Below are 144,179 nucleotides of genomic sequence, written 5' to 3' on the forward strand. Positions count from 1 at the left end.
GAACAGACTAGAGGGGATGCCATTTTAGATTTAATTTTGGTGAGTAGCGAGGACCTCATAGAAGAAATGGTTGTAGGGGATAATCTTGGCTCAAGTGATCATGAGCTAATTCAATTCAAACTGAACAGAAGGATTAACAAAAATAAATCTGCAACTAGAGTTTTTGATTTCAAAAGGGCTGACTTTCAAAAATTAAGGAAATTAGTTAGGGAAGTAGATCCATAAATTCTTCAGTCCAATCCAAAAGGTAGAGGAGGCCTGGGATTACTTTAAATCAAAGCTGCAGAAGCTATCGGAAGCCTGTATCCCAAGAAAGGGGAAAAAAGTCATAGGAAGGAGTTGTAGACCAAGCTGGATGAGCAAGCATCTTAGAGAGGTGATTATGAAGAAGCAGAAAGCATACAGGGAGTGGAAGATGGGAGGGATCAGCAAGGAAAGCTACCTAATTGAGGTCAGAACATGTAGGGATAAAGTGAGACGGGCTAAAAGTCGAGTAGAGTTGGACCTTGCAAAGGGAATTAAAACCAATAGTTAAAGGTTCTATAGCCATATAAATAAGAAGAAAACTAAGAAAGAAGAAGTGGGGCCGCTAAACACTGAGGTTGGAGTGGAGGTTAAAGATAATCTAGGCATGGCCCAATATCTAAACAAATACTTTGCCTCAGTCTTTAATAAGGCTAAAGAGGATCTTGGGGATAATGGTAGCATGACAAATGGGAATGAGGATATGGAGGTAGATATTGCCATATCTGAGGTAGAAGCGAAACTGAAACAGCTTAATGGGACTAAATCGGGGGGCCCAGATAATCTTCATCCAAGAATATTAAAGGAATTGGCACCTGAAATTGCAAGCCCATTAGCAAAAATTTTTAATGAATCTGTAAACTCAGAGGTTGTACCGTATGGTTGGAGAATTGCTAACATAGTCCCTATTTTTAAGAAAGGGAAAAAAAGTGATCCGGGTAACTACAGGCCAGTTAGTTTGACATCTGTAGTATGCAAGGTCCTGGAAAAAATTTTGAAGGAGAAATTAGTTAAGGACATTGAAGTCAATGGTAAATGGGACAAAATACAACATGGTTTTACAAAAGGTAGATCATGCCAAACCAACCTAATCTCCTTTTTTGAAAAAGTAACAGATTTTTTAGATAAAGGAAATGCAGTGGATCTAATTTACCTAGATTTCAGTAAGGCATTTGATACCATGCCACATGGGGAATTAGAAGATGGGGATCAATATGAACATCAAAAAGTGGATAGGGAATTGGTTAAAGGGGAGACTGCAACGGGTCCTACTGAAAGGTGAACTGTCAGGTTGGAGGGAGGTTACCAGTGCAGTTCCTCAGGGATCGGTTTTGGGACCAATCTTTTTATTACTGACCTTGGCACAAAAAGTGGGAGTGTGCTAATAAAGTTTGCAGATGATACAAAGCTGGGAGGTATTGCCAATTCAGAGAAGGATTGGGATATTATACAGGAGGATCTGGATGACTTTGTAAACTGGAGTAATGGTAATAGGATGAAATGTAATAGTGAGAAGTGTAAGGTTATGCATTTAGGGATTAATAACAAGAATTTTAGTTACAAGTTGGGGACGCATCAATTAGAAGTAACGCAAGAGGAGAAGGACCTTGGAGTATTGGTTGATCATAGGATGACTATGAGCTGCCAATGTGATATGGCTGTGAAAAAAGCTAATGCGGTTTTGGGATGCATCAGGAGAGGCATTTCCAGTAGCGATAAGGAGGTTTTAGTACCATTATACAAGGCACTGGTGAGACCTCACCTAGAATACTGTGTGCAGTTCTGGTCTCCCATGTTTAAAAAGGATGAATTTAAACTGGAGTAGGTACAGAGAAGGGCTACTAGGATGATCTGAGGAATGGAAAACTTGTCTTATGAAAGGAGACTTAAGGAGCTTGGCTTGTTTAGCCTAACTAAAAGAAGGTTGAGGGGAGATATGATTGCTCTCTATCAATATATCAGAGGGATAAATACAGGAGAGGGAGAGGAATTATTTCAGCTCAGCACCAATGTGGACACAAGAACAAATGGGTATAAACTGGCCACCAGGAAGTTTAGACTTGAAATTAGACGAAGGTTTCTAACCATCAGAGGAGTGAAGTTTTGGAATAGCCTTCCAAGGGAAGCAGTGGGGGCAAAAGATCTATCTGGTTTTAAGATTCTACTTGATAAGTTTATGGAGGAGATGATGGTATGATGGGATAATGGGATTTTGGTAAGTAATTGATCTTTAAATATTCAGGGTAAATAGGACTAATCCCCTGAGATGGGATATTAGATGGATGGGATCCGAGTTACTACAGAGAATTCTTTCCTGGGTATCTGGCTGGTGAATCTTGCCCATATGCTCAGGGTTTAGCTGATTGCCATATTTGGGGTCGGGAAGGAATTTTTCTCCAGGGCAGATTGGAAGAGGCCCTGGAGGTTTTTCGCCTTCCTCTGTAGCATGGGGCATGGGTGACTTGAGGGAGGCTTCTCTGCTCCTTGAAGTCTTTAAACCACGATTTGAGGACTTCAATAGCTCAGACATAGGTGAGGTTTTTTGTAGGAGTGGGTGGGTGAGATTCTGTGGCCTGCGCTGTGCACGAGGTCGGACTAGATGATCAGAATGGTCCCTTCTGACCTTAGTATCTATCTATCTAGTATCTATAAAACATGCAGGTAAGTATATTATTTGTTTAGATGAGAGCCTGATATAACTTTCATCTAAAACTTTGGATGTGGTCTTAAGGCCACCTCACCTTTGAACAACTGTGTGTATGGAAAGTCTGCCAATAGGTTCTCCCATGCTGCTGGCTGATGTTACTGCAGCAAGAAAAGCTAATTTTCAGAGAAAAGTGAGCCAGATGATGGTCCAACCTTTCCTTTGACGTGATCTGTATGCATAGACATGAAGCACCTCCACAGCCAACATACAGAAACAAAATGGCATCCTCCATGCGGCAGTCAGGACATTCAACCTATGGTATGTATGAGATCATGCTTTGTGAAGGACGCACTTTTGTAGAGCAGGTCTGCTATGGTGGTGGATTCATTTGGGGGCCAGATGGAATTGGCTTGGGGGACCAGATTTGGCCCAAGGGCTGCCAATTGGACCAGCCAAACCTCATTTTTAGAGAGGGTAGAGACAAATATATGTATTTATCAAGAACAAATCCTGTCAAATCAACCTAATATCCTTGTTTAATTGGGTAAACAAACCTTGTGGATGGGAGTGGGAGCAGTAGATGTGATTTATCTCAACTTAATACAGCTTTTTCTACTATCTTGCATGACTCTCTCAAAAGCAAACTAGGGAAATACAAGCTAAATTAATATACTATAATGTAGTTGCACAATTGGTTGGAAAACCAAACTCAAAGAGTAGTTATCAACGGTTCACAGTCAAGCTAGATCGAGTGGGGTCCCACAAGAATTTGTCCTGGGTCCAGTTCTATTCAATATCTTCATAAATGATTTAGATAATGGCATAGAGCAGTGGTCCCCCAACTTTTTCTGTCATGGACCCCTTTACCTGTAATGGAATCTGTCCACACCCCACTGGGAGCCATGGTTAGCAGCCGGGGCCAGAAGCAGAGCCACCACTGGGGCTGGGAGCCAGAGGCTGGAGATGCAGCTAGGGTCATGGCCGCGGTTGGGGCGAGAGCTAGAGCTGGGGCCGGGACAGGGAGGCCGAGGCCAAGGCCAGGGCTGGGGCCAGGGGAGAGCAGGGCTGAGTGGGGCTCCTGCCCCACCCCTGTGGGGGCTGGCCCAGGCCCTGCCCCACCTCCCCAAACGTTCTTCCAGCAGGTACGTCCCATGGTTTGGGGACCACTGGCAAACTTCTAAAGTTTGTGGATGACACCAAGCTGAGAGGGGATCCAAGCACTTTGGAAGACAGTATTAGAATTCAAAATAATATTGACAAATTGAAGAAATGGTTTGATATAAATAGGATGGAATTCAACAAGGACAAATGTAAAATACTATACTTAGGAAGGAAAAATCAATTGCACAAATAGAAAATGGGAAATGACTGCCTAGGAAGGAGTACTGCAGAAAAAAGGATCTGGGGGTCATAGTGGATCACAAACTAAATATGAGTCATTGATGTAATACTATTGCAAATAAAGCAATCATTATGGAATGCATTCACATGATTTTTGAAGACAAAAAATAATTCTTCCACTCTACTTGTACTGATAGTCTCAACTTGAGTACTGTGTCCAGTTCTGGACACCACACTTCAGGAAAGGTGTGAACCAACTGAAGAAAGTCCAGAGAAGAGCAACAAAAGTAATTAACAGTCTAGAAAACATGAGGAAAGATGGGGGGGGGGGAGGAGGAAGGGTTTGTTTAGTCAGGAGAAGAGAAGACTAAGGGCGGACATGATAACAGTCCCCAAGTATGTAAAAGGTTGTTATAAAGAGCAGGGCAATAAATCACTTTTATTATCCACTGAAGATAGGACAAGAAGCAATGGGCTTAAATTTCAGCAAGGGAGATTTAGGTTAGACATTTGGAAAAACTTCTTAACCGTCGGGGGGGTTAAGCACTGGAACAATTTACCTATGGAGGTTGTGGAATCTCCATCACTAGAGGATTTTTAAGAACAGGTTAGACAAACAGCTGTCAGGAATGGTCTAGATAATACTTAGCCCTATCTCAGTGCAGGGCACTGGACTAGATCACTTATCGAAGTACATTCCTGTCCTACATTCTATGATTCTATTATTCAAATACCTTTGAGGAATCTAACCACCACTAGCATACAAAATACCAACTTTCCATCCATTGGAGGATGAATGGCTGAAATCACAGCTAAGTGGACCCAAAGTGAACTAAGGGCAAGGCCTGAAGCTTAAGATGCAATAAGTACTCAAGAATGTCCTGAATCTTAGCGAACAATGGTTGAATACATCTGGCAGCTGACCAGATTTTTTATAAAAGATATTGCTGCTTCTTAGCCAGGTCAGGACTTTGTAGATTGCTTTCTGCTACTATGGAGGAAGTGTTGGATTGCAATTGAACAGCCTTCTCTGTTTGATCTAGCCATTCAACAACCATGCCCCCAAGGCTCAGGCCGCTCAGTTCGGGTGCCACCTCTGACCATGGTGTTGTGTCAACAGGTCTGGGAGAGGCCATGGGGATTGGAATGAGAGGCTGTGGAGATCCGAACAAGTAGCATTGCCTCAGCAACTCTGGAGCCATGAGGATTATCCTTGTCTGATACTGCTTCAATTTGAGGATGACCTGAGGAATAAGGGAGATAGAAGGAAATGCAGACATGAGATCCCCACTTCAGCAGGAAAGCATCAGTTATTGAGCCCAGACTAAGAACAAAACTGCTGTCATTTCTTGTTGTGGCCTGTAGCAAATAGATTGACTAACAAAATACCCCAGACTCTGAGGATGACCTTCAGTACTCTGTTATTGCGGGACCGCTCCTAATCGCAGGACAAGAATCTGCTGAGATGGTTAGTCAAATGATTTGAAAGCACAGAAAGTGACCCTTTCCATAATACAATTTCATCACCTCTCAAAAGAGAGGACTGGACCAAGTCCTCTCTTGCCTGTTTGCAAAACACATCACTGTCATATGGCCCGTGAGACTCTGAACTGACAGCCTCAGACGTGGGGAAAGAATGCCACAGCAGCCATTGAAAATTGCTCAAAGTTCACAGATGTGCAGACACTCTTCTCGTTCTGTCCATCCCTCTGTGATGGAATGCACCCATTTTCACACCCTGCACACTATTATAATAATCTTTGTACAAAATATGCCTTGTGAGCTATCATTTGAAAACTAATAACTCATTGGTTAATAATATCATGGTGAAATGTATGAAGCAACATTATATGTAAAGTTATAAATTCCCCCATATGATGTCGGTAGCACATTTTCATCCCACATAACCACTCCTGCCTCACTGGGGCAAAGCAGGACTATCTTAAACAATGGAATGTGTGTTTATCTCAATTACATAAGTAGTAAACGAGGTCCTTGAGACAGCAAGAGGGAGACAAGGCAAAACTGCAGGGGAAAAGAAAACATGGGGACACCTTCACCGCCCAGACTCTATGTTGCCTTCTTTACTGTTTGAATAAACTTTGCCTTGAGGAGTAATCCATAGAAGAATCCACTTCAAAGGGGGACCGGACTATAAAAGTGAGGGGCAAAAATACCCCAGGTATCTCTTGAGATCTATCACTCTTTCACCCAAGACGACAAAGCAACCAGCCCTTTGAACTTTTGGCGGAGATCCAGACTTGAGAATTTGGTCCACTCTGCTGCTGGGAACATGTGGTAAGGATTTTATCGTGAACCAAGTCTAGCTTGTTAAGTCTTAGTTATTACAAATGTTTTATCATTATTTTTCTTGTAACCATTTCTTACTTTAATGCCTTATACTTGTACTGACTTAAAATCTCTCTCTAGTTAACTAAACTTGTTTTATTCTTTAATCAAAATTAGTGTTGTGTTTAAACTGAATTGTTTGATAACCCCAATTAAAATAGCAAACTGTTGTATATTGACCATTTCTAGGGGCAATGGACTGTCCAGGAGAGGGCTGGATAGTGCAGCACACACGTTTTGGGGAAAAATCCCAGAGTGAGAGAGTGCTGGGATCACCCTGCAAGTGGTAACCAAGGCTGGCGGAAGCCAGTGTGTTGACTGAAGTGTTGCTGCCAGACTGCAGCTATACCCACACTCGCATGATGTGCATGCTATTTTTTGGCTGTTTGTGACGGGCCCAGGTTGGGAGCTACAGCAGCAAAGCATTGTGAGGCACTCAAGGCTGCAAGGCAGATGGCAAGATAACCCCTCACTTGTTTGGATTGCACCCCAAAATGTGATACCCTCCCAGGCTTGCAAAGACTCTAAATGGGCCCCCCAACCAGTCTTCAAAACATCAGTAACTATAGTCATTATTGGGGGTGGATGGACAAACGAATACCTCTACAAATTTGTTGTGATCCTTCCTCCAATCCAAAGACCTCAAACATTGAGGGGACTCTGGTCAACTTGTCTAGTGAATGGAAATTTGGTGATAAACAAACTTTAGCCAACCTTGGAGAAGAGAAAGTTATTCACCTTGCAGTAACTGAAGTTCTTCGAGATGTGTATCCCTGTGGGTGCTCCACTCTAGATGTCAGTACCTCCCAGCACCATTGATCAGAGATTTTTGGTAGTGGTGCCTGGTCAGGACGCATGTGCTCAGTTGGTATCTCCTGTCTTGTTGGAATCTTCCTGAGCGCGTGCGTCCCGCACCCTCCTCAGTTCCTTTTCTACTGTGGAGAAGTCAGTATAGAATTTCAACATAGAGGGGAGGAGGGCGGGAAGTGGAGCACCCACAGGGACACACATCTCAAAGAACTTCAGTTACTGCAAGATGAGTAACTTTCTCTTCTTCTTTGAGTGCTGTCCCTGTGGGTGCTCCACTCTAGATGAATGTGTAGCAGTACCCACTATGGTCGGTGGGACTTTGGAGATGGGGCAGTGAGTACTGTACCGCCTACTATGGTGTCTGCCGTGGTATCTTGTGTGATAGCATAGTGTTTGGCAAACGTGTTCAGCTGACCATGTAGCTGCTTTACAGATGTCAAGACTGGGTACGTTATGCAAGAAGGCAACGGATGTTGACATAGCTCGAGTGGAATGAGTTCTAATGCCTTAGGGCGGCTGAATATTTTGAGTGCGGTAACAGGATCTGATGCAGTCAGAGATCCACTTGGACAGACGTTGTTTAGAGAGATAGCCATACCTTTTGATTTTTCAGTAATGGAGACAAAGAGTTGTGGAGACTTACGAAATGGTTTAGTCCTGTCTAAATAAAAGGCGATTGCTTGCCTGACGTCGAGAGTATGCAGGGTTGCCTCGTGCGGAGCCTTGTGAGGTTTGGGATAGAAAGTAGGTAAGTATATTCGTTGGTTAAGGTGGAAGGTGGATACCACCTTAGGGAAAAATTTAGGATGTGGTTTCAGAGTGACTTGGTCTTTGGAGAAGATTGTGTAGTCAGGATAGGCCATCAGGGCACTTATTTCTCCTACTCTCCTTGTTCATGTTATTGCAACTAAGCAAGCTACCTTCATGGACATATGAAGAAGAGATGACGTAGCCAAGGGCTCGAATGGAGGTTTCATGAGACCGTGAAGAAGGAGGTTAAGATTCCATGTAGCTGCCATTGGGTAAATTTCCGGGTAGAGATTTTGCAGACCCATGAGAAATCATTTTATGGTGGGGTGGGTAAAGAGTGAGTAACCTTCTAACAAGTCATGGAAGGTAGTAAGCACCGCCAAGTGTACTTTGATGGAGTTGAGCGAGAGTCCATCCTGTTTTAATTGCAGAAGGTAGCCCAGGACGTTAGGGAGGGTCACCGTATTGGTTAAGTGATTACGTGAGCACCACAGGGCAAAACGCTTCCACTTCTGCAAGTAAGTTTTATGAGTGGAGTCTTTTCTACCATGCAGAAGGATGTATCGGACTTTTGCTCAGAACAGGCTAGCTCATGGGTTCAGAACCATGAAGGAGTCAGGCTGTCAGGTGGAGCTTTTGGAGCTGGGGGTGAAGGACCCATCTCTGAGAAAGGAGATCTGGCCTGCTGGGGAGAGCCCATGGATGACAGGAGGAGCAGATAAGGATACCACGTCTGTCTCGGCCAAGCCGGGGCAATAAGTATGACCCGGGTCTTGTCGTCTATGATCTTCCGAAGAACCCTGTGTAGCAGAGGGATTGGTGGGAAGGCGTACAGGAGAGAGGTGTTCCACGGGATGAGGAATGCATCTCCTAGGGATGCAGTCCCGAGTCCCGCTCTGGAGCAAAACAGACGACATTTTCGATTCTGGGTTGTGGCAAAGCGGTCTATTGACGGGCTGCCCCAGAGGGAGAAGAGCTGTTGAAGTATTGCAGGATGCAGTTCCCATTCGTGTTCCGTCAAGACGTGCCTGCTGAGTGCGTCGGCAGTAGTGTTGCGGCAGCTGGGTAGGTAGGAAGCAATGATTTGTATTTGATGTTGTATGCACCAATTCCATAGTAGGATGGCTTCTATGCATAGTGAATGTGATCGGGCTCCCCCTTGTCTGTTGATGTAGAACATGCATGCTATGTTGTCTGTTAAGACATGAATAGATTTGTTCTTTGAGGGGAAGAAAGTGAAGGCATGCTCATCACACTGCTCTGAGCTCTAAGAGATTTGTGTGTGGGCACGTCTCTGATGCGTACCATCAGCCTTGTGCCCCCTCCCAGAGGCACTCTCCCACCGATTGGGACGCGTCAGTGGTGAGCATGAGTGTTGGGGATCATTGCTGTAAGGAAACACCCGCGCAGAAGTTTTCTGGTCTTGTCCACCAACGTAGGGAAGCTAGAACATTGGGAGGAGGAGTTAGCAGCATCCCTAAGGTGTGTCTGTTGGGTTTGAAGTTGGAATTGAGCCAGCCCTTAAGACATCTCATGTGTAGCCTGGCATACTGGACCACGAAGGTGGTAGCTGCCATGTGATCAAGGAGCTGTAGACAGATTCTTGCCTGTGCCCTGGACCAATAGAGAGCATGCGTATAAGCTGTGTGATAGCGATGAATGTGTGATGTGGGAGCGAGGCTCTGCTTTGGATTGAGTCCAGGTGAGCTCCAATGAACTCTATCTGTTGTGTAGGAGTCAGGGTGGATTTTTGAATGTTTATTTGGAGGCCTAGGCTGTGAAAGAGGGAGATGGTGAAATGGGTAGCTTGATGCATCTCGCCATAGGAGTTGTCCTTGATGAAACAATCATCCAGATAGGGGAAAAACATGATTTCATGTCTGTGGAGGTGAGCCACGACCACGGCTAAAGTCTTGGAAAAGACTCTCGGCGCTGTGGAGAGTCCGAAAGGAAGAACTCTGTATTGAAAACGGTCGTGACTGATTGTAAATCGTAGGAAGTGTTTGTGAGCTGGATGAATTGATATATGAAAATAAGCATCCTGTAGGTCAAGGGTTGTGAACCAGTCCCCTTGATCCAGTGCAGGAATTAGCGTGCCCAGCGTGACCATCTTGAATTTTTGTATCCTCATGAATTTGTTCAGTCGGCGTAGGTCTAGTATAGGCCTCCATCCCCCGGCCTTTTTCTGGGTCAGAAAGTAATGGGAGTAGAACCCTTTCCCTTGTTGTCTCGGCACAGGTTCCACTGCGCCTAGTTGTAGAAGGTGCGCCACTTCTGGCGCAAAGTAAGTGTTCATGAGAGGGGTCCCTGAAGAGGGATGGGGAAGGATAGGCTATAAATGGGAGAGAGTAACCGGACTGAACTATTTCAAGGACCCAGTGATCCTGTGTAATCTGCTGCCATGTATGTTGGAAACTCTGGAGGCAGTGGCCAAATGGGCAAGCAAATGGGCGGTGGAATCAAGGGGTAGTCGTGCAGACCCTTGACCAACGTTTCAAAATTGCTGTTTATTCTCCGATTGGTGGGAGGTGGTTGCTTGAGCTTGACTTTGTCTGTGCTTAGGGGGTCTAGCGCGATTCCTAGTTACGTCGTATGGTTTGGGTTGAGGCAGATAATACTGTTGTGTGCGTAGTCTTTTGTAGGGTTGGTATCATTGTCTCCTGGGAAGAGATGGGTGAATGTCCAAGGTGTGCAATGTCGCTCTAGAATCTCTTGGTGTGAAGGAGTTCATCGGTTTTTGTGGAAAAAAGTTTATCTTTATCAAAGAGGAGGTCCTCCACTTTGGTCTGCAGATCTTTAGGGATGCCGGATGCAGAGAGCCATGAAGATGTGCACATAACCACAGCAGTTGCAGTAATGCAGGCTGCTGCATCCGCCATGTCTAGAGATGCTTGTAGGGCCATTCTGGAAATCAGTTGGCCCTCAATCAGGATTGATTTGAAGTCTGCTCTCCTATCGTCTGGAATGTAGGAGGCAAATTCAAAATTTATTGTAATTATCAAAGTCGTAGCTGGCAAGGAGGGCAGAATAGTTCGCAATTCTGAATTGTAGAGTGGAGGACGAATAAACCTTGCGACCCAAGGCATCAAGGCATTTAAGATCCTTGTCTTGAGGGGTGGGCCAATATTGTAGCTGTTTCATCCGTGGGCCTGCATCCATGACAAGAGAGTTCAGTTGTGGATGAGAAAATAGGAAGTCAGCGTCCTTGGCAGGAACATAGTATTTATGTTCGGCCTTTTTGCAAGTTGGTAATAAAGAAGCTGGAATTTGCCAGAGTGTGTCAGCTGGCTCAAGGAGTGCTTCGTTTATGGGGAGCGGGATCTTTGAGGGCGCAGATGGTTGAAGGATTCTGAGGAGTCTGTGTTGTGTTTCCTGAACCTCTTCTAAGAGGAGGTTTTGACTGAGTGCCACCGTCCTAAAAAGTTCTTGAAATTGTTTACAGTCATCCACGTTCCGTGGAGGCGGAGGGAAGAGGGCTCCGTCTGGAGCTGATGGAGAGTAAGGGGGTTCAGGTACTCTAGAAGCGGATGGAGCTGGAGATCAAGGCACAGAAGGAGATAGTGGTTTGGTGGAAGAGGTCTGAGGATGAGTGGTAGGAGGATGTGACCAAGGGCACCACTGAAGCCAAGGCATAGGGTAGGAGAACCCAGGTGCTGCCCACAGGGGAGCAAAGTAGGGAAACCGAGGCTGGTGGCTGTGAGCCATGACCTGATGTGGAAGAGGTTCCAGTGGAGGAGGAGGAGGCGGCAGGTGGGGAGAACTCTGCCTGCTGCTGTATATCAAGTTCGCTGTCAGTAAAGGTAGTCAGTTCAGATGGGGAGAGCGGCTGTTCAAAAAGTGAGCCCTGTATATCCAGGAGCGGGGAGTTAGGCCCAGGTGGCACTGAGAGGTCACATTGAGTGAGAACCTGTTGCTCCTGCTCCCTGGGCTGCACTGAGCCTGCTCTGTGCTTTAGCGCATTATCAAGTGAACGTGAAAGTCAGCAGTACCGCAGAGCGCTTGGAGGTGCCCAGCAGGGGGTCCGCTGCTGGTGCCAGGGTGGGAGGAAGGCTCAGTGCTGACATTCTTCTCAGCACCAGGGTAGAGCGCGCTGTCAGCACCGTGTCTATTTTCGGTGCCGAGAGGACCGGTGCCACAGAAACCTCCTTGGCGCGGGAGGTCGGGTTCCTGCCTCTGCGCTCTGCGGGAGCCGTGGCTGAGGCGTTAGAAAAGGCTGAGGCGCCTGCCTTTGGCATTGTCAGCACAGAAGGTAAGGATCTCGCGGGACACCCTTTACCCTCGTTAAAGTCTCTTCTTTGAGACTGTTGTGCGTCTTGCCTCTGCTCCAGAGAGGGTGAAGCAATGTTCCCAGCTGGTTTGGATCTGGCCAGGGAGCATGTGGGACCGGGTTTAACTTTCCCTGTCTCCGAAAGCGTCCGAAGGGATTTTTCCATTAGAAGCCACAGGTCCCTGTCGTGCTGAGCTCTTGACTTGAGGCTCGTACAGTGGAAGTACTTTGCGGGGACATGAGTTTCCCTGAGGCACTTCACACAACGTGTCCATCCGAACGTGTCCATGTAGTCCTGACAGGAAACACACTTTTTGAATCCTGAAGCCCCAGGCATTATGAATTTGAAATGGCAGGGGAGAGTCTCTCAGCAGGAGACCAGCCTGAAGCAAAAAAGTTTGTTTTTTAAACTAAGTAACTAATTATGTAACTACACTACAGGAAGGGAAACAACTGGGATGTAACAAATAACTACTTCTATGTTCTTTGTTACTGTTTCCTACAGAGACCAAGGAAGAGAATCAGCACTGCCCCGAGACCCGTTTTCAGCCAAGGACGGTTGAGAAGGAACTGGGTGCAGGACGCACGCACTCAGGAAGATTTCAACAAGACGGGAGATACAAACGGTGTGCGTGCGTCCCGACCAGGCACTACTACCTAAAACCTCCTATCAACGGCACCGGGACGCACCAACACCTAGAGTGGAGCACCCACAGGGACAGCACTCAAAGAAGAATGAGCAGATGCAGCCTTGGATGTCACAATATGTAAGTAAATAAGGCCACATGGCTCAAGAGGCTTAAACATAACCTGATTGTAGGGGTGGGGTGGGATTTGAGGAACAAAGTTGTCAAATTATTTGAAACCTCTCGAGGAAGAAAGGCCCTCTATTTTGATATTTTGCATTGAAAGCAACATGAATTTCTCTCTGCTAAGCATGAGGCCAAGACGCTCGAAGAAATGGGTGATGACATGGAGAAACTTAGTTTCTGACTTTCCTCAAACTAACTAGTCATCCAGGTAAAGGAAGACAAATTCCTTTCCCCCTCAAATGGACAGCCACCATCATCAGCACTTGGTAAATAAGTTCGGGGCTGGGGCCAGCCCAAAGGGAAGCACCGCAAACTAATAATGTTGAGTCCCAACATTAAAGTGTAGGGGACAATTTCCTGGTGCACGTGCTGGAGGAGCCAACTAGGGGGAGAGCTCTTCTTGACCTGCTGCTCACAAACCGGGAAGAATTAGTAGGGAAAGCAAAAGTGGATGGGAACCTGGGAGGCAGTGACCATGAGACGGTTGAGTTCAGGATCCTGACACAAGGAAGAAAGGAGAGCAGCAGAATACGGACCCTGGACTTCAGAAAAGCAGACTTTGACTCCCTCAGGGAACTGATGGGCAGGATCCCCTGGGAGAATAACATGAGGGGGAAAGGAGTCCAGGAGAGCTGGCTATATTTTAAAGAATCCTTATTGAGGTTCAGGAACAAACCATCCCAATGTGTAGAAAGAATAGTAAATATGTCAGGTGACCAGCTTGGCTTAACAGTGAAATCCTTGCTGATCTTAAAACACAAAAAAGAAGCTTACAAGAAGTGGAAGACTGGACAAATGACCAGGGAGGAGTATAAAAATATTGCTCAGGAATGCAGGAGTGAAATCAGGAAGGCCAAATCACACTTAGAGTTGCAGCTAGCAAAAGATGTTAAGAGTAACAAGAAGGGTTTCTTCAGGTATGTTAGCAACAAGGAGAGGGTCAGGAAAATGTGGGCCCCTTACTGAACGAGGGAGGCAACCTAGTGACAGAGGATGTGGAAAAAGCTAATGAACTCAATGATTTTTTTTTTTTTGGCCTCTGCTTCATGAACAAGGTCATCTCCCAGACTGCTGCACTGGGCAGCACAGCATGGGGAGGAGGAGCCCTCTGTGGAGAAAAGTGGTTCAGAACCATTTAGAAAAGCTGGATGAACACAAGTCCATGGGGCCAGATGCACTGCATCCGAGAGTGCTAAAGAAATTGGAGGATGTGACTGCAGAGCCATTGGCCATTATCTTTGAAAACTCATGGCGATCGGGGGAGGTCCCAGACAACTTGAAAAAGGCTAATGTAGTGCCCATCTTTAAAAAAGGAAAGGAGGAGGATCTGGGGAACTACAGACTAGTCAGCCTCACCTCAGTCCCTGGAAAAATCATGGAGCAGGTCCTCAAGGAGTTGATTCTGAAGCACTTAGAGGAGGAGAAAGCGATCAGGAACAGTCAGCATAGATTCACCAAGGGCAAGTCATGCCTGACTAATCTAATTGCCTTCTATGATGAGATAACTGGCTCTGTGGATGAGGGGAAAGCAGTGGATGTGTTATTCCTTGACTTTAGCAAAGTTTTTGACACTGTTTCCCACAGTATTCTTGCCAGCAAGTTAAAGTAGCATAGGCTGGATGAATGGACTATAAAGGTGGATAGAAAGCTGGCTAGATCGTCAAGCTCAACTGGTAATGACCAATGGCTCCATGTCTAGTTAGCAGCCAGTATCAAATGGAGTGCCCCAAGGGTCGGTCCCGGGGCCGGTTTTGTTCAATATCTTCATTTATGATCTGGAGGATGGCATGGACTGCACCCTCAGCAGGTTCGCGGATGACACTAAGCTGGGGGGAGAGGTAGATACGCTGGAGGGTAGGGCTAGGATACAGAGAGACCTAGACAAATTAGAGGATTGAGCCAAAAGAAATCTGCTGAGGTTCAACAAGGACAAGTGCAGAGTCCTGCGCTTAGGACGGAAGAATCCCATGCACTACTACAGACCAGGGACCGAATGGCTAGGCAGCAGTTCTGCAGAAAAGGACCTAGGGATTACAGTGGATGAAAAGCTGGATATGAGTCAACAGTGTGCCCTTGGTGCCAAGAAGGCTAGTGGCATTTTGGGCTGCATTAGTAGGAGCATTGCCAGCAAATTGAGGAAAATGATTATTCCCCTCTATTCAAGATTGGTGAGGCATCATCTGGAGTACTGTGTCCAGTTTTGGGTCCCACACTACAAGAAGGATGTGGAAAAATTGTAAAGAGTCCAGTGGAGGGCAACAAAAATGATTAGGGGGCTGAAGCACATGACTTATGAGGAGGGGCTAAGGGAACTCGGCTTATTTAGTCTGCTGAAGAGAAGAATGTGGGGGGATTTGATAGCTGCTTTCAACTATCTGAAAGGGGGTTCCAAAGAGGATGGATCCAGACTGTTCTCAGTGGTACCGGGATGAGAAGAGTAATGGTCTCAAGTTACAGTGGGTGAAGATTAGGTTGGATGTTAGGAAAAACTTTCACTAGGAGGATGGTGAAGCACTGGAATGGGTTACCTAGGGAGGTGGTGGAATCTCCTTCCTTAGAGGTTTTTAAGGTCAGGCTTGACAGAGCCCTGGCTGGGATGCTTTAGTTGGGGATTGGTCTTGCTTTAAGCAGGGGGTTGGACTAGATGACCTCCTGAGGTCCCTTCCAACCCTGATATTCTATGATTCTATGAAACCTGGAGAACAGGTTCAGGCTGATGCTGTGTTTGTGTCAGTAGAATGAGCTGCTCTCAGACCAGCAGCACTGGATGGATGGCTTACTGGAGGGTGATCTTCCTCTGGGACAGGTCAAAGTTCTGGACCTTGTCAATCGAGGAACCCCCAACCTCCGTAGGCTCACTGAGGCAATGGATGTGGAACTGGAGGCCTGTATGGACTTGGCCAAGATGGCTTGTTTCTGGTACTGATAATCCTCTTCCACAAGGAACTTAGTGACTCTCTTTAATTTTCACCTAAGAGGGGATTAGGAAGGTGAGGAGGAGGATTCTGAGTCAAAATGCAAAGAACTCTCCATATAAACCAAGGGTAGGTTTATAAACCAAGGTCTGGCCAAGCCCAGAGGTGAGGTACTAAGAGGCATCCTGACTGAGTCCACAGCTTAAAGGGAGGACAGAAACATTGGTACTAAATGTCGGTACCAAATAGGAAGCCTATCGGTGCTGGCATAATAGATGAATGATTCACTGATGAAGCTGGAGGTGCCGGACAAGCTGTTGGGGCAAAAGTCAAAGTCAGAGATGGACCGAACTGGTAAATGATGGTACGGAAGTTGGGCCCAGCGAAGCACGCTTATTATCTCTGTGCTTGGAAGCCAGTACAACTGCTGAATTTCATACCGAATTTACAGAATCAGATAGACCCAGAATGGTTGAAGGCAGATCCTCAGTTAATGAGTCTTATGCTTATAGAGAACCCAGGACAGAAAGACTAAGTCTGAGGCCACCGGAAAGCCAGCAACGGGGTCAAAGGGACCAAAAGCACCAGTGCCAGAGTCAAGTCTGTTGGGACCAGATTCAACGGCCATCTCTGTGATGGTGCCAGAATCAACGGAATAGTTGGTCTCATCTCAGTACCAGGAAGCCAAAGGATGAAGGTCTGGCTGTACTTTGGGCACTGGAAGAATTGTGGTGATGTTTGAAGCCCCTCCTTGACAGAGGGGGAGGATCTTTTGGTCTTGGAATGGTTCCTGGGGGTTTATTGGTTCTTTTTTATGGAGGGTCCATAAAGGAGGATAGATCCCATTTCTATTGTGGAGAGGCATCCGAGTCCAAGGGCCTGTCTAAGCCTGTTACCTCAGAGGTTGGTATTAGGGCTCAACAATCGGCCAAAGACCCTGGTGCTAAAGCAGGTGGCATCACCTGCTCCATGACTTGCTATTTGAGGCATAAGTCTCTAGAGATTTGTGGGATTTTTGTATGTGTTTTGTTTAAGAATGACAAATACTGCTTCTCTCAATGATATGCCCCTCACTGAGACATAAGAAGCTGTGTGTGTGTGTGGATCACTGTGTGGGACAGCTCTCCTACACAACAGACAGTGTTTGGATCCTGGTGATGGCATGTCACCAGGCTCTATCCTAAAACTATCTAAATTATTACTAAATAGTGCGTACTACTATTATTGAACTATAAAACTAACAGCAAAAGCAGATGTAGGAAAATTTCACTAACTGCATAGTAACTGCAAGGTAAACTACACAGGGAGATCTCACTCAGGACACAAGCAGCGAGAAGGTCCTGAGGAGAGTTGGGTAGCACCACCCTTAAATAGCCTCAAGAGGGGCCACAAGGAGACAGAGGGAATGTGGCTTGCCCCAATGAGCATTGCTACGGAAAACTCTCTGGCTCTAGGCCTGCACATACCTGAGTGGAATACATGTGAGTCACTCAAAGAACCTACTTTGCAAACTCTCCTCATATGCGGCTCATATACTTTTGCCCACAAATCCACTAAGAACCTCATAGAGGGAGCCTCGACTCCTTTTTCACAGAATCATTTCTCCAATCGCTAGCATGTCTCCAAAATACAGGATCTTAACATCTTGCCTGCAACAATTTTGAGGCCCCAAAGACCTTGGCATAGAACACCAGGAATGTCCATTTATGCAACAACCTTTCAAAGGAGTGCTACGGATTGGAATAAAACGATGGGAGAACTATTTCCCAGGAATTGTAGAAATTACTTACCTTGAACAGATGTTTCTGAAGCTGTAGGAACAGCCTTTTCCTCTCAAAGCAGCAGTGTTGTTCTTGAATGGATAGAGGAACTAAGTCCAAACCTTATCTTTTGAAGATAATGATAACTAGAAAGGCCAGCCCAAGTTTAGTCTAATCTGACATATTCCAAAAGCGGAAGAAATTATGGTGATCAGCTGGTCAGAACTCCTGTACAACACAGACCATAGAACATCCCCCAAATCATTCCTAAAGCAAGTTTTAGAAAAATCATCCAATCTTGATTTAACATTTGTCAGCGATGGAGAATCCACCACAACCCTGGGTAAATTGTTCCAGTGGTTAATTACTCCCACTGTTAAAAATGGTTTCAGAGTAGCAGCCATGTTAGTCTGTATTCGCAAAAAGAAAAGGAGTACTTGTGGCACCTTAGAGACTAACAAATTTATTAGAGCATAAGCTTTCAAATGCATCCGATGAAGTGAGCTGTAGCTCACGAAAGCTTATGCTCTAATAAATTTGTTAGTCTCTAAGGTGCCACAAGTACTCCTTTACTGTTAAAAATGTGCACCTTATTGCTAATCTGAATTTGTCTAGCTTCAACTTCCACCCGTTGGATCACGTTACACCCATCTCTGGTAGGATTGACACGCCCATTATAAATATTTGTTCCCCATGATGATACTTATAGACTGTAAAGTCACCCCTTTACCTTCTCTTTGTTAAGCTAAACAGAATGAGCTCCTTGAGTTTATCCCTCTAAAGCATTTTTCTGATCCTTTAATCATTCTCATGGCCCTTTTCTCAATCTCCTCCAATTTATCAACTTCATTCATGAACTGCGGACACAAGAATTGGGCACATATTCTAGCAGCAGTCGAACCAGTGCCTAATATAGAGATAAAATAACCTTCGTACTCTTACTTGAGATACGTAAACAGGGGTATCCCAGGATCACATTCTGTAGGCCATAGCACCAGCCTGGCAGCTCATGCCTCCCAAATCTTTTTCAGAGAGTCACTGCTTCCCAGGACAAAGTTCCCCATTCTGCAAGTATGGCCTACATTCTGATGTGCCTTCCTAAAGAATGTCACTAGCGCTGAGACACAATTTGGAGAATCTGTCTATGTACAGCTTATGAATTTCAATTTGATTTTATAGGCTTTTGTATCATTTTATGACTCTTACTGTGCAGTGCCTTATGCACCTTGCGCTAAGACATGTTGGCAGTACTTCTCCCTATCTGTGAACAGGCTAATTGTTCAGGACTATCAAACACCTGAATAGATCTTACCTATGGTGAACAAGAGTAACTGTATCCTAGGGAAAAATTCGTTTTTCCCCAGTAACTTCTCTGCAATGGGCTGGGCGTGGAGAGTGTAAAGTGCCCAGAAACAGAACAAAAGGAACCAGGTGTTGGTAGTGGGACTTACAAATTCAAAGAACTCACAAAGCAAGTGAACAGGAGATGGGATCAGAGGATTATGCTTTTGTAGGAGAGGAGTCCTGTTTAACTGTAGTACCAGCCAAGGTCAAAGGAAGCTAGACAGAGCACAGAGAGAAATTGAGCAATGATTCAGAGAAGCTATGAGTTGCAGGAGGATCCAGGACATCCAAGAGGGCTCTGACTGTCCTTCCTGAGCAAGCTGTATCCTTCTATACCAATATTCCAGTCATGCATATTAACCCACCAGGTCTCAGTGATGCCAACTATGTCATAGTTGTGTTTATTTACTAGCATTTCAAGTTCTTCCTGCTTATTTCCCACACTTCTTGCATTAGTATCGGCATTAAGGTACAGATTTGATTCCCAGCCACCCCCCCCCCCACCAGTTCTGTCTTGTCTCTCCCTTATCCCTGCTAAAACAGCCCATGCTCCCCCCAAATTCCAACCCTTCTCCCATGTTTTTGACTTACCTGTAGGATTTTATTTATTTTGACTTACCCTATATTTTATTTTTGCCTTTATATAAAGTAATGGTGTTCAGAATCCTCTTCAAAGCTCAGCTGTGTGTCTGAGCATTTCACCTATCACATGCCCCTGAAAAGGTGAACAGTGAACCCAAATGCTCACATGGTGGAACTTCAGGGAGTGGGTGTATTTAAACTACAGGAGAGACTGGGCAAGGTATGTGAGAGAAAGCACAGGTCCACCTAAGGCAATCAATCCACATGGTCCCATATCTGTGAAGGGATAACAGACAGAGACCAAGCAAGGCCAAAAGCCAAGGAAAGAAACAGTGCTGAAGACTACTGAGATGCAGGGAAACTCAAGAGCAAACAGGTTTACAGGGCAATGGACTCCACTACAGCAACCATGTGAGTGCCCAGCAACCTTTATCAGAGCTATGTGGGGAAAGCTAATATTCACTTTTCTAGGGTGCTTGGCTGTAGAACTCCAGTAATCCATCTGTAGCTGAGATCACCAGAACTTTGTGATTATTATTTATTTATATTATGCTGCCATCTATAGGCCAGGCTCCCACAGTGCAAGCACCATTCAAATAAAGAGGCAGTCCCTGCCCCAGAGAGCTTTCTGTTTCCACTCACATCAGAAATATAATTTGAACAGATCAATGAATAAAATGTCCTGGTTGAGGTCTGTCTAGGTACCAAAAAGTACCAGTGAACTTAATGGAGAAACTAGACTGATCTACACTTCTGAGACCCAGACTGTTGTCCAGTTCCAGAGGCAAAAGACCTTCAAGAGGTCTCATGTTTTCTGCAATTGCAGTGGAGGTTCCTTGGCTGTCTATCAAGTCTGAAGTGCCCTCTGGGCCAGCAGCTGACTAGGAGGACTTCAGCTCTCCGATTTCCTCTTTTTCCAGATCTTTTATGTGAACTGTCTTGGGAAAAAAATTCATTTTTATTGCCAGAGAAGCTCTGACTTCTGGTTACTTCCCTGATTTTGGAAGGGATGTAAAGAAACATTCATGCTTCAATCATAAGCAAATCTCTACTGGGAAGTGGTTCCATGTCCCCAGAAGGAATTTCTGGAGGCACATATTGAGAAATCCCATTCAGAGGTTAACCAGACAGATGGTACCAGCAATCCTAGCCACTGGAGATAACTTGCTACAGATGATCACTGCCAGGAAATGGCTGAGGCAGTGAAGATTTTGTTCTTTGTTAAAATCTTTTAACCAGGGTTGTAAAATTGTAGTGAGAGCCATGCCTGCTTTGAGCACTGAACAAGTAATGCTCCTGCATTGGGTTTAAAAGTTTAGAGTAGCCTGGTTGGACACTTGTGGGTGAAGGCATCTGTGCTCAGGAAAAGATTATCCATTTTCCTTGAGAAGTACAGGATTGAGCGGGAAATTTGTCAACTTCTTGGTGACTTGTATCTCTCTGATTAAATACTTCTTTAGTTAGGGAATAGTTCTGAGTAGTCAATAAAGTGCCTAATCAGGCAGTCTTCTTTCTGATTTAAACATCCCCTTTGTGGAACTGGCTTCATGGACAAGATATGAGACTGCCCAATACACAGTATATCCATTAATTCAGAGTGGAATTTTGAGCTTGTGGTCCCATCTCTCAGGTTTTTCAGGCACCATACTAGCATTGTAGTAGATTGCAGATGTCAACCCTGAAGTCATTGCTTGAAACTAATTGCCAGCTTCATTGCCCTTCACAACTCCCCTTCCCCCACCCTCTACTTTTGAGAGTCTCAACCCCCTAACCTGTTAAGATGTTGCACCGTATGCTCCCCATGCCAAGAGGCTTGCATCAGCTATCTGTACTCAAATTTTTTTTTAGCGGGGTACCCTCTCCTTCCTAGTTCACCATTCTAATTACAGGAATGTGTGTTGAAGAATGCAGACATGCCTCTGCATCATGTCTGGTGAGTCATTCCAGATTCTCAGTAGGTGCTTTTGGTTTCATGTGGAGCCTTATCTGTGGTATAATATCTATGTGGAACTAGAAGTCCCAGAAGTTGAAGGCAGAGATGTATCACTGACTGTTGTCTTGCCAAGATCTTTACTCTCAGGATCTGCAACTTCTTAAGAATCTTTTCTGTAATGGGATCTCTGTTCACTCACAGGTGGGAGAGTTTCTGAACTGGCTGGAGTGAGCACTCCATCAGATAGACTATGAATGTGTGTGCTGGGGGGGGGGGGGGGAGAGAAACTGAATGGGAAGGTCTTGTACTGCAAATGAGTTTGTGTGGACAAATGTTAGGCAGTAACATAGCCTTAAGGATATGTAGATGTTAGCATCCACTAGATTCACCTAGAGATATCACATCCTGAATATCCCCAATCTGAAGCAAATACTCACCAGCAACCACACAACACACATCAAAAACACTAACCCAGGAACCAAACCCTGCAACAAACCTTGTTGTCAACTCTGTCCACATATCTATTCAAGGGACACCATCATAGGACCTAACCATATCAGCCACACCATCAGTGATATATGCCATCACATGCCAGCAATGCTCCTCTGCCATGTACATTGGCCAAAACAGACAGTCTCTATGCAAAAGAATAAATGGACACAAATCTGACATCAAGAATTATAACATTCAAAAACCAGTAGGAGAACACTTCAATCTCCCTAGACACTCAATAACAGACTTAAAAGTGGCAATACTTCAACAAAAAAACTTCAAAAACTGACTCCAACGAGAAACTGCAGAACTGGAATTAATTTGCAAACTGGACACCATCAAATTAGGCCTGAATAAAGACTGGGAGTGGATGGGTCACTACAAAAACTAAATTTCCCCCTGCTGATTCTCGCACCTTCTTGTTAACGGTTTGAAATGGGCCACCTTGATTACATTGATTAGCACTACAAAAGTGATTTCCACCCCTTCTTGTCAACTCTTGAGAATAGCCCACTTCCACCTTAATTGAATTGGCTCGTTAGCACTGACCCCCCACTTGGTAAGGCAACTACCATCTTTTCAGATGCTGTATATTTATACCTCTTTACTGTATTTTCCACTCCGTGCATCTGATGAAGTGGGTTTCAGCCCACAAAAGCTTATGCCCAAATAAATGTGTTAGTCTCTATGGTGCCATAAGGACTCCTTGTTGTTTTTGCTGATACAGACTAACACGGCTACCACTCTGAAAAACATCCTGAACGTGACTTTCACCATTCATTTGTTCAGTCGCTGTAGGTCTGGTATTGTTGCTCTTACTCCTCCTCTTATTTTCAGTAGAGTGAACAATATGGACTAAAGTCCTAAGAATTTTTCTGTGAATGAAACGGCTTCTACTGCTCGTGTGTGCAATTTCCTTCTTGATAATTTGGTTTGTCTAGGTCCCTTGCTATCAGATATGAAATGAACATCAGATGGGGTTTAGAAAAAACAATCACAGAAAACTCTCCAGTACCCTCCCCGTCTGTGGTCTAGTGGATCCAGGTATTTCTGCCCTACTTATGCAGACTTTTGGAGCTGAAAAGATGCAGTAGGGATTATTGTTATTTTGGCATGCGTGTTTCCAAGGTTCAAGAGTACTGCTTACTGGAATATGAGGCATCCTTTCTTCAAAATCTCTTAATTCAGTACAGTCAAAAGGAAAGTCTCTGTCTTAACAGATGATTTACAAATTTTTAGAGTCCTCTAATAAGGCTTGCCAGTATTTTCTCCTACTATTTCATCCAGTTTTTTGTTCAGCATTTGACAGCCTGTGAAAATGGATGCACACAAATTTAGTGTTTTTCTGCTGAGTCACAAATGGCATCTGGTTACAGAATTTGATACTTTTATCTAAGCTGCAATTTGCATGGCATCCACTCATGCATCATGCAAAGGAGAATAAATGGGAAGATAGATATATACAGAAGAGAATGAGAGACATTATTTTTCCTCCTGTTTCCTATGTGTAGCCAGATCCTACATGTCTACAGTCTTTACCTGGACTGATTGAAAGGGAATCCTGTAAAGAGAAGACAACTCCAAACAGCACATCTGAATTACAGCCATAAAACCAACTGTTTAATTGAAGCTATTTAAAAAAACATGTGAGGCAGTATAAATGATAAAATTATAATTAGGAAGGAATAGCTAGCACTTTTCAAAAAAGCTTTAAAACAGCAACAGGACATTTTACAAAAAGATTTGTAGGGATAAAGTTTTCAAACTACAAGTATTGTATAAAGGTAACACAGGTATCTTATAAAAGAATACAGCAACAGAGACTAAATGGGGACTCAAGCTCCTCTGAAACTAATAATCTTCTGGTGGTCTTGGTTAAAATGTATGTTCAAAAACTATTTTAACAATGACTAAATATTTCAAATTTTAATTTACAGCTCCCCGGTGTAGGCATCACACTATACACATCTTCCAAGCACATTGGCAATACATTTCCATTTAACCATGAGTAGTATCATCTTCCACAAAGTCTTTGGCCATCTCTGCTGTGATCACATCAATATGACTAACCTAATGGGGGGAAAAAATATATATATATATATTAAAAGTAACGTCTTCTAGATAGTGAAGGCCTCACTTTGAGAAAGTGCCAAATGAGACCAAGCGATGGGACTATAATAGTGTCAATTGAGGTGAATGGCTCTAGAACACTGGAAGATTGGGATTCTGTGAACTGCAGGTTTTACCTCCTTTTCAAAAAAGAGACTGATGACAACAGTCAGAACTGGTACTCTTCAAGCCCAGACACCGACAGCTCAAATGCATCTCTCTTGTGAATGTATTACAGACATACAACAAATGAATCCTTGCTATTTTAATCATGATTCTGTCATGCAGGAAGTGGAGACTTCCAACCATGCTGCATAGTCCCAAATCAAGTAGTGGCTATGTGATGTGGACACAGATCCACTAGACACTAAGTAGCCTAAGGTCACTGTCTACCACTTGTGACTCTAAACAAAACTGAAAATTTAATTTTCCACCCCACCGGGTTAACTTAGTCTTACCTAATGTTCAATATCAGCAACATAATTTTATGTTATATTTATTCATAGACATATTTAAAAAAAATATTTACCTTGTTTCTGAATTTTACACCATAGAACTTATCTGCTGACTCAAGCAGTTCAGGCCTAAAAGTTGTTGTAATAAACTGGGCATGTTCAGCTAGTTCCATAATCATATCTGAAAAATAAGGACTCCTTAAGCCAGTTATCTTTTCAATAAACAGGCCACAATTCTTACTAAGAGGCAAACAACAGCTGCTCTTTTCTTGATAAACAAGAGTGTCAGATTTGTATTAGATTTTACATAGTAACATCAATTATGTGTTATAAGAAATAATACCATTTGGTGTACCAATGAATTGACCGTTTACGACGGGAGTTTGATTTAGTAAGCATTCATCCCATTCAGTCATAAGATGCGCATGGTGCAAAAAGTTGGATTCAGAAAAATCTGTTTTTTACAAGTAATTTGCCAATTTCAGAACCAGAGTAAAACTTTTCCCCAATTGTAATCTTTTAAGCAGATCTTTTAGAAATTGTATGCTATACATAGACATTTCCTAAAATTAATTTTGCAGTGACTTTTTGAAGATAACACAGCCAAAGAAATACAATTTATATTCTGTATTCACTGCATGCTATCATGTACATGGAAACAACATATGTCCCTTTACTATGAAAAAAAAATATTTGTTTTGAATATGAAATAAACAAACATTTTTAGCCAGATTATTCTTTATTGAGGAAGAAACAAATAAAACCTTTACCTGAAACAGCCTTTCTGTGCTGAGCATCCAGAGCTTGGTCAATTTCATCAAACAGGTAAAAAGGAGCTGGATCACATTTCTGGATAGCAAAAATCAGGGCTAGGGCCACCAAGGACTTCTGTCCACCTGAAAGTTGCTGCATTTCTCTCATTTCACCCTGTTTTCCTGTAAACGACACCTAAGAACATGCCATAAAAGAAGTTAACTCTACCGTATTAGGACATCAAATATTGCTGTATGGTGTTTGAATTTAATTATTCATTATAACTGCAGTTTCTAGAGCTAATTTTTAGAAATACAATTACTGGTCTACTAAAAGAGTACCACAAATATTGAAATGCAAAGATTTTCTTTACCCTAATCCCAACTCCAGTGAACTGGTCTACAGATGGCACACTGCTCTGAGATCCAGATCCCCTCTCACTTTCAGCACTGCCTTCACCCTCATCCTGGGATTGACTGCCCTCCACATCTCCTTTCTTCATCACTAGTGTGGCTTTGCCACCAGGTACTAACTTCTGGAACACCTCACTGAAGTTTTTTGACACCTTGGAAAACAAAAAAAGTCAATGTCAATTCAGGTTCATCTATATGCAAATAGATACAGTCTAATCTGAAAAGCAGATTAGAACAGCTATTTTTACATATTATGACAATACATTATCCTTAAAGAACAGAGATATGCTTGAATACTATAATCCATAGCATTTACTGTAGAAATCCAGTAAACAAGAAAAATTGGCTTTTTAAAGTTTTTCATTCTTTTTGGAAGGTCTATGGAAAGGGACAAGACTCCTAATATTGTAAGACAGTAATTTACATAGGATAAACTTGCGGCTTCCCCAGGGCATGATCCAAAGCCCAGTGAAGCCAATGGAAACTAATGGATGTCAATGGGCTTTAGAGTAGGCCCAAATTAAACAGGGTCTGGGAGTGCTGCAGAGAGAGTTCACCTTGCATTGTATGCAAAGTATGCCCTCACACCCTTGGCCAATATTAGGAGCAGCTTTGATGAGTTCCAAAAAGAACCTTACCCAGTTCTAAGGTGAATTCTGAAGGTAAAGGGTTTAAACTAGGGGATTCTCTATAGATGGCTCTTATTTGTAGTACATAATGAGGAGTATGAGCCAAAAAGAAAAAGGTGTTTTAAAGTGCTTTGAAAATCTTACTGGCTCTTAACACACTCAAGCACTGATCTGTTCCATCCTACAGAGTTACAGCATTGCAAAACTAATTTTCTTCTGACTTCATAGTCTATCTAACGGTTTCCAGTGTTACCTGTTTGAAAGTAAGTTGGATAGCTTCATATTTTCTGAGTTCAAGGACATTCATCAGCTCCATAATAGATTTGTAGCCCCTGTCCAGCTCCTCCTGTCTTTTTATCAGCTTCTCCTTCTGCTCTGAGAAGTTAACAAACTGGTCTAAAGCTTTTTTATTGACATGGCTGTATTTTTTCAGCTCTGTGTTGCACTGCTCCAGCTTACGGAATAACTGAGGAAAAACAACACATCAAGATGACTTTGGGTTCTGTTCAAGTTTGACATTCAAGATGTGTGGCGCTACACCCCCAAGCACACTTGTTACCTGTTTTAAACTCAATGTCTGATATTTTTCAAAGGCCTCCTGTGGAAGTGAGCCCAATTCCCTGATTTTCTTCATGCATTCCTCCTTCTTCTTGAGAAGCATGCCTTGCCGATTGGTCATTTTTTCAAGTTCTTTTGTGTCATGGTTAATTGCATCCATGTGTTCCTTCTCCATGTTCTTCCAGCGTTCCATACTTTTTTGAAGGTCTTTAATCCCTGCTTCTGTTTTGTCAATTGAGTTATCCAGATCTGAGATGAGAAAAAACAAAGTGGGATATGCCTGTGCAAAATTAGCAATTATCCAGCCACTGACGTATTAAAAAAATAATCAGAAAGCCCACAGAGTAAACATGTTTTTTTGTTGTTGGTTTGTTTTTTGAATATAAAACTTACCCATGAGGTTAAAAAGCTGAAAAGAGAAAAAAGTTTCATGGGTATTTTATATAATTAAAAATCACATTGAAGAAAGTATATAGAATTCTTAGTCAAAATGAACACACTATGGGACTACTTCTTACATTAAAGAAACTCTAGTGTAAGGCTGTGCTAAACTTGGTTATTTGGCTTCACAAGGATTAATGGGGGGAAAAAATCTTCAATTTTGAGACTTTGGGGTTTAACAAACCCAAAATCTTGGGGTGAAAGCAGATTAAATCAATGAATTCTGCAAGAAAACCACTGAGATCTGTAACTGTTACATGACTTCATGCAAAACCCTAAAACAGACCAGGTTTGCCTGAAACTGAGGTCATGATCACAAACCTTAAAGAGGCACATAGTGTAAGTCAGGACCTAGGTTAGACCCTTGAATCATACAAGTGCAGTATCCTGTCTAACACTGGCTAATATTATATAGTTTAGGAGAACATGTCAAGACTCCATAAACAATTATGCAAGAATGTGCCCATAAGGAAGGTTTCTTCCCAACTCCCAGGAGTTGGTGGCTGACTTGTCTTTAAGTCTGACAGCTGATATCTCCTTCACAATTACTTACTAGGATTAAAATATACACATTTTTATCCTTTATTGACTACAACAAAATTATTTGCTTCAGTAATATTTTGTTAAATGAGTTCCCCAGGTTAATTATATATTGTGTAAAAATGTTCTTTTATCAGTTTGAAATTTGTTTCAATGTTATTTGTTGCCTCTTAATCTCTGGTTATGCTCAATTCTTTAACCAAAATGAATACCATTGTGATATTACACCCCATATTCTTCATAGAAATATAGTTATGGCATCTTCATATCATAACTAAGATATATTTTATGCAAGGTGGCTCATGTAAGGTATCACTAGAAAGGTTATGATTTAATGAATGTGATTATCCAATTTGTATGCCTGTATCATTTCTGTATCTAAAGTTAGGAATATTGACTATATAACAATTACAAGTGTGTGTACTTGGGGGAAAACACCCACCAAACAGTAGGCAATCATCCTGAATGACCCATTTAAGAAAGACAATAGAACTCTGAAGATCCTAATCTCCCACCTTCTTGAGATGCTTCCTGGGATGCTGCATTGTCACCTGACCTTGTTGTGTCAATGTCACCTGATGAAAAATACCCCCTTGGACACTGCTGGTACTTTTCCACTGTAGGGGATGGGGATCAAACAGAGGATTCCCCCCTTTGTAAATCCTTTTTAAGGGCTCGAAAGGGGGTTGATCTGGACTCTCCTTCATTGCCTACCCAAGAAGACAGACTGCTGAAAGTACCTGAGGGGAAAGGCAGGGGAGAGTCCAGACAGAGACAGGGGTCCAGTCTGTAAGAAAAGGTAACGAACTCTAAGCTACAGAAACTCTGCATCCTGCCTAATGCAACATTTAGGGTGAGAAATTGCATTTTGTAACCTGTTTCTTTAGTGAATCAAGCTTGTTTTGTTTTATTTGCTTAATAATTTGCTTTGTTCTGTTTGCTATCCCTTATATTCACTTAATTTTTTTTTTATTATTAGACCCAGTTTGTGTGATTTGGGGGGGAGGGGCAACAAGCTGTGCATACCTCTCTTCACATTGAGGGAGAGGGTAAATTTTTTATGAGCTTGCGCTGTGCAGATTTTTCTATACAGCGCAAGACAGTATTATTTTGCTGCAAGAGGCCAGAGAGCCTAATTCAGCAAAACAGGGAGAGGGAATCCAGGCCAGTGGAGCAGAAGGGGCATCTCAAAAGGGGGTGGGGGGAGAGTCCAACCCATTAAACACATTTATAAAGTCCTGTAAAGTGTAGAGTATTTTCATTCCAAGAATCAGTATTACCAACCATCTGATCGTGCCAGGGTATCCTTCACTCGTTTATTGATGGCCTCGAGTTCTGATGTTGTGGCAGTAAGAACCGTGCCCCCTTCTGTCTCTCGTAGCTCATTCAACTCCTATGGGACAAAAAATAAACAGTAAGAATAACCATAGCAGGAAATCAAAGTATAAGCCCACACTGCAGATGACATGAGTTATTTTCTACTACCCTGGTCAATATGTCTGACTATAGCCATTAAAATTCTTTTCATAGAGGAACAGATTTTGTTTTAAATTAAATCAAAACCCCCAAAAAATCCACATCCAGTGCTATACAGTTCTGTTATAATGTGAACTTGTGTTTAATAATATACACTGTACTTCTGCAAGCTTGGATACACTGTCAGCCACACCTCAAATATGTTCTTAAAAAATTCTGCTTCAATCCTAAAAAAAACCAAAAAACCATAGCTCAGGTTGCATGTTGGATAAACAGATGTAGAAAAGCTATATATAATTATCAGCAGTATATCCGGTGCATATTTAAGAGAAGAATAGTCTGCCAAATCTCTGAAGGTGCAAGGAAAGAATATTTTGCAAAATGGATCTAAAAAAAAATCAATAATCTTACTTGTTCCACTTGGTCTAAGCGTTTTCTGAGATTCTCATTGAGGTACGTCTCTACTCTTGTGATGATGCCTTCCAGTTTAATCCTCTCATTCAAAAGCTGTCTATTTTCCTGAAAGAAAGTAGGAGAGAATCTTAATTGCATCAAACAAAGGCTCCCAGTGAAGGTTCTTATTCTTTGAGGGAAGAAAACTTTGTAGAATACCAAAAAATGATTTACACAATTCCTTACATGCGTGGAGTTATTTTAATATGCAAGAACGTTTTTAATATTTAATATTTGTACAGTTGTCTAGAATCAAAACAGAGCAAACACAACCCAACTTTTACACTATTAAACATGGAAGGCTATTTGAAACTTTAGCCTTGTCCAACTCTTTACCAAGACCAAAACAGTTCAAATATTTTATGTCCTTAAATCGTAATGTTCCTTCAACTGACCCAGATGAAACAAAAACTGAGTTGGTTTGTTTATTTCATAGCACAGTTCTGTCTCCCCACACCCCACAGGGTTTGCTGAAGGAGATGCTGCCTGTTTCAAAACCAAAGCATGGGAACGAGTCAATGTTAACATGACTACTGCATAATAAAAGGTCTTATTGAAAAGCAAAATACACCTAAGTTAAAGAAAAAGTCTAGACAGTATCTGAAAAAAGCATAAATATAGAACATACAAATATATAGCAGAGACAGTAATTAAACAAAACATCTCCCTCATACTGTACAAAGATCACAGAACTACATAGCTGTGGATTATCAATGACATCTCACTTTTCCTACATAAGAAAAAAATTTCAATTAAAAGAATGTCTTCTCAGTAAGAAATTTTCCACGTTTAGTGTCATGACATCTTTCCTCTTAATTCTCCTTACTTGTTGCAGTTGTCGAATCTCATCATTTAGTGCATCCACTCGTTTCTGATCATCTAGGCTGAGCTGAGACAGCAAGTCCGTTCCCAGTTCTGCTTTTAATGATTCTCGAGTTGATTCCATGGCATGTAAACTTGCCTCCAAGCTTTGCAAGCTGCGTTGCTAAAGAACAGATTATTGTATTAAATTGGTTCATCATTCAAATAAAACTGCAGGCTTCTCTAAACTTGTCTTTTTCTACTTAGATTCATAGATACTAAGGTCAGAAGGGACCACTCTGATCATCTAGTCCGACCTCCTGCACAGCGCAGGCCACAGAATGTCACCCACCACTCCTATGAAAAACCTCACCCATGTCTGAGCTATTGAAGTCCTCAAATCATGGTTCAAAACTTCAAGGAGCAGAGAAGCCTCCCTCCAGTCAACCATGCCCCATGCTACAGAGGAAGGCAAAAAAAAAACCTCCAGGGCCCCTCCAATCCGCCCTGGAGGAAAACTCCCCCCCCGACCCCAAACATGGCAATCAGCCAAACCCTGAGCACATGGGCAAGATTCACCAGCCAGATACCCAGGAAAGAATTTTCTATAGTAAATCAGATCCCATCCATCTAATATCCCATCTCAGGGGATTTGGCCTATTTATCCTGAATATTTAAAGATCAATTACTTACCAAAATCCCATTATCCCATCATACCATCTCCTCCATAAACTTATCGAGTAGAATCTTAAAACCAGATAGATCTTTTGCCCCCACTACTTCCCTTGGAAGGTTATTCCAAAACTTCACTCCTCTGATGGTTAAAAACCTTCGTCTGATTTCAAGTCTAAACTTCCTGGTGGCCAGTTTATACCCATTTGTTCTTGTGTCCACATTGGTGCTGAGCTTAAATAATTCCTCTCCCTCTCCTATATTTATCCCTCTGATATATTTATAGAGAGCAATCATATCTCCCCTCAACCTTCTCTTACTTAGGCTAAACAAGCCAAGCTCCTTAAGTCTCCTTTCATAAGACAAGTTTTCCATTCCTCGGATCATCCTAGTAGCCCTTCTCTGTACCTGCTCCAGTTTGAATTCATCTTTTTTAAACATGGGAGACCAGAACTGCACACAGTATTCTAGGTGAGGTCTCACCAGTGCCTTGTATACGGTACTAAAACCTCCTTATCCCTACTGGAAATGCCTCTCCTGATGCATCCCAAAACCGCATTAGCTTTTTTCACAGCCATATCACATTGGCAGCTCATAGTCATCCTATGATCAACCAATACTCCAAGGTCCTTCTCCTCTTCCGTTACTTCTAATTGATGCGTCCCCAACTTATAACTAAAATTCTTGTTATTAATCCCTGAATGCATAACCTTACACTTCTCACTATTAAATTTCATCCTATTACTATTACTCCAGTTTACAAGGTCATCCAGATCCTCCTGTATAATATCCCGATCCTTCTCCGAATTGGCAATACCTCCCAGCTTTGTATCATCTGCAAACTTTATTAGCACACTCCCACTTTTTGTGCCAAGGTCAGTAACAAAAAGATTAAATAAGATTGGTCCCAAAACCGATCCCTGAGGAACTCCACTGGTAACCTCCCTCCAACCTGACAGTTCGCCTTTCAGTAGGACCCGTTGCAGTCTCCCCTTTAACCAATTCCTTATCCACCTTCTGATGTTCATATTGATCCCCATCTTCTCCAATTTAACTAATAATTCCCCATGTGGCACGGTATCAAACGCCTTACTGAAATCTAGGTAAATTAGATCCACTGCATTTCCTTTATCTAAAAAATCTGTTACTTTTTCAAAAAAGGAGATTAGGTTGGTTTGGCACGATCTACCTTTTGTAAAACCATGTTGTATTTTGTCCCATTTACCATTGACTTCAATGTCCTTAACTAATTTCTCCTTCAAAATTTTTTCCAGGACCTTGCATACTACAGATGTCAAACTAACTGGCCTGTAGTTACCTGGATCACTTTTTTTTCCTTTCTGAAAAATAGGAACTATATTAGCAATTCTCCAATCATTTGGTACTATTCCTGAGTTTACAGATTCATTAAAAATTCTTGCTAATGGGCTTGCAATTTCAGGTGCCAATTCCTTTAATATTCTTGGATGAAGATTATCTGGGCCCCCCGATTTAGTCCCATTAAGCTGTTTCAGTTTCGCTTCTACCTCTGATATGGTAATATCTACCTCTATATCCTCCTTCCCATTTGTCATGCTACCATTATCCCCAAGATCCTCTTTAGCCTTATTAAAGACTGAGGCAAAGTATTTGTTTCGATATTGGGCCATGCCTAGATTATCTTTAACCTCCGCTCCATCCTCAGTGTTAAGCGGCCCCACTTCTTCCTTCTTAGTTTTCTTCTTATTTATATGGCTATAGAACCTTTTACTATTGGTTTTAATTCCCTTTGCAAAGTCCAACTCTACTCGACTTTTAGCCTCTCTGACTTTATCCCTACATCTTCTGACCTCAATTAGGTAGCTTTCCTTGCTGATCCCTCCCATCTTCCACTCCCTGTATGCTTTCTGCTTCTTCATAATCACCTCTCTAAGATGCTTGCTCATCCAGCTTGGTCTACAACTCCTTCCTATGAATTTTTTCCCCTTTCTTGGGATACAGGCTTCCAATAGCTTCTGCAGTTTTGATTTAAAGTAATCCAAGGCCTCAACTGCCTTTAGATCCATAAGTTCTTCAGTCCAATCCACTTCCCTAACTAATTGCCTTAATTTTTGAAAGTCAGCCCTTTTGAAATCAAAAACCCTAGTTGCAGATTTATTTTTGTTAATCCTTCCATTTAGTTTGAACTGAATTAGCTCATGATCACTTGAGCCAAGATTGTCCCCTACAACCATTTCTTCTATGAGGTCCTCGCTACTCACCAAAATTAAATCTAAAATGGCATCCCCTCTAGTCGGTTCAGCAACTACTTGATGAAGGAATCCATCAGCTATCGCATCTAGGAAAATCTGAGCCCTATTATTATTACTAGCACTGGTTCTCCAGTCTATATCTGGGAAGTTAAAGTCTCCCATGATCACGCAGTTTCCATTAGTATTTACTTTATTAAAGACATTAAAAAGGGCTCTATCCATAACCAAATTAGATCCCGGAGGTCTATAGCACACCCCAAACACTATCGCAGGAGAGGCTTTACTAGTTTTCTTCCCCAATGTAATTTTTGCCCAGACAGACTGTCTTATCCATTGCATCGCTTCTTATTTCTTTACATTCTAACTCATCGTTGATATACACGCTTTACTTGTATGGAGTAAATCCAATGTGGCAGTTTTACAGACAACATGAACAGTCCAGGCAGACCAGTCCAACTTGTTAGCTGTCAGAAATGCCAGACTACCAACTTTTTTTTTATGACACTTCTATCAGCATGCATGCTACAGTCTCCAATGAGAAAATTTTTAATTTTTTAAAAAAGACAGCTTATAGAAAGGAGAAAACTTCTTTTTTAATTGAAAATCATCCCCTTTGATTGCCCCTCCTGAGCCCTGCATGATACTTTCAAACACATGGTTAATTAGTGCACCGTGTGTACCAATTTTTTATTTGTCTATTCAGACTATAAATTCTTTGGAACAGGAAGTACGTCTGCTCAGACAATGATACGATAACAGTTAACTAAGAAGTCACTAACAAGTTCTTACATATGCTATATACCTTTGGCATAAAGGTTTTTTCAGACTGCTGCCTCTTCTCTTTCAACATTTTCATCTCCGACAAGATACTGTCCCGGGAAGCTTTGAATTTTCTCTGTTGGGTCTCAATCTGCTGCATCTGATTCATCAGTTGGTCAATTTCATTATTAATCCATACAGTGGGCTAAGGAAAATTCCAAGTTTTAAATCTAAAAGAGTTACTTTAAACCCACTACTGAAGTTTCTCATTTTTGCTCACTTCCCATCATATCACAGCTTCCATAGATATACAACCAGTCACATGCAGCTGCTCTCAGAGGTCACCACAAAGCCTTCTATTGACCAGAAGAGATTAAATAGGTCAGTTTAGACTCTGTGGTGCTTTATCCCATTTCCTCTCAGATGTCAAATATGTTGCCTCAACAGCACCCCCAAGACAGACATATCAGTAGCAGTTTTATAGCACTGTAATCAATAGGCTCTAGCAACAAATGCAAAGAAAAATTAGTGTGCCTGATTCATTAAGTGCTATTAGAATTAGGCCAAACGTTGATGGGGGACAGATTATCCAACAACTGCCCGTTGTCAAGGTTTCTTGCAACTTCCTCTGAAGCATCTGGTGCTTGCCACTGGTCACAGACTGGACTATATGGACCACAGGCTGATCCAGTATGGCAATTCCTACCTTCCTATGCCTTAGATCACAAGGATGAAATCTTGACCCTACTGAAGTCAATGGGAGCTTTACCAGTTTTAATGGGACCAAGATTTCACTTATGTGTCCACATTACAAATGCTACCATTTGTTAGTCAGAGAGAGAAAGGGAGGGGGTGCCCAAAACAAAAAGACCTTGGAAACATAACTAGACTTTTTGCTCCCAGAAGGGGTCCAAAACTCTGGTCAGGAATTAGGAATACAGTAGAGAATTTTAGCGCTCTTGAACAGGGCCAGTATTAATTCTCCTCTTAAAAAAAACCAAACAAACCAAAAAAACCCCTTTTCTATAAACTGTAGCATGCTAGTCTGGAATCTGATGCTGAAGGCAGGTGTGGGCAGACTGGGAGTCTGCACATCATTAGAAGTGGGAAATACTGAGCATTAGAAAGTTAATCTTGCTAAAGCTTTCGATTCTACCCCAAGTCATTATTTATAGCATTTCCCATAAAACAAAGTTTTTAAAAACTTCAGTGTTGCCAGAGGTGAGACTGACATACAAATGTTATTTACACATGAAAAAATTAAGTCACAATTATTCACTCTGGCCTTAAAAGTCTCACTAATTCCTTCTGAAATCCTCCTTCAATAGCTACAATAGCATCCATGTTGTCAGTCATGTAATCTGAATCAGTTGACATATATTGAGACAGCTTGATAACTCTCTATTCTACATATCAATCAACAATTTGAGAAAGCTATAATTTACCTGCTTATAAAGAAACAGCTGTTCTGTCATGACTAAAGAGGTTTACAAAAAGCTAGTGAAATACAGAGATTTAGAAAACTAACTTCAACTTCTCCCCTTTTCCATATGATATTCTTCTTTTAAAAAGATGTTACTGCTATCCACCTACATATTAGTTTCCTTTCTATTATTTTAGACACGTATTACACATACAACGTTAACAACTGACCTAATTCTATATTTATCTTACGGGTGAACAGAATATATATCTCTGCTAAATAATTACTAAAATAAAAAAAAGACAGCTATCTCAAAAGCTTATTTAGAAGAATCCAATAGATAGCGAAGGAGAGAAATAATTAAGGGTAGCACAATGGAGAAGAAACAGAAGAAATTGAATGAGATTAAGAAAAGACAAATTCAGGCTAACTGTCAGAAAAAGCTTCCAGACCATGACATCTAGCAGACAATAAAACAGTGGGATGTGGTAGAATCCCCGTTACTTTGTGTCATTTAATCCTAAGTGCCCTAACACTAAAAATAACACTGTATGGAACAACCTTGTAGTGACTATGGGATACATCACAAGAGTTAACAGACCCTTCCCAGCTCTAATATCTATGAGCCTCTATATAATATATATATTTTCAACATAGGATTGCTTTTACTTTACAGCACTTTGCTATAGCAATATCCTTTACAATGTTATAATGTTGCTGTAAGAAGCAGAGTTATGAAAACTTCACTCCAAGCACTGAAAATACCGAGGATTCTCAAAACTAGACTAAAATATTTTATTAGAACTACAATATTATGCACACAGCTTACGGTTTCAAGATGTTTTCTGAACATCTCTACTAGATTATAACAATTGTTAAAAAATCAACTTTACTAATTTTTCCCCCTTTTAAATCTCAGGATGCTAGAGCCATACTAATATTTTCTGAAAGGACATCACGCAGCTGACTTTAAGATCTAGTCGCTAGTATCTAATAAATAAACCTTGCTGACATTTTTATAGTATAAAATCATGTTTTAAGACCTAGGGATATTGGTCTCTTTATATTAAAAGTACAGGTATAGTTTATAGAAAGTTAATAAATTGATAATAGAGGACTAAAGCATGTCAGACATGAGCAGTATGTGTTAAAAGTGGTTAAAGGATATTTTCAATGTTTCTGCGCAAGTTTTCATTGAGTTTTGCTTCAAGTTCACCAAGTTCTTCTTCTGCCTTTCTAACATCTTTTTGTAGTTCAAGCCGAGACTTTCTTGTGTCATAATAACCTCCAGTCAGAGCACCACGATGGCTGACTTGATCACCTATGAACAGAATAGAATTAAAATGGTACTTTTGTACTGCACACCATAGGACATGTTGTTCAAAGCAGTTCCTAGAAGCTAATGATTATTCTGCTAATATGTACTTTAAGTACTGTCAATTTCCTAGAGAGATTCCGTGCAATTCTGAGGAGTCATGCACGCATGTAACATTTGCAATTTATTTACAAAATATCACTTTCAAATGTTAAGGCAAAAAAAAAAAATCATTTATTTTTGTAAAGCTTTTAAAAAATGTATTTAATGCCTCAAGACCAGCAGATTCCTAGCATGAGGAACTGCCTTCTCTCAGCATCAAGCAGCTCAATTTCTTTTAACAACTTCTGAAATCACGTAATCCACATGAAAGTCAATTTATACAAACAATGGGGACATCCAAACACCATATCACTACCAGTTTTTCATAATGCATCATGTTAGAGCACATTTCTCAATAGTGGCCAAAACAGACAGACACAATCAAGGCAAACTGGGCTAACCTGAAACAACTGGTGTGTGCTCTATTAAAACACTTCACTCAAAAAAGGAGCAAGATCCAACCTTCTCTTAACATTTGCTGTTACATTGCATCCTTTATACCAAGTTTTCTACCATACCTCCATCTGTAATTGCCGTCCTCGTTGATCAAAACCTTAGTCTGCTTTAGGCCTGACAAATATTATGGTTAACTGTTTTGCCCAAGAATCGTTACTTGTCACTAACTGGGATTCTTAAAGAACTACCTCTGAAGATGCACACTGGATGAAAACAGCAACAATGCTGCTGGACCCAGAATCTTCTATAATGAAATGACTGTTTGGGTCATGCAAGTAACATGTGTGGATCCTAACATTTGGACTCCAGGATATAAAATGGTCTGTGGCCTCAACTGCCCTTAGTTTGTTCTTACACACTGAAAGATTCATTAAAGCACTCTGGAAAAATACAGTAAAAAGTGACACAGTGGATCTGCAGAACACAACACAACAAGAACCAGTTATTGTTAAATAATCTTTCTCTCTCAGAGTGGGTATCTGAGGAACATCTCAAAGGAGAGAGAACCTAGCAGCGTAGCCCATGGGGAGCCACTAAAGAGAAGATTGCTCTCCGAAAAACAGGGAGATATCTCATCAAGACAGACATGTGTCTAGTATAGCAAAGTAGCAAACTGCACTTCGTAGTCATTAAGCGGTACATAAGCATGCCATGGAAGTTGTTTTAAACCTAGTGGAATAAGCTTCTCAATTCCGCAGGAACATCAATACCTGATAAAATTGGATACAAGTCTAATCCATTTTGTATGTCTCTGGGATGAGGAGAAATTCCTACTGATTTGTCACTCAAGTCACAAAAAACCTAGAGGATTTAACATTTAGTTTGTTTCATCTAGCTTACCCAGGTAAATTACCATAGTATCAGGTTTTGCAAAGAACACTAGGAAAGTAATAGACTGGTTTCAATGAACCTCGATCTGCCAAAGACCCTGTTTTTCCATTAAATTCATTATATAATTGTGATACATACCTTCCAAAGTAATACAATCCATAGTGAAAGCTCTGGCCAACTGGGTAGACACCTCCATGCTACGACAAATGAGCGTCTTTCCAAAAACATGTTTGAAGGCTTTGTCAAATCTGGGATTGTATCTCAGTTTACTGATCATAGGAATAGCATCCTAAAAACGTAGCATTCACATCAATAAAGCAGTACATACCAACAATAAGAACAATAAGTTGCACGAACACGTCACACCTAGCCTGAAGCATCCTCTGAGTGCACTGTGCAATTGCCAGTGAAAAATACTTTGAGAACCCTTGGCAACCCAACAAAAAGAACAAAATAAAATAAACCCTCAAATTCACAATAAGAACTTTAGTAATCTTTTGTAATGTAAACATTAGGAACAGGTCATTCCTATTATTGAAAATTAATGAAGCAAATCCGTTTAGAACTGTGCATGCCATCATAATTTACATAAATGCCTGTGATTGTGAACACAAATTACTGTCTCTGTGTATGGCCATGTGTTCTTTAAACTGCTGCACAAACAATTAGGGGATAGGCTTAATACAATTTCCCAGACACACCAAAAAATATTGCACATGCAGGTTAGGCACAAACAATTCTGAAAATCTGAAGGGACTGATTTAAGGTTTGATCTTGCTTTCACTGGAGCAATGACAGGTCTGCCAGTAATTTCAACAGGAACAGGATCAAGTGCTAAGTAGCAACTGAGTGAGTTTAAATGATTTTTGTTACTGTATCTGTCAATTTAGCCTTTTCTGTACAAGGAATAAGATATTGTGGGTGCCACCAGAAACAAATGTATTTCCAAAGTAAATGTGTGTGAAGAATCAGGTTGTTCCTATCAGTATCATTTATGTTTCATTGTTTATGCAAAATTAAATAGAATGTGTAAAAAAATCTACTTGACCTACCTTACCGTAGGAAATCAGTAATTCTTTAACTAGCCTACAATTTCAAATTCAAATAGATATTTACTGTAAGTATAGTATATATTTACTAGTGGAAATATAATGGTCTTAACAAAATTTTCATAGTGGCAATGGAGCACAACTTATTTCAAATATTAAATTTCGCTGTCTTATGCTACGTCATACTATCGTCTTGTCCAGGTCTTGTAAAAAGGCTGCCTTCCAATTTGAGGAAAGTACATTTGACAGCTCTTATAACAATTACCATTTCTATTATGATAACAATGAAATGCTTCCTTTCAATCTCACCTCTCTCTCTTCTTAAATGCATGAAGTTTAACATTACTTTTTTGAATCTGCGAGGTGTTAGAGATTCTTGAAGAAGTGCAATACTGAAAAAAATATTTAGTTGGACATGGCCAGCCTGCAGAAAATGACATTATAGAGTAGCACCAGCAAGAGTACGTAGCATCTATGTGACAAACATGTGACTTATACGTAATCTACTGGGAGAAAAAACAGAAGTCCGTATCAACACAGTGACTCACATTGGTTTCAGGGTAAGCAGTATCTCTAACATCCAGCTTGTTGAGAGGCAGAAAAGTTACTTCTCCAGGAAGGTTCATTTTATTAAACTCCATTAAGATCTTTGTACTGACCTCATCGGAATCCACAATATGATAAAATAACCTAATTTAACAGACCAAAGGAAAAAAACACCAAGATTTTATTATGCCAAAATCATTGATATTTTCTATCCCAAACTCAAATTTCCAAGAACCACTAAACAAAACAAAACCACATTTTATTTTCTCTACAGGTTTTGGCATTACCACACCTTAGAAAATACAAACGGAAAAAATAATGGTCACAGAAATTTTTAGAATAGGAAGATAATTTACACAGTACTAAAATCTGCCGAAACACCATTTAAGTAGTTGGGACAGGGGGGTTTTTTGTACTTTTTTTTAAATAATTAGTCTTATTCAGTTTCATTCAGATGAAGCCACCCAAGAATTTACTAGCATTGGTCACAGGGAAAGCCCAATAAACGTTTGACCTCAGGTCTTTTTTCTCATCAGCTGTGCATACCTGTCTCATATCCCTGCAATAGCAAACCTATTCAGTCTACCTTTCTTCCCTGTAAGAGTTTACACAGAAACACCTTGTCCAAGGTGGGTGGACAAAATTAAAATGCTCTGTTCCACGCAATCAACTTTCAGCCAGGTGCTGAAAGGGAAATAAAAAGCATTTTCCAGGTGGCAGTGGGTGCTATCATCTTTAATCAAAGGGAGTCAAAAAGGGTAATTTTAACTGCTTCTGAGATTAACTCTCTTCCTATTGTTTAGGACATTGAACACAGCATCCCACTACGCTTTAAAAGGGAAAAAAAAATGACAAAAACCACTAGTGCCAATAATTTTTATTAAAATGTGTTTTTGGACTTAAAGAAAATCAGGAAGTTTACAAGAATAAAAACTAGAACAAATTGTGTACGGCTAGGAGATCGTTAGACTTCTTAGAAATGTGGACTTCACCACCACTATTCATGCCTTTGCTACCTCCAGATTGGATCATTGTGACATACTCTCCTTGAGGCTATTAACCACTTGGAAATTTCAGCTGGTACACAGACTGCGGTTAAATGCTTGGTTAAATGCCTACTTAGTGTTCTTTCTGGGAGCATCTCTCAAACTCCTACTCTAAAGACTGCAGTGGCTTCCAATTAATTTCCAAGTACTATTCAAATGATAGCCCGATGGTTTGGAGCCTATGTATCCTACAAGAAAAGGAGTACTTGTGGCACCTTAGAGACTAACAAATTTATTTGAGCATAAGCTTTCGTGAGCTACAGCTCACTTCATCGGATGCATTCAGTGGAAAATACAGTGGGGAGATTTATATACATAGAGAACATGAAACAATGGGTGTTACCATACACACTGTAAGGAGAGTAATCACTTAAGATGAGCTATTACCAGCAGGAGAGCGGGGGGGGGGGGGGGGGGGGGGGAGGGAACCTTTTGTAGTGATAATCAAGGTGGGCTATTTCCAGCAGTTGACAAGAACGTCTGAAGAACAGTGGGGGGTGGGGTGGGGTGGGGGGGGAGAGAAATAACATGGGGAAATAGTTTACTTTGTGTAATGACCCATCCACTCCCAGTCTCTATTCAAGCCTCAGTTAATTGTATCCAGTTTGCAAATTAATTCCAATTCAGCAGTCTCTCGTTGGAGCCTGATTTTGAAGTTTTTTTGTTGAACAATTGCAACTTTTAGGTCTGTAATCGAGTGACCAGAGAGTTTGAAGTGTTCTCCAACTGGTTTTTTAATGTTATGATTCCTGATGTCAGATTTGTGTCCATTTATTCTTGTACATAGACTGTCCAGTTTGACCAATGTACATGGCAGAGGGGCATTGCTGGCACATGATGGCATATATCACATTGGTAGATGCGCAGGTGAACGAGCCTCTGATAGTGTGGCTGGTGTGATTAGGCCCTATGATGGTGTCCCCTGAATAGATATGTGGACAGAGCTGGCAACAGGCTTTGTTGCAAGGATAGGTTCCTGGGTTAGTGGTTCTGTTGTGTGGTTCTGTTGTGTGGTCGCTGGTGAGTATTTGCTTCAGGCTGGGGAGGCTGTCCGTAAGCAAGGACTGGCCTGTCTCCCAAGATCTGTGAGAGTGATGGTTCGTTCTTCAGGATAGGTTGTAGATCCTTGATGATGTGTTGGAGAGGTTTTAGTTGGGGGCTGAAGGTGATGGCTAGTGGCGTTCTGTTATTTTCTTTGTTGGGCCTGTCCTGTAGTAGGTGACTTCTGGGTACTCTTCTGGCTCCGTCAATCTGTTTCTTCACTTCAGCAGCTGGGCGTTGTAGTAATAAGAATGTTTGATAGAGATCTTGTAGGTGTTTGTCTCTGTGTGAGGGGTTGGAGCAAATGCGGTTGTATCGTAGAGCTTGGCTGTAGACAATGGATCATGTGGTGTGGTCTGGATGAAAGCTGAAGGCATGTAGGTAGGAAGAGCGGTCAGTCGGTTTCCGGTATAGGGTGGTGTTTATATACTCAAATAAATTTGTTAGTCTCTAAGGTGCCACAAGTACTCCTTTTCTTTTTGCGAATACAGACTAACACGGCCGCTACTCTTAAACTTGCATATCCTACAGACTATCATTTCTGTAGTACCCTGACATTTACCAGGTTATGTGGGCAAATAACCTCTAGATATTTACACAATGGACTATGGGAAGGACTCAGTAAAGAGCTCTTGAGTCTGGAATTTGCTCTCCTCCCCACAGTTGTGCTCAGTACAGCCCAAGTCTACTGATCTTTTGGGCACACAGCAAGGATTTTCCTAAGGGGACAGGTTGAGAGAAGGAAGGGTGCAATTTGGGTAGTGAGTTTTATTCGGGTAAAGAGCTCTTTTCAGTGTCTTTTTGATACTGTGTGGATTTGATTATTGTACATACATGCAACTAAAGTTGTCAACAGACCCAATGTATACATCAAAAAATAAACCCTCCTATGGCAAGCTTGTGCCAGCAACTAGCTTTCAACATGCATGAAGTCAAACGTCTTCCTCTTACCCTTTCAAACTCAAGAAGAATTCAACACAGTATAATTTACCTGTTCCCTGCAGTAACTTCAACACAAGTGTAGAAAGCAGGCTCACACTCAAAATTATTCATCACAATTCCATGGTAACCATTTAGAACATGCTGGTTTATGCCTTTCCGGCGAAAGTGCTCCAAGACTTTGTTTATGCTGTCTATACCATTTAGAATGGCCTGTCATAAAAAATATAATGAATAACTCTCATTACTAGACTTTGAGGGTCACATGACCTACAAATAATGCTAATCTAGAATTTTTTGTCCTTTGTCTTGCCAGTTTAAAATATAAACTGACAAAATATTTGTAAGCTTATTGCTTGGATTTCAAGTTTGTTAGTGATTTCTAATTGAGATCATGGGTCATTCATGATCCGTCTCTCAGCTGCTCAGCGTCAGCCACTGGGCCTTATGAAAGCCACAGTCACTGATCAACTCTTGTTAGGACTGCAGACAACATATGGCTACCTATATGGATGGTGCACGTGAGCTGTCACTGACTACTCTAAGGCCACCACAAGTTCCCTCCCAGCCACTGACAGCAAGCTCCTGCTTTGGATACAGGAACCAATAGGCATGTAATTTGAGAGTCTGAGAGCCACCAGTTTTTCAATGCTTTGATAAACTCAAACTGAACTTCAGCAAAAAATTTCTCCCTCCAAAAACCGGCTTTAGGCTGAGAATAAATAGGAGATATTTCAGCCCAAAATCATTCTTTTTTCAGAGAGCTATAAATATTTGAAAAATAAGGCTTATAAAAACGTTCTGATACTGTGATCTGCAACCGTAGACTGTTTTTTTCCTCTTAAAGATGTGGCAATTATCTTTAAAAGATATGAAACCCTTCCTCATGTCAGATAATCAATTAATAACTTTCACAAATGCACAGTATCTCACCTTTCCTGTTGCTGCTCTAAGAAGTTGCTGTTTCTTCTCCAAATCCTCTCGTTTTGCAGCAAGAGCTTGTTGTTCTGCATTCTCCTCTCTCCATAGATAACTAAATAAATGAGACAAAAGCCAGGTTAACATTATTAAGCACTTTGATTACCAGAAAATTCTTAACCCAGTTTTACTTGCTATCTTCCTTCTAGAGTAGTAATTTTTTAAAAATTGAAATGTAGATGTTTAAAACCTCCAAAACATGACTATTTAAAAATACTTAAGTAGTTATGCCAAGTTAACGACTACACAGCTGGCACCCTTTACATTTTACACATAATAAAACAAATTTTAAATAAATTTACTAACTTTCTTTCACTCTGTAGTTCATCTTTTTTGTTTTTCACCTCATAATACTTTCTGTCCAGTTCTTCAACACGAGCTTTCACCTCATTAAGATCTTGGTCCAATTTCTAAGGCACATAAAAAAAATAAATCTTTCAACTGTAAAACTCTAGCTTTAAATCCCTCTATTATCCAATTCTAGCTTTAAATCCCTATATTACAATTCAGAATTAATTCCTGTAACTTTTTCCGTGATTTGCACTAGAATTACTGAAGTGGTAAGAAAAAACGGATCTTCAGAGGTCAGCAGCAGCAGCATGGAGACTATGAAGAAACTGACTTCAGAGTAGCAGCCATGTTAGTCTGTATTCACAAAAAAGAAAAGGAGTACTTGTGGCACCTTAGAGACTAACAAATTTATTTGAGCATAAGCTTTTGTGAGCTACAGCTCACTTCATCAGATGCAACTGAAGAAACTGCATGCTAATAGCCAGGCAAGATGGACAAAGAAGAAAACGAGACTTATTTTGTTGATTCTGATGTTCCAGCCACCTTCAGAACTAAAAGGATTAGAGAATCAAAGAGAGACATTACTCCCATCTGCTTGGATGTTTGTTCCTTCACAACACAAATATAATAAGCCTCTGAGGCTAAGTAGCATTTAGATTGTTGTACAAGAATATATTGCATGTTAGCCTTCCATGCTACTCTTGCTATAATCAAGGTTCTAGCATGTTCCCCAATAAAGTCAAGTACTGGTATCACTTAGCTACAGGTACTCTGCTAATGCAGCATATCTGAAGAACTTGCCAGTGGATATTCCTCTGTCCCCATTGTCTGGGAATTAAGAGCTTTCATTTCTTTCAGCAGCTCAACGACTAGGAATTTACAGATAATAACTTTATGATTCTTAATATTAGTATTACTATTTTCTGCAGTCTTATTTTTATCGCTCACTTTTCCAGTCTCCAGACCAATTTCTCTAAAACACCTCCATGTTACAAAAAAGCCAGCCAATTATTTCAGCTTAGTTAGAAGTTTGTGTATATGTCATTTTACACACACACACACACCCACACACACACACACACACACACACGTTTCAGCACTGACAAGATCCTTTTCGCTTCCAGAAGAAACAGAGGCTTGAGAGTGGTTTATTGCAGGAACTCTGCCAGTAAAAATAGCCAGAGTGGTATGCCATTTCCCTCACTCAACCAACTAAAGAGAATTGCTTGAGTAGCATGGCTCTCTTCCAAAATATGGTTTACACTGGCAGAACACTTTCTTCCTCAGTGTGACTATGTTCATAAACTTTATCAGGTTTCACATTTACCACCAGGTTCAGTAATTTATTATGCAATAGAGATTGTAAGAGCTGCATCTGTCAGCACATCAAGCATATGGCATTAGCAGTGGGCATACTCCCTGCATGGCCCTGTAACTGGTTAAAACTGATTCGTCATTTGTATGGCTTCTCCTGACATACTAGGGGTGTTAAATGGTCTGGAAAAATCAACATCATTAGAATAGGCCACTGTTCAACCTTGATTAAAGGCTCCAACAAAACAGCCAGCATAGTGCCATCAAAGCTGCTGTCAATTCTCCCATCCAGAATCAGAAACATTCCTTATCCCTTCATTAATACTCTGCAGTCTTGCTGAACCTTTGGAAAATATGCATGATATCTCAGTTGGACAGCAACACAGGACAGACCAATATTCTACTCAACATACGTTCTGCTATGGCTTTTAGCCACAGCTCTCATAGGCCTGGGATAAAGAAGAAATATTTGATCTTTGATCATAAGATAAGACAAAACATAATGTCACTATGTAAATGCATGGTAGCCAATATAAATGCCCAAACCTTGAATACTGTGTGCAGTTCTGGTCACCCTATTTCAAAAGATGTATTAGAATTGGAAAAAGTACAAAGAAGGGCAACCAAAAAAGATCAGAGGAATGGAACTACCACCATCTGAGAAGAGACTGAAAAGACTGGTACTGTTCAATTTAGAGGAGAGATAACGTGGGGATATGATAGAGATCTATAAAAATCACAAATGGTATAGAGAAAAAGTATTATTTACCTCATCACATAACAAGAACCAGGGGTCACACAATGAAATTGATAGGCAACAGGTTTCAAAACAAAACAAAGAAGTACTTCATACAATTCATAATCAACCTGTGGAACTCATTGCCAGGGATGTTAGGAAGGACAAAAGTATAACTGGGTTCAAAAAATAATTAGATAAGCACATGGAGGATAGGTCCATCAATGGCTATTAGCCAAGGTGCTCAGGGATGCAACCCCATGCTCTCACTGTCCCTAAACCTCTGACTGCCAGAAGTTGGCACTGGACAACAGTAGATGGATCACTTGATGACGACCCTTTTCTGTACATTCCCTCCAAAGCATCTGGCACTGGCCACTGTCAGAAGACAGGATATTGGGCTAGATGGACCATTGGTCTGACCCAGTATGGTCATTCTTGTATTCTTATGCAATGCCCCAGGCGGAGCATTTAGAAGGCATTGCTCCCAATGCATTTTGGAGTTGTCATATACAAAAGGGGAAACACCCATAGTTAGACCCCCACAAAACGGTACAGAATATACTCCACTGTATGGCTGGCCAGCTCCTGTGGCTGGTACAGAGGAAGGCAAAGTAACAATTCCTCTGGACACCCTTCTAGAGAAGCTAAAGCCCTGTGGGACACTAACATGGTGAATAAGGAATACGACTATATTTTGCTCCTATGCCAAGTATTTAAAAGATGTGGGGGGAGCAAAAATCACCTAATTTTTGAGCCTATGTTTCAAATGCCTTGTAAAGTTTTCTAGGAAAATTATACCTTAACCTACCACATGTGAAACTTCAGGCAGATTGATTTAGTACTGAACAAAAAAAGTTAGGTGTAAGTGTAAAAAGTCAGGTCTAAAAATAAATCCTTGTTTTGAAGTAGGTAGAAACTAGCTTCCCTCCATATGCGAGAGTAAAAGGTAATTTATAAGTGGTTCATATTAAACAGGCACACCCTTATAAGGCTATAGGGCTTAAATCTGTGCAAGAACAATTAAAATTCAAGAGAGACATATAAAACTGAAAATCTAACAAAGCACACAAGATTGCGGAGTGACAACTGATATTTAGCTTTAAACTGGAAACAGGAAAGCATGCAGTGCTAAAGGCCATAGGAAAGGAGGAACAAAGCAAAGAAACAGGCTTTAAGGACTACAGTTACACCAGACCAGTAAACAAAAATATTCACAGAAGGTTTAAAGTCACAATGTGGAAGATAAGAATTTATTTTCATAAATAATATCCACAATTAGGTGGTTATTATTATTATTATTAGGTGATAACGTATGCAGCGTGTCGTTGTCAACATTACACAGAAAAGATTTTCCTCATGATTGCAAGCACTTTGGAGGCTAGGATTAAAATTCAAAATGATCTGGACAAACAGGAGAAATGATCTGAAGTAAAGAGGATGAAATTCAACAAAGACAAATGCAAAGTACTCCACTTAGGAAGGAACAATCAATCAGCTGCACACATACAAAATAGGAAATGACCTCTTAGGAAGAATACTGTGGAAAGGGATGTAGGGGCATAGTGGATCACAAGCTAAATATGAGTCAACAGTATAACACTGTTGCAAAAAAAAGCAAACATCATTTTCGGATGTACCAGCAGGAGTGTTGTAAGCAAGACACGAGAAGTAATTGTTCCACTCTACTCCACGCTGATTAGGCCTCAGCTGTAGTATTGTGTCCAGTTCTGGGCACCACATTTCAGGAAAGATGTGGACAAATTGAAGAAAGTCCAGAGAAGAGCAACAAAAATGATTAAAGGTCTAGAAAACATGACCTATGAGGGAAGATTGAAAAAATTGGGTTTGTTTAGTCTGGAGAAGAGAAGACTGAGGCCGGACATGATAATAATTTTCAAGTACATAAAAGGTTGTTACAAGTAGGAGGGTGAAAAATTGTTCTCAACCTCTGAGAATAGACAAGAAGCAATGGGCTTAAATTGCAGCAAGGGCAGTTTAGGTTGGACATTAGAAAAAGCTTCCTAACTGTCAGGGTGGTTAAGCACTGGAATAAACTGCTCAGGGACGTTATGGAATCTCCATCATTGGAGATTTAAGAGAAGGTTAGATGAACACCTATCAGGAACAGTCTAGGCAATACTTAGTCCTGCCACGAGCTCAGGGGACCGGACGAGATGACTTCTCAAGGTCTCTTCCAGTCCAATAATTCCATGATAACAGTTACTTAATGCATCTACTGCATAGATACCCCACATGCTGTATTTAAGTTTGATCCTCCTCCACATGTCTTTCATCAGTTTTAGTGAAGTGAATGATCACACTCCATAATGGTGATAAATTTCTTTATTTTTTCTGAAGAACTTTTCCTTTAATACTACAGCAGCTCACAGTACCCGCCAGAATTTAAGGAAACTTCTTCTGCACCAGTATTTCTCTTAGGCATTAGGATTCAGTGTTCTCCAAATTCTTATCCTTCCCTAAAGCATCACACAGAAGATTTTGAAAGCAGATGTTCTGAGTAACAAAGGGCACACATTAAAATATAAAATAGTCTCTCTTCTCTTTTGTACAGATGGGAACAGATTCCTATTGCATAGTGCTTAGCCTATATTAATACTTGTACAATTATCTAACAGAGTTCAAAGGAACACTCTCTGAAGCCAAATGCAAAATCCATGCAAGATGCAGTTTAAAGAATAGTGTTTTTGTATTAAATAAAAAATTAACAGAAATATTTCTAAGACTTAAAAAAAATTTTGGATCAAATTATCCATGAGTGTTGTTAACTGGTAGAAACAGTAATACATGGGCATGCTGTCTTAGAGGATGTTGCTGAATGCTGCCTAGCTAATTTTTTTCTCCCTCCAAAATCAGGCAAAAAAATACATAATGTTGAGGAAAAATATTTGAGAACAGGACTCTAAAATTAGCGTTAGCATGCAAACATTTATAATAGTGCAGGACACAATAAGACCCTCTCTTGTCCTCTAGATTTTAAATAGAAATAAAACTCATTCATTGAAACAAATCCAATTATGGACACAGAGTTTAGCCCAGTGGTGGGCAACCTGCGGCCATCAGGGTAATCTGACTGAGCCGCGAGGCATTTTGGCGACATTGACTGTCTGCAGGCACCACCCCCTGCAGCTCCCCGTGGCTGGGGTTCTCTGTTCCCGGCCATTGGAAGCTGTGGGAAGTGGCACCTGCAGGCAAAGGGGCTGCAGGGACATACTGGCCGCCGCTTCCCACAGCTCCCATTGGCCAGAAACAGAGAACCGCGGCCATTGGGAGCTGCAGGGGGCGGTGCCTGAGGACGATCAACTTCGGCAAAATTCTCACGGCCCCCAGTCAGATGCGGCCCAGGGGCTACAGCTTGCTCACAACTGGTTTAGCCTTTCCTCTCAAAATATCTCTGCAGTAATAACTCAGAACTCCTTACACTGTATTGCTCCAGATTCTTCTCTTTATTAGCCTCTGTATCTTCTAAATCTTTGTGTATTGCTGCAATCTGTCGTTTTTTGTCATTGATTGCCTGATCTAGAGACTTGAGTTCCTTTTTAATCCACTTATCCCTCTCTTCTTTGGAAGTAAACTGGCTTCCTCGGCCTTGTTTTGCATAAAGATCTGTTCTTTCCTGGGTAGCTTGTGCTAGTCTAGATCAGAGAGAGAGAGAAAAAAATAAGTTTCTATATAATACGTCAAACATATTTCATTTGAAGATTTTATTCAGAAGATCTTCAAGAACAAAGTACTATCAAATTAATTTTAAACTCTTAGCAGTGGTCAAAAGACACTTTGAATTATTTTTTGCAAGCTGTACAATCATCTCAGAGAAAGCTTTAAAATGAGCAAAGCATTTAAGAGGCACCAATTTACTTTTGTTTTGAATTTTCATTTACTCTCTATGGGTTTTTTAAAGCTTGAAAACAACAACTTTTTCACTTATCAAGTTTGCCTTTTTCTAAAAAGCAAAAGATCCTTTGTTTCTTCAAGAACAGGGCAATATGGCTCTGATGCCTCCTTGTTCACTAGTACACCATTAATTCTTTCAACAAAGCTTTAATAAGGATCTTGAGAAACAACAATCGTCTTCAAACTCAGTGCCGCTGCAAGCAACGAGCAAATATAACACAGGGCCACATAAGCATCAAATGTGTGTGCTTTTCATTTTATTTTTTTTTTTGTTGGCGAAAGGGGTATTTTTTTGTAAATAAAAAACCATTTAGACAAATGCATTCTCTCACTTTATAACAGCTGTAATGTATATACAATTTTCATTATATACCGCTTTGGCATTATTTTTCTTGCTCCTTCTAAAATGGTTTAATTCCTTGTACTGTGAGCCACAGACCTAGCAATTCCTCGCTCTTCTTTTTCTTTTACACTGTTGAATTTGGGTTCTGTTTCTGCTAGCTCTTTCTGCTTCTCCTCAATTTTCTCAAGAAGTTTCTGTCTCTCCTTTAACAGTCTTTTCTAAAAGTAAACAAAGTATTATTTAATACCAGTAACTTAGTAGATCAACTTTGTATAAGCATTAAATTAGTGAACTTAGTAGGGCATTTCTGGAACATATTTTAATATCTGTAAAAATGCTAGATGGACTCCACTGCTTATCTGACACTACACTGCTTTGTCACATGACAGAGGTAGGTTCAGGAGCAATCTTGAATCAGCAAGATTTGAGAAGGTGCAGTTACACTAGGAGGGTAACAAAGATCAGTACAGGCCAAACACTTGTACTCAGTGCTGCTACACTGAATAATCTTCTTTCAGATGATTCACAACATCCTCCCTTTAGTATTTACCATATGCTTGAAAAAGATGAGGACAACAGCTAGAGCTAGTTGATTTTACAATATGGGGGCAGAAAGAAATAACTGATCTATTATTATGTTTTATAGCACTCAAAAGTACGCTACACACTTCAGGGCATAGAACTCTTGTATTGTTGTGAAGTTCTTCCAGGGTAATTAAATCTTACATCTATTAGTGGGTATCATATCTTAATACTGACAATACACGCATAAGTTATAGCCAAAAAAGTGATCCATACAAAATATTGAATTTGTACATGTTATTCTTGAGCTGCTTCTCACCCTTTGTTCACTGTTGCCAGCTAGTTCGTCTTGCAAGTCCTTAGCTTTAAGTTCTAATTTGGTCCTCTGCTTAATCTGCTCCTGTCGCTCAGCACTGAGTTGTTCCTTCTCCTCTTTCATCGCAGAAATCTTTGTTTTTAGTTCTCGAACTTGTCGTTCAATATCCTATACAGACATAATTATGTAATATATATGTTATTAAACACACACAAACCTTCTATCACAGCTTGATCTAATCCATATTTCAGTACCCATTAAGGGAATTAGCACAAGACAGCTTCATTATTTAACCATTAAGATTAAAGAGAATGTGAGTAGAAAAGAATAGTCACCACAATATGAAGTCCAAAAATCTTTAAAATCAACCTTAAAAATAAGTTAATTGTTTAATTTGCTTTAAAATTTAGCAACACCCATAGGATAACTCAGATTCCTAGGCCAGAGGAGTCTGTTGTGATCAACTAGTCCATTGGTTCTCAAACTGGGGGTGGGGGGGGGGGGGATGGAGAGAAGAGAGTGAAGAAATTCCAAGAGGGGCATGAGGCTGCCCGGCCCAGGAGGCTAGCCTCCGGCCCTTCCCCTCCTTTCCACCTCCCCTGCAGCCATGCCACCACGCAGGCAGCACAGCTTGCGCCTGCCCACCTCCCAGGCTTTCCGATAAGCCTGTCCTGCCGCTCTGAGGGGCTTGGTAAGGGGGCGGGGAGAGCGGGGGTTGGATAAGGGGCAGGTGGTCGGGGGGGCAGTCAGGGGACGGAGTGGATGGATGGGATGGAGGTTCGGGGGGGGGGGGCGCTGTGGATAGGCGTGGGAGTCTGATCAGGCCTGTCAGGGGTGGGTGTGTGGACAGGGGTCGGGGCAGTCAGGCAACAAGGAGCAGGGGGGGTTGGATGATGGTAAAGGAGAGGTGCGGGGTGTGAGGGTTTCTCAAAAATTAAAAAGGGAGTGTGATGTCAAAAAGTTTGGGAACCACTGATCTAGTCTGACCTCCTGTAAAATACAAGCATAGAACTCCCTCAAAATAATTCCTTTTGAATTAGAGTACATCTTTTTAACAATCCAGCCTTGATTTATAAATGGTCCGTGATGGGGAATCCACTATGACCCATGGTAAACTGTTCCAATGGCTAATGACTCTGTTTTAAAAATGTATATCTTATATCCAGTCTGAATTTGCATAGCTTCAACTTCCATCCATTAAGTTGGTTTATCCCTTTGTCTCCTAAACTGGAGAGACTATTATTAAAAATATTTGTTCCCCATGTAGATATCTGTAAGATTGAACAAGTCACACCTTAACCGTCTCTATGTTAAGCTAGGTAGACTAAATTCTTTGAGTCTATCACAATAAGGCATGTTTTCTAATCCTTTAATCATTCTCATGACTCTTCTCTGAACCCACTCCAATTTATCTGTATCCTTCTTGAATTGTGGACTCCACAACTCAATATAATATTCCAGCAGCAGCTGCAACAGCGCCAAATAAAGACTTAAAATAATCTTTCTACTGCAACTCGAGATTCCCGTTCATGCATCCAAGGATCACATTAGCTCTTGACTACAGCATCGCACTGGATGTTCACGTTCAGCTGATAAACCACTATGAACTGCAAATCTTTTCCAGGCTCCTGATTCCCAAGATAGAGGCCCTCATCCTGTAAGTATGGCCTACATTCTTTACTCCTACATGTATATATTTGCATTTAGGCATATTATTTGTCTGGGCCCAGCTTACCAAGAAATGCAGATCAGTCTGTATCACTTACCCATCCTTCATTATTTACCACTCCCCAATCTTTTTGTTGTCTGTAAATGTTATAAGTTACGATTTTATGTTTTCTTCCAGGTCATTAATAAAAATGTTAAATAATCTAAGGCCAAAAAACAATCTCCGAGGGTCCCGACTAGAAACACATCCGTTCAAAGATGATCCCGCATTTACAACTACATTTTGAGACCTAGATCAACACTACCACCTTTATAAATCAAACTTGTGATCTCATTTTATATATATCAAATTGGTTTGACAGGATTCATTTTCCATTGATAGGCATTAAATAATCAAATAACTCCAAAGTCTGTGTTTAAATTCACTCAGATTTGAGATATCTGACTGAAATGTTCACACACACAAAAAGTGACCCGAAAGACTTTTCAAGGCAATTAGACTATGTATAGTCAATGCAAAAACCTTGAGTTGCTCATGTTAGTATACTGCTTCTAGATTTTACCTCCATTTTATCTCTAGCATCTTGTTGTGCATCTCTCAACTGCCTTGATTTCTCTCCACTTGTCTCTCGTTTGGCAGAAAGCTGTAAGAAATAATATTGCTTAATGAATAAGTTCCTTTTTTTAAATCACTCATTGATTCAGAAAGAAAATGTTAATTTGGTACATTAACGAGCACAAAAATTTCACAATTTAACTATTCTATTTAGGGTAAGCAAATGTCCATACAAAATTATGTACGTTTAAATATTAAGTGTTCGTCACAAAGGAAATATGTAATGAAGGGTAACAAGATGCTTTACCTCATCAAGTTTAGCACGTGTTTCATTGAGTTCCTGGTTATAAATGGTGTACTCTAATGCTCTCCTCATTTTATCCCACTTCTGATACTGAGCTAGCTCTTCTTTCTCCTCTTCCAGGGTATGTAATCGCTCTTCAATGTACTTCAACAACTCATTGATTTTCTCTCGTTTACCCTCTTTAGAAAATGAGAAGCAAGACAAAGACAGCAACTAAATTATTATTATATTCAGAATATTTGTTTTTCTTTTAACATCATTCTCTTATCTTCGACTCATAAGTAAAGCTTTTGATTTGAAAAAACAGACCGAATGAAATGAAAATCTAGGTCTGGAATTAACTTTCAGACACATCCTCTTTCCAAAAATTCCCATCTTCCAAGGCTCATGCTATTCCAACCCTACTTCCGTTTCTCAGTAGGAGATAGTTAATGGGCAACTGTTCTGAGCATAAATGTAACATGAAGCCATCGCTGGACTTTGCCAAAAATATGATATGTGGGTATTTTCTGGAATCAAATCATCAAAAATTGAAAGCTCTGTTTATAAAGCTACTGCACTCTAGCTCTCAGCTCTAAGTCCAATATAAATTCCATGTCTCACAAGTACAAGGTAATTTAAGTCAATTCAAATGTGTGTTCTACAAGCTCACAATCCAGAAATCTAACAAAGATCATTAAATTGCAAATGAAAGTTTAGTCAAAAGACTACACAAACCATAGCAACAGCCTTTTATGGACATCCTCTTCCATAAAGTAAAGGGGATGTAAAGGGACTCTCAGAGCCCTGGATCCAGCTGGGGGACAATTTCACTGGTGCAGAAACTGTAGAATACAGTCACAGGCTGCCTTCTGGGGACCTCCTCACAAACTCTGGCAGAAGGACCATACTGGGGGTGCAGAAGTGTGTCAGTGCAAGGCAAATGGGTGTGTCATTTAGGGAACAAAGACAGCAGACTCCCAAGAGTCAACAGTTTCAGCGCCTTTTACACCTCCCATTGTGAAGAGCAAACAAATAAAAGCACTCATTTAAATAGATCTCTAAAAGAACAAAAGTGAGTGCTAGAATATTAATGCATGCCACAATGAAGTTGATACAATGCCCAAGATACAAGATTCATTCCAATGAAGCTAAAGCAGTTCAGAGAATGCATAACATCGGTCTAGAAAAGGCAGCTGGTGTGCAACTTCGTGCTCGATCCATTAAACACCAGCACCAAAGGAAAAAGTTTTCTGGCTTTTTTAAGTTTGTAAGCATCATAAACCAAGCTTTTTTTAAATGTTATTTATTTTAGCAGTGCCAGTGGATAATTTCCCCTCCCACCGCTTTGGTGCAGCATTCTGTGTACTGGTTAACTGCCACCTGCAACCTAGCAGTAGGTTACATGTGTAGATGTTCTATAGAGTTTGTGAAGCCCTTTGGGATCTTTGGAGTGAAAGAAAAAATTTAAAATATTAAATTTATCGAACATTTACAAATAAAACCAAAGAATTAATTTTAACGACCAAGTTATAAACCCTGAAATTAGAGGAACTATTATGGCATGAACTAGGACATTCCTTATATAAAAGAAACACAGAGGATAAAGATAACTATTTTTACCCGTTTCTTTCATTAAGGAAATACTTTCTTCTTTACGTTCATCATACACTCTAGTACCAGCTACTTCTCTTAACAACTTCAGTCTCTGAGAGTCAGGAGCCGTTGCCATCTGGTTGATCTAAGAATTCAAGAAAACAAAGTTACAAGATTACATTTTGAACATCATGTTCCTTATATAGTAATAATGATCAACATCCCATAAGAGATCTAATATGGCGCATGTTTCTTACAATTATTTAATTACAGCAGAACTTCATTAATTCTCATTTAGTTTACCAACAGACCTGATAACTCTTTCCAGTCAGGTATCATATGCTTAAAATCAAGCTAGTATGAAACATTCAGCTGAAAACCCACCCTGCCAATTTCTTATATGTACTTGCTTAAGGATACAATTCTTCAGGACTGGGTTTTTTCAGGAAAATTAGAAATTCTCATTTACCCTATTTTCCCCCTTTTGAGACATGAATTACTTTTTAAGAGACAAAGTTGTATACTTTTATGATTCTGCTTGTATTTCATTTTTATTAATTTTCAAATGCTAGCAGATTTTACTGAAACCCAGTATAAGTCAGTATTTCTTGGACTTTAAAGGGAGAAAATATATCAGCTTAACAGACTTTCACAGAAACTCAACTATGAGCATTAATATTCTTCTGCAGCAAGACTACCTCTTACTTTCCCTATCTCCATAAGGCCATGTACTTCAACATATGTCAAAAATTAAAAAAAAACACAACCGTCAGCTCACACTGCAGTCGTCCTTCACACCACCAGCACCTGGCGCTCTAACATTACTGAAATTGTGTATGGGCTTTAAATAATTAATACCATGCCAGGTTCACTATTCTTCTCTAGAATTTTAACCATTCTTCATAAGAATTTTAGTTGTTCCATCTTTATGTTATGCTTGTAGATAAAGGTTTTCAATTTATACAGAGCATGAAGACTAGTATATCTACTTCGACTTTTAACCTGCGATAGGATCCATGTGGGCTGACTCCTGCACTAACACAAAGTTACTTTCTAACAAGTTTTTTATTTGTTCCTCAATTTGGCAAATTCAGCGTATAGCAAAAACATATCCTGTGTTGCTATACGAGAATTATCAATATTACTCTTATTTTTTCAGTTTTTCTTGTCAGTCAAGTACTTGCAGATAAAATGAGTTTTTCAGTAATTGGTGAAGAGAACTATTTTTAGGATTGTGAAGTCAAAATCGTAAATATAGACAATTGGCAGATTCAGCTGTTAGACATGACATTAAACATGTCTTGCCCCACAGTGAAAGTCAAACAACTTCAATACTGATAATTCTGTAAAATTTTCTGAACTGGAAAATATAACGTATAGAAATACAAACAAAAAATGGTTCTAATTATTTTCAGGCTCTTCTTGGAAGTCAAGGATTTGGAAAGCTACACTGATGCACCTGTTATGATTCAGTTTTCTCTGTACCTAAATAAAGCTGGTAGATTACAGCAACATTATATGTGGGAACACTTATAAAATAGAAGCTTCTAATCAGAATGATGGAGGAACACAGAATTACTTTTCTTTATAATTACAACTACTTTATTTCTATATAAAGGAGCCATACCTTGAGGAATCATTTTCAAAATAAGAGTGCATGGGAAGAATTAGTCATTTTTATATTGTTTAAAAATAAAAAGAAAGCCTGATTATTCATTTGCAATAATTAAGTTAAATTGTAGTCCTCCAAAAAGTCTGAACTTTCTTTATAAATGAGTGATTTAATTTTGCTTTGTGATAACCAATCTTACCTTTCCTTGTTTGACAATATAGTAGGGATTACTGCGAGAAAACCCAGCACTTTCAAGAAGGTTCATCACATCATTTTTCCTGTAAATAATTTCTCAAATAGTAAGTATACTTTTAAAAAACTACATATGACAAACATGACCACTCAACAAATTCAGCAAAACAGTACTAAACCTACACATATGAAAACTGCACATGGTGCACACTCTCCATTATAGTATCTCTTCAAAGAAGTTTCTGTATATGATAATATCTAATCATGTACTAAAACCTAAATTGATAAACAATAAATGAGAAAATAAAAACAGAAAGAAACTAAGCAAGACATATGGAGCTGGGAAGAGATTACAACTAAGAAAGATACCCCACACCACCAGCGGACTAGTACAGGTAACGGAGAAACTGATGCCACAAATAATTTGAAATTTAGCATAAGATTTTGCTTCTTTTCTTCTCATTTTCAGTTATTAAAAGCAAGTTGCTGAGGATTATACAAGTAATGCAACAACATTAACACTTTGAGTAGCAGCCGTGTTAGTCTGTATTCGCAAAAAGAAAAGGAGTACTTGTGGCACCTTAGAGACTAACAAATTTATTTGAGCATAAGCTTTTGTGAGCTACAGCTCACTTCATCAGATGCATCCGATGCTCAAATAAATGCTCAAATAAATTTGTTAGTATCTAAGGTGCCACAAGTACTCCTTTTCTTTTTGCAAACATTAACACTATCCAATAATTAGTTAGGTCAGCTGATGACTCCTAAAACACCGAGAGGAAGTGATAAAGAAGTATGACCATTTGGACGAGTGGAGACATCAGCAAGTATTAGCCATACTGAGAAGAGCTGAGTTGTCAGAAAAATTGTCAAGCCATAGTTTAGTTTAACATAGGTATTTTAAAATAAAGAGTCATATGTCAATATAGCTCATATTAGAATTTTACAATTAGTTTCGTTCAATTTTGGTAGAGAGGAATCTACCAGTTTTACCGGGCAATTTAAACATGAAGAGGTACTAAGAATAAAAAATATACTTAGTTCTGGCTCTGTTGGGCAACTTTGTCTTCGTGCCTGAACAATAAAACTTAAACAAGAGAAACAAGATACTATATTTTCTTTTCTGTGAGCCAAGTTTTAAAAAGGATTTATATTTCTAATGCATTAATCTTTCGACTCTGGAGGTTAAGATTCAAATTCTGGTAAAGCCAAGTCTTTTCTAGACCCTATTTAGTCACATAATCCCTTGCCCCATTAATGCGGCAAGATTCGAAGCGTCCAGTCAAGAGAAAGAGATACCTGGAATAGTTGGTGAGAACTGAGGACTACTGGTAAAGCAAGTTTAAAAAGAATACACAGTGCCCATGCTATGACTGACTCAAGTTAATAATATCAATCCTCACTTTCATGAGCATTCAAATTCATCTTTAACTGTAAAAAAAAGTTTTAGAGAAACTTTTAAAGATTACAGGTGATAAGAATGGCCCTTAAACTTGACAGCCTTCAATCCCTGTAACACCAATGCGGGAAGGTGAATTCAGATAAAGGAAAAAAAACCTCAAGTGATTTATCATTTAAGCTTCCATGAGTAAATAAAGTTTCATGAAAAAAAAAAAATGTGCATATACACACATGCACTCCCATAAAATCTCTCTACTGGATTCAATAGGAGGAGGGGCTGTCTGTATGCAAGTTGGAGTCTGTTTTGAAATGCTCTTATCACTATATAAAGGTTTGTTTTTTCAATAACTATTTTCTTCATACACAGATCACGTACAGGAGTTTGAGAGCACAATCTGAAACACCAGACAAGGTGCTCCACATCGCCAACAATCATACCAAATATGCCTCTCTCGCGGCAGCTGTACATTCCTACTGACAAAGGAGGATAAGAGAAGGCGTCAAGTGCATAAGTGGTTGGGATCAGAGGACTGGGAATGAAATTCTGTGCTATTTACAACCTGTACAATTCCACTAACTTCACAAGATAGTTGTGTGGAACAAAAGTAAGTGCAGTTTGGTGCTAAAGCAGAGAACCTTGCCTTTGAGGAGATGGGAATGGAAAGAAGACGGAACTACTTTGTGGAAGTTTGACTAGTTATATGTAGTCTTAAAACTACTGAATGCCATGTGCCTAGGAAGAAAAAAAAAGTTAAAGAAAAAAAACAATTTGGCATATAAAAAAAATGTTATTTCAAAACAGATTCCAATTTAAAAATAGGAAAGTATTGTTCCTTCCACTGAATCTAGTGGAGTTCTTCTCTTCCTGTCCTTTGGCCTCAACATACAAGCACTAGCAGGAATAGCGAACTTCTTACTAGGCCTAATCCCATTGAACAGGCCTAATGGTAAGAATTACTCTTGAAGTAGTATTTATAGAATCAGACCCATAACTTGTCATGCAGGAAATGGCATCTTCATGTTCAAACTGTACAAATGGTAAATATTTAAATTTCAAAATAAATGTCAATTTAGTTTTTTTAAAAAGAATGGTGACTTTTGGAAATACACAGAAATTTTCTTTTATGAAATTAAATGGATATTAAATTCAGCCCACTCACACAGTTCAGATACTATATAAGGACTAAAAATAAAGATTTATTAGCAGACTATGAGTATTAAATATTGCTGACAAAGGATCTAAAGGTATAAATAAATACACATTCTGAATGATTCCACCACACTTTACAATATTATGTATTCAGTTCATTTTGGAGGAGGAAAAGTAGTACCTACGTCACCATTTTCTTGTCTAAGAAATATTGGTCCTTTTTGGCTCCAATAACTCTGCGAAGTGAAACTTCCTCTTTATCAATCTTAAGAAAACAAAAAGCACAAACTCAACTGCCTGTGATAGTCATTTATGATTAACCCACAGTATTTTCCACTAAGACTGAACCAAAAGGTAATTACTTTAACGAAGATTCAAATAACTAAGGCGGCAGTCTAATGAGAAGATGTGTTTTCTAGAAAAGTTTTTAAACTTACTGGTAATCTGTTGTCTGAGTTGTCAAAAATAATTTCCACAAATGCTGAAATAACACGAGGACCTGTGCCTTCCTAAAGAAAAAAAGATATTTATTTTGGTTAGATTACTCCCTCTTTAAATTGATTTTTAAAATGTATATTTTTTTGATTTCTCAAAGACTCCAAAGTAATTTATATACACATTACTTGACAATTTTCAAACTTACATTTCTGAAAATAAACTTGAAAAGTATACAGCTCAAAAGGTCATATGTACATTTTGCCCTCTGTCTACAGTGCAGGAATTATGTAAGATGTATAATAATCATCATGTGCCAAAAGAGTATCATAACCAGTTTTCTGCTGCACCGTTATAGACATTTAATGAGGTTGAAGATATGAAACTCCAATATTTTTTAAAAATCAAATACTGATTACATCGGTAACTTTTAGTACTGCAACTTTTTTGACTGACTATATTAGGGAATAGTTAGGTCTGTAAGCTGAAAAGACAATTCCCTATTAAACAGTGAAATGCATATGAGAATATTGTACTACTTATTTAGAAAATTAGTGTTTCCCTTGCCATGTTACAAAAAGGCAGAATTATGTTAATTTATAGCAAAATAACTTTTGCCAGGAGGCAGTGAGGAAAAGCTGCTATACACACTTTCAACAAGAGCTGTTTTTAAACATTTGCATTTCAGTGAGTTGCCTACTTTACAACAACAAAATACTTTAACACATATTACATAATTTTGTTTTGTTTTAAAGTATCTTCACTTACATGCAACAAAGCCAGTCTCTGCTCTGGGCGAAGATGACTAAACTCATCACTGAGGACAAACTGAATTGCTGTAATTAAAAAAAAAAAAAAAAAAAAGTAGTAGTACAAAAGGTCTGTTCTTTCTTTTAAGAGCAGTACTCAGTATGTTTCTTTATAACCTAATTGTATCCTTCTTTAGTTCATATAATAAAAGTAACATGGAAGCATTAAATCACAGTGTCTCACTTTTTAAAATAAACTGTTCTTGGGTCCTGGTCATTTGGCCTTGTCTATGCTAAATGTTGCTCTGAAAAATTTTCCAATGTTGCCAACCCCAGAGCAATGAACTGCTGAAATAATAGTAATGTAAAACAGTCACCAACAGTTTGCACCATGTCACGTAGATCTGCTCAGAGCAGGTTTAGAATACACAGTACTTAAAAATCCAGGAGGCACTTGGAGCTTTGTATATACTACTACTACCACCACAGCTGCGATCAGTCAAGCAACGCTGGTGTTAGAAAAGGTGATAAATATTTCCCAAAAAGCCACGTGTAGATGTAGCCTTGAGACAGCGTAAGTGATATTAAGCAATCTACACTATATTGCTAGTCCCACAAGTTACAGTCAAAAATGATAAAGCACAATGGGGAAGCATCACAACTGCCAAAGACTCACAGAACAACTACCTGATCTCACCTAAAATACTCTGGTGGTTGTTTTTATGACACAGACAACTTAGAATTTACTCAATTAGAAGTATTAAAGAAAGTTGCTGGTACTACACTTGCCTGATTTTCCTGTCTTCCTATTTTTAAAGATTTCCCCACTCCTTCCCCCCTTTTGCAATGTAAAAAAAATACACAAAGGAAACTTAATATTAAATAAGTGCATAATGTAAAACAAAGAAAAAAAAGTTTACAGTTTTTCAGTCAGTCATTTAGTTGTTACATGTAGAAACAGTAATACGTACCATAGAAAAAGTTACTTTTCCCAGATCCATTTCTTCCCACTAAACATGAAAGGTAACAGTTATAAATTCAGAAGTTTTCATGAATTTAAATAAATTAAATGGTATGGCAATACATGAAACTTCGGCAATGAATTTAAGAATCCAACTTTAGTAGATCTAGACAAAATACAGCTTTCTAGGAATCAAAGTACCTTTTAGCAGGATGGATCAGGGAGTCATTACCTGAACAAGATAGAATGGCGCCTAGCCCCAGACCTCCTGCCCCACAACAGAGACATTACTGTAATCTACAAAACCTATGAAAGAGCATTTCATACCCAAAACAGTTATGATATTAAACCAATCCAGATTATTATAATAATCATTCTCTGTATTTTTACTACTAACTTTTGGCCAGGTTACATCAATTTTAACCCTGGATCCATTTCTTAAATCCTTCAGTTTCAATCCCTCATATTTTACAAGATCCTGAGACTGATCCACACATACAACAAATATCCAAGTCCTCAACTTACTGATGCATTCATTTATTTGCATCTGACAAGAAGAGTACAGCTTTAATTATATTTAAACAGCATCGAAACTATTGGTATAAGCCAACAGGTCTACACCAATACATATACAATAGTTTCCTATAATCAAATCAACACCTGCGAATATTCCTATAACATTGATATGACATTTTAAGAGAGAAATAATGGTAAGACAACATTTTTCTTTTAAAAACAAATGTCTGGATGATTTTTTTTTTTAAACTCTCATTGAGGTTAGACTCAAGATGCATGTGACATAAGCGGGCACAGTGACATTTTACACAATTTTTTAAATGTGTACGTATAAATTCACTCAGCCCTTTAAATATTCAATTAAATTACCAACAGCTCATTTCTGATAGATTTTGCACTCTGGTATATATTAACACTTGAAGCATCAAATATTATTTGACCACAATATTACTACTCATTTTTTGACATTTTTCTTTCAAGTCTGTCAGTTTTTAAGTGACAGAATATGTAACACCCCTCAAAATATTTTAATCGGGCTGAACCTTAGGAGGTATTACCAGACATCCAGAATGTAATTCACGAGACACAGTTCAAGTACTCCGCAACCCTGATCCTACAACAAGCTCCATGCAGGTGAACCTCTGTGTCCATGTGGAGTCTCACTGACTTCAGTGGAGCTCTGCACAGGTGGAGGGATCCACCTATGCTATACTGAAGCTTTTTGCAAGATTAGTGCCAATGAACAATCATTATGGCAAAATTAAAATTAAATTATCTGCAAATCATAATAATTATTCCTGCAATACATATCTGACATTACTGGAGAGAACAGTTTCAAATTTAGTTAATATGTACACAACTGCCTCTGAAATCTGAAGGGCTCTCAACAATCATAAAGACCACTGACTTGACCCTTAATAAAAAATAATGAGGTAATGCCAGTTCATACTGTAGTATGTTTATAAGAACTTACCAATGACATTGTGTTTTGAACTGAAAGGATCTACAATTGTTTGATCTCTGTAGCTTCGAAATCCCTGAATGATCACCTGATGGATAAACAAGTAAAATAATCTTAAAAATCAAGAAAACTAAGTTAGGTTTGTTTGTTTTTTTTAAAAAGAAGTACAAAATTTTAAATTTGTAACTCAAATGAATGGGTTTCTATTTTTTTAAAAAATCACAATACATTTAGTCATTTTTTCTCTCCGGTCTTGCAGTTCAGATCCAAGTACATTTTAAGAAATTAAGGGTGAGATTTTCAAAAAAAAAAAAAAAAACCCAAAACTTCTCACCCCAATATATATGGAAATATTCAAATAAACTCAACCTTGTTGTCACAGCATAAAGCAACATGAAAGGATGTACTTACAATGACAGATTAGAGTAAAAAAAGTAAAAGGCTCAGTTCTAGCAGGACAGGAATGTTTTTTTTTAATTAATTTCATATCCCAATTAGCATATTTAGCATAAGAGTTCAACTTGCAAGCTCTAAGCAGAGCAGCGGCTGCATGTAAAAAATATAGATTACAGACCTATTTCTATACAGGAAGTAGACAAACATGCTCAGTAAGCTTTTCAGCGTGCAGTGCTAAAACTAGTGAGCAAGATCAAAACCTCTCAACGTTAAGAAGGCTGCCAGTTTCAAATGGAATAAAATCAGTCTTCCTTTTCTACCATTTATGTTAACCTTTTTGTGAAAATGTGCATTTACATAGTGCTAGTAGTCCAAGTATTTTCCAGACAGGAAGAAAAAGGTCTTTGTCCCAATGAGCTCACTTAATACATATGCACAAAAACTACAGGAAAGGGATTAACTGAACGTGAGACACAAATCGGTAAATTCAGAAATCTCTCTCAGATCTATTAGAGAGACACGCTGGGAGCAGTAATATCTTTTATTGGACCAAATCCTGTTGGTGAAGAGATAAGCTTTCGCTGCACAGAATGGTTCTCCAGGTCCGGGAAAGGTACTCAGTTTGTTATGCATAAGTATTTAACAAATACTCTAAAGGACCATTCAAGGAGAAGTGGCCTGTTAACACCCCGGCAGTCATAGCACAAAAAGGGGAGTTAATAGTTTACAGATTATTGTAATAAACAATAAAACCAGTGTCGTTATTAATCCCATGATTTTTAGTGTCTATCAGAGAGTTATGAATTTAAGTTCCAAAGATCATCTTTTCAAAACGCTGTGCAGGTTTCCTTTGAGGATAAGCCTGAGAGGTTACTGAGAGGTTATCATTTTGTGAAAAGTGTTTGCCCACAGGTGACATGGTGCTTTTGTCTTTTATTTCTGTGTGAATTCATTCAAGTGCATACTGACTGTCTGGTTTAACCACACATTTGTTATCGGGACACTTAGTGCACGTTATGATAGGCATATGTAGGACCCATGGATCTTGAAAGGTGTATTGTGGGAATGGGGGTAGTGATCATTGTAGCAATGTAGATACGTCTGTGAGTTTTACATCTGTTGTTCTGGCAAGGTCTGGTGCTGCTCTGAGTTGATGGGACCTAGTTTGTGGGGAGCTTGCTTCTGATGATGAGCTGGGCAAGGTTGGGGGTTCTCTGAAGGCCAAAAGAGGGGGGTTCAGGAAAGACTTCGTTCAGGATGTAGTCCTCAAGTATGGGTTGTAATTGTTTAATGATAACGTGTAGGGATTCAAGCATGGGGTGATAGGTGACAACTAGGAGTGTGTATGTTACAGTGTGTATGATAAACCCATTGTTTCATGTTCTCTATGTGTGTATATCAATCTCTCCTCTGTTTTTTCCACCAAATGCATCCGATGAAGTGAGCTGTGGCTCACAAAAGCTTATGCTCTAATAAATTTGTTAGTCTCTAAGGTGCCACAAGTACTCCTTTTCTTTTTGCGAATACAGACTAACACGGCTGCTACTCTGAAACCTATTTTAAGGATGTTACAGCAGAGGTGGGCAATCTACAGCCTGCGGGCTACATCCGGCCTGCAGGACTCTCCTGCCTGGCCCCTGAGCTCCTGGCCTGGGAGACTTGCCCCCGGCCCCTCCCCCGCTGCTCCCCCTCACCCGCAGCCTCAGTGCGCCGCACTGCCAGTGTCCTGTATTAAACTGCTCCACGTAGGAATGTGCTACTGGTAGCAGTTACGGAGAGCGATTTACTACACTACACCAGCGCAACGCTCTGGGCGGCGCAGCTGTAGCACCGCCAGCCACCGGTGCTCTGTGCTTCGTGGTAAGGGGGCAGGGAGTGAGGGGGTGGATAGAGGACAGGGGAGTTAGGGTGGTGGTCAGGGGGTGGGGGTGTGGATGTGGTCGGAGCAGTTGGAGGGCGGGGAAGGGAGGGTTGAATGAGGGTAGGGGTCCCGGGGGGCCAGTCAGGAAGGAGGGAGGGTTGGATGAGGCGGTGGGGGGCAGGGGCTCTAGGGGCGGTCAGGGAACGGGGGGGGTTGGATGGGGCAGGAGTCCGGGGGGGGGGGGGGTCAGGGGTCAGAGGCACAGTCTCCCCTAATCGGCCCTCCATACAATTTCTGAAACCCGATGTGGCCCTTAGGCCAAAAAGTTCGCCCACCCCCTGTGTTACAGTGTGTATTGCAGACTTTCTCCTTGGAGATTATTCTGTGGTATCTCAGGGCCAGGCTGTAGATGGCAGATTTTCTTCATGAATGGTCCCTTAGAATGTGTGTTAACTACTTATGCTAAACAATCTGTTCCACCTTCTGTTTAGCTGTGACACTCTGGGCTCATCTACACTGGCCCGCTAAAATCAGCGCAGCTGCAATCGATGCAGTGGTATCGATTTAGTGGGTCTGGTGAAGACACAATAAGTCAATGGGACAGCACTTTCCCATCAACTTCAGTACTCCGCCTCCCTGAGAGGCGGAAGCTAGGTCGGCAGGAGAGCATCTTCTGCCAACATAACACGGTGTAGACACATATTAGGTCGATGTAAGCTACATAGCTCGGGGGGTGATTGTGTCACCCCCCCTGAACAACTTAATTTACATCAACTTAAGCAGCAGTGTAGACCAGCCCTCTGAATACCCTTCCTAAACCTGAAGAAAAGCTCGGTGTAGCTAAAAAGCTTAAATTTTTTGGACCAATTTCTACAGGTGAATGACATTACTTCATTCACCTTGTCGCTCTCATATCCTGGGACCAACACAGCTACAACACTGCAAACTTCAGATACTCTGTCAGTTCCACATTTTTTTTCTTTGTGTGTAGTAGAGATTTCAGTCTGGTAAGCTAAAGTAAAATATAGTGAATAAGGTATTTGTATCTTAAAACTGGCTCTGCATACCAGAAAAACTCAGCTAGCTTTTGGAGTACATGTCTATCTCAAGCAAACCCCTCCAATCACAAAAGCACATAAGAATGGCCACACTGGGTCAGACCAAACGCCCATCTAGCCCAGTATACTGTCTTCCAACAGTGGCCAATGCCTGGTGCTTCAGAGGGAATGAACAGAACAGATAATCATCAAGTTATCCATCCCCTGTAACCCATTCTCAGCTTCTGGCAAAAACAGAGGCTAGGGACACCATCAGGAGACTCCTTTAACTCACCCCAGTAAAGAGGACATCTCTGCCTAATACAAGACTGGGTGACGTGAGACACAAAAAGGAGGACATGAGGGAAAACTATAGAACCCACTTTTAAAAAATTACATTTCTCCAGCCTAGTTTTTAGTAAGAATACTTGTAGGAGAAACAGCGCTGGTGTTGTTTTCATCTTCCTCCCTCTAGCTTATTCCCTCAATTGAAGCCATGTTATTGTGAAAATTGTAACTGTGTCTCAAATAGGTAATTATAACTATGGGTAGGAGCTAGGGCTGCCAGATGTCCAATTTTCGACCGGAATATCCAGTTGAAAAGGGAACCTGATAAGTATCCGGTCAGCACGGTAACTGTCTTCAGCTGCCAGAGGGTAGGAAGAGCAACAGCTGCTGCTGGAGCCTGGAGGAGCACATAGGAACAGCTCTGGCAGAGAGGTACCGGAAGCTCCCACGCCCTGCCCCAAGCGTGGCTCTCCCTCCCTCGCCCTACTGAAGTTACCCCTCCACCCCTGTAGCATGGCTCTCCCTCCACCGCCCTGCCTTCTTCCCAGAGAGTAGTTTATCAGTGGTTCACAGTCATGCTGGAAGGGCACAAGCAGGGTCCTGCAGGAATCAGTTCTGGGTTCAATATCTTCACCAATGATTTAGATAACGGCACATAGAGTACACTTATAAACTTTACAGATGATACCAAGCTGGGAGGGATTTCAAGTGCTTTGGAGGACAGGATTAAAATTCAAAATGATCTGGACAAACTGGAGAAATGGTCTGAAGTAAACAGGATGAAATTCAATAAGGACAAATGCAAAGTACTCCACTTAGGAAAGAATAATCAGTTGCACACATACAAAATGGGAAATGATTGCCTAGGAAGGAGTACTGCTGAAAGGGATCTGGGGGTCATAGTGGACCACAAGCTAAATATGAGTCAACAGTGTACCATTGTTTCAAAAAAAACAAATATCATTCTGGGATGTATTAGCAGGAGCGTTGTAAACAAACATGAGAAGTAATTTGTCTGCTCTGGTTAGGCTTCAACTGGAGTATTGTGTCCAGTTCCGGCCACCACATTTCAGGAAGGATGTGGCCAAATTGGAGAGAATCCAGAGAAGAGCAACAAAAATGATTAAAGGTCTAGAAAACATGACCTATGAGGGAAGATTGAAGAAATTGGGTTTGTTTAGTCTGGAAAAGAAAAGACAGAGGGGACATGATAACAGTTTTCAAGTATGTAAAAGGTTGTTACAAGGAGGAAGAATAAAAATCGTTTTTCTTAGCCTCTGAGGATAGGACAAGAAGCAATGGGCTTAAATTACAACAAGGGCAGTTTAGGTTGGACATTAGGAAAAACTTCCTGTCAGGGTGGTTAAGCACTGTAATAAATTGCCTAAGGAAGTCATGGAATCTCCATCATTGGATATTTTTAAAAGCAGGTTAGACAAACACCTGTCAGGAATGATCTCAATAATTAGTCCTGCCACAAGTGCAGGGGACTGGACTACATAACCTCTCAAGGTCCCTTCCGGTTCTATGATTCTGTAATTGAAAGACCCTACTCAAAGAGTAGTTATCAATGGTTTGCTGTCAAACTGGGAGTGTATCTAGTAGGGTCCCAAAGTGGCCGGTCCTGAATCCATTAGAAGTCAATATTTTTATTAATGACTTGAATAATGGACTGGAGAGTATGCTTATAAAATTTGCAAATGACACCAAGCCGGGAGGGATTGCTAGCAAGCACTTTGCAAGACAGGATTAGAATTCAAAACAACCTTGACAAATTAAAAACTGGTCTGAAATCAACAAGATGAAATTCAGTGAAGTGCAAAGAATTACACTTGTGCAGCTGATTTTTCCTTCTTAATTACGAAATGGGGAGTAACTGGCTAGGTGGCAGTACTACTGTGAAGCATCTGGGGATTCCAGGGGATCACAAATTGAACATGAGTTAATGTGATGCAGTTGCAAAAAAGGTTAATATTCTGGAGCGTATTAACAGAAGAGTTGTATGCAAGACCCGCTCTACTCGACACTGGTGAGACCTCAGCCGGAGTACTGTGTCCAGTTCTGGGTACCACACTTCAGAAAAGATGCAGATAAATTGAAGAGAGAGTCCAGAGGGAAGCAACCAAAATGACAAAAGGTGTAGAACACTAGACCTACAAGGAAAAGTTTAAAAAACTGGGCATGTTTACTCTTGAATTTTATAACCCAGTTAGTTTGGTTTTAGAGCTAAGGACTCCAGGTTTTGCTGGATTTACCTAGTAAACAATCCTTCCCCCTCCCCCCTCAAAAAAATCTGAGAAGGCAACAATTTAAGAATTTCTCAGTCTGAACAGATGGTTTTAATGAGAAAAGGCCTCTAAACAGTTTTTTTTTTTTCTGAAAAAAGTGGGTTTATTTTGCACTCCTGAATGGAGAGCTTGACAAACATCAGCAATGATTCCAGCACCTCTTAATGTCCTTAGAGAAGTCTTGTCCCACAAATCCCCCAACCAGCACCAGAGCCTCAATGAATGACACTAGTGAACACTCAAATATGTAACACATTGTGTTGTGTTTGTGTACCTCCAAATAATACTTTGTTCCCAATGAGGTATGTCTAGAATAGGATTTTTTTTTTAAAAGATGGTTAAAATTATTAGCCAATATATTTTGTAAAATCCACCTTTTATCTTAGTCTATCATATTTTGGAAGAATAACTCCAACCTAGACATCCAGCTACTTTATCTATAAAGTAATCTGAAAACACTGTCATCAAATGGACTCACCAACTTACTTCCCATCTGGAATAATTCCCCAGTCAAGACTTCACGGACACTATGGGGGGACGCACAAATATTCTTTCGCTCTTGCACGGTCGCAAAAAATTTCAATCCCCGTCACGCGCAGACTAGAGCTTGCCACCAGCACGCCTCACGCTGAGGCTTCACACACCTCTATTTTCAAGGGCCTGAATGATTTTGCTCCCACGAACATCTGATGTTCTTTCCTCAACGTCTGCCTCCTTTTCACCCTTAGCTTTGCGCCCTTCTTTTAAACTGCCCTAAAAGGCTGGTCTCTCTCACCCACAAAAGCTGATCCAATAAATCATCAGCTCTCAACCAGGGGTCCGGGGGGCCCCTGGGGGGCTGCAAGCAGGATTCAGGGGTTCCTCTAAGCAAGGCCCGGCATTAGACTCAGCGGGGCCCAGGAAGAAAGCCAAAGCCCCACCGTTCAGGGCTGAAGCCCGGGGCCCCACCACCTGGGGAGAAGCCAAAGCCTGAGCAACTTAGCTTCATGAGGGCCCCCCCCCCCAGGCATGGTAGGGGGCCCCAGGCAAGTGCCCTGCTTGCTACCCCCCTAACACCGACCCTGGCTTTTACAGGCACAGGTGGGCCAGGGCGTTTTTACAACATTTCGGGTGGGCCTCAGAAAAAGGCCCTGCAATAAATGACATCACCCCACCCACCTTGTCTCCCCACTACACCCGGCACAGTCGGCCACAGCTGGGCCACCCAGCACCCTCCTTATCCCTTCAAAGGCGCATCGTGTCGGCTGCCCAGTTCTCTTTCTTTACACCGACTAACGTCACGCCGAGTTGTGTCCGGCGGGCCCGGGTACAATTCCCCCCTCTTCCCGCCAGCCCCCTGCGGCAGGCTCTGAGCGGGCCCCAGCCGGCAGGAGACCCTGGCGGGGGGGGGGGGGATCCCCCGCGAGGGCAGGCCCGGAGGCGCTCTCCCCTGCCAACAGCCCTGCGAGCCCCCACGGCAGGGCCCGGCCTTCCCCCCCCCGGGTAGAGCCCGGGCCCCGCCGCCGCCGCCCCCCAGGCCAGGCCCTCTCCCCGGCAAGGGGGGGTCCGCGCGGAGCCCGCCGCCTCACCTGCTTGATGTACATGTCTCCGGCGCCCTCCCCGCGGCGCGGCAGCCCGAGCCCGCTCGGCGGCCCGGACAGCAACAAAATGGCCGCCTCCCCGCGGCGCGGACCACTCGGGAGGCGGAGCAGGGGCGGCAGGGGCAGGGCAGCGAAGGTGGCGGCGGCGCCGCGCACGCACACCCCAAGCCTGCGCTCCCGTCCCAGCCCAGCGCTGGGAAGCGAGCGAGCGGACACGTGCAGGTCCGCTCCTCACACCCCCGCCCGGGTGTGCCAGGTGGTGCCGCCCGCCACGGGGAGGGCTGGGCGCCAAAGGCGAGTGCGGGCGGGGCCGAGGTTCTGAGAGAAGGGGGATGGAGCTAGGGGTAGGGCGGGGAGGGGGCAGGAGATGGCTGTAGGGGACGGTTCCCCCAGGGGGCGCTATGGGGTGGGAGTGACGGGATGGCTGTATGGGAGCACCCCCTGTGGGCCTATGGGGTGGCAGGGGGATAGCTGTAGAGGAGGGTTCCCATAGGGGGCGCTATGGGGTGGCAGGGGGATAGCTGTAGAGGAGGGTTCCCATAGGGGGCGCTATGGGGAGACAGGGAGATGGCTGTAGAGGAGGGTTCCCATAGGGGGCGCTATGGGGAGACAGGGAGATGGCTGTAGAGGAGGGCTCCCATAGGGGGTGCTATGGGGAGACAGGGAGGTGGCTGTAGAGGAGGGTTCCCATGGGGGCGCTATGGGGTGGCAGGGGGATAGCTGTAGAGGAGGGTTCCCATAGGGGGTGCTATGGGGAGACAGGGAGATGGCTGTAGAGGAGGGTTCCCATAGGGGGCGCTATGGGGAGACAGGGAGATGGCTGTAGAGGAGGGCTCCCATAGGGGGCGCTATGGGGAGACAGGGAGATGGCTGTAGAGGAGGGCTCCCATAGGGGGCGCTATGAGGAGACAGGGGGATAGCTGTAGAGGAGGGTTCCCATAGGGGGTGCTATGGGGAGACAGGGAGGTGGCTGTAGAGGAGGGTTCCCATGGGGGCGCTATGGGGTGGCAGGGGGATAGCTGTAGAGGAGGGTTCCCATAGGGGGCGCTATGGGGAGACAGGGAGATGGCTGTAGAGGAGGGCTCCCATAGGGTGCGCTATGGGGAGACAGGGAGATGGCTGTAGAGGAGAGTTCCCATAGGGGGTGCTATGGGGAGACAGGGAGGTGGCTGTAGAGGAGGGTTCCCATGGGGGCGCTATGGGGTGGCAGGGGGATAGCTGTAGAGGAGGGTTCCCATAGGGGGCGCTATGGGGAGACAGGGAGATGGCTGTAGAGGAGGGCTCCCATAGGGGGTGCTATGGGGAGACAGGGAGATGGCTGTAGAGGAGGGCTCCCATAGGGGGTGCTATGGGGAGACAGGGAGATGGCTGTAGAGGAGGGTTCCCATAGGGGGCGCTATGGGGAGACAGGGAGATGGCTGTAGAGGAGGGTTCCCATAGGGGGTGCTATGGGGAGACAGGGAGGTGGCTGTAGAGGAGGGTTCCCATAGGGAGGTACTATGGGGTCACAAGGTGGCTGTATGGGAGGGTTCCCATACTGGGTGCTATTGGGTAACGGGGATGGTTGTATAGGAGGGTTCCCATAGGGGGGCACTTTGGGGTGACAGGCGGATGGTTGTTTAGGAGGGTTCCTCTTGGGGGGCCACAATGGATGGGGCCTTGGCAGGGGGATGGCTGTAGGGGAGGGTTCCCACAGGAGTCACAGGGTGATTGTACGGGAGGGTTCCCATGCAGGGTGCTATGGGGAGACGGAGGATGGCTATATAGAAGGGTTCCCATAGGGGGGCACTATGGGATCACAGGGTGGCTATATGGGAGGGCTCCCATAGGGATGCTATGGGGTGACAGGGGGATGGTTGTATAGGAGGATTCCTATGGGGGGGCACAATGGGGTGGGAGGTTGGCAGGGGAGTGGTTGTATGGGAGGGTTCCCATAGAGGGTGGCTGTATGGGAGGACTCTCACAGGGGGTGCTATGGGGTAGGGGTGGCAATAATAAGCAGGCAGTAGCACTCCTGGGTATTATATCCAGTTAGAAGTAAACTGAATGTTTGACAAAAATGGGGCACATTAAAGGCACTTGACTGCCTCACTTACTACCGGTTTCAGAGTAGCAGCCGTGTTCGTCTGTATTCGCAAAAAGAAAAGGAGTACCGGTGGCACCTTAGAGACTAACACATTTATTAGAGCATAAGCTTTCGTGAGCTACAGCTCACTTCATCAGATGCATTTGGTGGATGAAGTGAGCTGTAGCTCACGAAAGCTTATGCTCTAATAAATTTGTTAGTCTCTAAGGTGCCACAAGTACTCCTTTTCTTTTTGCGGATACAGACGAACACGGCTACTATTCTGAAACCTTTGAATATGATCTGGTAACTCCTAGGTGTTTTGAAAGACAGTCCAAATGCACATTCTTGGGAAAGGATTTTTTACATGTTGGGGGTTAAGACACTCAGAGCTGGAAGCAGTGACCTTCAATAGTGTGGATAACCAGATTGGTTGACATGTTCGAACATACTTGCTTTTACTGGTGTTCTGAAATTGAAGCTCTACGTGTGAATAGCACACTTGGCTTTGCTGCAGCATTTTCTGTTAATCCATCTTTGTTCAAGGCAATTACAGGAATGATGTGCATATTCTTGGGAAAAATAGACCAGGCAAGACTAGCCTGAGTCTATATCCACTCATTTATCTCCCAAAGAGCAAATGATCCACTCAGCAAAGTGTTGTCAAATGCACAAAGTAAACAAACCGAAGAAAGAGAAAAAATAGTTTTCTTCTAATCTCTTTCAATTACAGTAAGTTTAGATGTTACTTGTAACAATGGGGGGGAGGGCGGATTTTCAGAAGGAAATGTCATTTGCAACTTGACAGTGCCCCTTCAAAAATTATAACTATTATCAAAATTAAAGTATCTGTATAACAGAATCCCTATTGCTATCCTCTTTCTCATTAATAAAAATTTGTTCAAAACATAATTGGCTGGTGCCTGCCGCTCCTAGAATAATAGTTTGGTAAATTACTTCCTCTGATCAATGTCAACATCTCCAGTGCACCTGGCCATCATAACTTCCCCTTAATGAAGTGTTTGTTAATGAATATCCATCAGAAGTACATTTTACCAATTCCTTTAAAAGAAATTGTCTATTGCAATTTCTGCAGAAAATAGAACACATTGCACAATAAACAAAGAACGAACAATTACAGAAAGAGATGTTAGAAAATGACAGAAATGTTAGAAAATCCGATGAAGTGAGCTGTAGCTCACAAAAGCTTATGCTCAAATAAATTTGTTAGTCTCTAAGGTGCCACAAGTACTCCTTTTCTTTTTTAGAAAATGACACGCTCAGCACCTCTGCACTGCATGCTGCTAACACACTCAGATTACTACTAAAATCAATGGGACTAAGAAGCAAAAATTAACTTTGCACAAGTTGCACTTGCGGAAGCACCTTTCATTTTAGGATTTTAAAGGGCTTTAGGTACATTATTAAATTCAAAGAGACTCACGGAAGCTCTCTGAGGTATGTGCTACTATAGTTTTTAATCCTTATTTTACAGAAGTGTGAACTGAATTACAGAGAGGTTAAGGGATTTTGCTCGAGGTCAGTGCCAGAGTCTTGGATCCCAACCCCCTGATCAACCCAACAGATCTAGACAACACTAGAGCTGGTTGGGAGGTGGCGAAGGTTGCAGACAATACAAATTTCAGAGTAGCAGCCGTGTTAGTCTGTATTCTCAAAAAGAAAAGGAGTACTTGTGGCACCTTAGAGACTAACAAATTTATTAGAGCATAAGCTTTCGTGAGCTACAGCTCACTTCATCGGATGCATTTGGTGGAAAAAACAGAGTAGAGATTTATATACACACACACAGAGAACATGAAACAATGGGTTTATCATACACACTGTAAGGAGAGTGATCACTTAAGATAAGCCATCACCAACAGCAGGGGGGGGAAGGAGGAAAACCTTTCATGGTGACAAGCAGGTAGGCTAATTCCAGCAGTTAACAAGAATATCAGAGGAACAGTGGGGGGTGGGGTGGGAGGGAGAAATACCATGGGGAAATAGTTTTACTTTGTGTAATGACTCATCCATTCCCAGTCTCTATTCAAGCCTAAGTTAATTGTATCCAGTTTGCAAATTAATTCCAATTCAGCTGTCTCTCATTGGAGTCTGTTTTTGAAGCTTTTTTGTTGAAGTATAGCCACTCTTAGGTCTGTGATCGAGTGACCAGAGAGATTGAAGTGTTCTCCAACTGGTTTTTGAATGTTATAATTCTTGACGTCTGATTTGTGTCCATTCATTCTTTTACGTAGAGACTGTCCAGTTTGGCCAATGTACATGGCAGAGGGGCATTGCTGGCACATGATGGCATATATCACATTGGTAGATGCACAGGTGAAGGAGCCTCTGATAGTGTGGCTGATGTGATTAGGCCCTATGATGGTATCCCCTGAATAGATATGTGGACAGAGTTGGCAACGGGCTTTGTTGCAAGGATAGGTTCCTGGGTTACAAATCCGCACAGACACACCCCTGGAGCCAGGACCTGGGGTATTCTATCTGCTACCCAAGATCCATAAACCTGGAAATCCTGGACGCCCCATCATCTCAGGCATTGGCACCCTGACAGCAGGATTGTCTGGCTATGTAGACTCCCTCCTCAGGCCCTTCGTTACCAGCACTCCCAGCTATCTTCGAGACACCACCGATTTCCTGAGGAAACTACAGTCCATTGGTGATCTTCCTAAAAACACCATCCTAGCCACTATGGATGTAGAAGCCCTCTACACCAATATTCCACACAAAGATGGACTACAAGCCGTCAGGAACAGTATCCCCGATACTGTCACGGCTAACCTGGTGGCAGAACTTTGTGACTTTGTCCTGACCCATAACTATTTCACATTTGGTGACAATGTATACCTTCAAATCAGCGGCACTGCGATGGGTACCCGCATGGCCCCACAGTATGCCAACATTTTTATGGCTGACTTAGAACAACGCTTCCTCAGCTCTCGTTCCCTAATGCCCCTACTCTACTTGCGCTACATTGATGACATCTTCATCATCTGGACCCATGGAAAAGAAGCTCTTGAGGAATTCCACCATGATTTCAACAATTTCCATCCCACCATCAACCTCAGCCTGGACCAGTCCACACAAGAGATCCACTTCCTGGACACTACGGTGCTAATAAGCGATGGTCACATAAACACCACCCTATATCGGAAACCTACTGACCGCTATTCCTACCTACATGCCTCTAGCTTTCATCCAGATCATACCACTCGATCCATTGTCTACAGCCAAGCGCTACGATATAACCGCATTTGCTCCAACCCCTCCGACAGAGACAAACACCTACAAGATCTCTATCATGCATTCCTACAACTACAGTACCCACCTGCTGAAGTGAAGAAACAGATTGACAGAGCCAGAAGAGTACCCAGAAGTCACCTACTACAGGACAGGCCCAACAAAGAAAACAACAGAACGCCACTAGCCATCACCTTCAGCCCCCAACTAAAACCCCTCCAACGCATCATCAAGGATCTACAATCTATCCTGAAGGACGAGCCATCGCTCTCTCAGATCTTGGAAGATAGACCAGTCCTTGCTTACAGACAGCCCCCCAATCTGAAGCAAATACTCACCAGCAACCACACACCACACAACAGAACCACTAACCCAGGAACCTATCCTTGCAACAAAGCCCGTTGCCAACTCTGTCCACATATCTATTCAGGGGATACCATCATAGGGCCTAATCACATCAGCCACACTATCAGAGGCTCCTTCACCTGTGCATCTACCAATGTGATATATGCCATCATGTGCCAGCAATGCCCCTCTGCCATGTACATTGGCCAAACTGGACAGTCTCTACGTAAAAGAATGAATGGACACAAATCAGACGTCAAGAATTATAACATTCAAAAACCAGTTGGAGAACACTTCAATCTCTCTGGTCACTCGATCACAGACCTAAGAGTGGCTATACTTCAACAAAAAAGCTTCAAAAACAGACTCCAACGAGAGACTGCTGAATTGGAATTAATTTGCAAACTGGATATAATTAACTTAGGCTTGAATAGAGACTGGGAATGGATGAGTCATTACACAAAGTAAAACTATTTCCCCATGGTATTTCTCCCTCCCACCCCACCCCCCACTGTTCCTCTGATATTCTTGTTAACTGCTGGAATTAGCCTACCTGCTTGTCACCATGAAAGGTTTTCCTCCTTCCCCCCCCTGCTGTTGGTGATGGCTTATCTTAAGTGATCACTCTCCTTACAGTGTGTATGATAAACCCATTGTTTCATGTTCTCTGTGTGTGTGTATATAAATCTCTACTCTGTTTTTTCCACCAAATGCATCCGATGAAGTGAGCTGTAGCTCACGAAAGCTTATGCTCTAATAAATTTGTTAGTCTCTAAGGTGCCACAAGTACTCCTTTTCTTTTAGACAATACAAAATTACTCAAGATAGTTAAGTCCAAAGCAGACTGGTGAAGAGTTATAAAGGGATCTTACAAAACTGGGTGAGTGGGCAACAAAATGGCAGATGAATTCAATGTCACTAAGTGCAAAGTAATGCACATTGGAAAACATAATCCTGACTATACATACAAAAGGATGGGGGGTCTAAATGATCTGTTACCACTCAAGAAAGAGAACTTGGTGTTGTGGTGGATAGTTCTCTGAAAACATCTGCTCAATGTGGATCAGCAATCTAAAAAGCTAAGAAATTGTTAGGAAGCATTAGGAATGGGTTAGATAATAAGACAGAAAATATCAGTGCTATTATATAAATCCATGGTATGCCCACGCTTCTGGTCACCCCATCTCAAAAAAGATATATTAGAATTGGCAAAGGTAGAGAGAAGGACAGCAAAACTGATTAGAGGTATGGACCAGCTTCCATGTGTGGAGAGATTAAAAAACGGGGACTGTTCATCTTGGAAAAGAGATGACTGAAGGGGTGTATGAGAGGTCCTAAAAATCATGAACGACATGGAGAAAGTGAATAGGGGAGTGTTATTTACCCCTTTATATAACACAAGAACCCGGGGTCACCCTATGAAATAGGCAGCGGGTTTAAAACAAACAGAAGGAAATACTATGTCACACAAAGCACTGTCAACCTGTGGAACTTGTTGCCAGGGGCTGTTGTGAAGGCCAAAATCTGGGTTAAAAAAAGAATTAGGTAAATTCATGGAGGATAGGTCCATGAATGGCTATTAGCCAAGATGGTCAGAGATACAATCCCATGCTATAAAATTACCCTATTTGTAAAAGAGCGTGATGAGTAATAACTGGAGTAAGGGCGTGGTGGGTGTTTCAAACACCTGGGGAATATAATTTTTCTGCTCAGTGCATGGAGCTTTAGCTACACACCTCCCATTGAGATGAACTGGAGGTTTGTGACTAAATTTTGTTTGTAGAGCATGCTGGAAATGTACCCACCCCTCCCCCTGCACTCGCATTGAAGTGTAATGTGTCACTTCTTTATTCTGTCACGCTGCTGTTTCTGTAGGAGTACAGCAAAATGGCAGCTCATACTACAGCACACTTTAATAAGTACCTGCAAATATATAATCAGCGCTTACTACATGTGGAGTTCACATCAATGCAGCTCTTTCAATACATGCTGTGGTGCATACAGCTTTTTTCATGGCCCTATTTTAAAATATATATATAAATATACTAGAACTAAACATTAGCATTAGAAAGGGGATAACAAGTAGGCATGACAATTTAATTCATTCAGATTCCACAAGTGAAAAACATACACTAGTTATCCCTTTCACCAATCAAGTTCAGTGCAAAACAATGTAAATAGAATTTCTCTTTTCCTGTGTTTATTTTTTTCCCAGTTCTGGTTTTTATTGTCAAATTTTTGAGACACAGTAAATATCTTATAAAAACAGTGGATTTTGTGTGTGTGCGAATTTAGATAAAAAGCCATAAAAATTCATTATTCATACATTTTAAACTACCTAAGATATTCAAAAGTTATTTTAAAACATTGATTTTAAAAGTCAGAACTTAATAGTGACACTGAACAATATAAAGGGTCAAGGCTAGATTATTCAACTTTGTTAAAGCCAATCATATTTTTAAGGGAGTCTTTAGTCAATCTTGCTTTCTCTTTATTCATTAACAACAGATTAGTTTTAGAAATTCATCACCCCATGTAGGCACTTGATACAGAAAGAGTTAAGATCCTCAGTTCGCAATCCACCCACTCTGGCCAGCAAAGATCTGCAGTTCAGCATTATTCAGAGAAAACTTAGCAAAATAGATTAAAAATTTTAAGAGCACAATATTATTCTAATTAAAATGATCAAACAGAAATATTCAATTTACATAATTATAGAAAATTCTCCCTGCTTAAGAGTGTTAAATATCTAAATACATTACCACAATGAAGCTTGATTGACAGCACAGGGCATGGGCTGTGATGCTACACTGTTATGGGGCATCATTGCTGACCATTTATCATGCACGATGGAAAAAAAAGGTCAAAAAGTTTCCTCCAGGAGCTGCTGCTTCTTAAATGGCAAGCAGACCACTGAAGCACACATTGCTGAAGCATACTTACAAAAATTGCCCTTAAGGTTGCTCTTAAGCAATAGTCTGGTATTCTCCCCAACCATGTTACAAATCTGATGTACAAAGATGTATTCTCATTCTAGCTGCTTCTTACTATCCATAATGGAAGTCATACTTTCACTTAATTTTTCATAGAATATAGTATACCGTTATTCCTTTTTGTCCAGAGCACTTCGCCAAAATTTGGGGTGCTGGGGTTTGTTTTGGTTTGAAGGAGAAATTGATGATGGAGACAGATATCTTTGATACACTCTTGTTTATTTACAATAAAAATGTTCATAGTCCTGTTTCCCTTAACACAGGAGGAATTAAACAACAAGAGACAGTTTCTTTGCTCACCGTTCCAAATCTCTTTTAGCCAGATCTTAGTCCAAAAAGTTCTCTCTCCGCTTTTCTCTGGCCCATGCTCCCACTGATTGGTCAGGTTGTGTCTTTGGCTTTCTACTCCTTCTTTATTTCTGTCTCTATGGGGTTTCTCTCTCTCATACACACCTCTATTAACACTACCCAGTAAAATCCCCTCCACCCAGGTGTGTGCCTGGAATGTATCTTTGTTTTGGGTAGAGGCTCCTATTTGTTTCGGTTATCGGGTTCCATAAAGGAGCTTAACAGTTTCTTACATTGATCCTACATGAAAGGTGGTTGTTGCACCCCGCCCACAGTTTCAATGAGGTTTAGCCCAACCCATCACGCCATTTTTCTTCAGATGACTGTTTAATGGCAGGGTAAGTCTTCTCATTTCTTTCCTGTGGCCGCCTCCCTTAGTAAAAACCTCAGAAACTGGTCTCCACACAGCAATTTGTTTAGTGCGTCCAGCACCGAAACTCATGTGTCTGTGAAAACTAGTGATATCGCTATTATTTTGCCTTCTCCCCTGCTGGGTGCATACGTATGAGCTCACATGTATAGTTAAATTAGTGCCCTCGACTACATCAGGAAGTTAAGTGTATTTTGAAAAAAAATGGAGATTATTGTGATGCAGACTTAAAAACACCATCCAGCAGGTAGCAATGGGCCATACAACAGACAGGGTTGGTATTAATTTGAATTTCCTCATGTGGTTTTCTGAGTTGGTGCAAGTGCAAGCAATGTCTTCCCAGTTATTCCACCTGATTTGGGATTACCTGGGTTCCAATTCTGCTTACACCAGTATTTACTTCTAATGCTTTTTAAACAACATTTGCAATAGCATTTAGTATACTTTGGGAGGGGTTGAAATAATAATTAATTACATATTAGGGAAATAGTTACTTTTAAAAAATGATACATTGTATTGTCAAAACAACGTGGAGTCCTTGTGGCACCTTAGGGACTAACAAATTTATTTGGGCATAAGCTTTCATGGGCTAAAACCCACTTCATCAGATGCAACCCACTTCTGCATGATGCATCTGATGATGTGGGTTTTAGCCCACGAAAGCTTATGCCCAAATAAATTTGTTAATCTCTAAGGTGCCACAAGTACTCCTTGTTCTTTTTGCTGATACAGACTAACAGGGCTACCACTCTGCTTGTATTGTCAATGTCCAAATGTTTTGAATGTTTATTATGGGGAAAGCAATGTTTCTGCACATTGCCTTTGAACACAACTTCTTTATAAATAAAATATTGCTTGTGGGTGAATTAAAGTATTGCATGTTTCCCTAATTTTATGAGGCAAACCGTTCACCAGTAAGAAATTAAATACAGAGCTCAGAGATAATTCTGAACACATGTAATGGATTTCTACCAGCAGGTGGCGCAGGTGAAATCTCACAGCATATTCCCTGCACAAAGTTGATGTTTAAATGACATTAGAAGGCCTGATGTTAGCTGGCAAAAACCAAAGGAGTTTCTATAATTTTTCTAGACTTGTAAATTAAACATGGACAAAAATTTTGCAGCTTTGGTGAAGGCGAAGCTATTGCTCCAAGTTTTGACCTAGAGAAATTTTTTTCCCTTATAGCTCTATAAAAAAAACAAAAACAAATGAAGGGCCTGATCCTGCTAAGTGCTGACTAAGCCCCCCAACACACACACACACACACACACACACATACACACACACACTTTCCCCAACATGATAGTGCATTGAGTATATACAAGATCCTCAGCACCACATAGGATCAGACCCAAATAGTATTAGCCCCTACAACAGTGGTTTTCAACCTTTTTGGTCATCTCTAGCAGATGATCGGACTGAGGCCTTATCTTCCCTGCAACGTTAACTTGCGTTATAACTGAGATGCTGCCCCTAACTTGAGGCCAACCCACACCTAAAACCTCTTAGCTCAAATGCGGTAGTGCTTTTTACTCAAGTTGCCTGGCCCAAGAAGGTTACAGGCTAAAACCTGAGTGGATACCACTCATCAGCAGCTAGCACAACCATTCAGTATAGAGACGCTACGCTAATATCTTACCACAATTCCTCTTATGTGTGAGACCAGAGAGACAAGCTCTCCCACAATTCCCTGGGAAAGAATTCATAAAGAGTCTCAGCTTAGTGCAGAGCTAAGAACCACGGGTTGTGCCTATGTGTTTTAGTGTCACAGTCAGTGTGGACCCAACAGCTCTAGTGTTATTTCACCGCATGGCCACTTGAGCAAATTCAAGTGAACGCTGCTGTGAAGACATGCTCAAAGACTGCATCTGCATGAGCTATTTCCTTCCCTCCTCCCATTCATTGTCTCCCCCCACTACAGAGCCTGGGCTGTGCCAACCACCTCTTCTGCCATTTGCGAGACATATGGCTCATGGGAGAGGCAGTGTGGTCCAGTGGCTAGGGAACAGGACTGGAACTCAGAAGACCTGGGTTGTATTCTCAGCTTGGCTGTGAGACCTGGGGCAAGTCACCTCACCCATCTGTGCCTCTACCACAGATGGGAGGCATGCAGCAGTGCATTGAGCTCAGCCCGGAGGCCTATTATTAAGGCAGACAGGAGGCGCCCAGAGCAACATGCACAAAAGACTGATGTATTTATGCATTCAGCAGTGTACCAGCATCCAGGCAAATATCCGCATTACTGACAGGTAATTTCTGGAGGTTGGATTTGTACATCCGCCATTAACTTGAGTGTACTCAGAGAGTGCCCCGGGGCTGGGAATGGGGATGAGCTGTTCCTTGTCAGAATAATAATGATGATAACAGTAGCCTTCTTCACTTACAGAGAATTTCCCCACACCAAGATGCTCAGCAAATTGAACAAGCAATTGCAAGTCTTCCTGGTATAAAGGAGAGAACGAGTGAACATGAATGAAAATATTACAGAGACATGATCACTGCTTGCACTGAAACCATGTCTGGGAAAAGACTCATTTTCAGAGACTGTGGAACAGTGGGCGAAGGCCTGTGGGAAATCCAGTAACTATTTGAGGGAAGGACAGGCACATTTCAAGGTACCGTAGGTGTCTCCTCTGGGATGATGTCAGCTGAAAAACAACTGGCCAGTGGGCACCTTAGCCAAAGAGATATTTTGAAACCCCTATCCCCCATTCCGGGCTGCACAGGGATATTCTCTAACAATGGGCTGTGGTGACACCCCAGCCTGTAAGGAAACCAGCATGCTGCCACAGAGAAGTGTCTGAGAATCCCTAGGAGTCATATGTCATAAGATGAGCTGTGGGAGGAGGAAGAGGAGGAAAGTTTATGTGCATGAGCTCAACTGGTGCCATATAATTAAAGGGCAGAGTTTTGATTGTTTGTTTGTCTTCAGATGCCAGCTCATTCCTTACTGATTCAGCTAACAGGGCATTTGACTTCCACAGAAAGCTAAGAAACACAGAAAATCCCTCTTCCCATCCTAGTGCCCATTTATTGGCCCCTTGAATGGAAGAATTTTGTATTAAGGTTAAATCTGAGGTCCCTCACCAGAAGCTCTTAAGCAAATAGCACTCAGGGATAAGAGGGAAGGTCCCCTCATGGGTCAGTAACTGGTAAAAAGATAGGAAACCAAGGGTAGAAATAACTGGTCAGTTTTCACAGTGGAGAGAGGTAAATAGTGGGGTTCCCCAAGGATCTGCACTGGGTGGGACCCCATATTAATAAATAATCTGGAAAAAGAGGTAAACAGTGAGATTGCAAAATTTGCAGACGATACAAAATTACTCAAGGTAGTTAAGTCCAAAGCAGACTGTGAAGAGTTACAAAGGGATCTGACAAAACCGGATAACTGGGCAACAAAATGGCCGATGAAATTCAGTGTTGATAAATGCAAAGTGATGCGCATTGGAAAACATCATCCCAACTATACATATAAAATGATGGGGTCTAAATTAGCTGTTGCCACTCAAGAAGAAAATCCTGGAGTCATCATGGATAGTCCTCTGAAAACACCTGCTCAATGTGCAGCAGTGCCAAAAAAGCTAACAGAATGTTAGGAACCATTAGGAAAGGGATAGATAATAAGACAGAAAATATTATAATACCACTATGTAAATCCATAGTATGCCCACACCTTGAATACTGCATACAGTTCTGGGCACCCCATCTCAGAAAAGATATATGAGAATTGGAAAAAGTACAGAGAAGGGCAACAAAATTTATTAGGGATATGGACCAGCTTCCCTCTGAGGAGAGATTAAAAAGACTAGGACTGTTCAGCTTGGAAAAAAGACAACTAAGAAGAAAGAGATGTCTATAACATCATGACTGGTGTGGAGAAAATGAATAAGGAAGTGTTATTTCTCTCTTCACATAACAGAAGAACCAGCGGTCACCCAATGAAATTAATAGGCAGCAGGTTTAAAACAAATGTAAGGAAATATTTCTTCGCCCAATGCATAGTCAACCTGTGGAACTCCTTGCCAGGGGATGTTGTGAAGGCCAAAACTGTAACTGGGTTCAAAAAAGAATTAGATAAATTAATGGAGGATAGCGCCATCAAAGGATATTAGCCAAGATGGCCAGGGATGCAACCCCCATGCTCTGGATGTCCCTAAACCTCTGACTACTAGAAGCTTGGACTGGACAACAGGGAATTTATCACTCTATAATGGCCCTATTCTGTTCCTTCCCTCTGAAGCATCTGGCACTGGCCACTGTCAGAAAACAGGATACTGGGCTAGATGGACCATTGGTCTGACCCAGTATGGATATTCTTATGTTCTGAGTTTCAACTTCAAACCCAATATTCTGTCACCCTCTTACATCCACCAGAATGTCAGATAGGCCTCTACATTACATCTGGAATCATGTTATTCTACCTGGATCTAACTCCCCTTTTGATCAAGTGATGATCACTACACCCAGATCCGTAAAATCACAAGCTTCCCAAATCAAACATATGGATGGAACCAAAATCAGCATCTTGAAAGGGTAGATAAAGACTTTGAGGCGTTTTAATGCCAAGGCAGAGGTGCCATTTTATAATTGGCACTAACTGGCTCCCACAAACAACAGCATCCTTTATAGGCAGCTGAGTGGCCCTCAAAATGAGTGAAATTTATTTTCATCCTTTGAAGATCAAAGGGAAACAAAGATGGCTTGCAGTCTGATCCTTGCAGCTAACTGCCACACAGTATTACACCCAGGAGCACTTGGTCCTCTTTCTCCCTGGGCTCTGATGGCAACATTACTTAGCACTCTTATCTCACTACTCCTTCTCAGGGAAGGCAATGGAAAGAGGAACTTCCCCTCTTATCATGTGAACATTGCTCATCTTACTAATACTACTGAAAGTGACAAGTTTCATTCAATCCAATTCATCATAGGCATCCAAGTTACTTTTTCTGGTCACTCTTTCACCTCTGCAAGGAAGTGATTTACCACAATCCACATGAGTTTGTACATTTTTCTATAGCTAACTGGGTAACACAACTTTATTTTATAGAAAGACTCTCACACAAATTGCATCTCAGAATGCTTTACAGAGTTAACTGGGACAAGGCAGTGTTTGGTAATAAATTACAGAAATCAAAAGGTGTTCGCTCCAAATTCTGCCCTCTTTTACATCGACTTCAGTGGGGTCACCTCTGGAGTCACCACGGAGCTATTGATACCTTCCGGCATTGCAATACAGTTTTTTTCTATAGGAATTGACTCTCTGCTGAGTTAGAGCATTTCAGGGAGTCAGGGATAGCTAGCTTTGTCTTCTTACTTTATTTGTTTTATTAATTGGTTGTTGCCTCATTTTCTGAACCCCTTTTCCCACTCCTTCCTCTCTGCCTCCATCAAAATTCCCAGCCTCCTTCCCAAAGCAGGAATTGCCACAAAAGAGGATTCTCTGTTTGCTTTCAGGAGAGGGCTGAAGAAGAAGGCAGTGGGAAGGGAGGCCAAGATGGGAAAAAAAAAGGAGTACTTGTGGTACCTTGGAGACTAACAAATTTATTTGAGCATAAGCTTTCGTGAGCTACAGCTCACTTCATCGGATGCATTGTAGCTCACGAAAGCTTATGCTCAAATAAATGTGTTAGTCTCTAAGGTGCCACAAGTACTCCTTTTCTTTTTGCAAATACAGACTAACACGGCTGCTACTCTGAAACCTGTCAAGATGGGAAAAATATCTGTAGTGGAAGACTTGGCACCTTTCTTCTAATGTCTGTAGACATCTCTCACTCATCCTGGTGACCCTTCCCCACAAACCAGCAAGTCAGACATTCAGGCGATACAATGCAAGGTTACTCAAAAGCATTCAATTTCTCTCCTCCTTGCAGGTTCCCTGCCCCCACACACACTTTCTCTCTCACACATATTTTTTGAAGCACATCCTCACCAGCGGTCATGCTAAATGCTAGAAAAGCAAGTACTCTTCACAGCTGGGTTTAGTCATCAGAACCGTGAGAAGCCACTTCAAGCTTCATAGCTCACAGACTAATACACTCTCCCATTTTAATTCCCCCCTACAAGTGGCCCCCTGATCAATTCTCTGAAGCATATCCGCCTGCGTATGTCATGCTGACAGCCAGAAAACCAGCTGCTGTTCACAGCTGGATTAAGGAAGCTGAACCATGTCCATGCTTTAGCACTCTGTAGCCCACAGACTTTTCACTACCCACCCAGGGCTTTGCATTGTCTACTTACTGGTAGAGTGGTTGGCAGGCCCTGTAGTTTATTAAACTATTTTATAAAGTGCTGTCTGCTGTTTTTGATTTGAAGTAAAACATATACTGGAAAAATCAGTTGAACATTAACAATCTTATCTCTTATTGAACATATGGGTTCAGGGAGGACAGAACTTAATAAATAATAGTACTTTACACTTCTATAGCACCTTCTGTTTCAAAGTGCTTTGCAAACATTGATGTTTTTCTAAAAGATAGGCTCTTGTTCAAACAAGAATTAATTCAGGGAAGTCCTATGGCCTGTGCTGAACAGAAGGTCAGACTAGATTAGCACAGTGTTTCCTTCTGGCTTTATAATCTATGAATAAAGCTTCAAAGCTCCACTCAGAAATAGGTAAGTATCAATATAATGAGATGAGACACCAAGTCTGAATGAGATCCCCAAGCTTTCCCAGGGAATCAGTGGCAGAACCCGGAACTGTTCCCAGCTCACCTGACTCCTAGCCCTGTACATTAACCACATAAACATCCTCCTTCTTCGTCAATTGTTTGTGGGCGCTGTGAACATTGCACGAGAGACCACAGTACACAGGATTCAAAGCGTCCCTAAAAGTAACGAGCACAAGTTTACTCCATCCTTGTTAGAAACCTACACACTTAAGCAACCATTTTTTTTATTAAATCTTGCCTAGGCTACAGCTTTTGGTTACATTATAAATCCAGTGAATTGCTTTCCAATTAGCTTGACTTAAGTAACATGATTGCAAGTGCTAATGTAGACACTCAAAAAACATTGGTTCTTGGGTGTGGTTCTCTCTAGTCTGAGTTCTATAAAAAGAAATAAATAGAAAAATACAGCACAAATTGGAATTCTAGTTACAGTGACCCACTTTTAAAGTAAAGCTATTCTGGGCATAGGGAGAGATTCTTTTGCCATATGCCTTACCCAGAGCCCAGTTAAATCAATGGAAAGACTCCCACTGCCCACAATGGGTTTTGGGTTAGGCCCTATCAGTGGAATCCAGTGTAGTACAGTTTAAGGACTATTGCTGACTTGTTATCCAATCCTGTCAGCCTTGCACAGAAAGCTCAGAAACTGAGTATCACTTGATGACAGACATAAACCACAAGTCATTCGTTTAACAAAAAGAATAAGTACACGAAAAAAACTACAATCCAGCTTTTCTTTGGGGACACCGGGCCCAGATCTGTAAACACTCACCCACGTGAGTAACTTTTCTAATACGAGTAGCCCAGGGACTTCAAGGTTGGGAACGATGACCACACATACTTTGCTGAAAAGTTAATTGAGGCAAATGGAGAGAGAAGAATATTTGAAGGGTGGGATTTTCACTTGCTCAGCATTGGCCTAACTCTTCTCCCACTGAAGCCACTGGACGAACGAATAATGTGCTGCCCAGCTGGTATACTGAGACCACTGCCTATCATTCAATACTGTCTCATTGTTTCCATGTGCTCCTTCCTTTGCTGGTCTGTATCCACCTATTGTTTCTTGTTTTATACGTAGATTGAAAGCTCTTTGGGGCAGGGACCGTCTTTTTCTTCTGTGTATGCAGAACTTAGCACAATGGGATCCTGTTCCATGATTAGTGCTCTTAATGCAAATAATTAGTAATAAAAAAAACCTCCCACTGATTTCAATAAGAGCCAATCCTGAGTGCTTCTGAAAGCCCCACCTAAAAGGGATATTTTACTGACACAAACCCTCATGAGAACAAAGTTGAAACAACAGCTGAACATTTAGGACATGAGCATAGAGGCTGTTTCATTCTGTAACCTTTATATTCATTGCATGTACCTGCACTAGGGCAGAGAAATGCATCATAAGTGGTAATGGAAAACTGAATTTATCTCATAATCCTTAATGCCTCATGAATGGCTGAGTACTTACAATTTTTAAGTTGAGATGGAATCGGAGCAAAATGGCCCCATAATTTATAATATGAATATGAAATAAAGTGGGACTTTACAACTGAAACTCCAGTAGCAGCACTTCATCTGATTTACTTCAATGACTCAACCTATCTCATGAGCTATTTTTCATATTCCTTATTTAGAGGACTTACTCATGTCTCAGAGAAAGTCTGCAATGTGATAAAGCAAATGTCAGGGAAGTGTAATGGGTGGTGGTGGTGGTAACACCTCCACTGCCAAAAATCTTACTTCCATATTTATGTGACTCTATAAATTCATTCTTGCTTTTCCCCCAAAGAGAATGAGAAGACTTTGTCTTTCCCTTCCAATTAGCACAGCCCCATGAAAAAGGGAGGCACTGGGTCACATCCCTCCTGCGTGGCATTCCATTGCCTTTCACTGAGTTATGCCTAGCATGAATTTGGTCCTTTGAATTTTCAGTGCCGTGAGTGTTATTTTTAACATACAAATTACAATATTGGCAGAGAACCATGTTCATTCAGTTTTTGTCTCCTGAAAATTGTCTCCAAGGGAAAGCAAGGAATTAAAAAAAAAAAACTAAAGTAGATCACTCTCAGGCTACGGCTTCTCTGCAAAAAGAGTGGAATTATAGCTAATTTGATGTAAAATCCCAGTGGAAACCAAGTGCAGGTCATTTTTAACTTTGATGTAGCTAGTCCAGTTCAACTCTAGACCCCTAACCTCGGGTTTATCTCAGCGTAGATCGTCAAGGTAAAAACTACATTGCCCTATCTATCTCCACTTGGATTTTACACCAAGATAACTAACTCACTACAAATATACACCTGTTTTCCAGTGAAAACAGCCTCAGTGGAGTAGCTCCTGCAATGAGAAAGCCCTTAATCATATAAATAGCGAAAAACTCTTATTACCGCCATCCCCACAGAACAATAGAGACCTTCTTTAAAACCAGTTAATGAACATCAATGCGAGAGGTGCAAGAAATTTCACCAACCTTTCTCCATAGTCAGACTTCTAACCCTTTTAAAAGCCAGGGGAGTTGCTAGAGTGTGACTTGGGTTGAAAAAAAAAACCCCACCTTATTGGCAAGTCAAACAACAGTTCCCAAATGCTTTTCAACATAGCTGTTGCTTGCAAGGTTCAAAGACCAAAGTCAATGGGGGTGGGGATAAGCATAGCGTTGCACTTGCTTACACCAGGACTTGATTTGACTCACTGTTAACAGGGGCTAAATCTGGGCTTCTCAGAGGGATTAACACGTACACCTCCTGAGCTGCAATGTTCATTACTGGCACCACGTCACACTGGAAGTGAAGCTTAATGGCTCTAGAAGATAACAGCTTATGTTTATAAAGGATCCTTCTCCCACCAGGCCAAAAAATGCCTCACGCAACACCTGCTGTGCTAAAGAGGAAAAGGAAGTCTGATAGTGCCATTTGGAGAGAGGCTGTGACTCAGAGGGGGTGAAAAGCTCCAGACAGAAGGGGCAGCACCAGTGAAAGAGTAGCCTTTGACTGTGGAGAGTCAAAAGGATCAGCCTAAGCCTGAGGTTGCTGAGCATGGGTGACCAGGGTGTGAATAGGATTTGGAGACAATAGGAAGCCAGTGTAAGTGTTGGAGTTTGGGACAGAGGCAGAGAGGGAGACAGTTGTCTGGGACCTCTGGGGTTTAGAAAGCTGTGTCTACAGCAGCTGTGGAAGTGTCAGCCAGGTACCAGTATGGAAACCAACAGATTGATTATGGGGAGGGAGAGGAGTGGCAAACAGAGGAAGACAACAGCTGTGCTGTAGTTCTTGCTTCTGCTGTAGAACAATAGTGTCCCAAACCATTTCTTGGCTTAGCTTTTTTCTGACAGCTTGTAGATGCATTTGCCATTAGTAGCTCGGATTGGACATCACGCTTTCATGGGGAACATAAAATCATCTTCTTTATGTGAGTCACTGGGGAGGGGGAGGTTGGGGAGGGGAAAGTGGCCTTTAGCAAAGTGCCTAATGCACAAAGAATATGTACGAGTGCCATATGGAGTTTTGAACTAGGAGAAATACAAATGACTGATAATACTGCAGAGCTTTCGCGGGAGGCACGGGCTCTATTCCCAGCCTTGTCACTGACGCACACTGCGACCGCCAACAAATTATCTAACACTCTGGGCCTCGGCTTCCTCAGGTTGAGGGAACAGTTCTAGGCCCTCTCTCATAAAGTATTCTGACTACCTCTGATGAAAGTTGCCATAAAGCCAAAGAGTTATTACTAGTACTTACATTAAGGCCAGAGCCAGAGACTCCAGCCATTCGGGACAGAAGCAGCCAAAGGAGAGGAGCGAGGGTATAATGGGCCCCAGATGGGGTCAACCCTTTCTCCAGCACCCCACTGGACCCAGAACTGTGTGGAAGAGACCTCCCCCACTCTTAGACCACTAGGACCCAGGTGGTGGCTCCAGCCTGAGACTCCAGCTGGAAGGAGCAGAAACAGCCAAGGCAGGGATCTCTGGACATTCAGAGCTTTGACTTGACTTTTTCTGCCCTGAGCTGATGGGGAGGGTTGGAACAAACAGCCAATCTCTTCACCTTAGATTCAATCCACACCTGTCTGTCTGACCCTCTTCTTCCCCTGCGCCCTGTCCTTCATCCTCTTTCCCTTTAGTTTAGCCTCTCCTATAGATGGATGAGCCCCACAGCATTTGGAGGGTCTGTAAAGGAGCCAGAACATTAGATTTTGATAACTTGGAGAGAGCAGGCTGAGCTACTCAGCAGAGTAGTGCATCACCAGGGCAGCTTCATGGCAATTGCCACTTGCAGCTGGTTCCTGGACAAGAAATGGCTCAGAGACTGACATTTCACATGAATTTCCAGGTTCCAAACGTCACAAACCCACAGTTTGCTGTGTATTACATGTCCCTGCCCCCACCCCTTTGTGCTCAATTCACAGAACTCTTACATTTCCCAAGGAGAGGGCCTAAGTCATTCAATTGAAGATGCTCATGGTTTTACTTTGGGAGTCCCCAGTTCAGTCCCTGCTCACAAACAAAATGGCAGCTGTCACACAGGAGCGTTCCCACAAACCACCTGGAAATAAGCCATCGTGTTTCATGTGTTTCGGGCTTCTTAAATAAATACTTTTGGGGTCTTCTGCAGGTAGCCCAGGTGCTTTTACTCTCTCCTCTTTCAATATACCTGCTTCGGGGTTCCCATGGCCCAAGACTGTTTTCACTACACTCTGTGGCACAAGCGGTTTATGAGCCTAATGGACTTGTTGCAAGTAAAGCAAGCAGAATTTTTTCAACAGTTTTTCTTTTATTTGACACTCCATAAAAACATTTCAGTTTTTCTTTCACATTCACAAGATCTTCAGGGAATTATTGCTATTTCCCATATACAAAAAACACAGCTCAACAGACAAAATAGCAGCACATACTGAACTCTCTGCAGACACAGAAACTCAACACAAAAGACAGTCAGTCCCCTTGTGAGAGACAATTTTATCAGAAGAAACACTAGGTGGGAGTGACCCTACATATGACAGCAAGCCATGTAACACTGAACAAGACCACTTTTCTCCACATAGTGCGAACCAGTAACACTTTGAAGGGGTCAGCGGATGGGGCTGAGACTTTTAGTCTAACTTCCATCAATTACAGTTTCAATGGATGGAAGAGTAATTTAGAGGAGGGTTAGATAGATGTTCAAGTATTATAGGGCAGTTCTTAAATAACAGATGAGATATAGTAGCTCAGCAGGATAGCCTGATCACTTCATTTAAAGTCCCTGGTTCTCTGTGTTAGGTAAAAGCACATACAGTACAAAGGCAAATGCAGAAACACAAGAAACGCCACACCTAAATAGATCAACGGTCCATGTACTCAAATATCTTGTCACAGAGAGTGGCCCAATGCCTGATGCTTCTGAGAAAGGTGAAAACCCCCTCTAATGCCCCTGATTCTGCAATAATAAAATCACAAAGGGAAGTTTCTTCCTAACCCCAGCTTCAGATCAGCTTAATCCCTGACGCATGAAAACAAACAACAAGGAAAAAGGCAAAACGAATATTAGAGTGCTTGCCTTCCCTGTCATTTCAAGGATTGTGCTTTTCATTTGACTTGCTCTTTCCTGATACGGTTGTTTATTGCTTACACTTTAAACAAGGCTGTTACAATTTTTCAAAGAGACAGTTGTATGGGTCTGACCCGTTTACATGGAAGGGGTTCCATTGTTCCCTAGGGGTCTGGAAGTACAGTAGTGGTTGCACTCTATTAAAAACTTAGAAAAGCAGTGTTGTTTTGTTTGTTTTTAAAGAGGACATTAAATCTTTAGAAAGCCAGCCCTGCGTACATCACTTTTGTTGGTAGTCAGTGTCCATATACACAAGTTTTCACCCACTATGACTATTCTGGACTATTCTGGTTTTGGAATAAATCAGTGAGGCCTTCTGTATTGCACGTTCATGAAATGTTCTTATTGGAATCACAGTTGGTAACAAAGGAACATATTATTTCTAATTTCCAATAGGGTTTAGCATGATGAAGATGCAGTAATAGGACTAAGTTTTAGCTGATGGACAGGAGAACGAATTGGCACAGAACTCAAGACTGAGGTAGGAAATGTGTAACATGAGCCTTCGAAGTTTTTGCTTAAAGTCAGTTCTTCCGCAAAAAAAGACACAGCTTCTCTTTTGCATGAGGCAACAGGGGGACTAGGAGTGGAAGACAGGATCTCTGACTCATACTGTAGTAATTGGCCCATGAAACCAAAATTTGGTGAGATCAGGCTCCTACGTTGTTTGATGTAATCAAATGCCTCCTCCAGGCGGAACTTTTTCGTTTTCATGAGATAAGCCATGCAGATGGTGGGGGAGCGTGAAATTCCGGCTTCACAGTGCACCAGGATTTTGCCTCCAGCTCGCCTCACACAGTCTGGAAAGAAATAATTCATTACAGACATTAGTTCTCATTATGGACAGGAAGGATGCTGCAGTACCCATTTCAAGGGACTCTGAAAACAAAATGCATCATCTAGAAGAAGCCACATGTCCAGTCATCCAGGAGGAGGGCGAGTCCCCTTCTTATTTGATACACAAACAATTCATGATCAAGCAGAGATTAAAACAACAAGCAGAGATGAATCTGAGTAAAAATACAGATTGGAATCTGCTTAAGAGCTGTCCCTTTGGCCCAAACTCTAATTTTAAGAAGTCTTTTCCCCTTCTCTTCTGCAAAAAAATTAAACAAATTCTCTTTTCCTACAAAGAAAAGGTGGAAAGTATCAGCAATTCCACAGCAAGCAGAATGCTGTATTCATTCAGCTTTGTGGGACAGAGTTTGGTACCCAACAGGCATTTGTATGATGCTGCCCTTGCAGTTAGCGTAACATTTTCTTTGTTAGTGCTCAAAGTCATCAATGCACGGGCACAGTTCTGCTGTCCTAACCCGGACAAAGCAGTCATACTCAGTAGGGGTTTCACTTGGGATAGGACTGCAGAATTGAGTTTGATTGGATAAGTTCACCTGGGCAACTAGTGTTTTCAGAAATGATGAACCTGAACCTCACTTTGGTTCTGAGAGACAACATTACACGTATTTGCCTTCATTTGACAGCTGTGTTGCAAAAATACCTCCAAAACACCAACCTACAAACCCACGTAAATGGTCCCAAACTGGAAGATAGAAAGTTATTAGGTTTGCACTGGGCAAGTATCTCAGCCCATCTTCAAAAGTCTCTCAGTGAGTTGTCAACCGCAGTGGGTGAAGATACAGAATTAAGGGTTCATCTACATAGCAAAAATGACTTGTTATAACACAAAACTAGAGGAGAATACAGCACCATAACAGAGCTGGAACAGAGCATGCACCTGTTTGCTGGCAGGGCAGAACTGCTGTATAACATGGCTGAGTCACTGCTATATTATAGCAAAGTCTCTCAGCACTGCTGAGATAGGCTCTTAGCCAACGTGAAATACCATCTCTGTGCCCTGCCCTGGATCTTTTTGGTACACCGCCCCCTCTCCCCACACACACCTACAGTTGTATGGGGATGCCAAGCTTGATTCCTGCGGCTTCCACCACAAAGTACATAATAAATAGTATAAAGTCTCTAATTATAGCCCAGTTAAAGGATACTTGGACTTAAGTCAGGCTATAAATGGCTTGTGCAAACTACCATTTTCCACATCAGGAGGCATGGAGGTTACTCAGACAACACAATTATTGTGATTAGATTAAAGAAAAATGCTTAAAATAAGCTCCTTCCATAAAAAATCTAGTTTGAAAATAGAAATTCTCTGGTCAGGCTGGCTTGAGAAATATGTTCCAGAGTTTACTGAGAAATGGAACATGAGTGTGTGCTCTATACATAGCCCTGAAACAACATAAAAAGCTGAACACGTTATCGTTTTCCTTTCCCCTTTTGTCATCTGGTGAAGGACCAAATCCTCAGCAGTTGGTTAAACTTTGTTGTTGTACAAAATAATCTATTTGCGCTAAAGAAATCTACAGATCCTACAACGTTAGAAATAAAAAGGAAACCCAAAAGTTAAGCCATCCTCAAAGTGTTTGGAGAGTTCTAAGTGACTCAACTTCTACCAGAAGAGGGGGAAAATCATAATAAAAAACTCCCTACTAATTGTGGTACACTGGAGTTTCCCCTTAAAAAATGTAAAAAGCCCCATAAGTCATCAGCACCAGAAAGCAATTAGAGGCTAGAAATGTATTTTACAACCTGCAAGCTACCCCTCTCTTTTTAAGAGTCAGCTGAATCTGAATGACCGAACTAAACCACCAGCAACAGACAGGCAGACAAAAAGAGTTCATAATTAACTTTGTGATTCCTCTCGGTTTTCCTTTCAAATGCTATTGATAGCACAAGTCTCCACCCATGGTTACCCCCATTGACTCTGTGTTTTACATTGTGGCTTCCTTCTGTAGTGCTCCACACAGTTAACTTCCATGCCATTAACCCTATCTAGGTCTGTCCAATATCCTGGGGGTGAGGGGAAGACTGGATCTTTCAGAAGGCCTCCCAATTTTATGCAAGATAGGGTTATTTAAAAGCAAAAGTTAAAGGGTGTGTATACAGAGGGACAAAAAACCCTTAGCTGGCCTTGGTCAGCTGACTTTGGCTCACCATCAATGCTGAAAAAATGCTGTGAGGATGCTCCACCCGCCCAGGGTCCCAGAGCTCAGGCCCCAGCCCACGCCCAAAAGTCAATACAGTAATTTTCCCCCATGCCGTCTATGCCCGGTGAGCCCAAGCCAGCTGAGCCAGGCCTACCGCAGGTGGGACACGGGTCTTTTATCCCTGTGTAGATATACCCGAAGTTACTAAGCACTTGTCTACATGTAAAATGCTCTAGTGGCACAGGTGCGCCAATGCAGCTGTGCCACCGTAGCATGTCAGTGTAGACACTGCCTATGCTGATGGAAAGGGTTCTCCCATTGGCGTAGGCAATCCACCTCCCCGAAAGGCAGTAGCTAGGTCAATGGAAGAATTCTTCAGTCGACCTAGTGTTATCTGCACCGGGACTTAGGTCGGCTTAATGCCACCTCTCAGTGGTGTGGATTTCTCACCCTTCTGACTGAGATAGTTGATAGACCTAATTTTCTCATGTAGACTAGGCTTTAGAAGACCTAATTTTCTCATGTAGACTAGGCTTTAGTAATCAAAATGATTTAAAGGAGAAGCAAGGCCAAAATGGCTCTGCAATAATGTGGACGTGCTGTGTTTGTACAGCACCTGCCACAATGGGGTGCTGATCCATGACTGGGACTCCTAGGCACTACTGCAATACAAACAAATAAATAAATAAGCTAACCCTGCATTCACTAGGAATCATGGGCCTTATCCAAAGGCCAAGGAAGTCAGTGGGAGTCTTTCCATTAACCTCAATAGGCTTTGGACAAGGCCCGATGTGCAGAGGACACCCCCATAAGAAAGCTAGAAGGAAGACCATCGTCTGGAAACATTCCTTTATTGGGCTGAAATTACATGCGTGTTTGCTACAATCTTACAGACACCTAAAGAAACCTCATATAATTATCTCCAGCACCATTCCATTGCCCCTGCCCTACGCATGCCCGTAGTCTGTGCAACTTGATACCACTGAGTTGCTTTGTCCCGTCTTCCCCCTACAAAGCCAAATGTAAATCATATTTATCCTCAAATTCTGCTCTCTACACTAATCTGGAAAAGAGACCTGGAAAGAAACTATACTCCCTGTCCACATTTTCCTTATTTGCCTGCTTTTAATTCATCTGATGGTGAGAAAAAAAATCAGTCTAACTTTATACATGATTAAAATAAGCTTGGGCATTTGCAATGACATCTGGGAATGTGTGAAAATAATTTGTGCTTCCCCTTTTCTGGGAATGTGTGTAAATTAGTTGCCGCATTTAGCTAGAAGAGATTTTTTTAAAATGAATCTCATTTACAAGAAAGAATGGTTAAATGCAGTTTTCCCTTTCAAAAGTTAATTTGTATGCCAATTCCATATGGATTTTGCATAGATCTAGATTTAGTATTTAAACAGCAATTTTCATATTGAGACAGATATAGATCTAGTTTTTAGGTGTGTTGTCTAGTGCTTAGGACAAGAAAATGCAATCAGATTGCTGGGTTTTATTCCTAACTTTACCACTGACTTATCATGAAACCTTAAACAAAATCCTTAACCACTCCATATGTCAATTTGCCCTTAAGTGAAATCAGTATAATACTTGACCGCATCATGGGCCTCTCATGATTTGAAAAGCGCTTTGAGTTCCTTGGCTGAAAGATGCTATAGAAGTCCAGAGTATTTGAGATTTTTTTAAAATTCATTGACTCTTTTAAATATTTTTTAAAGATACAGTAGAATAGCTATACCTACCAATGAAATCTATGGCTTCCTGGAAGTGAGAGCTGATGTCTGCCATGTGACTGTCCTCCACTGGGATCCATTTATAACAATATTGCTCTTTAAAGGACTCTGAACCTTTCCTGGAGACATTGAGCAAGGCTGTGATGTGCAGGTTGGCTAGGAACTCACACTTGGAAGCATGGTAGGCACTGCCAAGGTAAAGGAAAGGCAGGATTTCAACTGGACCACCCTGGAAGTTAAAGATAAAAATATGTTATTTTGCTTTTTTCCCATCCACCAAAGTGAACTTTGTCTTAAATTATGGCAGAATCATTGAACAGAGAAATTCAGCAGAGCCAGCGTGGGTGCTGACTCCCTGTCTGGTGGTTTTAGATCCTGGCCAGTGAATCATTGTAATGGCAGAGCCCACACAGAAAAAGGCTTTCATTTTCTTGTCCATCCACAGCTGCAAGGTCCGAAACCAGTTCCAGCCCACTCGCACACATGATGTTTCCTGCTCTTTAAAGTGCTTCCCCTTAGAACCCACCCAAAGTGCTTTCATATGTGAAGCTAATTTCCCTGGAGAGTTTGCAGGGACAAAAAGGGTGCCATTTCAAAGCAGTGCACAAAGGTGTGCACAGAAAACCAGTTAGTGTGTTCAATGCAGGGCTTGGAACCCACGCACACCAGGTATGTTAACAAGAAACCTCACAGTACCTAATTTGTAACCAATAAAAAAAACGTAAAACAAACACCCCCCCCCCACACACACACAGACTTCCGAATGCCTAGATATGTGTGTGTGTTTATTGTATGGCTGTTTTGAAAGCAAACCTGAAAACATGAATGGATTGAAGAGTAAAGCATCTTTTTCACCCACACCTAAGAGAGACTTGCACAGTGACAGCTGGTATCGGTTTGCAGAGCCTCCCCCGACCTCAGTGACAAAGCTTAGCTTAGCTGCCTCCATTTCCTGCATGCCTAACAGCAGTAACATGGAGGCACAGAACTCTGCCATGTCATATGCACCACACACTCACTCCTGCTGCTCTGGGCCACCCAAGCTTTCTGCCACCAGAGATGTAATCTCTGTTCCTTCTTCCACGAAAGAAAGTAAATACTAGATGTGGGGGACAGGGGGAAGAAAGGGAACAAAACCCAAAACACAGCTTAACAGAGAAGCATTTCAAAGTGACTGGACTCGGCAGGTAACTTTCCCATGGTGTGCTCACTGCACAGCAACTAGGCTGAGTGGCACAGCCTTCATTTGCAGTATGCTGAATACCTGCCTTAGTCTGGCTATTAATGCCGTTATTCAGCACATGCTGGGAAAGCGGCTGGAACGCGAGTGCTTTCCCTTTGCAGGTCACCTAGAGACACCCCCCAAAAGAGTGCCTTTTAGTCAATGTTTTGTTCAGCGGTGAAAAGGAATGAACATTCTCAGCCTGCTCAGGACAAAACCGGCCTCCGGGTTCAAGAAACAGAACATTACAGAACAAAATCATCTTGACCCCAGACTGAGAGCTGTAATCAGAAGTGTTCCCCTGGGTGTGTTTGTCGGTGTGAGGATTTCCCCAGTGGAAATCCCTCAAACAGGAAGTACCACAGAAGAATTGATCTTCTAAACAATCTACTATTCACAGAATCTAGTTCTCCCACTCTCACTCTCACTCATAAGAACGGCCATAGTGCGTCAGACCAAAGGTCCATCTAGCCCAGCATCCTGTCTTCCGGCAGTGGCCAGTGCCAGGTGCCCCAGAGGGAATGAACAGAACCGGTGATCATCCCCTGTCGCCCATTCCCAGCTTCTGGAATATGAATAGCCCCAGTAATTGCAACTGGGCTATTCGGGGTCCCAATCCAACAAGGTGCACGGCACCCACAGGTCCCTTTGGTGTCTTGTTCCTGTTAAAATGAATCTGCATCTGTTTTGGATTGCAGGAGTGGTTCCTTGCATGTCATACAGGGCAGTAGATCTCAACCTTTCCAGGCTACTCTTCCCCTTTCAGGAGTCTGATTTGTCTTGTGTACCCCAAGTTTCACCTCACTTAAAAACTACTTGCTTATAAAAATCACACATAAAAATACAAAAGTGTCACAGTGCACTATTACTGAAAAGTTGCTTACTTTCTCATTTTTACCATAGATTTACAAAATTAATCAACTGGAATATAAATATCGTACTTGCATCTCAGAGCAGTATAAACAAATCATTGTCTGTAATGAAATTTTATTTTGTACTGACTTCACTAGTGCTTTTTATGTAGCCTGTTGTAAAACTAGGCAAATATCTAGATGAACTGATGTACCCCCTGGAAGACCTCAGTGCATCCGTCGGGGTATGTGTACCCCTGGTTGAGAACCACTGATACAGGGGACTGAAAAGCATTGGAGATCAAAGGTACATAGATGCATAAGTCCTTAATGGCTGATAATACATGCGGCGGTTCTTTTCCTGTCCCTACTTTAAGATTTAAGTCTCCTAGAGTGACATTCATTGCTTAAGGATTTTGAAAAGGAAAGTCTCCTTTTGCCAACTGTGATGTACCTGCCAGTGTAATGAGAAAGTCAACACAATATAATATTTGTGCTAGCTGTGTTGGTTTGTGGTTTTCCTTGGTTTGAAAACACTAATAACAAGGTACTACTGAGCAGTATTTGGAATGGCTCTTTATTTGACATGTGGATTGCCGATTCACACTACAAAGGCTTTTTTACTAGCACCCAGGTCTGTTCGCATAGTAGTGGTATGCAGACATTTCACAAGGTAGATCGATAACAGATGCAGCTATCACTTGTGATCTACTTAGGGGCTTTAATTCAAGAGGCATCATGATTCCTTTGGCTTGCAGTACCCTCCAGAAGAGTGGCTACAGTTTCTCAGATCAAGATTTGGTTATTTCTCAGTGTGGTGGGGGGACGGGGGGGGGGGAAGAATCAGATACGTACAAATATTATTGTCCCAAGATACCAAAGAGTATCTTGCACATCTGGAATTATGGATTTTTTTAAAAATAAGACAGATGGTATTTTGCTTTTTTTTTTCCTTCTATTTCTTGGGATAAGTGAAAGCTCTCTCTGTGGGCTTAATCCTGTACCACGGAAGTTAATGGGAGCAGAAGCTGGCTCTGTGAAAAATATTACATATCACACATATATGTATATTTTATATCATAAATAGTTATATTCTAAGGTAACTAAATTGTAAATTTTTTCCAACCTTTTTTTTTTCTTTCCATAAATTGGAGGCAATAAGTTGCAAAAAGAGGACAGAGGATTCCCTACTGTCTTTCCCTTTAAGCCCCTAAGAGATAACCTACAACTAATCTGAACCTCAGAAGTGTAGCAAATGCTATGTTCTCCTTATCCCTGTTTCCCTTCCCCTACAGCATTTGTCAGATAATTTTGAATGTGTTTGCTCTGTTAAATGGTATTTGCTGGCTCCAATCCTGGTCTCAAGCCCTCAGCACTTAAGACCCCCGGAAAACAGGAAAAACCACAGACCCATTCTTTGACAGCTTAATTGAAGCACCAGATGAAAATAACAGAGTGAATAGTCAATTATAACAGGAAGCCCTGGAAAATGTCTATGTGGGGGAGGGGACAGGGAGAATTATTTACAACTTCCCCTAAACACACCTGATCATAAGCCGGTTTGTGGTTGGTGCTCTGCTTCTCACAGTGGCTGTTGAGGTTTCTCTCTGTTTCATTTTTCTCTGGAGAAATGGGTTTTACATCTACACAGCACTCAGGATATTGAGAGTAAAAGGTTTCATATCCCCCTAGGAAAAAACAGAGAGAGAAATATGAATTTTCAGATTTCTGAAAATTTAGTTAATTAAGCTGGCTCAGAAGTTAAGCTTCCAATAAATCAAAATACTGCATAATAAATGACCACTCCCATGGGGTGTTCAATGACAAAGAAAGTTCCATTCAGTCAAAGTGTTTGTTTAAAAAGGCTTTATGCTCTCAAAGAAAAACTGCACTATAGCTAACAATTATTAACTTGCTAAAAAGCTGATGGATACAGATTAAAACCATTTGTGAATGTAAATCTGTTGAATCTGGCAAATATTAACTTCATGAGGACTAACCATTTAATGTATTTTATAAATGATCAGAATTTCTAGCACTTGAGACAGAAAAGGAGACTGCTAGCTACAGTTTTCATCCTCTTTATATCAATTATTACTCTATGCATTGTGACAACATAAATAAATAACATAAATGAATTCCATATATTTGCATTTTTATACTGTTTGCACTGTGATGATTAATTACACAATCACAAGGGATTGAAAGTTAATGAAGATGTTTTGAATGAAATCAATCCATTAAATAACAGCCATAAAACTTAATGAAATCCTGTGATAGCCTTTGACAACTGGATAGCCCCACATGAGCTATTCTGCACCGTTTAAGTACAGTGTTATATTCCTAATGAAAAGGAATTAATCCTAGTATTACATTGTAACTCAAAGTCTGTCATTAGCTAAACTGACATCTATTTCACCACTATGAATATTCTGCACATCACTTTCAAGCGTGAATGTGAACAGTTGGAACAGAAACCATTTAAAAGCCATTTTTTGTACTTTATTAATTGCACCTTTTAGTGAGTTTCCAGTAAAAGAAAAAAGGAAGAATAAGTCTTAACAGTAAATTTAATAATCCTTAGGAGTGTGGTCCTTAAGTAAATAAGGCCCCCAGACCAAATAAATGCAAGATATGCTTAGCTGACTTGCAACCATTTGTTTGATATCAGTGCAGGGTACCACATTAATGGAGTGCCTCAAGAACAACAGAAGTGCTAAAGTTTTGAATGACTGCATAAGTAATCTGGATGTATTCACATGATACAGTCATGCTGACATTTTAACCTGTGTCTCAGATATCTAATAAAAAGGACATATGCTGAAATTCATGTTGCTCTTAATAACACGGGTGCTGGAGTTGCAATATATTTTCTATTTTCTTCAATGGCTTTAGATCAGGCCCTAGAAGGATAGTAATTCCATCCATTCATAATTCAGAAGTATACCTTTCCATCTACTGCAAAACAGTGCAACCCTTTGCCAGTGAGCATGCAGTGAAAATCACTAGGTCAGGAGGCAAATTAATAAATAAAATACAGGGCTTTAAAGGGCCTAATAAAACAATATCCAGGGCAAATAGTGTTGGCTCTTTAGATAAATATTACAAGCCCTCAAACTCACCCACAACCATGCCTTGAAATTGCCTCTCAAACCCCCCGCCTCTCAAAAAAACCCAAACGCCAGCTAGGTTTTGATCAGTCTTCCTGATGGCCTTGCATAGGAAGAATCTATGTTATTTATATATTTAACCATTATATCTATTTATGACCTATATTGTTGTTTTTACTCTTGAATAAGCATAGAAATCCACCCAAGAGAAATCTAGATATGTTTTCAACAGAGAAGAAGATTTCTCTTGGGCAGATTGTGGGTGCAGCCAGCAAATGGTTAATTGCAAGCCTTGGGGATCAAGATATTTGCAGACCATTCTTAAAATGAGTCATCCTCCCCCCCACCCTAACTTCCTTGAGGTCATTTCTGCAAATACTACATTGTTCATCATACTGAAGCACAGTATACATCTCTATTTTCATCAATCATTAACGTAATTCTTGTTATTTGAAGCTAGTACCACTACCCAGTGGTAAGTGATTTATTGCTTTACCCTTCCATGACCCCTCCCCCCCACACACACAGAAACTGCTCCTCCACCCATGGAAGATCTGACACATTGAACTCCTAGAGCTAACCAGTAAGGGAGGCTTACAAAAAACCCACCCAAACAGGCATGACGCTACTCAGTACTAAAAGCAATTCCCTATAGAATTGTACAGGGCACTGTGATTAGCTGACAAGAGTTCTGACTCATGCCTCTATCTCATCATAACTCCCTGGGTCAGACCCCAATTAGCCACACGTTCCCCAGTGCCCCCTCTTTTTACGCCACCCCCTTGAATGGTAAACAAGGATGACAGGGAAAAAGGTTAAGAACGTCTCTCTTATGGCTCTTTGTGTTTATGTCCTCACACTAGTGTCAGATGATTTTTAACACAGTTCAAAATACAGACTGAGGCTTTAGGACAGCCTGCCTACCAAAGCCAGCTACAGCTTCCAGGGAAAAAAAACCCTCCAACAATCAACAGGATGATCCATTTCACATACCTGGGGTTAGGCAGCAATGTTAATGTTACAGAAAACAAAATTAAACTGTTTTCTGATCAGTGATCAGAGAGTTTCAAAAGTGATTCTTATTTCCCCCTGGCATTTCAGAAGAAGGCATCTCCCAGAACCACCGTGACTTCGAAGGGTCTGTCTCCCTACTGAGTCAGCCTAGCTGCCCACTGAGTCAGCCTGGCTTGTTTCAAACCGCACCATTTCGTAAATGCTGCTATATATTTTATGTTCCTGCGTGGTGGAGTCAAGCTTCCAGTGTGTTTACTGTAAATGAAACAGGGTTGAGGGGGAATGGGAAAGAGAGTCTGTACTTTTACTAATTAAGGGAAAGTACTTCTACACTGAGTGGATAGAAAACATTTTGCAATAAAACCCCTACATTTCACTCTTCCTCAGATATATTACATATCCCACAAACACAACTTCAAAGTGAGGGGCAGTGCATTAGGAGGGAAAAGATGGTCTTGTGGTTAAAACACAAGACTGAGAATCAGAAGATCTTGCTCTTTTCCCAGCTTTTCCTGAGTGACCTTGGACAAGTCACTTAACCTCTACCTCACAGGGGTGTTGAAAAGCTTAACTTGGCATTTGGAAAATGCTTTGAGCTCATCCAAGGGAAGAGGATATAATATTACTACATATTCCCATCTCCGGTACGAGGGCCTTCCTTCAGCCTTGTACCATTGAATATATGCCTGTATGGCATGCAACTACACTCCTCTCTGATGTGTTGTTCCTTATATGATGCACAAATTGCAATGAGACTATGTGAACAGAAGAGCTGATCAGATTACTCTGTAGTCACTAAAAGATTACACTTCATGCTTATCAATGGGTTTCAGAGTAGCAGCCTTGTTAGTCTGTATTCGCAAAAAGAAAAAGAATACTTGTGGCACCTTAGAGACTAACAAATTTATTTGAGCATAAGCTTAATGCATCTGATGAAGTGAGCTGTAGCTCACGAAAGCTTATGCTCTAATAAATCTGTTAGTCTCTAAGGTGCCACAAGTCCTCCTTTTCTTTTTATCAATGGGTTTGTAATTCACACAGACAGCTATGATTTAAAACTTATCCGCTCCTCGCTTACAAATACCCTACTTTCCCAGCATTTGCTGCAATCATTTGTTTGTTTATTTGGAGGGTTTGGAAGCCTTTTTCTTTGTTTTAAATTTCTACTTTACATTTTAAAATCCTTTCAGGAATAAAATCTTCTGTTGTTTTCTGGAATAGAAAACTGCAGCTTCAGAGCTTCAAAACCACAAGATGAAGTGTTACTGAAAAAGTATGGGACAGGGCTTCTGTTTCTTTACATGGATCCTCCCTCCCCTTTACTAACAGCACTGAGAAGAGCACAGGCAGACCGGATTTTTGAAAAAGGGAATGAAAAAGCCAGGATAAAAAAGACAAAAGCGTTCCGAGGAGAAATGAAGGAGAAGGGCGAGCAGGGCGGACAGAAGAAATGGCGGAGTGCTCATTTTTATTGTTTTATGACCCCATGCATTACACAAAAGAAAAAGAAAAACCAGCAATGAAAATGCTATAAATAGTACTGTATTGGTGACATCAGCCACTGGATTCTCACGCTGGGGAATTACTGTGGGCCCCAGAGGAGTCTTTATAGCCCTGTTCTTCACAGATTACTTAGGTGTTCTCTGCTCTGCTGAACACGGGAACAGACTACCTGGGTTTTGGGTTTTCAGTTACACGCAGGAGTCACGACATGTCTGAGTGAGATAATTTCCACCATTGTAGAGGATTTCAGACACTCAGCAACACTGCCAAGCGAAATAATCCATTGTTCCCTTTTGGTAGAAAGAGGAATTCAGCATTGAAATAGGGCACGCACTGCCCAGGTAACAGCCGTGTTCAGGGTGGAAGCAGCCCAGCATACTCTTACCTGCGTGACTCATTAACCCTGCAGAGGGCTCAAATTCATATCCATGCTGAAGCCACCTGGTCCCATGGTAATGAACCCCCCCCCCCAAACACACACACACACACACCCCTTATCCCTCAAAAGGTGAGTTCGGCCACCCTAACATCAGCCCCTTAACTCACGTCCAGTTAGGGACAGACAGGCCGGGGTCTACCAGGGGGTGATTTGCAGGGTGGGGAAAATAAATGAAATGAAACTTCAGCGTGGCCTCCCGTGTGTCAAATATTGCTCGTGTCCCCAGCCCAGGGGTGGATGCTGCTCTACCCGTCTGTGTATGTCGCTCGGCGGGGATCGCCGCTGTTACCCGGCTCCGCTGGCTGGAGGCTTTTGTCGGATTTTGTCGCTAGAGAAATAACTGCGCGGGGCCGCTTTCCCTCTCCCCCCCCTCTTACCCCCCCCCCCAGCACTGCGCTCTCATCTCTCCCCTCCCTTGTTTTCTATTCTACCCACCTCCCACTACCGTCCTAACGCCCCGATGCTCCCCCAGTTCCCCGGCCCATCGCCCCGCTGACCTTTCAGGAAGCAGACCCTGGCCCCGGTCTCCGGCAGGCTGGACAGCAGCGCGTTGAGGACGATCTGCGCCGTGCTCTCCTTCTTCAGCTTCTGCCAGTGCCCGGTGCCTTGATCCAGGACGATCACCGCCGCCAGCCGCGCCGCGGCCGCCCCTTCCCCGGGCAGCAGCAGCCGGGCGCGGGCCGCCTCGTCCGGCACCACGAAGTTGAGGGGCACGGGCCCGCCGCGGGCCCGGCGCATCACGACCGAATTGAGGTTGACGTTGAGCGCTCCCCGGAGGCGGGAGGCCGAGTAGGACAGGTAGGGTCTGCAGTCCAGCACCAGGCAGCGGGAGGGCTCCTTCCGCAGGAGCTTCCGAAGCTGGCGGCAGTCGAGGGCCGCCACCTTCTTCATCGCGGTTCTCCGGCCGCAGCCCCCTTGGGCTGAGCAGAGCCTCTCCTCGAGCGTCGCCAGCGGCGGATCCGGCTGCAATGAACCGGCGGCGGGAGAGTGTGGGGCGGGGGTCTCGCTTTTGCGGGGCTTAAATTGAGGATGGGAAGGGAAGGGGGGGTCCCCTCTGCTACAAGGGCCGGGGGCTTAAACGGGCTGGGCTCGAGCGGTTACCGCCGGTCCCCGGATCCCCCCTGCCTGCCGCTGCGGCGCGCCCGGCTCCGCCGTCGCATTTCCACCAGAGCAGCAGGGGATTCCGTTCGCCGGGGAGGCAATTTATCTGAATGGAACGCCGGCTCCTGACGGCACTGCCCATATAAGGAGAGTGACGCCACCAACGTTCTAAATATGGGCAACCCCCGCCCCCTCCCCGCGGGGGCCACGGCCCCCTAAGGCGGGGTGGGGGAGGGAAGCGAGCGCCCCCCCCCCCCCGCAAGCAGCGCCTGCGGGAAGGCAGAGGCGCTGCTCAGTAAAGCGTTAGTCACAGCTGAGCAGAGGAAGTTGAAGAACGCCTCAGAAATTCTCCCGTCATCAGCCTCCTTCAACTCACTCATCACCGCGGGCCCCGCTGCCTTAGTAATGAAAGCGAGGAAGCGGGATGGGGGGGGAGGAAGGGAGTGGAGTGGGGAGCGGGGGGGAGGAGGGGAGCGGGGGGGGGAGCGGGGGGGAGCAGGGGGGGAGGTGGGGAGTGGGGGGGAGCAGGGGGGGAGGTGGGGAGCGGGGGGGAGGTGGGGAGTGGGGGGGAGCGGGGGGGGACGAGGGGAGTGGAGTGGGGAGCGGGGGGGAGGTGGGGAGTGGGGGGGAGCAGGGGGGGAGGAGGGGAGTGGAGTGGGGAGCGGGGGGGAGGTGGGGAGTGGGGTGGGAGCAGGGGGGGAGGAGGGGAGTGGAGTGGGGAGCGGGGGGGAGGTGGGGAGTGGGTGGGGAGCGGGGGGGGAGGAAGGGAGTGGGGTGGGGGGGAGGAAGGGCAGAGGTTGCTCACCGTTCTTAGAATCTGGCCCAGAGAGAAGGGGGAGGCCTCGAAGGGCTGCAGCTACCTCATGGGGCTGGTTTTAAAACCGTAGCTAGGCTTCTGCTGAAAGACACAAACCGGGATGTAAACCGACAGGAAGCACAGGCAAGGCCATGCCCTACAAGGCAGCCGGGCCCCGGTTGCAGACATCAGTGGGGAGCCCTAAAGCAGAGGCAAAACTGATAGAAACTGTGGCCAAGCGCAAATTCTAGGAGGGGTACATTACCCCCCGGAGAAGAGCAGATTTGTCTGCCTGCACCAGGGGGTTGCAGCAACAGTGGTAGCTAGAAGCAAGGCAGACCCCCAGTGTAGACAAGGCCTACGATACAGCACAGTCTGACACAAATGGCAAAACACAGGGTAATGATCAAGGAGAATTAGTGGTAGGATAGGTTTGCAATGATAATAGGTTTTAAAGTGGGAGGAGGTGGTGTAGGGGTGGGTACGACATGTGGGAATACATCCTGAAATACATCAACCTCACCCCTTTTTTGCTTATTACTCTTACTTATATCACATCTAGATTCTAGATTATAAACTCTTTGAGGCAGGGGACCTATTTTACACTCTGCAAATCACCTAGTACACTTGTGGACGCTATAAGAATCATTATGTACTTAGATCATACCCTCTGAGACAGTGTGGAGTGTATCTAGCATAGTGCTTCTCAACCTATTTACCATTGTGGGCCACATCCAATATTACCAGTATGGCCCCGAGGATGTCACATGGGCCACAGCTGTGTGCTGATTGGAGCACAGGTTGAGAACCAAAGAAGGTTAAGCTTGCTGTACTTAAATATTACAAGGTGGATGAGAATGGTAAAATCAGTCATCTGTGCCGAGAGTGCCCCTCTGAGGAATGTGGGGCTGGAGTCTTCATGGCCAGTCACTTTGACAGACATTACTGTGGCAAGTGCTGCCTGACATACTGCTTCAACAAACCAGATGACTAGTACAATGGGGCCCCAGTTCCTGGCTGGGACCTCTAAACACTACCCCAATACAAATAATAATCACCACTTAGGACATCTGATGTGATAATTTATTTCATTGTACTTATGTTTTGTAAGATGACCAAATGGACACTGGCAATACCTGAAAGGCAGGCACAACCGATACACGAAAGCATAAGCTCAGAACCAAACTACAGCAGCCACTAACGATGATACTGACACTAATTCAAAACATTATGTATGTATGTCATTATTTAGCTGATGCCTCAAAAGAGTTCCAGGCAGCTCCACAGAACATACTGAAGATGCCGTCCCTAACCCAAACTGCTTAAAATTTAAATAGATAATAAATTATAACCTACCTTAATTTTTTCAAATACTACAAATATACCAAAGTACAAGATTCATCCTAACGAACAAAATAAGTAAAGAGGGTTATGATAAAGGGATAGGAGGGGAAGCAATGTATCTGTCTCCAGGGGGACTGCATTAGTCATACACCTCTGAAAAGTCAGCCCAAATGGCTTTGAATTTTTCAGGCATTCTCCTTCTGTGGAATGCCAGTTGTTCGTTAGCTGTGAGGTCAGCCACATCACCAAGCCACGTATCAGTGGTTGGTGGGGATCAACTTTGCCATTGTGTAGGATTAATTTTTTAGTGACAAAAGCTGCACATTGGAACAACACTGCCTTGTTACCAGGTAGCCTCCAGGTATCAGGAATATCAGAATGAACCTTAGGGGGGAAGGCTCCAGTTGAGCCTCCAATATCAAATTGGTCCTTTGACCTACCTCGTACCAGAAGTTCTTGATATGTAGATACGATAGATTTTATGAAGTAGACAGACAACGTGCAAAGAAAATGTTTGAGGTGGCGTTAGGTACATGCTATGATTATTCTTATAGTACCCCCTTCCCCTGCTTCTTGTAATCTCTCTACATGCCCCGGACGGCTCCATCCACCCTGACCTCCCCAAAAACAGCCAGCCTGATGATGAGACAAAAACAGCCAATCAGGTGGTGCCGATGATGATGAAAATCTCTGGTGAGTGGGTCGAGGCTACATACCCCTGCTACCTCTAGCAGCTTGAATGTAGGCATGCTTTGCATTCCCAAAGCACTTTCTACCCCCCATTCTCAAAGCCTCATCCCCCACCCTGAGGTAGGGAACTATTATCGCCATTTTGCAGGTGGGGAATCTAACAGAGAGGTGAAGTCTCAGGCTCAGCATGATCAGAACCCACATTTCCTGCCTCCCAGCCCTGAGCTTTAGCCATGGACCAGTCTTCCTGCCGCTCCGGGAATCTCATCTGTAGAGAGTGGACTGTGGAAAGACTCCCCCCCCTTAACATTTACTCCCCCTGACTGAAACAGTCAGTGGGTGTGAAGCTGAGAAGTTTGGAGACCAGGCAAGTGAACTCACCCTCTCCAACTAATCCTTCCTTATTCACATCCACAGAACACAATGGAAGAGGAAGAGAAGGATGCAGGAAAGAAGAGGCAAAGTTCCCCTGCCCAAGAAGGGAGGAGGGGGAAAACCAGTCACACGTCTTCTCTTACTCTCAGGATGGATTTCAGAGTAGCAGTCGTGTTAGTCTGTATTCGTAAAAAGAAAAGGAGGACTTGTGGCACCTTAGAGACTAACAAATTTATTTGAGCTTAAGCTTTCGTGAGCTACAGCTCACTTCATCGGCTGCATTACACGAAATCTTAGCTCACGAAAGCTTATGCTCAAATAAATTTGTTAGTCTCTAAGGTGCCACAAGTACTCCTTTTCTCAGGATGGAAGCACAAGAGAAAAGTGAGGGGGTAGAGGAGGGAGCCTGACTGCCCCATTCCCCAGCCCAACCCAGCCGTTTGACAAAGCCCATGGTTACTGTGTTAAATGACTGGTTTCAGAGTAGCAGCCATGTTAGTCTGTATTCGCAAAAAAGAAAAGGAGGGCTTGTGGCACCTTAGAGACTAACAAATTTATTTGAGCATAAGCTTTCGTGAGCTACAGCTCACTTCATCGGATGTGTTAAATGACTGGGACTCTTTCTAATAACACCCCTCTTACATTTAGGAATACATCAGCAATACAGGACCTGATCCTGTAACTTATTGAGTGCATCCGATGAAGTGAGCTGTAGCTCACGAAAGCTTATGCTCAAATAAATTTGTTAGTCTCTAAGGTGCCACAAGTACTTCTTTTCTTTTTGAGAGCATGGGGTTAGTCACGTAGGGGCTGCAGGACTGGACCCAGACTGTTCTCAGTTTGGTGTCAGGCATTGGTGTGGTTCCTTTATTTTGCTATTAGCAGGTGCTCATAGTGAGAAGAGAGAAGTGGGTTGGATTTTAGTAAAGGGAAGTGGTTGAGCAAGCCAAAAACCACCCTGGTTTAGGTAGGAAACTCCCCTCCCCCATTCTGCCTCCCTCCTGCACCTGCCATCATTACCTCCTGCTGCTGTGTTGTCTCTCCCCTCCTCCCCCTTGTTAATCTCTCTGGCTATTTCTTCCATTGTTCTGGGCTTTTTTATCAGCCCTCTGGGAGCAACTGGTCTCTTTCCTTTTATTTCAGACTATTTCCTTTACATTATTTCATTCTTTCCCCCACAATCCGGGACTCTTTGTTTCTCCTTGTTCTTGGGAAACAATGAGAAACTTTTCCTTTGTATTTCAGAAATGCTGGCACTTGGCTCCTGCTAGAGAAAAGGGTAAGAACAAAGCTGAACTGTAAATACAGGTAAAAGCTCCCACATGTGCAATATCCAGGGTACACTATTCACGAATAAAATGCTGCCTCTTAAAAGACCTAGTGTGCCTTTATTAAGAATATAATTAAAAAACAGCTTTAAAAAGGCTTAGTCAAATAAATAAACCCTGCTCCTTTGAGCTCTACATATTTAAAGGGAAGAGATACGTGATCAGCAAGCTTTTCATGACCACCTGTTGTGTTTATTAGTATAATTACAGTGCATAAAGGCCCTATGGTGCTAGGTGCGGTACATGCCCATTGTAAGAGAATCTTTGCCTCAAAGAGCTTACAGGCTAAATAGATAAGACGGACAAAGGATGAGAGAAAGGAAGGGCTGTTAGCCCCATTTGAGAGATGGGGAACTGAGGCACAGAGAGTTTAAGTGACTTGTCTGTGGTTACACATGGAAATCTATGTGAGCTGGACCTAGATCTCGATTGCCAGTCCAGTGCATTTAACCACAAAATTATGCTTCCCAAAGCCAAGTCCTTAAGCTGCTCTGCCCCAATTTGTGAAGCTGAATTTCAAATGTGAGAGAGACTCAAAATGAGGGACAAAACCACAGAGCGGACAGCTTGACATTTCTTTAAAGGCATATGAAGTTTTCCATAATCCCCCTTTCTAAATTCAAAACTGCTGATGTCAAATACAGAGCAGCAAGCAGCGAGATAGCAGGTTTGTGTCAGTGATACTGGTAAACTGAGGTCTAGAAATGAAGGTAAATACATACCTGGGATTGAGAGATGTCTGGAAGACACCAAAAACAAGACTGGAGAATTAAGAACACAGAGATTTGACAACTCTATTTCTCACTGTTCATAATCCTAATAAAACGGAGCAAATAATGAATTAATAATCCCTGCGTTATAATTTCTCGGTCTGAATATAGTAACATTGTCACGGTCTGATTTTTTTTTATTGCTATATGCAATCAAAGATAAATGCATTCCATTACAATCTCCCACCTCGCTTAACGGCACCGCCAATGTGATTCATTGTTGAATCTGACCCTCTTTTCAGAAAGGTGTTACTAATTTGAGGACGTGTAATTGCACATGCATTTGTGATAAACTGAGTTAGTTGATCTCTGAAAGCAACATATGTAATTCCAGCAAATCTGCCATCGTAAATGGCTATTGCCAAGGAATTATGCAAAACTGGATGCCACAAATTGTAAAATTAGGCACAACCAGCTGATGGAATTGGGGTTTTATTGTGGAATGAGTGTACCAGACTTGGAATCTATTCCCAGCTCTGTCACTAAATTTGCTTGTTCACCTTGAGCGAGTCGTAACCATTCTGTGCCTCAGTTTCCCCACCCATTAATGGGGACAACAACAACCACTTTTCACAGTGCTTTGAGATCTGAGGATTGAAAATGTTTCTGATAACACAGATAGAGCTTGATTTTCAGAGGTGGTGAGCACCTGCAGCTTCCACTGAATCTAGTGGGAGTTGTGGGTGCTCAGAACTTTTGGAAAAATCAGGCCATAAGTGGTTTTATGCACCATAGGCCTGATTTTCATCTTGCTTATACCCACGTAACTCCATTCATAGCTGTGTAGTAACTCCTGATTTACAGCAGTAGAAATGGAGAATCAGGCCTCCTGTCTTAATTTAGAAGGTGCTCTTTTTTTCTATTACACCTGCTGGTAATTACTTCCACCTGTAGCTTTAAATTGAGAACAAAATTTTATAATCAGTCATTCCAAATATATTTAGCAGTCAGACTAACTCCTGGGTCAGGTGCTCTGATACTTCACACGGCATGGACCCTTGCCGTTTGCGTTAATGGAATACCTTCTGAACATCTCTCCTGCCAATCATGAGTGCATATCTCACCTGACTTCCTATTTCTGATCCCATAAAATCCCTGATGCAACTACAGTAATTGCGTACATGGTATTTGTATATTTTACTTGTCTTCAATGTGGTATAAAACCCTTTTGCTTTCTTCATTGACTCTTCAAATCCTATTGATTCTTTTCCTCTCTCTCTCTCTCTCTCTGCCCCTATTCCACAGCACATGTTTCTCTTCCTTTTCCCCTGGATGTATTTCCCAGTATCTTAGTCCTTCTCTTCCCCCAGCACATGCTCCCCTTCTCCCTTACTCACCCGCCTGGTCTGCTTTATTCATACTTCCCTGGACATACAACCTGGCTGTCTCTTTCTAGTCTTCCCTGAACATTTGTCTGCTGCAGGTGGCCATAGTCCCTCTGAGTGGTCTTTGCTTCCTCTCTATAGTATAGTATAGTATAGGGAGTTGACAGATGACATTATTATAGTTTTACATGTTCTGTTTGACTGACTGTGTAGGCAATTAGATCTTGGAGAAATGGTAGTATAGTGCAAGTTAGTGGGGGGATTGGGTTTTTTTTGTTGTGCTGGTTTTTAAGCAGAAATTAAGCAGACACTAAAGCTGGTTCTCTGTGCCTTGGTCTTTCTGACTCAATTACTTCATCAGTCCCAATCTGTTGTCTACAGAATATAATCATGCAATGTGTTCCGCATCCCTCTCGGTGCCTGATCCACAGAGAATGAATCTATTACAGTCCCTGCCTAAAGGAGCTAGCTCTTTAGCTCAAGATGGAGACTCTAATGGTTTTAGAGTAGCAGCCGTGTTAGTCTGTATCCGCAAAAAGAAAAGGAGTAGTTGTGGCACCTTAGTCTCTAAGGTGCCACAAGTACTCTTTTTCTTTCTAATGGTTTTAGCTCTGTATGTCTCTGGTTCAATTCTCAGACAGAACCAAGTTGGTGGTGAACATACAAGCAAACAAAACCAATACAGGAGTCAAAATATTGCACCCTCTTCTTGTATTAGCAGAGGCAGCTAGGCTGGCTCCCGCTCCTTGTTCTTAGGAGTTTTATAGATCCCCAGGCTTTGTACAGATAGAACAATATGACCAACCAGCTTCCCACAAAGCATTAAGTGCGCCATAGACCGCCATTTGAGACCTGCCATTTCTAGACCATCATGATTTGAACTTTTTACCATACAGTGCATCTTCGGAAAGACACTTTTCCCCCTAGATCTGCAAAAATAAGGCCTTTTTGAACATTCTGTAATCTTGATTTCAGCAGCTATTTATGATCTTCTGCAGAACATATGACCCTTTCTTGGTAGATTATCCTTGTAAAGTAATAAATTATAGAAAAACTCTACTAATAGAACCCATCAATTTCCAGGATGTAACTTACACTGAGTATAATTCCATTGGTCCAGTAGCTCTATTAATATGTCTAAGGTTTTTCCCTCAGTGACATTTTGAATTGTCTAAAAGGAGGAATCAAATCATCTGAATTTTAAAAGCATTTAGTTCCAAATAATCTCAAACACACATTTCTCATGAAGGAAAGGAAACTTATAAAAGAGTAGAAGATAATTTACATTCCTGAGCTTTCCTCATTTCTCCAAGGCTCCCACCTACTTAACCCCAGGTAAACTTTGTAGCAGCTTATGACATCCGGTGAAAGTACACTACAGCTTATTAAAATTTAAAGCCATTGCTCCAAGGGAAAACACTGAAAGCTATTTTATGGATTAGCCAGTGGTCAGGATGAGGCTTGTACTTTGTATCTTTTTGATACAACCAAGGGTCGGTTCTCGGGCCAGTTTTGTTCAATATCTTCATTAATGATCTGGAGGATGGTGTGGATTGCACCCTCAGCAAGTTTGCAGATGACACTAAACTGGGAGGAGAGGTAGATACGCTGGAGAGTAGGGATAGGATACAGAGGGATCTAGACAAATTAGAGGATTGGGCCAAAAGAAATCTGATGAGGTTCAACAAGGACAAGTGCAGAGTCCTGCGCTTAGGATGGAAGAATCCCATGCACTGCAACAGACTAGGGACCGAATGGCTAGGCAGCAGTTCTGCAGAAAAGGACCTAGGGGTTACGGTGGATGAGAAGCTGGATATGAGTCAGCAGTGTGCCCTTGTTGCCAAGAAGGCAAATGGCATTTTGGGCTGTATAATTGCCAGCAGATCGAGGGACGTGATCCTTCCTCTCTATTCGACATTGGTGAGGCCTCATCTGGAATACTGTGTCCGGTTTTAGGCCCCACACTACAAGAAGGATGTGAAAAAATTGGAAAACGTCCAGCAGAGGGCAACAAAAATGATTGGGGGCTGGAACACATGACTTATGAGGAGAGGCTGAGGGAACTGGGATTGTTTAGTCTGCGGAAGAGAAGAATGAGGGGGGATTTGATAGCTGCTTTCACCTACCTGAAAGGGGGTACCAAAGAGGATTGATCTAGATTGTTCTCAGTGGTAGCAGATGACAGAATGAGGAGTAATCATCTCAAGTTGCAGTGGGGGAGGTTTAGTTTGGATATTAGGAAAAACTTTTTCACTCGGAGGGTGGTGAAACACTGGAATGTGCTACCTAGGGAGGTGGTGGAATCTCCTTCCTTAGAAGTTTTTACGGTCAGGCTTGACAAAGCCCTGGCTGGGATGATTTAGTTGGAGATTGGTCCTGCTTTGAGCAGGGGGTTGGACTAGATGACCTCCTGAGATCCCTTCCAACCCTGATATTCTATGATTCTATGATAATATAGCCTGTTAGAACATCTTTATAAAATAAAAGATGTCTCCCCCTTGCAGTTTCAGCTAGTTATATTTTTCATTTTGTGCTCTCACTGCTGTGTGGGGCTAAGAAGTTTTACATTCCACTCCAGAAGTGGCTACATTTCATTGAGGGGTGAAGTAATCATAGTTGATATAAAGCACTTAGAAATCCTTTAGACTAATGTGAATGTGCAAGGATAATAAAAGTAACTTACAATTTAAAAGAGGATGAAGGGTAATTTAAAATTTGAAGGGTAACTTCTTAGGCATGTGTTTGGTTCACATATGTACTGTGGGAACAGAGGCCACAACTAAGGGCTTTTCTATACAGACATGTTTGACCAGTTATCCTGGTGTAGTTAAATCAATAGAGTTATACTAGAATAAATCCCCATGTGAACACACTTACTCCAGCATAAAACTAGCTTTTATCAGTTTAGATTACACACCTTTCCCAAACAACATAAGTGAATTTAAAATAATTTAAAAAATAGGCACTCCTACACCAGAATAAGAGTCTCCGTGAGGGGGGTCAGACTGATATAACTATACTGGTTTAAGTTCACAGTGCAATATGTATTGGTATAACTCTTCTCTGGTAGACAAGCCCTTAAAAACCCACTTCTCTATTTCCCTAACTTCAAGTATATCGTATGCAACTTCTCTGCCTATAACTGAGGGTTTGGGAGGGGAAGGGAAATAAGGTGTCCCAAACCTGGCAGGGATTTCCAGATTTATTAAGAAATTTGCGGTCATAAAAAAAAAACCCTCTTGAGTTTCTCAAATTTCCATCCGGGAAATACCCCTGCGTATGTAAGAATGCTGCAGAGCTACCACAAGTTCTACAGAAAAGGAAAGTGTGTAGCCCTGGGCAAATATTCATAATGAACAATTTTTCCAATTAATTTTGCTTTTGCTTTCTGTTTTCAGGTTATCTGCAAACACGTGACATTTCTATAAATCTGGCATCTTATATAGCAGCAGTGTCTAGAGGAGGCAGCTAGACTGGCCCCCCTTCTCGTTGTAAATGGCTTTCATCACAAGCTTTGGGGTCCTGTAGAACCAGAAATATATTTTACACAAATATTTCAGCCTAGGGATTGTTCACAAATTATGGACATTCCCTGTCACTATTATTCATAGTTTGTAAGCGGGAAGGGAAATCACATGGTATCATTTCTGCTCCCTGATTGGCTGCCTGAAGATTTGTAAGTGTGTCTAGGGAGGAAAGCTTCTGGCACAAATAGCAAGTGATGGTGTCAATGCACCAAGCCTGTCAGTGGCCTCAGAATATGGGCGGTAGGCTTATGGGATACTAAGACCACTGCCTGTCACGCTGACAAATATTGTCTCATTGTTTCCTTTGCGCATGCACACGCACACACACACACACACACACACACACACATACCTCTCATGGGTCTGTCCATCTCCTTCTGCTGTCTCTTGTCTTATATTTTGATCATAATCTCTTTGGGGCAGGGACTATCTTTTTCTTCTATGTTTGTACAGCATCTAGCACAATGGGATCCTGGCACATGACTGGGACTTCTAAGTGCTACACCAATATAAATAATATTCATGCAATGAATGGCCATTCTCCCAACATTTGTATGAACAAAAATCTATTCACAAGGAAAAGGGAACCAAAAAGGCAGTGGGAACACATCTTAACTGAAGCGTGATTCAGCATTTGCCAAAATGTTTATGAAAGATTTCCCCCATTATTCCCTCTTCTCTAATGCTGCCTCACTTGAATATATCATCCTCCAAGCACAGCATGTTGGTATTGTAGCTAATATGCTACATCGTCTGAAATTAGCTATGATTTACAAGCTTTCAGTTTGCACTTCATACAGGAGCATTTCTATGCTCTTTGCACCACAGGTATTTCCAAATGATATGTTCTGTCTCACCCTGCCTTAGAGCCGGATGCAATGTGGGTGCTAGAAACACAGTCTGGGATGTGAGGGTGAAGAGATACTCTATAGTCCGCCATTCCCAAGGCTCTACTCACTCAGAAGTGTGTGTCACAGAAGTGCCTATTTCCTTTCCTGCAGCCCACGGGATTCTCACAGAAGCCACCATAAGAACCACAGCCCTAACAGAGACCAGTACCAGGAATATTTTAAAGGGTCAGCAACCTTCATAGGCTCAACCTAACAGCCTTCTTTCAGAATAGCCTTACCTTCTTTTAGGGAAGATCACACAAAGTTTTTCCCCGCCTGCCACTTCTTCACCATAACATGGCTTGAGTCTTCCGCAATGTTGCGTGTGGATTACTAAAAAACCAACTGATGTGTCCCACACACTGAAGTTTCTAAAATCCTTACAGTACATCCACTGGCAAGAAAAAAAATGTCCTTTTGAACTGATCTGGACACAGCAGCTGGCACCTCGGAAACTGTAGATGTCAAAAAGTGGCTCTGGCTTTTGAAAACATAAGTCGAAGAAGGTCTATGTGCGAAAACTTTGGCATTGCTCAACCCAACCACGCCTGTAACACAGCTTGTGCCCACAAATCACAGTTGTTGTGACGGCTGATTTTCGCATTTGTTTTATTTAGTAATAAAATCAAACTGGCTACTTACACACTGCACAAAGCATGCCTATCAAAAATATACCTGTAATACTGTTCTAGCCCATTCTCCCTTCCCCTTGCTGTGTCTAGTATTGTACTTACCTTGTAAATTTTTGGATCAGGGATTGTCTCCTCTATATGTTTACACAATACCGCTCTCACCTGTCTGCGGCTTCTAGATGCTATCATAACATAAATAGATAATTATAGCTGCTAGAGTGGTGCACTGATAGCCACCTCGCATCACAGATTTCTCACCATGAAACAACTTTACTTAGCGTAACTCATTTGAAAACATGTTTCCTTTGAAGGCAGTGAGTAGTGTACAGCAAGTGGAGTTTTCTGTCATTTACCTCTTTCCATTTTCTTCTTTTGGTGAACAAAGGGGATGAAAAGATCCAATGCAAAAACACACTGACAGACTGGACAGTGACCCATAGAATTATGCCTGGACATGCAGAATAACCATAAATGTTACATGATTTATTGACCACTCCTCTTTGTCATAAGATAGGTACAAAGCTTTTGTATTTGTATTTTTTTTCCATTTACTGATTCTATATATGAAGAGGAGAGAAAAAGAGCACACATCTTGCAGGGATACCACATAGGAAATACCTGTATATTTTAGGAGTACTTGTGGCACCTTAGAGACTAACAAATTTATTTGAGCATAAGCTTTCGTGAGCTACAGCTCACTTCATCGGATGCATCCGATGAAGTGAGCTGTAGCTCACGAAAGCTTATGCTCAAATAAATTTGTTAGTCGCTAAGGTGCCACAAGTACTCCTTTTCTTTTTGCGAATACAGACTAACATGGCTGCTACGCTGAAACCTGTATATATTAGGATCTAAAGAAACTGACATTGTCTCAGAGCAGTTTCCAAATTTGGGTTCAGTATTTGCTTCAATGCTTACTAGCTGGGCAAACTGTATTTAGGCAGAGTAAATCTGAAGTGGTTAAAAACAGGTCTGGTAAACATGGTTCTGTAGTCACCACAACTGGAGCCAGGTGAACTAAATCTTCCCCCATAACCAGGGCTTAAATTCAGCCAGAGCTTTCCAGAGCGGAGCCCTGGCATGCCCAGTGGGGCTGAAGCCCTGAGCCCCGAATGGGGGTGGGGGAAGAAATGTGGGACTCCGGGAAATACTCTGAGAATTTAAGCCCTGCCCATAACAGATTATACACCAAATTTTGCTCAGGGCATAGGTATGATATCTTTGGAATGGGTAAGAAACTCCAGTCCAGGATTTCACTCTGATTGACATTAGGTTATCCTAATGGATTATGCAAAGGGAAGAGACTGAGGAAGTGCTACATCTGTCTGATGATAATGCAGACTCTCTTAGCTTACATCCCACCTAGACAAATCAGCATACAATTATCCCCCAGGGCAAATGCTTCTTTACGCAAACAGTTGGGGTTCCCAAGCAAGAGCTAGTTAATGAGTTCTGCAGACACCTGGTGCTTAAAGTGGCCTCAGTAGCCTGCAGCCCATCTGCACTCGGGCTTCTCAACATTGCTAACACCTAGGGCTTGTCTAATTGAGGACAATAGGTGCATTTAAAAGTGCACAGAGAGAGCAAGATGTATTTTAACATGTTAGTTGGTTATATGGTAGCCTAAGCTCCGCACTAGGGTTCACCTTGACCAGCTCACATGTTGAAATGCAATTTACCCTGTCTACACTGAAGTGTTAAACCATGGTAGTTAAAACATGTTAGCTGATGTGTTTTAAGAATAATTTTTTTATCCTAATTTAAACAGTGCCCAGCTCTGATACTATGAGAGTCCTCAGCATGCATCTGGCAGGATTGGTTCTTAACAATTCAGCATGGTACTTCCCAACAGGAAGCCCAGCCACATGATGCAGGGTCAGACAAAGAAACCAACTTTACCCTCTGAAAAGGGTTGGAAAATCAAGAAGAAGCCTGAGGCAAGTAGACCCTACTCCCCCACTCTGCTGCCCAATGGAGTTTGGTGCAATCAGGTTGTTTTAAAGGAGTATATTAGCTGCAAATGCAACTGAATGTGTCTTTCTGGCTCCATCAGGATGGAAGTGCATTAGGACAGGATGAAATGGGAGGTTTATCAACCTTTGCTCTGGCCCTCTTTGTTCCCTTTAATCAGCACTATCACAACTCTGGCCATGCCAAACAAACCAAATGAGCTAGAAAGACACATTTTATATTAATTTGACATTTAATGAAAGCCATCATGCTTTTCAAATGGACCCCATAGTAACCAACTGTGAAGGCGAAGTCAGACATCTTTAAAAGCTCTCTGTGGCTTCCCGCTTTTGATACTGGAAATCTACTATATCTGCTCTCAAGCCTATTCTCAAGAAATCTCCAGGCCCATCAGACTTCATAAACTAACACCTGGTATCCAGCCTCCCAATTCCTGAACAAGGTAATGAAGAAAGTGGCTAAGAGGCAACTCCAAACACCTATGCAAAGAAGTGCCCTATAGAGGCAGAGAAGGATGCCCATAACTGTACACATGGACCTGTCTGCGGCATTCAATAGTACTGATCGGAGCACAGTGCTATCCTCTCTCAAACATGTTACTGGATCAATGAAAAGCATTGAACTGGTGCCAATGGACGAATGGATGGCTCTAGAGAGCTGCTGGGCAATTCGTTCTTCCGCCTCCAGACATCAGCACCTGGCTGGAGCTAAACCAGAGCAAAAGCAGAGGTGATGTTAGTGGGAGGCAGGAAAATGATTAGCTACTACCATCATCTCTTCCATTAAAGATTGTGAGGCACTAAGCTATTACTGTGATGGAGACCATGTAAGTATCTTAGATAGAGTCTCAAAATAGCTACAGCTGTGAAAAATACCGTCCTCCAACTATGACTGGCTAGAAAACTGCCTCATCCTATCAGGCAGATCCATGCATTAGCAACCATACTACAATGCACTATGTCAAGGCATGAGCACAAAGACCTCAAGAACAGCTTGCATTAGTCCGGAATGCATCAGTCAGAATTTTTCCACAACAAACAACTTTATCCATTTATTCAACTTCCATTCTTTGCTTGAGTCTTGGGCTGAAAAACCACTGCCTGAATAGAAGACAGTTATCCAGTCCAGTGACTATCGATAGCATATTTAGAATACATGCTTATTGCCTTGTACTTTAGCTCTCAGTATATATCAAATCAGTTTGGACACACTATGAGAAGCTGTGCTGCAATACATTGAGCCTCTGTCACGCTGAATGCCATGTGGAGACCTATCAAGGGAGGCAGGATGCAGTCTGACATGCCGAGCTCAATGCAGAAAGAAGTGAGTGCACCTCCAGAAATAAATCCTTATTCTAGTGGACACTAGTTTACTAAAGGCAAGTACCTTACTGCAAATAATTCATTCACTCACTCACTGATGGATGGGCAGCGTGTGCATCCATTCAGCATTTATTTGGGCATGAGGAAAGTGGTTAGCAGGAGATTTGAATCAGACACATGGGACTATGAGATGCATTTTATTGCAGTGGCACATGATTCTGTCCTGTTAATTCTTTATGTGAGCACAGTTCAATGGGAAACAAAGCCCATTAGCAAACAGAGACTGTGTGTTGATATTTGCTTGCTACTGAATGACTCCAGCAGCATGCAAAGTAGCAGCAACAGCAACATCTGCATATGGGCGTTCTCCTGTTTCTCAGGTTAGGCATCACCATAGCTACAGTGCTCAGGGTGTGAAAAATTCACACCCCTGAGTGCCAGAGTTCAACCAACCTAACTCCTGCTGTAGATGCATCTAGGTTGACAAAAGAATTCTTCCTTCGACTTCACTTCCACCGCTTGGGGAGGTGGATTACCTACAGCGAGGGAAAAGCCCCTTCCTTTGTCGTAGGAAGTATCTGCACTATGGCATTACAACGACATAGCTGCCGTGGTGCAGCAGTGCCCATAGCATAGACATGCCCTCAGCCTGGTTTCTTCTCTTCCATGCAGGGCATAGCAGAGTTCAAGTAAAGTAGAAGGATGCTGGTTTTGTTTCCAGTTACAGTAGTCATCTAACTCCATGATGATGAATTGCAAAACTGTTTTACCAGAACCCGTACATAACCAGGCATCTGTACCAGCTTTTGGGCTTAATACAGGAATAAGAGGATAAAATTATACTCTAGGTGTCTATTAACATGATTTTAAAACACTGAGGCAACATGGCTTGGGCCATGTCCACATATGTCTGCCAAGCCATGTTGTGAACTAGCTCTGTTGGAATTGGGAATCAATGGTGTTTAAAACACTAACAAATGGTCTTTTGACCATTGTGAACCAGACAAGACAGGGCTTGTCCCCACCAGAGCAATGTACATTCTAGTGTGCACTAGCGTGTTGGGTACGAACTGGCCCATATGGACCCTGCTGGTGTGCACTAAAAAGTTCCCTAGTGTGAGTTAATATAGTATTGTTTGAAATGGGACTACATTAATGTGCACTAGGGAACTTTTAGTGCATGCCAATAGGGTCCATGTGCACTACTCGTGCAATGTGCTAGTGCACACTGGAATTTCACATTTCTAATGTTCACTAACACACTGTGCAGACAAGCCCTAAGCAGCATATTCTCGGACCTGTGAGCTGAGGTGTTCTCAGGGAGAAGTCATTCTTTTTACCAGCTCTAGCTGTTTAACAGTGAACAAGGGCTATTGACACCCCAGCGTTCCAATCACAAGAGAATGCTGTATTTTTAAGACAAAAATCACACCATTCAAATAACTGAGCATAATGTGATAGATGTGAAATAAAGAGTGTTGTAGTAATTGGCTTTTACATTGCAGTCATAGAGCTCAACATTCTTTACAAATAAAGGCTGGGATCATATATCCCCATTTTTCAGATGGGGAAACTGAGCCCCAGAGAATGGAAGTGTCTTGCCCAAGGTTACCCAGCATGTCCAATGGCTGAGCTGGGATCCCCCCCTCTCCTGACTCCCAGGCCAGTGCCCTAATCCTAACCCTAACCCTGTGCAGCTGTTTAACGTACTAGCCTTTTTCTGTCATACAGCTGGGCTTTCTTGTCTTTATATCAAAATTGACACGTGTTATCAGCAGTGCAAGTTGGGTGGTCCGGTCTGGTATGCCATTCCAGCAAGATATTTATAGCTAGTATGCGTACCAGGAAGACACAGGGCAGGAGGAGCAGAACGTAGAGCCGCTGGGCGGCCCCATGCTGCCAGCTCCTCCAGCACAGCTATACCGCCCCCAGCCCTGTCCTCTGGTGGGGTTGCTGCTGTACAGAAAGAGGAGACCCTGCATGAAAGGGCTGAGGTTAGAACCACGACTTACCTGTGCCAGGCTACAGGCAGGCTGTAACTGTGTTCCCTTCATTCAGTTGTATTTGTACGTAAACAGGCCCTTCGAATCTCAGCACTAGAACACTACGGGTGTTGCATGGTCAGGAGGACCCAGGTGCAGTAGAGTGCTGCGTGGGGAAGCATACAAGGCACTTACTTACGTCATGCCTAGCTGTAGTCATTTAACAGCTGGCTAGTCTTAAAAACAACACCTAGAAGCACAGTTTAACACTTGTGGTTCCAAGAGACTCTAGGATGCTGAGAGCATCCCCATTCTTCCGGCTTTCAGACTGCTTTGACCGTGCAATTTCTTAAACCTCACCTTATGTCGTTTTAATCTGATATAAAGACTTTGTAGACCGTGAAACACAAGAAACCACTCTCTGTCGAACGGCAGAGATAAAACCTGGGCCAAGGAGGAAGATTGCTGTTTTGTTCTGTAGAGACTCTCAGGGATTCTTCAATTAAATTGTTTTTCATCGAAAAACGTCAGTCCATTGAAACCGAAACTTTTCATGGGAATGCATCAGGGAAAGGTTTCTCACATCCAGGGGGGGAATTTTGGGTCAAAGAGTGTGCACACCTCAGAATAACTATATGGGTCAGGCCCACCCTATGATGTGGGAAAGCCGGGCTCAAGTCCAGAGGCAGGCAGAACAGGGATTTGAGAGCCCGAGTTATTCTGGGTGTCTTGTTCTCTCTCTTGTTTTCCACAAAACATTTCAAAAGATCTCTAGTTTATCTGATGAAGAACGGGAGAATTTTTGAAAGTTTTGAAAGTTTGGGAAAGTTCTCATGGGATGGGAAAACTATTTCGCACCTGGCTCTATTCTAAATGTTTTAGGGGATCTAGTTCTTGTAAAAGGCACTGGGTTGACAGTGAAATCCTCTCCACATGGAACACGTACCGCACAAGCAGCAATAGCTTACAGTTTCCACTCTAAACAAGAGAGAACACTTCTAGGGCTAAGAAGTTAGTTCTGTCTTCATGCTTATTCTGCCCTTTGCCCTCTCTGTTGAGACTGCCAATAAGGCTGTTCATTATAGTAACATTTTTTGTAACATGAAGATCAACCCATTAGGACCTGGACTCAGACCCACCAAACTCATTTCACATTAGCCACCAAGAAGCCATAGTGATTTTCAATCACTATCAACCTGGGCTGGATCCATCTTCCATGTCCAGTGCAGCTCTCTTTGCTAGTTTATATTGGTGTCTGTGTCAGGGTCCAAGTTAAAATTATTCAGCAATCCTCTCCTTAATGGAGAGAAACACTTAGACCATTTTTATATCAAAAGCAAAACCAATCACTGTGTGAAGTCAATCATACATGGGAAAAAAAATGTTACTCTTACATTTCAGATGGATACTTTCCACCTTTAAATGACTGCATTTCAGTGATCAGGGATACACTGACATACTGGACTAATTTGCCTTGATTAACACCCTCTGCAAAAGACTCAAAGTTACTAGGGTAAAATAAGGCAGACATCAGCACACTATGTGGGTAAATCACAGAGATCATTTGGGATGAAAAAAAGATTGCTCCTATTTATAGACTTCAAAATCAGGTGAAGAGCTTGGCTGGGTTATACTGCTAGTCACCTTGTGATCTAGGTTGATGTGAAAAGCACTACCCACATTGAACTGATTATCAATGAAAGTACACAACACCAGCACAGAGGCCCATTGCACTATGTGCAGAGAATACAAACATAGCAGCTAATTGGCTTCTCCAATCAGGAACCAACCTTCGACTTATCCCAGCCATGCGCCAACGTGAGGGAAACCCGATCCTGAGACACAACAATGTGTGGTCTCTCCATGCCAGGGGCTTTGATCAGATTTCCTTATTTAGCAAAACTACGACTGATGCTTTGAATTCACTTAGGCAAATAAAAGAAGAATTTGAACAATGGGATTGCAGCCATAGTGGCCAGCCACAACTTAACACCGAGAGTGTCTCATGAACTTCCTCCTCCCCCATTCCCATTTGCACAGACCAGCTCCCAACTCGTTTGCAATCACATCACATCCCTGTAACATCTACAGCAACTGCTTAGCATGTAAAAATTAGTATTAGGAAAGTACTCCATGTATTTTAGCACCTTTTAATGCAATTTAATTGCTGGAAACAAGGAAGAGTCATCCCCACGAGCCCAGTCAACTTCCCATGTATCCCACCATGCACCAGGCTTTGAGAACCACAGAACCAGGATATTTCAAATGGAAAGACAGTAATGCCCCAACAAAATAAGAAAAATGTAGCACGATCATGGGCCTGATCGTGCCCACTAAAAATTCCCATTGCCTTCCGTGGAAGGTTTGGGCAGGCAAAATCAGGCCCACAGCATGCCATCATATCAATTTCTCATGCCCCTGGGCTTGGGAAGCAGGGCATAATTGAGGCAAACGAGTGTTGTCCCTCCCCCCGACTGTATTCCATACCACCCCACAGTTGAGATTTCTACATATCTCTGTCCACATGTCTATTCAAGTGACACCATCATAGGACCTAATCACATCAGCCACGCCATCAGCAGCTCGTTCATCTGCACATCTACCAATCTGATATATGCCATCATGTGCCAGCATTGCCCCTCTGCCATGTACATTGGCCAAACCGGACAGTCTCTACGCAAAAGAATAAATGGACACAAATCTGACATCAGGAATCATAACAGTCAATAAGCAAAAAGAAAAGGAGTACTTGTGGCACCTTAGAGACTAACAAATTTATTAGAGCATAAGCTTTCGTGAGCTACAGCTCACTTCATCGGATGCATTTGGTGGAAAAAACAGAGGAGAGATTTATATACACACACACAGAGAACATGAAACAATGGGTTTATCATACACACTGTAAGGAGAGTGATCACTTAAGATAAGCCATCACCAACAGCAGGGGGGGGAAGGAGGAAAACCTTTCATGGTGACAAGCAGGTAGGCTAATTCCAGCAGTTAACAAGAATATCAGAGCCCGTTGCCAACTCTGTCCACATATCTATTCAGGGGATACCATCATAGGACCTAATCACATCAGCCACACTATCAGAGGCTCGTTCACCTGCGCATCTACCAATGTGATATATGCCATCATGTGCCAGCAATGCCCCTCTGCCATGTACATTGGCCAAACTGGACAGTCTCTACGTAAAAGAATGAATGGACACAAATCAGACGTCAAGAATTATAACATTCAAAAACCAGTTGGAGAACACTTCAATCTCTCTGGTCACTCGATCACAGACCTAAGAGTGGCTATACTTCAACAAAAAAGCTTCAAAAACAGACTCCAACGAGAGACTGCTGAATTGGAATTAATTTGCAAACTGGATACAATTAACTTAGGCTTGAATAGAGACTGGGAATGGATGAGTCATTACACAAAGTAAAACTATTTCCCCATGGTATTTCTCCCTCCCACCCCACCCCCCACTGTTCCTCTGATATTCTTGTTAACTGCTGGAATTAGCCTACCTGCTTGTCACCATGAAAGGTTTTCCTCCTTCCCCCCCCGCTGTTGGTGATGGCTTATCTTAAGTGATCACTCTCCTTACAGTGTGTATGATAAACCCATTGTTTCATGTTCTCTGTGTGTGTGTATATAAATCTCTCCTCTGTTTTTTCCACCAAATGCATCCGATGAAGTGAGCTGTACCTCACGAAAGTTTATGCTCTAATAAATTTGTTAGTCTCTAAGGTGCCACAAGTACTCCTTTTCTTTTTGCGAATACAGACTAACACGGCTGCTACTCTGAAACCAGTCAATAAGCAGTAGGAGAACACTTCAACCTCTCTGTTCATTCAGTAACAGACTTAAAAGTGGCAATTTTGCAACAGAAAAGCTTCAAGAACAGACTCCAATGAGAAACTGCTGAACTAGAATTAATTTACAAACTAGATACCATTAACTTGAATAGAGATTGGGAGTGGCTGGGTCATTACACAAATTGAATCTATTTCTCCATGGTAAGTATCCTCACACCTTCTTGTCAACTGTCTGAAATGGGCCATCTTGATTATCACTACAAAAGTTTTTTTTCTCCTGCTGATAATAGCTCATCTTAATTAATTAGCCTCTTAGAGTTGGTATGGCAACTTCCACCTTTTCATGTTCTCTGTATGTATATATATCTTCTTACTATATGTTCCATTCTATGCATCCGATGAAGTGGGCTCTAGCCCACAAAAACTTATGCTCAAATAAATTTGTTAGTCTTTCAGGTGCCACAAGTACTCCTATAATTTAGATGGTTACACTTCACTGTTAATCCCAAGTAGGACTGAAATCCTGCCAGCAAATTCTTGGTGAAGGGTCGCTGGCTTTGGATTTCCTTTTGCCATCCTGCAGGAACCATGTTTTGAGACTTTCAAACCAAGCTGCAAGGCTCACCTATACTAAATCCCCATTATTTGGGCAGTAAACCGGGGGCGTGGGAAAGGGAAACTAATCAGCACGTAGGATTAATCAGGCTCGGTGCCAGCCACTGGCAGCACTTTTGTCATTTTTAATTGTGTGATGCACCCACATGTCAAGCTGATGGTGCAGTGATTTCATTATATACACACACACGTGTATACATAGATATCTTGGCCCTGATTCGCAGAGGTGCTGAGTGTCTGCAGCAGAACTGACTTCAGCTGGAAGTGAGAGTGATCAGCACCTTAAACCATACCTGTTCTTATCATACAGATCTATATGTTGGCAGTGCTATAGTCATTAGGTCATTTTCTCACCCCAAGATTCTGTTTTTGTTACAAATAGATCCTTTAAATTAATTGGTTAATGACAGTGGTGTTTTATATACACAAATACACTGATAGAAGACACACAGGGACAGAGCAAGAAACAAATCCTGCTCCCTTAATCATATTTATAGTCACACTGAAATCAGTGGGACTGCTTGTGTGAGTTAGACTAGCAGTATTTGGCTCTGTGTCTGGGTATATTTATAATGCCCACATTCCTATACATACTGTAATATAACATACATCATTAGTTTAGTTTTCAGTGAGTAGGCCTTTTAACTCCCCTTCATCTTCATTCTTCAACAGGAATTGCGGGACTGCTTTCACTGGCTTAGTCAGTGATGAGCCAGGCAAGACATTCTCAGGTGATCAGTCTAAACCATGTGACATCATGAAGGTGTAGTAGGAGGAAGCTCTGCATATTGTTTATCTACTTGGTTCTCAGTAATACTCCAAACTGCTCTAGAGCAAACAAGTGTTTTAAACATTTGCCTCTCAACATCAAAAACATGAAGGAAGAAAATAACTTGATTGCATTTCCCTACAGTCAATAGGAACCTTTACCTCTCAGCTGCCTCCCTTTATATGTTAATCCAGCCCGCATTTTCTATCCAGGTGGCCCTGCAGCCTCCTGGATCTGATAAAAACCACACCATTTGCTGCAGTAGTTAATTATCCATAGACCCAAGAAACTAAAAATACAAAAAGAACAGGAGTACTAACAGGGCTGCTACTCTGAAACCTAAAAATACAAAGGAGCCTCATTTCCCTTTTCAGCCCTCATTTCTGCATGGAGTGTCAAGTCATGGGTAATGCTTCACTTTGGTCTTTCTCCCATATCTGTGTTTCCATTCATGTCAATTTCCCACCCATCCCCCACTTATCTTTGATAAATTTAGACAGTGACAGATTGTTTGTAAGGCTGGTTATGTGGAAAGCCTTTGCAGGTCCATTATGGACTTTCTGAGCTCCCCAGTCTGAGGATGTTCTTTGCTGGGGTGGGTGTCCCCGTAGTCTAGCATTCCATGGCAGGCTCAGAGAGGAAAATTCTTTCCTGGGTATCTGGCTGGTGAATCTTGCCCATATGCTCAGGGTTTAGCTGATTGCCATATTTGGGGTCGGGAAGGAATTTTCCTCCAGGGCAGATTGGAGAGGCCCTGGAGGTTTTTCGCCTTCCTCTGTAGCATGGGGCATGGTTGACTTGAGGGAGGCTTCTCTGCTCCTTGAAGTCTTTGAACCATGATTTAAGGACTTCAATAGCTCAGACATGGGTGAGGTTTTTCATAGGAGTGGGTGGGTGAGATTCTGTGGCCTGCGCTGTGCAGGAGGTCGGACTGGATGATCAGAATGGTCCCTTCTGATCTTAGAATCTATGAATCTATGAATGAGGGGCTGAGTTAGACTGGCTGCCCAGGCAGATTATCAGATGGCATTTGGGTTCAAAGGAATGACTTTGGGGCAACGCAGTAGTGAGTGCTTATTGTTTTCCCTGGCATGTGGTAGGGCTGGTGCTTCTCCTTAGGTGACCAGCAGTCTATCAGCCAGGTAATTTAAAGCAACACTTTGGCGCCAGTGTAGTATTTTTGTTGGAGGGGGACAGGCTACAAGCTATGTCTTAAGGCCGTAGAGCAGTAGGAACTCCCAGAGACAGTACTGGTCCACCAGGGATGGACCATGGCATGGATCAGAGAAGGTAGTTGTAGACTATGGCAGATGTTGCTCTCCTCCCCACAGTTATATACAGAGCTGGGGGTTTTTTTTGGCTCCATCTCATCTAGGCAACATTTCTCCAGAACAGGTCTGTCTGCCATCTACAGAATCAGCTACATTCTGCGGGACTGGGTCCTTCTGTGTATGTGTTTTAAAGCTTCCTACCCTAACACAGAACAAAGAACAAGTATTCAGTTCATTAGGAGGTGTGAATAAGGTCTGACCCAGCACCTTACCGATAGAGCAGAATGCAGAGGAACCAAGTCCAGATCTTGATCTTGAGCCTTCATTCCCAGGCAAAAGAGAGGTGGGAGGGAAAGATCTCAGGCCTTCGCATTACTCTCTGCAATATTTGCTTTGGCAGAGCAAGAAGCATTCTTGACTGCCCCCTCCAGAATCTATATCCTTGGCCTGAAGGACAGTTGGCCAGATATGGGGTTAAGAGCAATGGAAAAACAGATCTTTGGAACATGAGGAACTCGGTGTGTAAACAAAAGTTTGAAATAAGAGTGAAACTACTGGCTGCCTTTCAAACTCTGCCTCTAAAGTGAATAATAAAACAAAGCCAACAAGCTACTGTGAATACCTGGTTTCTAGGCAGTTGTGTGTACAAACTAATAGAGTATTGAGAGCCACTCCAGGAGAGTTTGATGCTAATTTAGGTCAGGGCTGTGCAAGCTCCGCAGGGTTCAGTTAATGAAAGGCTTTGAGGTTTGAACCCTACAGTTTGCTTTTCAGGAAGTGGATGTGAATTAACACTTGCTGATTTCAATTTGACAAATGAAAACTGCCTAGGGGACACCCCACATGGAGTACCCTTCCTCAGTAAGGGATGTGTCTATACAGGTATGGCCTCCTTCTTCCCAACAGACCCTGTCCAAAGACAGCTAAGCCGAGAAGGTGTGTGTCCCCAAGGCCCAATGAGGGAGTGAAGGTTCACCAACAAACTTTGCCCACATGGGCTGAGATTGACAAATGTCTCGCAGCGTAAACCTGAAAGGTGAAGTCTGGGAGAACCTGCAATTCGATGGGTTACCGGGGGGGCTTGAGGTTCAATGTGATACTATATTATACTATTATATGATACGATATAGATGGACTAGTTCCTGATAAACAAGGGTTTTAAAAATCTTTAAAGCTTTTTAAGCAGCAATAATATTCAGAAGGGGAGTTTTATTCTCCACCATGGCCTACAGAGTCTGCATTTATGGTATGTCTACACAGCAAGCGAAAGAGCGATTGCAGCACAGGTAGTAGGCACAGTGTTATCTGTAAATCTACCTAGCATGGGTAACAATAGCGTTGAAGATGTGGTGGCATAGCCTTCAGCACAAGCTAGCAACCAGAGTATATACCCAAGGTCCCCGGAGATTCTGGTTGCTAGCCTGTGCCACCATGTCTACACTGCTATTGTTTATTATTATTAAAGCTAGCATGGGTGTATGCCTACCCATATTACAACACACCTTCACCTGCAGTGTAGACATACCCTTAGAGGGCAAATGCAGTGATATATCTGACTACTAAGTACCTGTCTAGGTTACAACCCCCAGCTACACGGTTCTGGGAGCTTCTGATCTACCGTCCAGCAAAAAGAAAAACTGTTCTCTTACATGTAAGCTATAGAGAATATAGAATGATAATACCTAGCCCTGCCTTGAGTCCTACAATTCTATGATGGCTACCAGAACCTGATGATCCAGCATTTTGGTTTAGCCCATTATATGGACAAGGGCAAATGCTCTTAATCCGCACTCCCTAAAGATCCTCAGATGGAAGGTGCTATGGAAGTAAGAGCCAGTCAGTCTCTCACTCTGTCTTCCCACTTCTCCCCCGTTGCCCAGCTGCCCCCAGGCATGTTTCAGGCTTCTCCTCCCTCCAGGATCAGACTAGTCTCTTCCATGGAAGGGGATGCACATCTTCCTTCAAAGAGAGAGCAACTGCCAAGCGTCCACATGATCCCAAACCATTCTGCCAGAAGCTCTTCTAATCTCAGCCCACCTCAGCTGGTGGCCATTGCCATTACCAAATCCTAGCAAGATCTTTCAGCAAAGCCAGTGCAGTGTCACCACTTCTGGGGCTTAAAAACAAAACAAAAAACCCCCTATGTCGCATGGCCAGTCTAACAGCAGTTGGCTGATCTGATTTCAGCCGTCTGCTAAGACGCAGCATGCCTATTTATCATAATCAGCTTATTGCACAAGGACAGTGTTAACTAGGCTTTGCTGGACTAAAGCCTGCCAACTAATTCATAACACCTAACCGATCAGTACAAAGTGCTGATTCCTTGTTTTGTTTAAAAATATTGTATCTGGCATTAAAAGGGGAACACAAGGGGCAAGGAAAGGGAGAAGGAAAGGGATACTTAAAGTGGTAATGATCTGTGACTGGTACAAACAGTTCCATAATAATATGGTACAGGAAGTAAAAGGACTTTCTGCCCAAGTACCGACGCATTAACACAACATAGAGTCCTAACAGAACTGAACACAAAAACCATATCCCAACAAATGCATCCTCTGGAGTTCATGACCCTTTCTAAATACACCAGCAATACCAGCATTCTGCTGAGTTTCGGTTGCAAAACTCTGATCAAATTGCAATTCACAGGCAAAACACATCATTAAACTGGAGTTTAGGCTGTAAATACAGATAAATTACTTACAGGGAGGAAAATCTTAACACAGCAATGTTATTTTTAAAAAAAGGGAGGCGGGGGATTTCTCTGAGTGGACTCATTCCGGATCTTACAGGTGTAAAGGAAAATGGAACTTCACTCATACTTTCAAAGCAAGAAAAAGCAAAAATAAAGTATCCATAGCACTGGAAAATATGGAATCCTTTAGCATCTTTCTATAAGCACGCATTTAAGTCATGAATGACCCCTCTCTCACGGGGCTGTACAGCATTACACACAAAGTAAGAAGAAAAGGAGTACTTGTGGCACCTTAGAGACTAACAAATTTATTAGAGCATAAGCTTTCATGAGCTACAGTTCACTTCATCGGATGCATTTGGTGGAAAAAACAGAGGAGAGATTTATATACACACACACAGAGAACATGAAACAATGGGTTTATCATACACACTGTAAGGAGAGTGATCACTTAAGATAAGCCATCACCAGCAGCAGGGGGGGGAAAGGAGGAAAACCTTTCATGGTGACAAGCAAGGTAGGCTAATTCCAGCAGTTAACAAGAATATCAGAGGAACAGTGGGGGGTGGGGTGGGAGGGAGAAATACCATGGGGAAATAGTTTTACTTTGTGTAATGACTCATCCATTCCCAGTCTCTATTCAAGCCTAAGTTAATTGTATCCAGTTTGCAAATTAATTCCAATTCAGCAGTCTCTTGTTGGAGTCTGTTTTTGAAGCTTTTTTGTTGAAGTATAGCCACTCTTAGGTCTGTGATCGAGTGACCAGAGAGATTGAAGTGTTCTCCAACTGGTTTTTGAATGTTATAATTCTTGACGTCTGATTTGTGTCCATTCATTCTTTTACGTAGAGACTGTCCAGTTTGGCCAATGTACATGGCAGAGGGGCATTGCTGGCACATGATGGCATATATCACATTGGTAGATGCACAGGTGAACGAGCCTCTGATAGTGTGGCTGATGTGATTAGGTCCTATGATGGTATCCCCTGAATAGATATGTGGACAGAGTTGGCAACGGGCTTTGTTGCAAGGATAGGTTCCTGGGTTAGTGGTTCCATCCCACCATCAACCTCAGCCTGGACCAGTCCACACAAGAGATCCACTTCCTGGACACTACGGTGCTAATAAGCGATGGTCACATAAACACCACCCTATATCGGAAACCTACTGACCGCTATTCCTACCTACATGCCTCTAGCTTTCAACCAGATCATACCACTCGATCCATTGTCTACAGCCAAGCTCTACGATATAACCGCATTTGCTCCAACCCCTCAGACAGAGACAAACACCTACAAGATCTCTATCATGCATTCCTACAACTACAATACCCACCTGCTGAAGTGAAGAAACAGATTGACAGAGCCAGAAGAGTACCCAGAAGTCACCTACTACAAGACAGGCCCAACAAAGAAAATAACAGAACACCACTAGCCATCACCTTCAGCCCCCAACTAAAACCTCTCCAACGCATCATCAAGGATCTACAACCTATCCTGAAGGACGACCCATCACTCTCACAGATCTTGGGAGACAGACCAGTCCTTGCTTACAGACAGCCCCCCAATCTGAAGTAAATACTCACCAGCAACCACACACCACACAACAGAACCACTAACGCACGGTGTACGTGCACGGTGTATTTGCTTTAAACAGTGGAGATATTCTCTGTGAAGACTGTCTGTACATAGTACAAGGTCCTCTCAGCCATTCATCATAGAAGTTCTCAGATCATTTGGGACAAACATCAGTCTCGGATTTTATAGGTATATTTAATCCTGCGTCAGCATGGGCAGACAGACTAAATGACCTCTTGAGTCCCTTCCAGACCTACATTTCTATGATTCTGTGATATCACTGGCCAAGATAACAGTTAAGCCATTCCTAAATCCTCCCCAGAACACTTGAAGTATTCACCCTGGAAAATGAAAAGGAGTACTTGTGGCACCTTAGAGTCTAGACTCTTAGACTCTAAGGTGCCACAAGTACTCCTTTTCTTTTTGCGAATACAGACGAACACGGCTGCTACTCTGAACCCTGGAAAATGTAATCTAACCTCATTCCTCTTCACACAACTCTGACCACAGTCATTATCCTCCATTCCCGCCTTGCACATTCTGTTTAATCACCAATAGGTAATGAGAAAAAAATTATAATTGTGTTTATTTGAAGCCCAGCTCTTCATGACACATGGCTTCTCAGGTCTTATGTATGCAAGGAGAAAGATAAAAAGTTACTAGGTTAAAATATTGCAGCCAACTGTTGTGCAGCTCCTGTACAAAACCTTGTGTGTGTAACCCACACACCTCCTGAGTGTGGTATTCTGTCCCAGCTAGTGGCACTGAGACCACTTACAGAACGATTAATGAGTCTGCTCTGTAGTCTTAGCTAACAGCCATATGGCTTGAGGCTCATGCATTTAGGTCCAGAGGTCCCAGGTTCAAACCTGCTCGCTGACGACCGGCATCTATCAGTGTTACATGTGCACATACAGTCACCCTGGTGGTCATTCCAGGTCTGACCATTTGTCCCCTGTGTTGTGTTCATCTCAGTAAGGTTTGGAGACCTTGTATATAAGCTACTTCAGTGTTGCTGGCTCTTGTGATTTTATTTCAAGTCTTGCGATATTTGGTTTTCCTTCAAGCTTCCACTCCTGGAGTTATGTGATTATGTGAAAATATCCATTTTCACCTACAAACCCTCATGGTTGTAGAGGGAAACTTGAAAATGTGACACCCCACCCCCCCAATCCCACCCCAAAAGGCTCTAATGTTGGAAGAAAACAAAAAAACCCTCAAAGTTTATTTATTTTTAACTCATTATCTTTAAAAACTTTGGGCTGGCAATACTGAAATTATTTCACTCCAACCTTACATAACAAACCACCACCAGAATTGGGTGTTGACGGCTGCCTGCCACTCCCTTCAGGCTGGTGCCCCACCTTCCATGATTGAGGACGACCTTTGATCTCTGCAGCTATGCCCCAATCCTTATGTAACAATGGCAGCGGTTGCACACACTGTGGATAGGAAGCGCCAAGCGCTGTAGCTGCACTGGTTCAGCCAGGCTCCTAACTTCATTTGACAAAGGAATGCCTTGTGGGTGAAAGCTACTCCACACAGCTCCAGCGCCCTCAGCGGGTGCTATGAAACAGCCCCACAGGAACCCCAGAATGCAGTGATATAACCACAGTTGCAAGGCTTTATGCATGTGGATGCCCTAAAACAGCTCTGTCAAGAACAGTGCCCCACGGAGGCACAAAGCCCTAGGACAAGCAAGACTATTCCATGCAGCCAGTGTCCCATATCTATCCACCTAGGTTCTTCTATCGGCAACCATTGCCTGTGATAGATAAGGGGATGATAGCAATGGTGAGTGGGAAAGTCATAACCAACCGTTAACGCTGTGATTACGCTGACTCTATTACGCTAGATTGGTGAGTTGCAAATCCCAGATGCAGCTTTGTGGAAAGAATTCCCAGACGGGGCTTCCTCAGGGATAAAGCATTTGTCACTCACTTACCCCCCACCCCATGGTGGTTCCTGTGTGAGGATCTCGGGTGGATAAAATTCATGTACAGCCGACTCCCCAGTTACACTGTATCTGGGCTCGCCGAGGAGGAATTTTTTCTGAGATGATGCTGCCAGTGGCTTCCCACTGGACGCTGCTCTGCTGAGGCTTGGAACAGCTGTGGAGAGGAGGTGGGAGACTGGGTTACAGAGGCAGAATGTAAGATGAGAACCAAGAGTGGTTTTCCCTTCCCACCCTCTTTTGCGGCAGTAAATGAAGCAGAATGGCAGGTCTGCAGACACTGATCACTCATCACACAAACACCAGACCCACGAGACTCCCCCACAACATCCACATCAAAGACTTTCTCAAAGGAAAGTCAGTCCATATGTGAGGCCCTTTAAAAAGTGCTCTCGCACTTGCTCTCTCCCGCCCCCATAGTCTGGTAACCCTCCCACAAAGCCCTTGCTATCACTCTGATTGACCGGGCAGCTTGTCAGCAGTGGAACCAAAAGGAGGACAACACTGATATCTAAAGGTGCCAGCTCAGAGCTAATTTACAGCAGCAGTAAAAATTATATTGTTCCTGACTCAAAACAGGGCATGCAAAACCCATCACAAGGGTGTTGTGAAGAGTCATTAGTGAAACCAATGACCACTATTATTAATAATAATAATAATTAATAATAAATAATAATAATTTATTGTTGTAGCATCTAGTCTCGGACAAAGATGCCATAGCGCTAGGCATTGTGCAAACACAAACCAAAAAGACTGCCTCCACCCTAAAGAAATTACAATCTTAGTAACAATCTAATATTGTTAGAGGGTGCACTTTTCAAGGATGAAGGAATTCATGGCAGCTGGTGCCATTTTGGGAATAGCGTTCATTTCCCCAGGGTATCCAAACCATTCACATCACCTCTGCCCTCGGAGAAACCTCAAGTAGCGTCTCAACTGGGGGGATAACTACAACAATGCAGCCTCCCATAAGGTTGTTTCCGCTCCTATGCACAGGAAGCCATGGGCCGAGCAGAATAGCTGTGTGAGCCATCTCCGTTTAATTGACGAGGGCTGTTGATGCAGGCAGGCTTCTCCGCGGCAGAGCTGAGGAAGGTGTTCCGCCTACAGCACATAAGCAAGTGACAGATGTAGGTCTGTGCACACCCAGATACAAAAATTTGTACTACTCATTTCAGGCCTTTCTGACGTATTCTTAACTGTGCTAGAAGAGCACAGGATTGTTCTGTAACTAACAATAACCTTCGGGCAACCAGTATTTTAGCCTTTGTGTAAGTGGCCTAGGCTGCTATGTGACTGCTACTAAAAATAAAACAGATGCAGTAGTAAGATAGACTCTAAAAGCTTTTACATCATCTATAATGCTACCTGGAGTTGTTACTCGCTATTGTATAACTGCAAACTAAAAATAAAGAGATACTAGAGATGGCATTGCTCATTTTTGAAAGAGATTCCGTATCTTTTCGTCACATGAAATATTATTAAAATCTAAGGCCTGTCCTTCTCTTAAAAGTTAGGTGGACACAGCTACGGCTCTCACGGGAGTGAAAAATTCACACCCTTGAGCACCGTAGTTAAGCCAACCCTAACCCCTGGAGTAGATGGGGCTAGGTAAATGGAAGAATTCTTCTGTGGAGCTAGCTACCACTGCTTGGGGAAGTGGATTAGCTACAGCTATGGAAAAAACCCTTCCATTGCTGTAGGAAGCGTCTACAATATAGTGCTACAGTAGCACAGAGCTGTTGTAGTAGAGTGTAGTGTAGCACACATACTGTACATATGGCCTAAGGAGGGAGATTTGCAAAGGCGCCAAAGGGATTTAGGGACATCTGTGGGCATTGTGCTTCTAAATCCCTTGGGCACCTTTGAAAATCTCCTCCTAGATTCTTTTTAAAAAAATCTGATTTGCTGTTTGCCTTTCATGCTGTTTGTTTATTTTCTTGGCATTTCACTCAGCTTGGACAGGGGCACAAGACTGGTCAGTTTCACTTGCTGGTTCTCATGCAGGAACAGAGTGCCATGGCATGGGGTGTTTCCAGCACTGCAGGGACATGTTGAAATAAATAAATATGTAATTTCATTGGCTTCTTTTAAGAAAAGCAGTGATTCATGAGATTTTATGATTCTATTAATAGACCATGTTTGCATGGTCTAGCAGATAGTGCTCAGGACAGGGTTATATTCATAGCTCTGCTACTGACCTGCAGTGCTATCTCAAGTAAGTCATTCTACCTTTCTGAGCCTCAGCATCCCCACTCACCCTTTCTCTGTATTGTCTGTTAAGACTAAGTTCTTCTGCCCAGGGACTTTTTCACACTATGTACTTGTACAGCGCCTAGTGCAGGGAGTCTGCAATTTTGGTCGGGGCCTCTAGATTTTATCATATATCCATCTATCTAAACAAACATAAAATTGGATTTTGTTAGAGTCCTTTCTCCCATCCAACCTTTAAAATAAAATCTCCAATTTAGAGCAAAAAAATCAGCCCAACCCCTTTGACATTTCATGCTTCATTTTACTACTACTTGTTTAAAAGCTGTGTGATTTACGTGATGAGCAGTATCATGAAAAAGCACATATACACAACTGGATAGGTAGGTAAGTTGTTACTAAAATCAGAATGATGGGGTTTCATAATAATTATAAAACTGGCTTATTGCAAGTGTGTGTAACACCATTTCCTTTACTGGGAGGACTAATTCGTGCCTGAATATATATTTTAAGAGAGGATGCGTGGAACATTTTTCAGAGAAAATCCTTCTCATTGATATCAACTTGAGCCCTTTGCTTTTCTCCAGGGGTGAGGATGGGGATCCTGTGCCCCAACAATATAACATAAGGAAGTGCCTGAGGCAGAAATGGAAGCTGTTTTTATATAAGGACGTATCTGAGCTAGAACCTTTTTACGCAGGGTGGGGACCACAAGCCATTTATTATAGGGAGGCACCTGAGGTGGGCTACTGGTTTGTTACAGACACACTGGAGCAAATAAGAAAAGAAGTACTTGTGGCACCTTAGAGACTAACAAATTTATTTGAGCATAAGCTTTCGTGAGCTACAGCTAAATTTGTTAGTCTCTAAGGTGCCACAAGTACTCCTTTTCTTTTTTGCGAATACAGACTAACACGCTGCTACTCTGAAACCTGGAGCAAATGTAAAATAGGCAAGCTTCAGGGGTGGGACTCAGGATATAGCAGGCTTAGAATCATAGAAGATTAGGGTTGGAAGAGACCTCAGGAGGTCATCTAGTTCAACCCCCTGCTCAAAGCAAGTCCAACCCCAACTAAATCATCTCAGCCAGGGCTTAGGGTAATAGCAAGGTATTTATAGCATTGAGAACAGGCTGGGGATGTATAAGAATCCTCCTTCTTACTACACAGAAGAGACCGTCGCCTATTTACTTCTATAAAGTCTCTTAGGATAAAGATTGTCTGCAAGATGCTGCACTGGCTACAGCCATGTCTACACTTACAAGCTGCCAGCGGCACAGATGCACCAATACAGCTGTGCCGCTGTAAGAGCGCTTGTGTAGCTGCGTTATGCCGACAGGAGCGAGCTCTCCCGTCAACATAATAAAACCAGCTCAATGAGCAGCAATAGCTATGCCAGCAGGAGAGCATCTCCCACCAATAGCGCAAAACTTATGTTGCTCTTTTTTTTTTCCCCCACACCCCTGAGCAACAAAAGTTTTTCCAACATAAATGGTAGTTTAGACATGGCCTAAATAAGGACCCAATCCTGCAAACCCTTGCTGGGGTGAATAGCCCCAAGGACTCCAATTGGACTACTTACCTGAGTAAGGTCTGCTCATCTGAATAAGGATTTGCAGGATAAGTCTTTAAGGTTTTATTCAATGCATGCACACGATTGGTAGGTTAACAATGCCTCCCACACCGCCACAATGAAGGGACAATACAGTCAGGAAAATATTTAGGTGGCATTTTCAGGAGGCTCTCAGTGCTGTCCTATCTCTTCAACGGGAGCTGAATTAGGTCAATGCCGAACACCTTTGAAAATTCCACCCATCATTAACATAAATTTATGATATTGGCTCATCCTGAGTCATGGCATAACCCTGCCCAGTAGCCCACATATTGTACACCGGATATAGTGACACTGCAATGAAAGAGAGAATCTTGGGGATGTTTACTGCAACCAGACAGCGTATAATAGCTGTGGCTAGTCTTACTGGCTACATTGGTAACATAATTTAATACTTTCATGTTGACAATATAAGAGCAACAGGAAGTAAAAAACAAACAAACCCCATCTCCAAACAAAGTCAGATATTGCATTTCTGCCCTGAAAACTAACAAGAAAAATCTCTTTGGATAATATTTAGCACTTGCTGACAACACTTAGGGCCAGATTTTTAGAGTTATTTAGGCACCAAAAGATGCAGAAAGCACCTAGAAACCTAACATTTTATAGTGCCTTTTACACATGAGGAAACTGAGGCACAGAAGTAAAATAACTCATCAGTGGAAAAATTTGGGCAAAATTTTCAGAAATTTCAAAAGCATCAAAGTGTCTTTGTAATCAATGTTCCATTTTCAGATTAAACTTGGGCACTTAGGATCTTAATTCTAATTCAACATCAATGGGCCTTTGGTTCCTAAGTCACTTGGGTACTTTTGAAAGTGTTATCCCATATGTTTCTTGGGTGAAGATCTTGTGGCTGAAGAAGAGAAATGGCAAGAAGGAGATGTGGGTTCTAGTCTCAGCTCTTCTGCAGAATTTTTGTGCAAACTTCAGCAAGTCACATAACCCCTCTATGCCTTAATATTAACCTCATAGGGGAATATATTTCCCTACTTCACAGGTATATCATGAAGATGAATTTATTACTATTTGCCAAGTGCATTGAGCTCCTCAGACGAAAGGGACTATAAAAAGAGAAAGGTGATATTTTTACATATTGCTGATCTCTCTCTTAGCACTTACAATTCAGCTTTTCTCTACATCACATGATGATAAATATGAGAACATGATCTAGCTAATTTTCTTGTTCCAAAGGCTTTATGAAGAAGACTCCCATTTCTATCAATATGAGCTGCAGACGCAGGAAGGTATTCTACGTGTCTCTGTAAGAAAAGGTTGCAATGAGAGACAGAATGCATGTACAGGCTATTCTTAGCAGACAGCAGCTCATCATGTAAGACTATTTCATATCCCTTTATTTAAAAAGCTAATTATGTTAAGGTTTGAATACATGATAGCCGGAGACAGTCAGGGCAAATTAAAAACTACATGCTCCATCTTCTGCACATCAATGGATCTTGCCGAAAAATCCTACCAGCTAATTACTAGTATGTACACAGAACTACTAGGTTTGTTAGCCACATTATTACACTGTAGTACCTGGTGAGGTAAGGAGAGGAGGAGTGTGTAGGTCAGGGGTGCAAATCAGCTAACCGGAATGAAACTGGGAATCCTTGGGATGACTCTAAAGCACAGTTTTCCACTCAAAGTTTGATCTATTATTATAACGAATGTTGCATCCTGCCACAGGAAGGTGGAAAAATAACAGGAAAGATTCCAAGAAGAAGAGGGGAATCTTGTAGCAACAAGAGTTAGAGAAATAAAGGCTTTGCAAGCACAGTGGCTTGACCGGAAATTAGATATGGGATCATCCTGTATAATGTAAATTTGCACGTGCTGCAGAGGAGGGAGTTAACTGGCTCCTGTTAGGTATGATGTTACAGGTGCAAGGTCTCGAATCCCACACATAACTGCTGCACACATCTAGATTTGATCCGTCGTCATTTGCAACATTATTTTTAAAAGAAGGGAAAGGGGCAGATGTAATTGGCCCTTCTGCTGACAGCTTCAGGAGATAGGCCAAGGGTCAAATGGGCCTTGAAGAGTGAGCTACTCTCTCCGCTACAGTGGCGCTCTCTCCAGGTCAGGATCTAACAGCAGAGCAGAGAGAGAGAGTGGAGAGAGCTTGTACAGCTGCTGTTGCTACGCACGCTGTATCTGCTTGCAGACAGGCCGGGTTGTTCAGTGCTCAGCAGTGATCATCTGGACTAGACAGAAATCTTTAGGAAAAAATGATCGGATTGCCAGCAGTTACATAACAGCCACCTAATAAACAGGACTGAGAGCCCCCACATACAACCTTCCATCTGGGGATGTCAGAATCCTTTGCAGTCATTAACAAAGCAAGCTTCCCAGTATCCATCTGTGACAGGTAAGTGTTATGGCCTTAAAAATTCAGATAGCGAAACCAAGTCACAAAGCAGTGAAGTGACATGCCAGTGGCAGAGATGGGTACAGAAGCCAGCTCACCTGGATCCTGATCATGTGCTTTGTCCACTTGAGCATCCCCAACGTTGTCCTAGCTAGTGAAGACAGATTGTTTTTGTCCGGGAAGCTGTTGGACAGCTCTGACTTTGGGCCAGTCCAGACAGCCATGGTGACAGTATTAGGGATCTGCATAACATTGACTGTGTTATAACAGTTTGCACTTACCTCTGTATGGACTGTTCAACCCAGACTTTAACCAAGTTCCTGAATCACGTTATAGTCCAATAAAGACTAAGACCCACAGGATTCAGTCACCTGGGCAAAAACAGTCAGACCAAGTCGATTCTAAAAGGATTGGGGGGCTACTGTGTTACAGTAGGATACCTAACGCAGTTAATTTGTCTGTGAAGAGAGGCCCATAGATAGCCTAGTCTATAACTCAGTGGGGTAGCATAATCCCTATCAAAGTCACTTTGCTTACTTTACACTAGCACAATTAATTGGGGGGAAGGCCCTATCACTGGGATTGTGAACTTCATGAAGCAGGGACCATCTTTTTGCCCTATGGTTTGTACAGGGTACAGGTCCATGACTGGGGCTCCTTGGCATTATTGCAATACCAATACATTAGGTATTAGACCTATACAAATTAACACCACCAGGCCACAGAAACCATACTAGCATTCTGCTTGCGACAGCTGTCTTTAAAGATAGTGGTTGCTACAGTAGCATGGTTTTAATTGCAGGGTCCTGTCTATAGCTAGGTCTACACTAACCTTTTTCTCCCTCAGATTTCTTACCATTGCTATCCTCCACACACTGCCATAGCCATAGCAATGGGGATAGGGCAAAGCACCATGTTCCCCCCATAAATACATGTGTGTGTGCTTCATTTTAAGCATATGTGCAGTCCCCATTGATTTCCTCTGGATTAATAATGTGCCTAAGTGTTTGCAGCGTGGAAGAGGGGATATGTTTTCTACTCGCTGCTCAAGATACAAAGATGCATGTCATCAGCTGCCAGCATCTTGTCTACATTAGGGTTCCCACTGCTCCTTCTGTCAGTGGAGCTGCGCTAGTGGTGGCAGAAGTGGTTAATTTGAGTAGTATACACAAGCCAATGCTACAAAAGAAACCATGTTTAAACATGACTGTGGCTGCACTATGTTATAGTGTGGCTTATTCTTGCCTGTGCAGGCAGTAAAAGCCATACTAGAGAACCTGGTTTTAAACACCTAGGCTGAGAACAATGGTAAGTCCTAACCCCACAGAAGTCAAAGGGAGTTTTGCTATTGACATCACTGGGGTCAGGATTTCACCCAAAGTCTCTAATATGGTAGCAGCATTTTTTTCCTGTTTACTTGGGTATAGCCTGATCACAACCATATCAGTCACCTGTGTTTAACATGGTTATTTTCATAGTATATAGGCCTGGGCTACACTTAAAATTTAGATCAACGTAGCTACATTGCTTGGGGGTATGAAATATTCACACCCCTGAGCAATGTAGCTATGCCTACCTACCTTCCAGTGTAGGTGCAGCTAGATTGACTTCAGTCAACCTAACTAGCTTTCTATGTAGACTGTGTCTACACTACAGTGTTACACAGGCTTAGCTACAGCACCATAGTAATGCCACTGTAGTCCCCGGAGTGTAGACCTGGCCATAGACCAGGCC

General features: G+C 42.3%; 2 protein-coding genes and 1 long non-coding RNA gene across 7 annotated transcripts; 1 reads left to right on the forward strand and 2 right to left on the reverse strand.

Moving 5' to 3' along the window:
* Positions 1 to 23,620: 23,620 nt before the first annotated feature.
* Positions 23,621 to 71,235, reverse strand: SMC3 (structural maintenance of chromosomes 3). Of its 2 annotated transcripts, XM_038409698.2 has the most exons (29): positions 70,998 to 71,235; positions 63,572 to 63,647; positions 62,093 to 62,131; positions 61,141 to 61,208; positions 60,375 to 60,446; positions 60,123 to 60,202; positions 57,394 to 57,472; positions 55,610 to 55,727; positions 54,011 to 54,186; positions 53,711 to 53,791; positions 51,483 to 51,647; positions 50,738 to 50,859; positions 49,826 to 50,039; positions 44,349 to 44,452; positions 43,998 to 44,097; positions 43,117 to 43,277; positions 40,041 to 40,182; positions 38,582 to 38,732; positions 36,908 to 37,060; positions 34,360 to 34,511; positions 30,680 to 30,838; positions 29,812 to 29,919; positions 29,209 to 29,317; positions 26,945 to 27,192; positions 26,639 to 26,851; positions 25,717 to 25,908; positions 25,361 to 25,538; positions 24,665 to 24,771; positions 23,621 to 24,096 (listed from the first exon to the last, which is right to left on the reverse strand). In XM_038409698.2, exons 1-29 carry the CDS (start codon positions 71,010 to 71,012, stop codon positions 24,025 to 24,027), a joined length of 3,654 nt encoding a protein of 1,217 aa, XP_038265626.1. In that variant the 5' UTR covers positions 71,013 to 71,235; the 3' UTR covers positions 23,621 to 24,024. The 2 variants fall into 2 exon arrangements, with proteins under 2 accessions (XP_038265626.1, XP_043375370.1); XM_043519435.1 differs by lacking the exons at positions 57,394 to 57,472; positions 60,123 to 60,202; positions 60,375 to 60,446; ... (2 more) ...; positions 63,572 to 63,647; positions 70,998 to 71,235 and adding an exon at positions 57,210 to 57,234.
* A 20,564-nt stretch (positions 71,236 to 91,799) lies between these two features.
* Positions 91,800 to 111,943, reverse strand: DUSP5 (dual specificity phosphatase 5). Of its 3 annotated transcripts, none has more exons than XM_043519469.1 (6): positions 111,869 to 111,943; positions 107,421 to 107,511; positions 106,010 to 106,487; positions 100,992 to 101,134; positions 97,383 to 97,602; positions 91,800 to 93,435 (listed from the first exon to the last, which is right to left on the reverse strand). In XM_043519469.1, exons 3-6 carry the CDS (start codon positions 106,401 to 106,403, stop codon positions 93,035 to 93,037), a joined length of 1,158 nt encoding a protein of 385 aa, XP_043375404.1. In that variant the 5' UTR covers positions 106,404 to 106,487; positions 107,421 to 107,511; positions 111,869 to 111,943; the 3' UTR covers positions 91,800 to 93,034. The 3 variants fall into 3 exon arrangements, with proteins under 3 accessions (XP_043375404.1, XP_043375405.1, XP_038267542.1); XM_043519470.1 differs by having other exon boundaries at positions 107,421 to 107,508; positions 111,869 to 111,884; XM_038411614.2 differs by lacking the exons at positions 107,421 to 107,511; positions 111,869 to 111,943 and having other exon boundaries at positions 106,010 to 106,765.
* LOC119859468 lies at positions 106,775 to 118,355 on the forward strand. Of its 2 annotated transcripts, XR_006282916.1 has the most exons (4): positions 106,775 to 107,015; positions 109,385 to 109,446; positions 111,064 to 111,097; positions 116,640 to 118,355. It is a non-coding gene; the product is annotated as an uncharacterized LOC119859468 (long non-coding RNA). The 2 variants fall into 2 exon arrangements; XR_006282915.1 differs by lacking the exon at positions 116,640 to 118,355 and having other exon boundaries at positions 111,064 to 113,753.
* Positions 118,356 to 144,179: the final 25,824 nt, after the last annotated feature.

Source organism: Dermochelys coriacea, chromosome 7, assembly GCF_009764565.3.
Source record: "Dermochelys coriacea isolate rDerCor1 chromosome 7, rDerCor1.pri.v4, whole genome shotgun sequence".
In the NCBI taxonomy this organism is placed as follows: domain Eukaryota; kingdom Metazoa; phylum Chordata; order Testudines; family Dermochelyidae; genus Dermochelys; species Dermochelys coriacea.

Excerpts from the sequence above, each read along its gene's own strand:
- SMC3 (XM_038409698.2), bottom strand. Across the intron at positions 50,860-51,482 it reads CTGGCAACAGTGAACAAAGG|AAAAGACTGTTAAAGGAGAG; the intron begins GTGAGAAGCAGC and ends GTTTACTTTTAG. Across the intron at positions 34,512-36,907 it reads CTTGCGCAGAAACATTGAAA|GGATTAATAATGAAATTGAC; the intron begins ATATCCTTTAAC and ends AGCCCACTGTAT.
- DUSP5 (XM_043519469.1), bottom strand. The coding sequence starts at position 106,403 with ATGAAGAAGGTGGCGGCCCTCGACTGCCGCCAGCTTCGGAAGCTCCTG. Across the intron at positions 97,603-100,991 it reads ACAAACCGGCTTATGATCAG|GGTGGTCCAGTTGAAATCCT; the intron begins GTGTGTTTAGGG and ends TTTAACTTCCAG. Across the intron at positions 93,436-97,382 it reads GGAAGCCATAGATTTCATTG|ACTGTGTGAGGCGAGCTGGA; the intron begins GTAGGTATAGCT and ends ATTTCTTTCCAG.